Below are 144179 nucleotides of genomic sequence, written 5' to 3'. Positions count from 1 at the left end.
AACACACACACATACAATCAGGGATTAAGTGTGTGTGTTCATGTTGTGTAACAAAGGTTAAGTCCATTTTCATTGTAAAGAGCAGTTATTGAGTCAGATGCGTCTGTACTGTTGACGTCTGCATCGTCAACAATCCTCTCCTCAAACTATTTAATATGTCATTTAAACTGACTGTTTATCACAAGACACTAATCTTTTAAAACAGTAGCTTAGAGGAGGTGTGTGTGTGTGTGTGTGTATGATTGATGTCTGTAATGAGACCATGATCACGAAACATAGAAAACTGCCCTTCAGACATATCAGATCACTTCACTGTCATTTACAGTGTCATGTAATGACAGTAAATGCAATATAAAACACACACACACATACACACAAAATGTATTGTTAAATAGTAAAGTACACAAAAAAATGGAAGTCTAAAAATTTTTTTGAGCCATGATATCTTTAATCAAATTGTTTAACCAACAAACTACACTTCATTTTTAGCATACACATTTTTAAATGAATAATTAAAAAAAAACAAATTCACACAAATTAACTGTTGACATTGGATCCAATTAATCAGAGATTTCAGTTCAAATCAACACCTTATATAAAGCACATGCTAAATTTTAGCATGTACATTTAAAATGTTAATTATTTGTATTTATTTTTCTACAACAAATGCCACATATTCTGTCATTTAAATGTAAAGACATGTTTAAATACTCTTTGGAGCCATTGTATAACTAACAAATGTTATAAACATTTGAATCTAAAAATATAATTCTAAATATAGAGCTGAATATTTAGAGAACATGCAAATCAGTGACGGTTGTTAGCCCACATCTTAGTGTGTGATGGCTATTTTAACAGCTGCTTTGACCCAGATCACAGCATCCAAACCAGAACACAAATATAGTTTGTGTCCACATCACATCAGCCTAAGCTTTCAGCATCACACCATGGCTGATGCGTCTCTGTTTCTCTGTCTGCAGAGTGTGACATACATTAGATCCAGGTGTGTCAGGATGCCGATACCCATCTTCCGGGTAAACGGGAGAACACTGTCCTGTCACTGAAGAACGGACGCACACACACGCTGAAGATCAAATACAGCATGGGAACCAACAGAGGAAACAGGTAAGATCAGAATTTCTGGGAGCATTCAAGTTTATACATTTACATTTAGCAGACGTTTTTATCCAAAGCGACTTACAAATGGATACGTTTTTTTTATAAATGTGTTAGTTTATATATATATATATATATATACCCTATAAATAAAGTGAAGGTCTAAAATGGGCAAGTTAAAAAAAAATTAAGCTCATAAGTCTGTAATGCAAAAGGGTGCAGAGCCACTGGTGGTTTTGTAGGTAAACATTAATGCCTCGAATTTTATGCGAGCAGTTATTGGAAGCCAGTGCAAATTCATCAACATAGGGGTGACGCACGCTCTCTTTGGCTCGTTAAAAATTAATCTTGCCGCCACATTCTGGATTAATTGTAAAGGTTTGATAGAACTGGCTGGAAGACCTTCCAAGAAGGTATTGCAATAGTCCAGCCTGGACAGAACAAGAGCTTCAACAAGAAGTTGTGCAGCATGTTCCGAAAGAAAGGGTCTGATCTTGATGTTAAATAAAGCAAATCTGCAGGAAAAGACAGTTTTAGCAATGTGGTCTGAGAAAGTCAGCTGATCATCAATCATAACTCCAAGGCTTTTGGCTGTTTTTGAAAGGAGTTATGGTTGAAGTGCCTAACTTGATGGTGAAATTGTGATGAAACGATGGGTTTGCTGGAATCACAAGCAGTTGTGTCTTGGGAAGGTTGAGTTGAAGCTGATGGTCCTTCATCCAGCAAGAAATGTCTGTTAGACAAGCTGAGATGCGAGTAGCTACCGTCGGATCACCAGGATGGAATGAGAGGTAGAGTTGAGGGTTATCACCATAGCAGTGGTATGAAAAGCCATGTTCCTGAATGACAGAACCTAATGATGCCATGTAGACAGAGAAGAGAAGTGGTCCAAGAACTGAGCCCTGAGGCACCCCAGTAGTTAGATGTTGTGACTTGAACACCTCACCTCTCCAAGAGGCCTGGAAGGAACTATCTGAGAGATAAAGCACGGGACACACCATGCCAACGATTGGCCATTTGCCAATTTGCGAGTGAGAGCTCTGATTGGATGTTCAGTTTAGCGAACAAGTCAGTGCCGAGAATTGAAGCAAAAATGATAAACAAGAATGTGAATGAAGGCGTTACAGACAGAAGGCTGTTTAAATGTTATGTGATATTTCCCAATCACTCTAATACGCAAATATTTTCATAACATTACTGATATACAAAATTGTAAGCTAGCTCTGCTTTATTTTATAGCTGCTGATATGAAAAGCTTGTTGAACAGAATGCATGTGTTAGTTTGCCGTCTGCTATAGTCTGTGTGGTGTGTTCCAGTGCTGCTTTTTGGTCCGACGCTACCGACGCAAGGCAACAACCTGTCAACAACCTGTTGGCTTTCGTCGCCGCTAGTTCGTTAAAGTCGGCATGGTGTGTCCCGGCATTTAGATTCAAACCACTGGAGTGTGGTTCATTAAATCCCCTTTGCCAATAGGGTTGACAGGATGACCTGGTGGTTAACTGTGTCAAAAGCTGTGGACAGAACCAGCAAGATAAGTATTGAAGATTTGGAATCTGCTCTTGCCAGTCTTAGGGCTTCAACAATTAAGAGCAAGGCAGTCTCGGTTGAATGTCCACTTCTGAAACCAGATTGGTTGTTGTCGAGGAGGTTCTGTGCAAAAAAAGTGTTCATTGAATCGCAATGTTCGCAATGAAAGGACGAAGGGAAACTTGTCTGTAGTTCTCTAAAAGAGACTGGTTAAGGATGTGTTTCTTAATTAGTGGGGTTATATGAGCCTTTCTAAATGCTGAGAAAAACACCAGTGTGAAGGGATGTGTTAATGATGTGAGTGAGCGCAGGTACAACTGCAGGAGAAATGTTTTGAAGAAGATGAGATGGAATGGGATCAAGAGGACAAGTAGTAGGATGATTAGAAAAGATTCGTTTGGAGACTTCTGCCTCAGAGAGTGAAGAGAAGAATGTGAACGAGTGTTTGCTGGTAAGATTCGTTCAACTCTACCTGACACAGGTACCCAGGCACTTTCAGTAAGACGGATGTTCAAAACTGAACCCAAGGAAGGCTACTAGCTCGGATGTTGTAACTGGCAAGGTGCTCTAGGCTTGAGCTTATCACCTCGCTGCCATTTTCGCCAACATCTTTAATCTGTCCCTTGCACAGGCTATTTTCCCACCATGCCTCAAATCAGCCACTATCATACCAGTCCCAAAAAAGCCTAATACAGACAGTCTGAGCAATTATAGACCTGTAGCTCTCACTCCGATTGTTATGAAGTGCTTTGAGCGACTGGTACTGAGGCATATTAAAACTAGCATCCCTCCTGTCTTCGACCAACATCAATTTGCATACAGGGCAAATATGTCCATGGAGGATGCAATCATCAAAGCTCTACATCATTGGATCACGTGGAACACAGAGATTACAGCTCTGCTTTTAACACCATAGGACCAGATATACTAATCAGGAAACTGCTTCAACTGGGACTTTCCTGAAACATCTCTTTCTGGACTATGGACTTTCTGACAAATCATCAAGCCTGGCTCCCTACAAGGCTGCATGCAGAGCCCATTACTATATTCACTGTATATGCACGATTGCGTTCCAGCTCCTGTCTCCAATTCTATAATAACATTTGGAGATGAAAATACAGTAGTAGGATTAATTTCAGGAGATGACGAGTCTGCCTACTGAGATGAGGTACAACGACTGACAACATAGTGCTCTACAAACAATCTGATACCGAACACACAATAAAAACAAACAGGAACTTATTTTAGAATTAAGGAAATGTAGACCTCTCCCATCTTCATAAATAGAGATTGTGTGGAAAGGGTTTACAACATTAAATTCCTGGGAACCTACATATCTAAGAATCTCTCCTGGTCTGCACACATCACAGCTACTGTCAAAAAGGCTCAGAAGCTTTTGCACATTTTGGTTGTTCTAAAGAAGAACAATTTAAGTAGGAAACTGCTGGTGACCTTCTACCATTCTGTAATAGAGAGCATCCTAACATATTGCCTCAGAGTGTGGTATGCTGGTTGTACAGCAGCGGACAAAAAAGCATTACAGAGGGTCATTGATACAGCACAGAAAATCATTGGCTGCCCTCTTCCTTTACTCCAGGATATAGCGAACACCCATTACCTTTCAAGAGCAAAAAAGACTGTTACAGACCGTTTCCACCCTGGAAGTTGTGGCCTAATGGTCAGAGAGTAACCCTAGAGTAATCCTAACCCTAAGGTTGTGGGTTCGAGTTTTGGGCCGGCAATACCAAAACTGAGGTGCCTTCGAGCAAGGCACCAAACTGCTCCCTGGGTGCTCCAGCATAAGTGGCTGCCCACTGCTCCGGGTTTGTGTTCACAGTGTGTGTGTGTTCACTGCTGTGTGTGTGAACTCTGGATGGGTTACATGCAGAGCAAGAATTCTGAGTATGGGTCACCATACTTGGCTGTATGTCACTTCACTTTCAACTCTTTGTTTGACCTTTTGGCCTTAGGAAGGCGTTTTCGTACAATCAAAGCACGGACTTCCAGATTTATGAACAGTTTTTATCCAAAGGTCCAACCATATAACTACACTGGTCATAAATGAGTCCACGCTTCTTACTGATGTTCACATTCACATTTATTCTTCTCTGAAGTATCATGAAACACCGTGAGAACTAGAAGATAAACAAAACAGTTTCAAGCACAAAGCACCCAGAGCAACATTCATACACTCTTATTTCTTATGCAGAACAATACAATGTCTCACATTTTTTGGAAACAAGATTTAACAGTGTTTAATAAGTTATTGAGATAGCTCAATAATTATTACCGTGTTCGCCTGGTAGACCAGCTGTAGAATAATAGACGGGAGCTTAAAGTTCGCTGTTCTCACCCGCGACTCTCTCTCCTCTCTCACGCTACTCTCAATACTTCCGGGTTAAACATGTGACTAGCAATAACCAACTTTTCTCTTCTTCATAATTTTAGCAAGAGCAATGTAACAAACTGTTTTAAATCACACTATTACTCAGGATTACAGTAAACAAAACACATTATAATTGCATTACCAAAACGACTTTATTGTCATATGGGGTTGCGCATGAACAACTTCCGGTGTAGTCATGGAAACGAGTTCACACTGGACTTAGCGTCAGCTACACTCCCACCAAATGACCTTTGATTAATTAATAACAAATCATACAACCTTGATCATCTTGATTTCAAAACATACGTTAAGGTCACTCATAAAACATCTGAAAACTGAGTGATATGGTAGATCCACAGTTATAAACTCTCCAGATAAAGTTGATATGCAGAATACACCACATGAAATTTAAATGTTACAATATCAATTGAGAACACTTTTCTCACTACATAAAGGTTTAAGAAAACAATCTTTTGATAACAACAGAAAGGATTTGTGAATTGTTTGAATTGTTTCAAATTTGAATTGGTCAGAGACTAACTGCACCAGAGTTATGAAGCAGAATTTTAGCTGCTTTCTATGAGAATAACTAACTTCTGAATGGGTCGCTCAACGATGGATGGCTTGTTGAGGCGTTCACCCCTTTTTCCTAACTTGCGCTCTCCAATCTGTACTGTAACTCTTCGCACCAATCCATCATCATTTTCATGTACTTTAAGAACCCTGGCAAGTTTCCATTCATTACGAGGGAGCTCTTCTTCCTTTACAATGACGATATCTCCGACTTGCACATTGCGCCTTGGTGCATGCCATCGTTGTCTGAGAGTGATGTTGACCAGATATTCCTTCCTCCACCTGTTCCAAAATTGCTCGGACAGATATTGCACCCGTCTCCAACGTTTTTTGGCATACAAGTCTTCCTTAGCAAAGTTACCAGGTGGGGGCAGAGGAACAGAGGATTTCATAGTGAGCAAATGATTTGGTGTTAATGGCTCCATACTGGTGGGATCACTGATACTGTCAATCGTAAGAGGGCGGTTGTTTACAATGAACATAGCTTCGTAAAAGAAGGTTCTTAAGGAAGTGTCGTCCAATCTTCCAGTACTGTGAGCAAGGACTGAGCCAAGCACACTCCTTACCGTTCTGATCTGCCGCTCCCATGCACCTCCGGCATGACTCGAGGCTGGTGCATTCATGCAGAAGTCACACTGTTTATCTGCCAGGTATGTAGCTATTCTTTCCTTGTCTAATTCTTTGAGAGCTCTTTCCATTTCATTTCGTGCTCCAACAAAGTTTGATCCTTGATCTGATCTGATCTGCCTGATGGCCCCACGGATGGCTAGGAAGCACCGTAGAGCATTGATGAATGCATCGGTTGTCATGTCATCCAACATCTCTATGTGGACTGCTCTGGAGCTCAGACATGTGAAAAGGAGGCCATATCGCTTGTTTTCCTTACGACCTTGCTTGGTACAGAAGGGACCAAAACCCATACCGCAGTACGTAAACGGTGGGGAGGGTTCAATACGGTCTCTGGGTAAGTCTGCCATCCGTTGTTCCTCTGGAGGTGCGCGGGCTCTTTTACACAGGACACACTGCTTTATGTGCTGGGCTGCTGCCTTACTGCCACCAATAATCCAGTAACCATTTGCCCTGAGTTCATTCAACGTTTGTCCTCTGCCCTGATGTTGTGTTTTCTCATGGTGGTGCGCAAGGACAAGGCGCGTGACTACACCATCCTTTGGGAGGATTATAGGGTGTCTCAGATCCAGAGGTGCGGATGCTTTCCTCAGACGTCCTCCCACCCTCATTATACCATCTTGGAGGAATGGGCCTAGCTGATACAGTTGGTGGTTACAAGGCAGCTTTCCCGATGTCTGGAGAATGTGTAACTCCTTTTCAAAGGCATCTTTCTGTGCAAGCTTGATGAGGGTGTGAGTGGCTCTCCTCCTTTCCTCAACATCAGGGGGCTTTGTGTACTTGATCCTCTTAGCCAACCGCTGTATCCGAGCGACGACTTTTACAGCTGTGGACCATTTTGAGAACCTTGCGAGTCTCTCTTGAAAATCGACTTGCCTTGAAGCATCAGTATTCAAGACTAGGGTTGCTCTGACCTCGGGGTCTCCTACCAGTAGCTCTGAGGTTCCTTGGGCTGGAACTACCTCTCTCTCCCACAGGAACTTGGGACCAGTGAGCCAGTTAGACTTGAGCAGTTCTGCTACTTGGAGGCCCCTTGAGGCGTGATCGGCAGGGTTGTGCTCTGTGTCGACATAGAACCACTGCCCTGGGTCAGTGGTTTCCCGGATTCTCTGGACACGGTTTGCCACGAAGACATGAAATCTTCTGGCTTCGTTGTTGATATAGCCAAGAACTACTTGAGAATCTGTCCAGAAATATTCTCTGTCGATCTTAATCTCTAGCTCCTCTTTTAGCATACTGCTCATAGCAGCAGAGATTACTGCTGCAGTCAACTCTAGCCTTGGTATAGTGACTATTTTGGTAGGAGCGACTCTTGCCTTGCCCATAATCAAGGTGCAATGCACCTTCTCTTCGCCCACCAATCTGATGTAGGAGCACTGCCCATAGCCTTGACTGCTGGCATCTGAAAAGTGATGCAGTTCCACTCTCAGGACTTTCCCAAAGTTCTCTGGTGTTAAGCATCTTGGGATCTGAATCTTGTCGAGATTTCTTAGATCATTGATCCAGCTCTCCCAGTGCGGCTTCAATTCGCTGGGGAGTGGCTCATCCCAACTGATACCTTTCTGACACATCTCTTGTAGCACCCGCTTTCCTTGCAAGATGAATGGGGCCAAGAATCCTAATGGATCATACACCGAAGCCACGACTGAGAGAACTCCACGTCGAGTGGCTGGTTTCTCATCAAGTGAGACCTTGAAGGAGAAGACGTCACCTTCCACATTCCATCGGACTCCTAGCACTCTGTGGACTGGAAGATCATCACAGTTGAGATCCACATTCTTCACTTCAGCAGCGCGCTCAGAAGCACAAATGGACTCCAGTACCTCTCGACTGTTGGAGATGAATTTATGAAGGTGCAACTTTCCTTCAGCACATAGTGCTTGGGTTTCTTTCACCAGCTTGATTGCCCCATCGACTGACTCTAGGCTTACGAGGCCGTCATCCACATAAAAGTGCTTTCTGATGAAGCTAGCTGCTTCAGGGTATCTTTTCTCATTTTGGCTGGCCATATGCTTTATGCCGTAATTGGCACAGCCTGGAGAGGAAGATGCTCCGAAAAGATGGACCTTCATATGGTATTCCCTAGGCTCTGACTCTGTATCCCCATTTTCCCACCACAGGAAGCGTAGATAATCTCTGTCTTCTTTGTTGACGTGGAACCTGTGGAACATTTTTTCCACGTCACACATAACAGCAATGGGATGTTTGCGGAAACGGCAGAGCACTCCAAGCAGCCCGTTTGTAAGATCAGGTCCTGTTAGCAGATGGTCGTTTAAGGCAGTGCCTGCATACTTCGCGGAGCAGTCAAAAACCACCCTGATCTTATCTGGCTTCTTCGGGTGATAGACGCCTTGGTGTGGGATGTACCACACACTTCCTGACTCTGGTTGCTTGTCCGCTTCCTCTGCTTCCCCATCCTTGAAGACACCTTCCATGAATCTCACGTAATCATCCTTAAATTTAGGATCTCTGTCCAGTTTCCTTTTAAGGTGCTTCAGGCGGATTAAGGCAAGCTTCTTATTATCAGGGAGGTGAGGACGTGCTTTAAATGGAAGGGGCATCTCAAAATGGCCGCACTCGTTCTGATGGATTCTTTCCTTTAAGACCTGCAGAAATTGAATATCTTCTTGAGATATGCTTTTCTCTCCTGATCTGGTGTCTGCAAAATCAGATTCAAGGGCTTTAATAGCAGCAGCTGGTGTCACAGGTGGAACCTCCCTGACTGATATCCGATGGCACAGCCCAGTCACATGCCTGGAATTCACGCGCTGTGGTGAGCTCCCTACGATGCTCCACCCTAAGTCCGTCTTTATAGCGTAAGGCTCGTAGTCACCTCCAGTGAAAACCTCTCGTGGAGCCAGGGCTCTGGAGCAGTCATAACCAATCAAAAGTCCCACTCCACAATCCATTAGTGGAGGCATCTCAGAGGCTATGACTGCTAGGTGTTTCCACTTATTAGCTGTCTCACATGTGGGAATATGCGCACGTTCAAGTGGAATGAATTCCCTTGCGTAGGCGGGAGGCAGGTTAATGAGGCAATCTGAAGAAAATCCTCTGACTCTGAGTCCACTGACTCTCTGGCTTTCCACGATGGAATCCCTTCCCATCATAGTGGAAAGCTTTAATTTTACTGGCTCCATTGATGCATGCAACCTTCCACAAAGTTCCTGATCCACAAATGTGTGACTACTCTGAGTGTCCAACAGAGCATAAGCTAGGGTTTCAGAATCTGGGTTATCATGTGAAGAGATCCATACTGGAACAATCATAGATGTGCTCCCACCCTCACCTCCATTCACACAACAAGATAGTGAGGATGTGTTTTCTTCAGCTTGCTGGACACCTTGCAGGGAAGTCTGATTTGCTGAGGGGCGGTCTTCGTGCAATGGAGTGGGATGTTGTCTTTTGCATATGCTACACATGGCTTTATTCCTACAGTCCTTTGAATTGTGTCCCTTCCTCAGGCATGCATAACATAGCTTATTATCCTGGACGAACTTTCTCTTATCCTCCACAGACCTTTCTGTTAAGTTTTTACACTTATGTATGGAGTGATTCTCTCCACAACACATACACTTGGCTGTGTTTGAGTTATAAGCTGGCATGCTTCCTTTTTTTGATTTATTGGCATCCCTCAACTTGGTCTCCTCAACATTGAAGGATTTGGCTGTGGTGCTTGATGCGTTTGAGGCTTTCACATTAGTGGCGAAGGTGTTTGCCTTTGGACGTTTTATTTCTCTGAACGACTTTTCCTCAGGTCTAAGCGCATGTAATGATGACACTGGATTGCATGCTATGCGTGCTTCCTTTGAGATGAATGAAGCAAATTCTTTGAAACTTGGATAGTCTCTGTCTTGATCCAGCTGCTCTGTGACAAAGCGATTCCACCTGGACGTTATCCAATCAGGGAGTTTGGCTAGCATCTTCTGATTCTCTTCGCAGTCGTTCAGAACCTGAAGACCCTTGATGTGAGGCATAGCATCACTACATGTTTGCAGAAAATCACTAAACTCTCTCAGTTTAACATACTCCTTAGCACCAATCTTTGGCCACTTATTAAGCTTCTCTCGGAAAGCACGCTGCACCACAAAGGAGTGACCATACCTTGCATTCAGCTTCTGCCATGCTTGCTGATATGCCTCCTCATCTTTTCTGTAGAAGCTTCCTTCTAGAGCAGACCTCGCCTCTCCACTTACGTACCTTTGTAGGTAAAACAACCTATCCGCCGGATTTGAACATCGTCTCTCTATAAGGGCTTTGAAGCTTGTGCTCCATTCTGTAAAATTCAGTGGGTCGCCAGAGAATATGGAAGGTTCTGGTAATGGAAGTCGAGTAAGGGCCATTGACTCCTGTAATGTCTGGACTAAGGATGCTTCATTCTGTGTAACTTGCTCGTTCAGGCATCCTGCAGAGGGAGTGGGTTGACAAGGAACATTTCCTTCACTGCATGGAGCACTGCATTTCTCACTCTTTTCTTTTGACTCTTCCTCAGTAAATACTCTGAGCCTTGCTTCAATGACCTCAATGTCTCTTTGATTTTCTAGCTTAACAAAGTAAGTTACAAGCACATGAAATACTGAAATAGACAATGAAGCACTTTGATTAGGCTAAATTTGTTACTCCTTTAACATAAGGATAGTACTGCTGCCCATTTGGAATTAGACACTTGAATGACAGATAAACTCAAATTGTACCAGCACTTGTGATTTATAAATGTCATTGACTTTATAGTAAGACCTGAGTGCAAACCAAAACGTTACAATCAGTTAACTTTTATCCTTACTCAATGTCTTTCTCGTGGTCCTAAGCAACTATAGGCTTTTACTTCGTAGCAATCAGTCTTTTTATGTCATTGTTATGGACCTGTCCATCTTTTGCCAGAGGATTTATTTTAAATTTCAGTATTGTACAGTCTGACCTGAAATGGATGCTGTCGGCTGAGGTAGACTGCAGGAGATGAGGCAAGACTACACGCTGAAACCTGTAGTCCACCGCAGAATATGAAGCAGAGCCGCACACTGAAAGCCTGAAGTTCACAACGGTGTATGAAGCGGAGCTGCACACTGAAGACCTGAAGTTCCCCACAGGATATGAAGCAGAGCCGCACACTGAAGACCTGAAGTTCCCCACAGGATATGAAGCAGAGCCGCACACTGAAGACCTGAAGTTCCACACAGGATATGAAGCAGAGCCGCACACTGAAGACCTGAAGTTCCACACAGGATATGAAGCAGAGCCGCACACTGAAGACCTGAAGTTCGCCACAGGATATGAAGCAGAGCTGCACACTGAAGACCTGAAGTTCGCCACAGGATATGAAGCAGAGCTGCACACTGATTGACCTGAAGTTCGCCACAGGATATGAAGCAGAGCTGCACACTGAAGACCTCTGGATGATGGAGTTAGGCCTCATGTTTTCACTATAACTACACTGGTCATAAATGAGTCCACGCTTCTTACTGATGTTCACATTCACATTTATTCTTCTCTGAAGTATCATGAAACACCGTGAGAACTAGAAGATAAACAAAACAGTTTCAAGCACAAAGCACCCAGAGCAACATTCATACACTCTTATTTCTTATGCAGAACAATACAATGTCTCACATTTTTTGGAAACAAGATTTAACAGTGTTTAATAAGTTATTGAGATAGCTCAATAATTATTACCGTGTTCGCCTGGTAGACCAGCTGTAGAATAATAGACGGGAGCTTAAAGTTCGCTGTTCTCACCCGCGACTCTCTCTCCTCTCTCGCGCTACTCTCAATAATTCCGGGTTAAACATGTGACTAGCAATAACCAACTTTTTTCTTCTTCATAATTTTAGCAAGAGCAATGTAACAAACTGTTTTAAATCACACTATTACTCAGGATTACAGTAAACAAAACACATTATAATTGCATTACCAAAACGACTTTATCGTCATATGGGGTTGCGCATGAACAACTTCCGGTGTAGTCATGGAAACGAGTTCACACTGGACTTAGCGTCAGCTACAAACCATCCATAGTCTTAATAAACACATAATGTCTAATTTTGCTATAATCCATTATATGCACCATTCCATTTATGCATTTATTTATTTATTTATGTATTTGTGCAATATACACCACAAGCATTGTTTGTGTATGTACCTATGTTAGTGTGCATGGTATGTTGTGTTGGAAGATCATATGAAATCTTGTATCATAAATGCAATGACAATAAAGAAAATTCAAAGACAAGCTTGACAGTTGGTGTTGAAATTTTGCACTGATGGTTTTAATTTTATTAGTAAAGAACGTGGCAAAGTCGTCAGCTGTTAAGAGTTAATGCAGGAGGAAGAGGAGGGAAATGTTTTAAAGAGCATGCGAGAGTCAGACGAATTGTTAATTTTGTTGTGATAGTATGTCCTTTTAGCAGTGGAGACATTGGCAGCGAAAGAAGAGAGAAGTTTATGGGTCAAAATATGGCACAAAATATGCATATTTTACTCAATTTGAATTATTTATAATATTACAAAATTTATTTGGATCAATCAGTATATGTGATGTAATTTGTGTCTCGTTTTTATCCATATCAAATTAAAAAAGAACAAAAAAACAAAGAGGTTTTACCCATCAGCAAGAGCTCTGTAAACATCTGATGTGTGTTTACTGAAGTCTTTGGTTCTTCCATTACACTAAACACCACACACCTGAGGAGTAAAGAAATAATTTTATTAATCACAGAGACAATATCATTGTTATCATTTATTTGCTTTCTAATTTGGAACACAGATGATGATATTTTGAGTGTTCTTTTTGTCCATACAATGAAAATCAATGGGTTCCAATATTGTTTGTTAACAGTAATTATTGAAAATACTGTTTCATGTGAAGTTTCACTGGCTCAGACACATTTACTGTCACTCATGTGCTCCACCAAACATCAGCTGATTATTGAGAGCCAGTAACACTGGCATATTGTTTATTTATTTGCTTATTAGTGTGTGTGTGTGTGTGTGTGTGTGTGTGTGTGTGTGTGTGTGAGTAAGAGAGAGAGCGCTCAAGTTATAATCCCTAAACCTTCACTGACCGCAATCCTGATATGGCTAAATGACTGGACTTCCCTCATAATCCCAGATGAGGGGCAGGTAACACACACCTGAGGCCCTCATACCTTCACACACAAAAATCTGAAGAGAGGGACAGGGAAACTATGGAGAAACAATCCTGATCCCACCGACAGAAGCTTCAGTAAAGGTTTGGGAGGTTCATCAGGAGGATCGGTCAGTGTGTTTCTGCAGAGAGACGCATTAGTGACTCATGGTTTATCTGGAGTGAGTGTGTGTCCTTTAGAGCGGTCACCGGAAAGAACAAATGCTCCAATCAGATTACAGCGCTTCACCTGTCCTCCCACAGCTCCAAAAAACTCACATTACCACATTTAGTTATTTATATGGTGCTTTATACAATACAGACAGTTTCGAAGCAGCTTCACAGAAATAAAAAGCACGCAACAAAATTAATAATTTATGAAACATAATAATTCTGCTGAAAAGCAGCTCTACAGAAAACTGTCATTATACAGATCAATTAATTTCAAAGCTCATTCAATTCAGTTTGATTATTAGCCATCTATAACCATTCAAAACAATTAATTAAAATGTAATTGATAAGTACCTGAATACCTGAAATGGAATAAAATAAAATATAACTGAATTAAAGAACTTGAAAATATGAGAATTAAAATAAAAAATATAGAAAATATAGAAATATATTAAATATAGAAATAAAAAGATCATTCAAAATAACTATTGGTTGGAAAAACCTACAACTACAACTGAAATTAACTAAGTATTTAAAAATCAAATTAAAAGCATGAGAAACGAATAAAAATTAAACTAAAAATTAAGTATATAAAAGCTAATACACAATATTAAACAGAAAAATAAAGTTAATTCAAAAGATTAATAGCTATAATTATTCAGCTAAATGTTCATTCAATTCAGGTTAAAAAAATAAATAAAAATCTGTCTCTGAAGACCTGTTTTCTGAGCATAAACTCTTCTGTTGTCCCTCTCAGGTACAGCATCGTGTCTCCTGATGAGGAGGGTCTGAAGATCTCCACCCTCGGCCTCCACAACGGCCACGGCTCCAGACGGCTTCACTCCCCCGATGGAGAGGCGGGCCCGAGCACCGCATCGACGGTGATGAGGACCGGCTACAACGGAAAGATCTCCACGTCGGGCCGCGGCCAGCTGCGGAGCCGCTTCGTCAAGAAGAATGGCCAGTGCAACGTGGTCTTCGCCAACATGGACGACAAGCCGTGGCGATACCTGGCGGACATCTTCACGACGTGTGTGGACATCCGCTGGCGCTACCTGCTGATGATCTTCTGCTCCACCTTCTTATTCTCCTGGTTCGTGTTTGGCTTGATCTTCTACAGCGTGTCTTTAGTGCACGGGGACTTCGATAAAGATCACGGCAGCAGCAGAAAGCCGTGGAAACCGTGTTTGCTGCACGTCGAGGGTTTCATCGGCGCGTTCCTGTTCTCAATCGAGACCCAAACCACGATTGGTTACGGCTGGCGCTGCGTGACCGAAGAGTGTCCCGTAGCGATTGTTACGGTCGTAGTGCAGTCGATCGTTGGATGCATCATTGACTCTTTCATGATTGGCACCATCATGGCCAAAATGGCGCGTCCGAAGAAGCGAAACCAAACCTTGCTGTTTTCACATAACGCGGTGATTGCGTTGCGCGACGGGAAGCTGTGTTTAATGTGGCGCGTCGGGAACCTTCGGCGAAGCCACATTGTTGAAGCCCACGTTCGAGCGCAGCTCATCCGACCCTATGTGACGGCGGAGGGCGAGTTCATCCCGCTGGAGAATATGGATTTGAACGTGGGCTACGACGAAGGTACAGACCGCCTCTTCCTGGTGTCGCCGCTAGTGATCGTACACGAAATCGACGAGGACTCGCCACTTTGGGGGATGAGTCGGGCGGATCTCGAATCGGATGATTTCGAGATCGTAGTGATCCTGGAGGGAATGGTGGAGGCGACAGCAATGACAACGCAAGCGCGTAGCTCCTACCTGTCCCGGGAGATCCTATGGGGTCACCGCTTCGAGCCAGTCATCTTCGAGGACGGCGATCGCTACCAGGTCGATTACGCGCATTTCCACAAAACCTATGAGGTTCACTCGACACCTGCCTGCAGTGCTAAGGAGCTGAGTGAACTGACCGGGCGCCGTTCATCCGGGTCGTCCCGATCCGTGACGCCAGACAGCCGCAGCCGGGCGCAGACGCTCCTCCCGCCGCACTCGCCCAGCGCCTTCTGCTACGAGAACGAGGTGGCGCTCTGCTGCAGAGAGGACGAGGAGGAGCAGCCATGCAACCCGCTGACTGTCGCTCCCACAGACTTCCAGAAAATGTTCCAGGACTCGGCCACCATGACCTCCGGAAACAACATGCTCTGCGTATTGGACATGGACAATCAGATCGAGTTTGACATCATGCAGACTGCCAAACCACTCGACCCCATGACTTATAAGAGCGAATCTGAGATATGACGTTCCTATGGGTACATGCACTTATTTAAATACATTTATTTATATAAAAATGGATCGCTACATAAATATGTAAATTATACAAATGATTATACTGAAGTTATAAAATTAATTTATATAAATAAGCATAATATAATGTTTTTAATTTAAATAGATGTATTACATATTGAATAAATCACTTAAATACAAATGTAGAAATTTATATTTATTAATATTTAAACATTTATAAAGATACATGTTATTTATAATGTATTAAATATACACTGATATATTTATACAAGCAAATTATTTATAATATACAGTATTATTTATATAAATGTAATTCTTCTGAATAATTTATTTGCATTAGTAAAAACTACTTTACTAGTAACACATTGGTATAAAAATATATGTATTTAAATAATGCATTTTATGTAACTGAATACATTTATAAAACATAAATTTATTCATATGTACATATTATGAATATAAATCAATTTTAAATAAAATAATTGTTCACAATAATTATACTTAATACATTTGTATATAAATAATACATGTATTTAAATAAATGTCAATTTACATAAATGTAATATTTATTATTTATATATAAATAAATGGCCTTGCCTGCATTGTTTTTGTACTTTGCTCATCGCAGTCTTCCCAAAGGAGGAAGTGGGTGTGTTTGGCCTCAAGGAACATGTGACCCTAAAGGTTATGACCTCATGTCATGGTCATCGATGAGGCTAGAGATTACACGCATCCTCAGTGGAGCTAATGACAGAAAATAAGACTAATGCCAAGAAGACTGAAACAAGTGAAGCACAAATAACGTCACCAAAGGAGTCGAGCTCAGGACGGACTGATGTTTCTCTCTGTTCATGTGTACAGTTACTGTAAATATGACATTAACCTGTCAGATTCTGTTCATGTCTTCAGACTAAATGGATCCATGTGCTTCAACACAAAATACTTAAAGAGTTCACCAGGTCACAACAGTGCAATAAACTGACTGATGTGTGTGTGTGTGTGTGTGTGTGTGTGTGTGTGTGCGCGCAAGTCATGTGTAGATTAAACCACCAGAACTACCTTTAATAGTCTCTAGATTATAACTGTGAGTTCAACTAAAAGAACTTGAATGCAAAAGCAACATTAGTTAGTGTGTCATATTCTATCATTTACAGTTCTATTTGAGTAGATTTTCATTTGTTTGAATGTTTGTAGGGATGGAAAGACGGAAGCTGTGAATACTGTCTGAAATTAATTCCATCCTTGTGAAAGAATCTCAATCGTTCATTTAATCTTTTTATGAATTTATGTTTAAAGCAATGACAGCGTTCTAGAGTTAAACATGTAAAGTTTTTCATGATTAGGGAAACCATGATTTATTATTAAAAAAATACGCATCTGAAAACAATGGAAGTCCATTTCTGCTACAGAATAGAAAAGCAACCCTGACTTTCTTAGTATTCCAACTGTTCTTCCCAGAATTCCGAGTTAAAATCTCATAATTCAGTCTTTTGTTCTTGTGAGTCTTAGATTATATCTCTAAATTCTAAATCTGTCACAATTCAGATTTAATAAAAAATTGTGAATTTAGGTGATTCTCACTGAATTGTGAGGCCACAATGATTTAATATTTTTTTCATTCTGCGCTGGAAAGAGGCTTCCATACGATAATGCAATCTTAATCTAACCAGCTAATTGTGGGTCTTTTCTTGTTTTATCTGACATGTTAAGCGTGTTGCACATCATTATAATGTTGTCATATGGTATTGTTTTGTGTTGGACTCGTCCAGCGTTTAAAAGGGAATGAGGTTTAATGCAGTCGAGCCGTTTGGCCATCGTGTGATATGTTAATGTGTGTTTGTGGAAAAAGCACTTTCACTCTTGAATTGTACTGCTAATCCTGGACAGATGGATACGGTGATATAAGCTGATGTAGTGAGTTATAAACGCTCCAGTCTTTAATGTATAAACTAGAGATCAATAGCAATGATCATTTGTGGTTCCCCCAGACTTTCCTCCGATCGTGCTCGTCTCAGGATGGTTCTGGGCGAACCTGGTGTGTGTAAATATAAAGCTGCTGCATGATGGGAATCTGTTCTCAGCTGGTTTTACGAGTCTTCCCATTTGACAGATGATGTTCTGATGGAGAATCTTTACTTGAAAAAGTCAAAACTCCTGAAATGCACTTTATCTTGTTGTGTTGCACCTTCTAATGTGATACTAAAATAAATCTTTCTACTGCACCATGTTTGGATGTCTAAGCTCATATTAAACACACGAGCAGTGACGTAAATCACAGACTAGCGCCACATGACCTCACTAAATCACTTGACTCAAACATGATTCCTCAAACAGACTGCTGGAAAAATGACCGAATGAGCCTACAACTGCACAGCTGTTCACTACATTTAGAAGTTATTTACAAAAGGACTGAACAATACAGATTTAGCCAGAACATTTCACACACATCTGAGGAAAGCATGAGTGATCAATGCAATTCTCTCATCTCAGCGGAGGATGGAGCAATACACTAACATTTTACACAGAAAACACACACAACAGACTCACTGCGCCCTCTGCTGCTTTCTACACATCACATCCACACACAAAAAAAAACATTCAAGATTGTAAAATTCAACAAAATAAATTGATAAAAATATATTTACACATTTTTTACTTTTACAGAAAATAAAGAATTATTTTAGTACCTTTGAGGTTTACATTAATACATTTGAGCAGGGTTTATTTATTTATTTACCTTTATTTTACCAGGAAGTCTCATTGAGATCAAAAATCTCTTTTACAAGAGAGACCTGGCCAAGGTAGCAGCCATACATAAACAACATATTAAAATGCTACATACAAGATAGCAGCCATACATAAACACAACATAGCTAAAAACATACACACATCCAATCATTCAAATACAAGGACCTCTCAAGAAAAAGAGATACAAAAAAGTTGTTAAAAAGTAAAAAAGTTTACAGGAAGAAACAATACATATTACCAGATTTTAAAATAGATTAGCACATTTTTAAAGTTTACAGCAAGTGAAGCGAACATGTGAAAGAGTTTTAAATGATGTAGGAAAACGGTTAGGTAGCCTACTTCTGGAAGAAAACTCCCCGTGTATTTTCAGGTTTACGAACATTCCTTGAATACTAAAACGCAACGCAAAAAAAAAAACAAAAAAAAAAAACATATCCTTTATATCAACACGACATAAAACCGAACTGAGACCATTCTCAGAACGCTTGCAACGTTCTGACAAGGTTCTCTCAAGGTTATGAACAAACGTTCTTTCAGTAACGCTAATAGAACGTTCGTTCAAACGGACCTGAGGCCGGACGGACTAAAATCTTCTTAAGAATGCTTTGTGAATCCGGCTTCTGGTCTTTAGTAACGTTCTCAAAACATTAGTGCAAAAACGTCTCGGTTACGTATGGTAACCCTCGTTCCCTGAAGGAGGGAACGGAGACGCCACGTCGGTGACCGACGAATATGGGATGTCGCTTCGATAGACCAATCTACTTTGAGTGTAAACTAAACGAGCCAATGCACATTGGCATGCAATTATTGCATCCAGCTGCCGCTGATCACTGCGTGAGTATAAGAGAGCAGCAGGTGCAATGCATACCAGTTTTTCGCTGAGGAGCCGAACCGGGGACCCGGCAGCTCAGCGGCAGTACAGCAACCATGGCGACGGGACGTGGCATCTCCGTTCCCTCCTTCAGGGAACGAGGGTTACCATACGTAACCGAGACGTTCCCTTTCAGTCGGTCACCCCCGACGCCACGTCGGTGACCGACGAATATGGGATCCCTATCAAAGCGCCATGGGTGCTGCCCCTTCCAGTGCCCTGTGCGAGCCGCCTGCGCCCCTATTAGGTGTAGGCCGGGGCTCAGAACAAGTAGCTCCACTCACCATTGTCAAAGCACTACCTCACTGGGTGAGATTGGATAAGACTGGGAAAACGTACCCGGTCCGCTTGGAGCCGGGACGCTGCGGAAGCCCCATCCTTCCTGAAGGAGGTCTCGGAGGCAAATACACATATAGCATCTGTTAAGGAGTATACGGATAAATTTGAGGTGATTAGAACCCTCTTGGGAAGGCAGAAGTCTGCCGGGGAAACACGGGCTCTAAGGCTATACCGTGGACTATACACATATGAGTACCGCTTAGGTCTCAATATGGAACCCACCCTTCCATGGTTCTCACTGATTCATCATGTAGGTCTGGCGCCGGATGTTCCGCCGCGTCCAGCTGCTTAGGGTGATGGAGGATCTCAACAGGGTCTACAATACGGACACTCTGGAGCGGTTTAAGCAAGCCGACACTAACCGGGGCCTCTCCGTGCCACTACCCGTTTGAGGTGAGAACACAGGAGGATACCGGCTCTGCACGAAGGCTATAGAACCTAGCGAACGTGTTAGGGGTCGCCCAGCCCGCAGCTCTACAAATATCTGTCAGCGAGGCACCACGAGCCAGCGCCCAGGAGGATGCAACACTTCTAGTTGAGTGAGCTCGCAACCTGAACGGGCAGGGCACACCCTGAGCCTGATAAGCCAGGGTTATGGCATCAACAATCCAGTGGGCCATCCTCTGCTTAGAGACGGCACTCCCCTTCTGCCGGCCTCCGTAACAGACAAAGAGCTGGTCTGAGGTCCTGAAGCTTTGTGTCCGGTCTACGTAGCACCTTAATGCTCGGACGGGACAAAGCAAAGCCAGGGCTGGGTCTGCCTCCTCCAGGGGCAGCGCTTGCAGGTTCAACACTTGGTCTTTGAAGGGTGTAGTGGGAACCTTGGGCACGTAGCCAGGCCGGGGCCTCAGGATTACCTGGGAGTCAGCCATCCTGAACTGTAGGCACGAATCGTCGACCGAAAATGCATGCAGGTCCCCTACCCTCTTGATGGAGGCCAGTGCAAGCAGGAGCAGAGTTTTCAATGAAAGAAACTTTAGCTCAACTGAATGCAAAGGCTCGAATGGGCCCTGCTGTAGTGATTTAAGCACTAGAGACAGGTCCCAAGAGGGTATACAGGGGGGCCGGGAAGGATTTAACCTCCTGGCCCCTCTAAGGAACCTGACGATGAGGTCATGCTTACCCAGAGACTTCCCATTCACGGGGTCATGGTACGCAGCAATAGCGGCAACCTGCACGTTCCGTGGGTTGCTCCACTGGATCGGAGGTGCAAGAGGAGCGGTGGTCCCCAGAGGGTTGGTTCCCTGCGGGGTTTGCCACCACTGTGACCCTCAAACCGCCCGAGCCACTACCGGAAGTGGACCTCGTCTGTCCGCCAGAACGAGCCCCAGATCGCGGCAGAGGCAGCGGGACTCCGCCCCCCTGAAGGTAGCCTGGTTCGCAACTCCGAGATGGTCATCTTCCCGCAATGGGAGCAGGACTCATCCACGAAAGCCACCTCAGCATGCTTAACGCCCAGACACGTGAGGCAGCGATCGTGACCATCACCCGGTGCCAGGAAACGACCGCACCCAGAAACGTACGGGTGAAACGGCATCCTTAAAAGGACGACCCGTCGTCTTTAAAAAGACTCACCCGTGAAGCTCTTTTAGAGAAAATTTGCTCTTTTAGGAAATTGCTCTTTTCAGTGCTGAGGCACACAGGGGAGATGGCCGCTTGCCACACGACAGGGGATAGTGCAGCCTGAAGTGTGTAACCCACTCGATACTGGAACGACCGCCGCTGTGGCACCGTCCCGCCAACACAGGAAGCTTCCCAGAGCATGCTGAACTCGCAGTTCACCGTAGATACAGTTCAAGGTAAGCAGAACGACACTGTCGTTCGGCTTCGAAGCGAAAAGCTGGTATGCATTGCACCTGCTGCTCTCTTATACTCACGCAGTGATCAGCGGCAGCTGGATGCAATAAGTGCATGCCAATGTGCATTGGCTCGTTTAGTTTACACTCAAAGTAGATTGGTCTATCAAAGCGATATCCCATATTCGTCGGTCACCGACGTGGCGCCGAGAGTGACCGACTGAAAGGGAACATATCTGTAGGCCTACATTGTTCATGTCACATTTATGAAACGTTTTAGTTGAACATTAATATAACTAGTGTTTCTCTTTACAAGTAACTAGTACGCTACTTGTTTGAAAATTCTATTTAAAATAAAAAAAAAATTAAATCTCGTTTTAAAAATGATAAAATGGAACGCTAATCACATAACTATTAAAAAAAATAATAAAAAAGTTTAGAAAATAGAAAGCTCAGAAATTATGTTTTATAACTAAATAGAAAATTAGTTAAATGTTATTGGAACAGTTTTTGTTAGCTAAGATGGGACATATTTTTATGAACTTGCTTTAAATGAACAAAATGAGAAGCGATGAACATATAGCTTTCCAAACTCAAAACGTCAACACTTAACCAGCGGTCTGGGTTTGCTTGTTCTGGAGATAGCTCTTTGTAAAGCTTCACTAGTCTTTTTTTTTGGATCCTGAACCAATGACTTCTCAGAAACAAATGAAATACACCAAAAACACCCACATTTTCTCTCTCTCTCCGTACTCTCACTCCTCCACAGCTCAGCATCTTTCACTCAGTCTATCTCGCGATCAGGTGAATCACGTGCAGTGTTTCTTTAGTTTACCTGTGTCACCTGCTTCTACTTATTAAACCACCCCATATCAGTAGAGGGAGACACACTCAGAACAAAAAAACACAAGAACTGAGCCCACGGACTGAAACACAGAACTAGTCTGACCAGATAATAAAGAGATAATGTCTTTCTCTCAACCTATTTAGAAAAAGGTTAAGACTAGTCTCAAAGAAAAACTAATTATTAGATGACTAATTTGTAATACTAGTCTAATCAGGTTATGAGACCAGCCACTGAACTTCTGCCCCTAACAGTGACCTTTGACCTCAAGGGTCAGAATAAAAGTTCAAAGACAACAACTTTTATTCATTTTGCTTTCTTTCTGGAATCCAAAAGTTTCATTTTAAATGTGTTTTGTTGTGTTAAAATTCTTTTAACTTGTCGTTCATTTATAAGTTTTAAAACTTTCCGTCCTGTTTAAAACCCAACTAATAAAAGCCTGATGACATCAGATGCAGGAAGTGACATCGTCTGATGTTTTCTAGTGTTAGTTTGACATTGCATGGCACAAAATATTGAAAACACATTTTAAGAATTGTCTGTACAAGAAATGTGAACTTAAATGAATAAACTAATGCTATAAATTGAGTTGCATCTTGTATAACCTGGTCAAATTAATTTAAAGAGTTAAATTAATAAAAATACAAAAAACCTTATGAATATGACTTATTGATCACATAATTTTTTATATAGAACAGTATCTCTATGATACTAAAATAACACTGTATCAAGTAAATAATCTACTAAACAATCCTGATGAATATCTTTAATTATTATACTGTATAAAATTAAGATCAATAAGTCATGTCAACATATGGTTTTTATTACATCAATTCCTTAAATTAATCTAAATATTAATTATAATTTTAACTATTTTATTTCAACGTAATTTTTAATTAACACAAGATTCAACTTTAGTGAGTTTCTACAGCATTATTGCAGAAGCATCGAGATACTAGTTCTTGTTAATATTTTGAATTCGATTTTATTTGTATATTTTCTACTTTTTAGCGTAAGCTTAGTAAATTTCTTGCTTTGTAATTTTTATTCGATTTTGTTATTTTTTAAATGTCGATACAGTTTTTCACTCATTTTTATTTCAGTTTGTTATTTTAGAACATCAGTTTAAATATATATAACAATCCTGCAGCCAGATTAATATTTACAAGCTTACGGTGGGAACTAAATGTAAGTTTTTAATCTGAAGTAGGTGGAATTGTTTTTACAGTGTAAAGTTGACGTGGCCAAAGCAGATTTCTGATCCACACTTTGAGTGAAATCCTCCTTAAACGACAACATGCAGAAGATTTTTTGAGTGTCACGGACCCAAACCCATGGATTAACCTCTGCAGCTCGTCTGATGGAGGAGGTTCTGGGAGAGAGAGATGTCTGTGGATCCAGGCCTGAGGCAGACAGACTCATTACTGAGAGAGAGAGATGGGCGTGATGAAACTGATAGTGCTGTATTGTGTGGGTCAGTAACAGAGGCTCATTGTCAGGATTTACTGCCCCCTGCACTGCTCATTATGAGCCCCCCCCTCACCGGCACTCATCCCTTCATCCATTCTCACAAACCCTGCTTCCTGTCTCCTCATCGCCTCTGTAAACATGCAGCTTTACATCTGAACAACCCCTCTCATTTTAGTTCATTTGAAGTTTTATTTTACTCAATTAATCTATTTATTTTAATAAAGTAAAAGCATTAATTCAAGTCCTGCTGAGTTTAAAAGTGGATCAGCAGCACCTCCTGCCTGCTAACACTGCAACTACAGCAAAAATCACCTTGGTTTTATTTTTCTGCAGATGTTTTTATCCATTGTGAAAGTACTAAAAACTAATTTGAACCCAAATTTAACTCATTTTAGCTGAAATTATTAAATCCTTATTGGACAATTTTGCTACAATGACCAGTGTTAGTTTAGTATAATTGATATTATACATTATACATATACTATTATATGTGGGTGTATATAATATCAATACTAAAATAACACTGGTCATTTGTAGCGAAATTGTTCCCGCCGTAATTCTTTGCAGTGTTTTGTACAGAAAAAGACAGCAAAAATGCTACTGTAAAAATCTGGGAACTGGTTAACTGAAAGTTTCTACATACAGTTATAATCCGTTAAGACTGCATTATATGTCAAACTTACAGGTTTTAAAAAGGAAAACTTTATTTAACAACTTATTGAACACTTTTTAAGCTGGCATTTAGCTGATGTTTAAATATTTATATATTTAACAGCTACTATTTTTACTGTAAATTTAACAGGATATGTTTTACAATAATGACTGACTCTCTTCTCTCTCTCTCTCTTCAGTGTTTGTCGTTTTATTTCAGTTTTATTTCATTTTAGTACATCAATTTAAACTAAATTAAAAAGATGAATGTTTCAGAAATAAAAGACCAGCTGAAAAGAAGTGTTTTATATTTCATTTATTCTTTTTCAGGAAACATTTATTTTATATATTTTAAGTAATTTATTAATGGTTTTAGATTTAATTAGAAGAAATATCTGCCAATGAGCTCAAAAAATAAACTTGTTTCTCTTTGAATCTAGGGGATTTTTCTGACCTCACTGGCAGATATTTATCCTTATTTTAACAATAAACTCAAACTTCATTTCACGTCACTTCTCACAAAACAAGACATCTTTTTTAAAAGTCCTCTGCCAGAGGAATATCTGAAGCAGAAGTGAATCTCAGCACATCATGAGACATCATGTAACATCGCAAACTAAACTAAAGACTGAATGAAGCAATGAATCCTGGACAGAGACGAGGCGCATTTGTTTTTCTGTCTGTTCTGAGAAGATTCTTTGTGTTTCTGGATCATAAACACACACATACACACACACACAGATCATGACAAAGCATCTGACGTGTGTGTGACACAGATCTGGTTTAGTGTCAGTGGTTTTGAGGGTTAAAGATCAACGGTTATGAGATGCAAATGCCCTGCGATCATGTACTGTAATCATCTTCATCTAGAGATATGAAATAAAGCCACTACAGGACAGTCGTGTAATCATTAACACGCTGGTCTAGACCAAAACACTTCTGCTGAAACTGCTCTAGCAGAATAGTCTTTAACTCACGAACCTGACTGAACAAACTGTGCACTTATTGCATCAAGATTACGTATAAAGATACTTAAGTCCTATTTAAGTCAGTCAAAAACTTGAAAGTTCAAATAACGGATTTTTATTTAAATTTAAACAATAATGCATTCTCATTTAACTTCAAGTAACATGGCATTAAGAATTCACATCATTAAGTTCATTTCACATATTCTATCATAGTATATCATTCATAATTTTATAATTCTGTTGTCTTTGAAATATGGTTTAAGTACTGCTGAATGTACTGACCAAAGTTTTATCCAAAGTAACTTAAAAAAAAGGAACAAAAGTCAACAATATTTACATTATATATATGCTGGAATTTATAATTTAAATATATTTAGAGTTTAAACATATGTTTTGATGTCCCTGAAACACACACACACACACACATATATATATATATATATATAAATTTAATTTCAAGATTTGAAGTTCACTACAAGTGCACTAGATCCAAAACAGCTCATTCTACAGCAGCAAACAAGTTTGTTATGAATCTCTCACATCGTGTGTGTGTGTGTGTGTTTGTCACAGTGATTTCTCATTCTCTCTGTCTTTCATCTCTCTCTCCTTCTCTCTCTTTCATCTGTCTATCCGTTCAGTAACAACGGCTCCTTTCATTCGTTCATCTCCACCCCCCATCGCTGTAATTCAATGTTCCCAGAAAAACACATGATTGGAAAGTCAGTCAGTCTTTATAGCCTCACACTCTTCCTCACGGCCCTGCAGAGTCTTCCTCAAACCGCAGGACCACATGTGCGCGCACACACACACACACACACAGACACACAGACACACAGACACACACACACACACACAGACACACACACACACACACACACACACACACACACACACACACACACTTCATTCAAAGCAAAATATTCTGGGAAAGTTCTCTCAAAGAGATAAACAAACGTTTGCCCAGTAACATTAATAGAATGTTTGTTCAAAGTTCTCAAAAATGTTCTCAAAACAATGGCACAAAAACAATTTATACGTCATTCATGGAACAGTTTTTTCTAAAACATGTTAGCTGAATGTTCATTTAACCTTTTTTTTTAAATGTTGCTATACTTTTAGAGAACATTCAAAAGTAACATTCCCATAATGTTTGCAAAATGATACAATTGACTGTTCTAGTAACATTCTTATAACCAAACAATTACATTTCAAAAATTGAAGATTCAGAGAACATTTTCTCTGAATCAAGGTTTCATAACTTGTAGAATGCATTCTTGTTAGCGCTATGAAGTTTACACTAGACAGAAACATCTATCAAACTCAAATCAATTCTGACAGGAAACTGATGATGGTGAGATAAAGCTCTGATTACAGGCTCATTCTGAAGGCAACAGTTAGTTAGACTCATCGTCACAGTCGATGAACATCTGCTAAACTCCATCAACGTCACCCCAAGTCATTCGGGCAAACACATGCTATTTCAGAGTATGAAATCAGCAAGGAGAAGATCACAAAGAAAAATGAGAATTAAAGTAAAAAATAAAGAAAGTTGCTGGACTTTTTGTTGGTCATGTTTATTCATCTGTAATTGAGGAACACAAAGGACACCTGTTTGGCTGAAGGACCCGGATGCAGTTGGACTGAATCTGAGACGTTCAGGACCCTCTGAAAATCCCAGCTCAGGTTTCTAGTGTTACTGTTTGAGAGAAACAGGTCATCTGTTCCAGTAGCAGTGAGGCCTGTGAATGACATGAGTTCCCAAGATCAGAGAGGCACACCATGAGCTGACAATCACAATCAATGATCTTCACCAGCACTTTACTGCTGCTTTAAACATCTTTAAAGATTCATTAAGAGCAGTAAGCTCAGGCGCAGTAAGCTCATCACTAGCGCTTTCCAACAGTCAATGTTAAAGTTGAGTGTTTTTGTGCTCAAGCATTCCTTTGATCATTTATTGAGTAATCAGACACAGTGTTTTCATCAGAAAACAGGTGGAAAACCCCCACAGATACTGAAGGAGGAACCAGAAGCACGTCCACAGAGCAGAAGATCACAGAGGCACTAGACTGAAGGACTCTATACACTTATATTTACATTTAGTCATTTTACAGATGCTTTTATTCAAAGCAACTTACAATTGGGGGACACATAAAGTGATTTTTCTTAAAGAGGCAAACAGACACAGGAAGTGCTTGTAATACCAAGTTTTATACATTGTTCAAATAAGTACAAGCTACAAAAAGAAGAAATAAATAAAGAGAAAGTATAATTATTTATATTTTTTTACGATGAAGCCAAGTAGTTTCAAAAGAGATAAGTTTTCAGTTGTCGCTTGAAAATTGTCAAGGATTCAGCATTCCGGATAGGTGTGGAAAGATCATTCCACCAGCCAGGAATGGTGAACGAGAATGTTCTGGAAAGTGATTCTGAGCCTCTCTGTGATGCACCACGAGCCATCACTCATTAGCGGATCTCAGACTTCTGGAGGCGATGAAGATTCATAATAGTGAGTGGAAGTCAGCAGGAGCTGAGCCTTTGACTGTTCTATATGCAAGTATCAATGTCTTGAACTTGATGCGAGCTGCAAAGGGTAGCAAGTGCAAGGAGATAAAGAGAGGTGTAACATGGGCTCTTTTGGGTTAATTTAAAACCAGTTGTGCCGCTGGATTCTGAATCATGGGTAAAGGTTTGATTGTGCCTGATGGAAGTCCAGCCAGAAGAGCATTGCAGTAGTCCAGCCTAGAATTGACAAGGGCCTGGACGAAAAGATGGTGCAGCATGCTCTGTTAGAAAGGGCCTGATCTTTCTAATGTTGTCCAATGCAAACCTGCAAGATCAAGCAGTCTTTGAATGTGGTCTTTGATGGTCATCTGGTCTTCAAAGGTTACACCAAGATTTCTGACCGAAGTTGATGGGGAAGTTGTAGAACAGCCTAGCTGGATGGAGAAATCATGCTGTAGAGTTCAAGTGGCAGGGAAGACAAGAATCTCAGTCTTTGCCAGGTTGAGCTGTAAGTGATGTTCTTTCATCCATGCAAAGATGTTAGCCAGGCAGCATGAGATCTGTGCAGCTATCATTGGATCATCTGGTTGAAATGAAAGATAGAGCTCTGTGTGCATGGTGCATATGATGGGACCCAGTGATGTTGTGTATATGGAGAAGAGGAGGGGTCCAAGAACTGATCCCTGAGGAACCCCAGTGACAAATTAATGTGCTTTGGATGCCTCCCCTCCCCAAGCCAACCTAAAAAAAAGACCTATCAGTAAGATATGTTTCAAACCAGTGAAGGTGAATCCTTTTGATGCCCAGTGATGAGAGAGCAGACAGAATGATCTGATGATTGACAGTGTCAAAAAGCAGCAGATAGATCCAGCAGAATAAGAAATGATGATTTTAAATCAGCTTTTGCAATCCGCAGGGCTACCATGACTGAGAATAGTAATCTCCATTGAATGGCCACTCCTGGAACTTGACTGGTTACCATCCAGTTTGTTGTTCTGTGAAAGAAACAATGATATCTGGTTGAAAACAACTCTTTCAAGGGTTTTCGCTATGAATGCAGAGAGAGAGACAGGTCTGTAGCTATCTGTACAAACAATCTTTTTTATTTTAAAATGTCATGCTGCTGACAGTTCCAGATCAAATCACTGAGGTTTATTAATCTGTGAGAATAGACTCATTTGATGGCGTCTCAGTTGAGGGATCACTGCTCAGATCTGATCAATCAGAGATCAATCAGCAGGATCGAGGTTGTGAGAATCAGATGCCCTGATCTGCAGAGTATGAGAAACGCTGCAGCTCCTCCATCCAGCGTGACCCTCAAAAATCAAGTTGAGAGTCACAAGGCCCGCAGCGGCCCGAGGGGAGAGAGCTCCACCAGAGCATCCTGAGAACGAAAGACGCTACAGAAAGAGTCTTTTGTCGTCTGAATTCTTCTGCATCATTTTCAGCATTTTATCAGCTGTGACTCAAACTCACCCACAAATCTCATTCCTGCCCTCTGCGTCTGTTCATCTTTCCATCCATCAATACAAGACACACACACATAACACAAAAACATGTTTAGATCTAAAATGGACTTCAAGTGGAATCATATAAATCAACAGGTTTTATATAAGTAAATTACTAACCTGACTTCATTAAGTTAAAGGGACCTGAGAGAAATTTGGAACAAAAACTTTTCACATTTATAAACTAAAAAAAAAAAAAAAAAACTGTAAATAAACTTTCTACAAATATACATTTAACTATTATATTATATTATATTATATTATATTATATTATATTATATTATATTATATTATATTATATTATATTATATTATATTATATTATATTATATTATATTATATTATATTATATTATATTTGAGCTTTCTGGAACGCAACATTAGGTTAAAATTTCAATAAATTCTATAAGGTGACATTTCAGCACTTGACAAATGGATAGCAACTCCTAAGTAGCACTTAAAGCATGACTACATGCGACTGTGTTAAGTACATTTTTGGGAAACACACGTGAAACAATAACTAACATTCGTAAAATTGCTTGTAGAAAACGCTCTTAAGCGCTAAGATCATTCGATATCGGGAAACCCCGGCCAGAAAGGTTGCAATTGTGAAGAATCAAACTTTCCTTCATCTTTTGATTAAATGAATGCTGTAACTTTCAGAACTCAGTCCACCCAGAGATTTGATTTAAGAAGCACACACCTGCTGACGTTCTGCATTTTATTTCAAACCTGTGACTTCAATATAACACAGTGGCCTGTGAGAAACTTAAAATAAATTATGTACGTATTTACACTGATGTCAAATGTGCTGCAGAGCCACAGATGTTGAACAGAGGAACTTCTGAAGAACATTAAGCTGCTATGTTAGCATAGTATTAAGGTGTTATTGTGTGAAAAAGAGCAGTGTTCTGCTAAACATCTTTTCACAGAAGAAAGTATGTCATGCAAGTTTTGATCATCATGACTGAAAATACATTATAACACTTCTATAGAAGTCTTAAAAGTGCAGAGTGAGAAAGAAAAGGGTGGAAATCATGAAAAACTAAATTATGACCATCAAAAAACCTTGACTAACATTATAAGTGGAGCTTAGTTGTGCAGGGTCAAATTTCAAGCCTGGAGCTCTTTAAAAGCATCTTTAAAAGAATCTGTCTAAATGATACATAATCTAAACAATGCAAATGTAATGCCATATTACATTTGGCCACTAACAAACTACTCTTCTTATTTCTGGAGTATCTAGTATGTGCACGTCACACACAACACAGTGCACACTTGAGCTGATGTTGCATCTCCAGTGTGAATAAACTGGCAGAAACACTAGCTGTAATTTTCAAAATCTCCCTTCCGATCCAGCAAATTAGTTAATTATTCCATGTTGCAATTTGAGCATTTTATCCCAAATTCAATTAAAAAAGCTAAATAGCCTGATTTATTTTCACCAAGATAATATCACTCACATGACAAATAGAGGTCATGTGACAATAATGTTGCATACTTCAGTAATCGTGTGCAGTAATGCTCACTGGTTCACAGTGTCTTACACAGAAAAATTACATAATTTCATAGTTAATATTGAATAAATACAGCCCATCTGCATTTAAACACATCTGCCATATACACATATGTCCTTATGGGTTGTTTCTCTGGCGAGCAAACCTGTAGCAGCATCTCAGCAAACAACAAGTTCAAAGAACATTTTGCTAACATACTCAGTTTTATTCCTGAAAGTTCCCTGAGTGTTCAAAACATACAGTTTAAAGAACAGTTCCTGTTAGCTGAGATACTGCTTGAGTAGGATTTACACACCTGAAAACCTGGCAACCGATACTTTTAAAAATATTCTAAGAATCATTTACTAACATTCCCATTAAGTTATGAAAACTTTATTTCTGAATGTTCAAAATGTCCAATATTTAAAATGTTTAAAAAAAAATTGTTTCTTGGTTACTTTTTGCCAGTTGCCAAACATAGGAATGCTACTTTTGAATGTTCTTTGAAAGTTCAAATTAAATTTTTTTTTAAAAAGTCCAACTAAAACATTCCGTCAACAGAAAACAAATTACGTCTTTGTGTCTGAGAACGATATTAGAGACCAGGGCTGGGTTTCCCGATAATGATTGATCTTAACGCTTAAGAGCGTTTTCTACAAACAAATTTACGAATGTTCGTTATTGTTTCACGTGTGTTTCCCAAAAATGTACTTAACACAGTCACATGTAGCCATGCTTTAAGTGCTACTTAGGAGTCGCTATCCATTTGTCAAGTGCTGAAATATCACCTTATAGAATGGCTCATAATTGTAGTAGTCTACACGCTCGTTTATTGAATGTTAACCTAATGCTGCATTCCAGAAAGCTTGAATATAATAGTTATAAGTATATTTGTAGAGACTTTATTTCCAGGCCCAAGATGGCTGCACGTCAGTAAGTCATTGAAAGGTTTTTTTTTTGTTTATCCCTATTTTTCCCAGTCTTTGAGTCATGTTATTTACATCTTTTATATTTTTTTTTGTTCAGTCATTTCATTTAGATGTGTATTTGTATTTTTTTGTTTACTGCCCATTTTAATTATTTCATTTATGAATTCAAATGTAAATATAACTCACATGAATAAAGCACTTGAGTCAAGTTAAAGGTGTAATCTGTTGATTGTCCTGCAGGTGAATGCATAAATTTGTCTTCTACTCCAGACTACTCGTAGATCTAGATTTTCAAGTGCTACTTAAGTTACGATGACATTGGGAAACAGACCATAATATCAAGATCAGTCATACGATCGTTTTTACGAACTTAGGCTTACGAAGCTGTTAAGATAAGATAACTTTGAATAAACATTTTATTCATGTTACTGGAAGAATGTTTGTTCATAACTTTGAGCAAACCATGCCAAACATTTGGAATGTTCTAAACTTCTAGTTTTAAAATCTTTTAAGCATTTTTTTTTCTAACATTTTGAGAACATTAGTAAAGACTAGCTAACCTTAATTTTTATTAACATTTTGAACATTCAAAATGCAAATTATTTTTAAATGCATTATTTTCTTGGTTATACAAATGTTAAGAGAACATTCCATTTTATAATTCTAATAACATTAAAGGAATGTTACTTTTAAATGTTCTCTGAACATTCTGTAACAAGTACTAACATTTAAAAAATGCTAAACTAAAACTTTTCAGGAAAAAAATGTTCCATGAAGGATGCTGTTTTTGTGCCAACATAAAAGTCCAGATAACTCTGAACAAATGTTCTATTAACGCTACTGGAGGAACGTTTGTTCAAAATCAGATAACTTTGAATGACTGTTTGATTAATGTTACTCGTAGAACATTTGTTGATAACTTTGAAAGAACATTTTAAGAATGTTAGTACGGATAACACTGAACTTATGTTCTATTAACTTTACTGTATGAACGCTTGTTATTAACTTTGAGGGAATGTTTTAAGAACATTCCCTGTTAGCTGGGATATTCCTGGAGAAGGATTTACGCATACCTGAAAACCAGGTAACCAATTCTCCTCCACCCCAAACCCCCATTAAACCCTGTGAAACCCCATATCAGCTTCCTTTAGATGTTTCTTCAACACAATTGGGGTAACTGGACTCTTGGCGGAGGCAGTCGGTGCAGATATGAAGTGAGCACACAATGGAGCATTCATGCTCTCTCTCTCTCCATCCATTCTTCCCCAGCTGCAGAGGAATCCTGTCCAAGATTTTGCCCCCCACCACACCACTGCCACCCGTCCACCAGCAGAAAGAGAGACGACACAAAAGCAGGATTCATCCCAGAGACGGGGACCCATTTAAGCGTTACGCAGCTGCATCGATTTATTAAAAGATGGGTGGAGAGAGAGAGAGAGAGAGAGAGAGGGTCAGCAGGGGTCACGGACCCCCAGACTTTATTAACCCTCTGAAGATGATGACATGTTAATGAGCTTTAATCATTAATATTCAACAGAGAGTAGGAGAATGTATAGAATGGAGGGATTGACTAGGAAAAGAGAGAGAAAAAATCTTCCTGTTCCAGCACAAAACAGCTCGACTGATGAATTAAAGTTAGTGTATTTCCATTCATGCTCATTTGTACAGCACTTTTCACTATACTTACAGTTTCAAAGGAGCTACACAGAAATGCATGCTTTAAATTTTATAGTCAAGATAACATCTGAAACATATGTATTCTATTCAAGAATGGGTCAATGCATCTGAACACATGTAAATGTAAATTCCTGCACGGACTGTATTTCACAGATGAGTGTGGAGAGCGAATGAGCATCAGAGTGCTGATCTACACACCCGTCTCACTGCTCACCTGTCTGTCTCTCACAAACACTACAGCTCTTTCTAACAGTATTTCAACACCTGGAGGATCTGAGCACAGGTGCGGATCCACAAACACCTACAGAGGCACTTTGATTATAATCAATTAGAAAATGAAATAGATAAAAAAAAAACAAAAATTCTATTTGCATCTGTTTGTCAAAAGAAAAAATAATTCTAAACCTTCTGATTTTTAATTAAGCCTGCAATAAACAAACAGACAAACAAATGAATCTTGTGTGCATGCACACACACACACACACACACATATATATATATATATTCCTTTTTGCTGCTGTTTGTCAAAACAAATATAAATTAAAAGATATGATATTTAATTAAGCCTGCTAAATAAATAAATAAATAAATAAATAAATATATATATATATATATATATATATATATATATATATATATATATATATATATATATATATATATATAATTATGTTGTCACACTACATTTTAAGGTCCAATTCTCACTATGGACTAATTATTTAATACTACTATTGCCTCAGTAAATTAATAATTTGCTGCTTATTAATAGTTAGACAGATTAAGGAACCTAAAACATGGTCATACAGAACAAGGCATTAATTGTGCCTAATAAACAGACAACATGCTCTTGATATAGTTAAAAGTGAGAACTGGTTGTTAAGATAAAGTCCTACCAATGATTTTTAATAAAGCCTGTACTGATCAGGTACACATTGAAGTATAGAAATAACTTCTGAAAGTCTCTGAAATTGAGCTAATATCACAGATGAAGTTAAAGTGTTCAGTAGACGTGTGTTTTTGAGCCAGACTCGTTTCTCAGAGAGTAAAGTATCACACAGGTGAGTCTCACTGGAGCAGGTGCAGCCGAGGCTCCGCCCACAGGAACTCAACTCCGCTGGGATTTTCACCAGTTCCACCTCGTTTCCCGAGGAAAACAACACGAGAAGCACAAACCCTGGACGCTTGAGACCATTCCAGCAGCGTCTGACCTTTCCTGCTTCACACAGGAATTCCCCAGCCATCATTACTAAAGCGGACAAAAGGGCAAAACCTTTCGTTCTCAGAGGAAAAATGATAAAAAGTCCACCCACTCGCATCTTTTGTTCACTCCACTTCCTGTCAGGCCAGAAACTGGCACACATGCAGAGCAAATGTGATCAGGTGTGTGTGTGTGTGTGTGTGTCTGTGTGTGTGTGAAGGCCAGCCATCAGCCGGTCATGAGACATGCATGTCCTCATATTGACCTTTTGACCCCTGAACATCCCAGAAACCATCTCCAACGGCAACCAGCAGCAGTATCACTGTCACATGCTGCATGACTGCACTAAAACACACATATTCATGCACACACACTCATTCCAGCACACACACATACTCATTATCCAATTAAACTGGGCAGAGAGTGAAATAACAGCCAGCAATGTTGGAGATTTGCTGAGAACATCAGTTTCCGACAGAATGAACAATAATCCACGAGAAGTCTCAATAATTCACTTTAGTTTGCAGCTTGTTAGGTCAAACTGTAATTAAAAGAAACGCTGACAGAAAAGTTTTTAATTGTAGCAAAAATAAGGTTCATGGATTAGTATGAATCAGCAAGTGGTTTAGTTAATAAGCCTAAATCAGCCTCGGGCTCTCAATTTAAACGGGTTTTTTAATAATAAAACTCGTGATTAAACAGCATTACCGTATCGCACAAATACGGTCGCGTTAATAATAAACAAGAGAGCATTTTCGACAATATCTTGCCTCAAAATTACCCTTTTATAAGTTTTATAATATATATATATATATATATATATATATATATATATATATATATATATATATATAAAAATTTAAGATTGAACTTGACAACAAAAAATTTTTCCCACTTTAAACGCGTCGGTGAGAGTCCTTCAGAAAAAATAATCTACAGAGATACAACAATCATTATAAAATAACGAAGAAATATAATAGGCCATAATAGCTAGTTTACATATAAATGATAGTTGTAACTATTGTTATTATTATTCAGTCTTTAAGACAAATTTGCATTGGAAATACAAACAGGATCATTCTGATATAGATGTCATTATATGAAAATCATTTTGACAGTGTTTTGCTGTAAGTTGTAAACAAATATTTGAAAGATTTCAAAAGCAAGAAAGGCAAAGGCGCCTTATTTATTAATTAGTCCAGGTAACGATGAACATCTTGCGCATCCGCGGGTTTAACTTTCTTCAACATAAAGGAATTCTAAATGTAAAAATGTATAATTATAATTTCTGAACTATCACAATTAATTCATGTATTATTATTCGTATCATTATTATCGTATCGGCTATAATATTCGTTGTTATTTAAAGAAACGGTTTTTTCATTAAAAAATGGATATCGTTGCAAAGAACATGATTTATAATAATTTATAAAAAAACAAAAAAAACAATCGACGTAAGACTAAATTAATTTATAGTACTAATTCTCAAAGCTCAAAAAAATGTCAAGGCACAACAAACACGCGATAAAAGAAACTTCAGATCGCGATCATCAAAAGTGACAACTCACTCAAGAACACGGGAAGACAGTTTAGCAGCTACACATCAGTTCAACACACAGAAACAACTGCATGATGATGCCCTAAAAATGCTGATCTCCAGGTCTGAGCTTTATGATTCAAACGCTTGAAGACAAAGTGACGTGGGCAGTCATATTCCCACGTCTCCGCGCCTTTCCCAACTTCCCTAAAAGCAACCGGGAGAAACTCACATCAAAGCGTGCAGCAGGCCTCAGATCCGCGCGATTCCCGCGTACATCCACACCGCCGGGAGACGGAGACGCGCGGCGCTTTCCCGCTATATGTGTACGTTTGAAGCGACACGGAGAAAAGACGCTCTAAAGGGAGACGCGCGTCTTTTCTCTTTTCTTTTTTTATATACACAGAACTGCTTTTTGTTCCTCATTTTTTCATTTAAGAGGGTAATGGAAGGGGGGTGTTCGTTTGATCACATGATTACAATTCACCTGAGATAAAACAAAGGACGCAAAGAGCGCCGGAGACCGAGACAGAGAGATGCTCTCATGGTCAGGATCCCCTTATCAGAGTCAACATTCATGGATAATGAAAAAGGCAATGATTTTTGGCTTGGGTGGAGGGGGGCGTCGCGAGACGGAAATACAAGAGGTTATTGTTGACCAGAACAGCGCGCGTGTTTGTGTGCATTTGGCCCGTCTCTTCTCGTCTTTCTATGTTTTTTGTTTAAACGCGTTAAATGCGCTCTCTGTGTATTTATGTGATGCAATTATGACACTAACACGTAGCACGACACGATGCTGCAGGAGTTCATTGCAGCGCTAAGCGCGCAAACGAGGGTCAGGACTGTAGGCCTGCATGAGCGCGCACTGTCCTGCGTATAAATATAAGCTTTAAAATCATCTGAAAAGTCGCAATCTATAGTCCAGATGATTTACACTAACAGACAGGTTATTCGAGTAAGAAAGAAGACGCTGTTGCGCACAGCAGGTGCGCAGAGACGCGCTGCCGGTGCTGCTGCAGGTCCGATGGCGCTCGGTGGGGTGGAAGGGCTCCTCTGGTTCACCCCGGGGCACAAGCAGGCCAACAACGCGCCACTGTGATCGGAAACAGTTGAAAGAACACCCTAAAACCCCCGTGACCCTGATGAGGAGCCAGCGACAACCTCGACAAAATCATAAAACGGCATTAGGCTATAACAGAACAAGCTAACATCATTTGAAAAAAAATGCAGCAATGTCAGAACTTCATTGTCAGCCGAGAATCTTGGACAACAATAGGTTAATAATTATTTATAATAAATAAATAAAATAGACAACGCATTTGCAGATTTACGTTTCCCTGCCGGTTGACTGTCATATGACATAAAATGAAATAATAAACAAATACAATATTTATTTAATTTTTCAACTGTTTTATTTTGATTGTTTTATTTTCCAATTATTTGTGAATTTAATTAAAAAAAGGTTTAATCTAATTATCAGATTTAATTAATTAATTATTATTATCGATTATTAAATTATATCTCAAATCGTATTCCAATTGTGTATTGGAATAGAACACAAATGTCTACTTTTTATATGTCAGAAATTAAAAATCTAGTAATAAAATGCGTTTAAGTCTGGTCATGAATATGAATGAGGACTTATTTTAAAATCACAGCTCCAAATAGAATTTAGTTTATTAAACGCTTCGGTAACACTTTATTTTACGGCGTCCTTATTATACGTTATGTAGGCCTACTTACTATTATAATAATAATAATAAATGATGCATTATTAAATACAAATAACCCTTAGACAAACTTTATTACTAACCCTACCCATATAGTAAGAGCATGTAGTTAATTAATATCACTCAGTACTTTAATGTATAATTACACTGTAATAAGGACAACTTCAGAATAAAGCTGTTTTCACAGTGATGCCATTGGGAAAATGGGTTCCTCAAAGAACAGTTCTTAAAAGAACCAATATAGTGTGAAGAACCTTTTATAATTATTATTATTTTCCACTATTAAGAACATTTAAAGTTCCCATGATTTTAAAGTTTCTTCATGGAACTAAAATGTCAATAGAAATCCTTTATTTTCTAAGAGCGTTATGACAATGACAGCATACAGCCTAGGCCTATTTGCAATAAAACAACTCCAGGCCAAATCTCTACAACCGAGGGTTATCAACAATATAAAGATCTAAGTATGTGAAAAAATGAATAAAATGCTTAAACGCACAAATAAAAGTGCGATTACACTCTAAGAGTCCACATATTAGAGTCGTTGATTCGCAGAAGAAATCACCGCCCTCCGTTGAGAGAGTTCAGGGCGAAGTCCTGCAGCCAATCAGCGCGCGACCCGACGGGCCTCTGCTGCTCCTTTAAGAGATTTTTTTCCACGAATAATTTTTTTTTCTCGCTCCTCACACAACGAGGCTCTTTAAGTCCCGGCGCGCGACACAGAGCAGGCATTCAGAGCGCGAGCGAGGGGGCTGAACCGACGGACTCTCGCGCTGGGCGGGCGACCTGCTTCAGTGCAGTAAGAGTTTGACATTATTACCTCTCTCTCTATCATTTACTCTGTGTGGGAATATACGGCAATGCAATGTATACAGAAACCGATAAACGGAGAAATTTGTTGTATCGGTGTTGTTTATAATAGCCTACATATGCCCTGATTTGAGTCTGCTTGTTTAATTGTAAATTCAGATTTTCTCTGTTGTGGTTTGAGTGTTGGTAAGGGCGTAACTCTAAAGAATAAAGTTTGTTTCATTCTTTCTGGATTAACAGTGTAAAATACTGCTGCCCTCAAATTTTCTGAGCACGAAACTCTTTAAAACTAAGTTGGTATCACGAGGTCTACATTTCGAGATTTGCGCAAATGTGTAAACCAGAGACGTGTTTGGTTAATCTGTTTTAATGGGAAAAGTTGCTTAATCTGTATTTGAAGAAACAATTTGACATGCACTTCGATGATTAGGCAAAACGCTCGTTAACTGACGAATTTAAATACTTGGATTTTAAGTAAGCAATTTATTTATCCATGTAGGATGTTGCAGCCATAATAAATAATTTAGTAAATATCTTTTAAAAAAGGTTTTTTAGAATTCAGCCAATATATTGGCCATTTATCCAATAGCCTATATTTGGTTGCTTAGCCTTTGAAAAACTTTTCACTCGCTCATTATTGATCAAATGCTGTTTCTGTCCAAATTGCTGTACATAGCCATCAGCTGTAATTTTCTAATATGAACACAGAGAAATGAGAAGTACAAAATCTATATAACATTTTAAGTCGGTCACATTCCTTTCACAAAAAAGATTAAAACAAAAAAAGAAAGTAAAAAGTTTCATGTGCCGATATTCTGAGTAAAACACTGAAACTGGTCTCATTGGTGGAAGTTTGAATCTATTTATTTATTCAAATAAAGTTGGTTTAAATGTCTGGTTATTGTTCCATTCAGGAGAGAGGTGTTATGGCACGAGTGAATTAGGGGCAAATTATTGCCAAGCCAGGCGTAATGATCCGCCCTACTATACTGTGTGAACCTTGTCAAGAATATGCCGAAATAATCTAGTGAAAGATGAAGTGAATCAATTTTGAACAAATAAAGTTAGCAGTGGAGAACAAATTATAGTAAAGTGAGTGGTTAAAACGAATAAACAGAAAGTTTCTAAGTTCTCTCAAACAGTCGCTTTGTACTGAAATGAGTTGAACGGGAAAAAGAGCAAACCCAAAAGAGCAATTAGTTAAAGAAATTGACCGATACCTGTGTTAGCCCACTAAAAACTAATTATTATGTCTCATGAGGTGCATTATAGGCTATTTCTGTACCAAAGAAACCTCCACACAAGTCAATCAGACGCAGATCATTAAACGTCTGTATTCCCGTGAGCCTGACAAATGTGATTATTGAATCATATGAAATGAATCTGTTATCACAGAAGTGAAGTCTCCAGTGTCGGATCTTAATTAACACTGGTGTCGGACGGTTTGTTGTTCTTGTGTTCGGATGAGATTCGATCCACTCGGACAACAAAAGCTAATTCAAGTTCAACTCTGCGTGACAAGTCGCATCTCTAGAGTTTATCTATAAAACAGTAGTCTATTTGTTGTGTTCAGTTAAGAGAAAAGCTGATTATGTTATTGAACTTCATTCGGACTTGTAGAAGCAAAATTGATAATTTAATATAATGATCACAAGTATATATTCACCTGGCTGCTTGCTTGAGTTTTCATAATCACACTGCCATGACTCTGTGTTTGTCTGCTGGTTATAAGTCGTCGCTTGTGCTTTCACCGACTAACACTGTGTGATTCAGCTGCCGGAGCAGCGCCGCTCCGTGTTTATCTAACAGCGGGAGGACTGAAGCCCGTATTATTCCAACACTTTCTCTCCCGGGAGCTTAAACAAACCGACAAACCTTCAACAGTAGCTTGTTAGCAGAAGTGAAGCTAAAATAACACACACACACACACACACACTGACTGCCGCCGCATGATTGCTGGAAAAAAGATGAATTCTAAATAAAGTCAAAGCCTCAGTGTTTGTAGCAGTTTTTCCTGAACAGGTTTATCTTGTTCGTGGGGCGTTTGGCTTATGAACAGCAAAGAGGTTGTGCGGTTATATCCCATTACAACTCCATATTCATATTATTAGCCATATAGTAGCCTGCAAGATGTCTGTTAAAGATCGCTTGATCTAGAAAGCATCTGCTGTGTACACATTTCCAACAGACGTCTGTCAGTTTTACATACATTCTAAATAATAAAGATCTTAAAGAATTCTAATAGAACTGTATTTTTGACATCTGATAGGAAACGTCCAATGGACAGAAGTATTGCAGATAAGTAAACACTCTAAAAAAAAAAAAGGTCTTGCAGATGTCAAATGGATGTCTCCGTGATGTGGGCTGCGTGTGCTGTCAGCGGACATTGAGGAGATATACTTTACAAAAACATGTAAGGGTAGCGTGACAAACAATGATAATAATGAATAAAAATCCTTCTGTATGTGTTTTTTGCAGGTTTTTCAGTAGATCTATATCCTCGGGAAGACGGCGGATGGATTCATTCTGAAAGAACGGAGATAGTGAAAAAATAAGCGTGTTGAATTTCCTCTGTAGGACCTCAAATACATATTCAATAATAATAATAATAATAAACATTGGAAACTGTTTTAGAGAGGAAAAAGGCAGTTTTTAGAGAACAAACATAAAAAACAGAGACCCTGTGAGGAAAATCTAGACCTACCTTAGACACCTGTGGCCGCAGAACAAGAGGACCGATGTCGGCGGAGGAGCACAGTATGTCAGAGGTGGAAATGAGTCCCGGGGTCTCGGATGACGGTCACTCCATGTCCCCCAGTCACTCGTCTGGCGCTCCCGGCGGGGCAGACTCCCCTCTTCCCGGTCAAGCGTCTCAGATGCCGGGCGTCGGTGATGATGAGCCTGGCGTCTCCGGGGTGTCGGTGAAGTCCGACGAAGACGACGACCGCTTCCCCATCGGCATCCGCGAGGCGGTCAGTCAGGTGCTCAACGGCTACGACTGGACGCTCGTGCCGATGCCCGTGCGCGTGAACTCGGGCAGCAAGAGCAAGCCGCACGTGAAGCGGCCGATGAATGCGTTCATGGTGTGGGCGCAGGCGGCGCGCAGGAAACTGGCGGATCAGTATCCGCACCTACACAACGCCGAGCTCAGTAAAACACTCGGAAAACTCTGGAGGTGAGAGGAAAGAGTAACGTTTGACCCGTGTATCCCTTACTAAAGATGCTGTGGTGCCAATATGATGCCGTGAAATTAGTATCATGGTATTTTGATATATAGTCAATATTTGAAGTGGATCATCAATGTTGTCCTAAAACCTAAATGCGTTCTTGTTTTAGGACAACTTTGATTAACCTTTTTGATCCGCTTCAAATGGTGTTGAATGCACAAATTCGTGTTTTTATTATTATTATTATTATTATCATGTAGCACTAAGGGCAAGTTTATTTATATAGCACATTTGCTTTGCATATGTGTTTTACATTAACTTTTTTTATAATAAAAGCATATGGAAAAAAAAAATACTAGCAGAAGTAAAAGTAAAAATGCATTAACAAATAAGAATAGTAATTAATAATAATTGACAAGCAAGTGTATATATATAATATTTGTAAAATTTAGATATATACATAAAGTATATATACATTAAAAAAATCTAAATTCTGAGAAAATCACCTATTATTACTAATCAAAAAATAAGTTTATATATATATTTACGGTATATATATATTTAGGAAAATTATTAAATATCTCCATGGAACACAATCTTTACTTAATACCCTAATGATTTTTGGCATAAAAGAAAAATCTATAATTTTGACCCATACAATGTACTGTTAGCTATTATACCCCAGCGACTTGAGACTGGTTTTGTGGTCCAAGGTCAAAAACAAGAAGAAACAAGGGTGCATCTCTATAAATTCAAAGTGACCAAATTGAAAGTCCATATGCACATTCTCAATCCCTTCACGGTCATAAACCACTCAAGAAAAAGCCACCATCAATTTATTACTGTAATTCTATCAGTTAATAATAGATGCTGCAGTTTAATGGCTCTCTTAGGCTCTGCTGTCGATCTGATGGCCACACCTCACTGTCATAGTTATATTAACCGGTGATGTTGTTAACTCAGCCTCTGGCTTTGAGTTTCTCAGGGGCTTTAGCTCAGAATAATCATTCCTTCAACATGCCAGATTAGAGGGACAAATCCCTTCAGGAGCTGCTGTGCAAAAGAGCAAAAACACACACATACAAAGGCCACAGTCTGTAAACAGCACTATTAAGCTGAGCTGGAAGGCCAACTTCAGCTATTACGGTGTGTATTTTTCTAAAAAAGTTTATTTTTGTTAGAGAGCGAGTGTTTGGTTCTGCTGGATTTATAGATGCAGTGGCTGAATGAAAGTGTCTCGCTCTACAGATGACAGCATAACAGGTGGAGATTTAAACTTTCATTTAAAGATTTTAAGTCAATTCAGACACCAGCTGGAATATCAGACACAAAAAAAGTTTTTTGACATTTAATTTATGTTTCTCATACTGTAAATAGGGCTAAAGAACAATATGTAGTACACACATAAAAAAAAAAAAATATTTATAAGAAAACTTAAGCACTGATGAACTGTTGAAATTCTGTTGACTGAAATAACATTTCATTGTCATTTTATGAGTGTCTACCCTCTGAGTTTATTCTGATGATTAAATGCTCTTAATTTGTCCAGTGATTGGGTTACTACTTGACTATTAAATATTCTGGTATGCCTTTTATACTGTGCAAAATATAATCGTATTAATCGTGTGTGTTTCAGGCTCCTGAATGAGTCGGATAAGAGGCCGTTTATCGAGGAAGCCGAGCGTTTGAGGAAGCAGCATAAGAAAGATTACCCAGAGTACAAGTACCAGCCACGTCGACGTAAGAACGGCAAACCGGGATCCAACTCTGAGGCCGACGGCCACTCTGAGGGTGAAGTCAGTCACAGCCAATCGCATTACAAAAGCCTGCACCTGGAGGTGGCACATGGCGGGGCCGCAGGATCACCATTGGGCGATGGACACCATCCTCATGCTACAGGTGAGCTACACCTGCCTACACTGTGTCAAGACATCTAGGGTCCCTTTTATTCATCAAGGACGTATTCAATTGAAAAGTGACAGGAAGATGTTTATAGTGTTAAGGCCATTTTACAACAAGAACAATAATGATAACTATAACTAGTTAACATTCTGAAAATAAGAGAATTTAGAAGAATTTTAATTTAAGAGTTCAGTCACGACTATAATGATAACGATAAAGAGGAAAGATATTGTTGAGCTCATTTTCAGATTTTTTTTACAGCTGATGAACGATAACATATGGACATCTATTGCTATTGACAGCTACTGACTTTGACAAATTGGACAAAATATCAGCTGACATTGTGGAAAAGCAAACAAACATTGCAGAGCAAATAGAATAAAATAAAACATAAAATGACCTCAGTTATTCACTTAGTTTCGCCAACATTGTCTTGCCTCTTCTGAAGTTGCAGTAGAAAAGACTACATATTATTTTTATTCCAAAACACTGACTACGTTAGAGATCAAGATAGATTACGATAGATTCACTGTTTAGATGCGCTTGAAACATGCATGCTGAGGACATCTACTAGTTGAAGTTTTGTAAATGCATCAAGAACTACAAAAACAGACAGTTATTGTTCACTGGTGAGGATGCAAATATACTTATCTTTGTATATATACACTGAACAAAATTATAAACGCAACACTTTTGTTTTTGCCCCATTTTTCATGAGCTGAATTAAAAAAACTAAGACTTTTTATATGTACACCAAAGGCCTATTAGTCTCAAATTTTGGTCACAAATCTGTCTAAATCTGTGTTAGTGAGCACTTCTCCTTTGCCGAGATAATCCATCCACCTCACAGGTGTGGCATATCAGCATGATTATTGTACAGGTGTGTCTTAGGCTGGCCACAATAAAAGGCCATTCTAAAATGTCTTATAGGATTGCTAAAATCGTGCAGTGTGTCTTGGGCTTAAAAATCATAATTTTGTTCTTTCAGGTCAGAGTCATAGCCCTCCGACGCCCCCTACCACTCCTAAAACAGAATTGCAGGGGGGTAAATCCAGTGAGGGGAAGCGTGAGGGTGGAGCCTCCAGGAGCGGTTTAGGGGTCGGAGCAGACGGAAGCTCCGCCTCCTCATCCGCCAGCGGAAAACCGCATATTGATTTCGGAAATGTGGACATTGGCGAGATTAGCCATGATGTGATGGCCAACATGGAGCCGTTCGATGTAAATGAGTTCGACCAGTACCTGCCGCCCAATGGGCACCCGCAGTCATCGAGTGGCACAAGCGCCGGTTCTTCAGCTTCGCCATACACTTACGGCATCTCCAGTGCACTGGCAGCCGCTAGCGGTCACTCCACCGCCTGGCTTTCCAAGCAGCAGCTGCAGTCCCAGCAGCACTTGGGATCGGATGGTGTGAAAACACAGATTAAGAGTGAGACGCACTTCTCCAGTGATGCAGCGGCTGCAGCTAGTGGCTCACACGTCACTTACCTGCCACACTACAGCGCCGCCTTCCCTTCGTTGGCATCCCGCGCGCAGTTCGCCGAATATGCCGAGCACCAGGCATCCGGCTCGTACTATGCCCACTCTAGCCAGACTTCTGGCCTCTACTCCGCCTTCTCCTACATGGGCCCTTCGCAGAGGCCCCTGTACACCGCCATTCCAGATCCCGGCTCCGTGCCACAGTCACACAGCCCGACGCACTGGGAGCAGCCCGTATACACCACCTTATCTCGACCGTGACACAACATTCTGGTTTGGTATCCAGTCGCTGAAGGGTCCAACAGAAGTGTGACTGAAAATCATGACAAACGCTCACCTGCACCACAATCTGCACAGACTGAAATCTGAGAAAAACTTCTGCAGGGAACATATTCTCACATGCCTCAGGCTTATAAAACCTTCACGACCCAACACAGATTCACTCAATGCTAGATGAAATGAAGGAGGCAGAAATTTGACACCAGTGGTCCTCCATGAGACAAATTACCAAAGTTCTGAGACCAAAACATTACAAAAATCCAACAAAAATTGGTGCAGTTTCTGAACTCTGTTTAGTTTGGTAGTAATACTCAAACCATACATCGACCCGCTCAACTTCACTCAAATATAAATACACACAAACAGACTTACACCTGATGCTATTATCTGTACATCCATGTTTGTGTTTTTTTATTTTTATTTGTATGAATGAATAATCTCTTTTTATTAACCAAAATAAGGCCATATTGTTTTTATCAACAAATAATGACGTTTTCATTGTTGTAATCTTTTCTATTGTTATTACTCTTGTTATTTGTATTGCCATAACTACACTGAAAAGTCTTTACCACTGTCTAGTGTTTCTTAATGACATTTGTGTTTTATGACTTTCAGCGTGTGTAAATATCAGTGCCAGGATGCGATAATTACGTGTTTTTACCTATTTTACTTTATTAACACACAGGTGGAGTACTGTAATGCAATGTTTCCGTCACATCGGAATTAGCCTAATTTCGAGTTTCCGGTATATGAATGACCTTTTTTAGATAACACCGCAAGTGCTGCAGTCCATCGGCTACTGTTTGAAAAATCTGAATTAAATCACACAGATCTATTTTCAAACCGCAAATTTTATAACTCGTTAGCTTATAGGAATATTTTTATGCCCACGTGACAATGTAATGTGGGATTTTGCAAGAGCGCCGTTTTGTATTTTGTGGAAATAATGTCATTGCGGTATTATTTTGTAAAGACAGTATGTTACTGTAAACTTTTAGTTATTCGACATTTTCTTCCCTTTGGTACTTTTATAGTTTTGGCCCTCTTTATTAGTCCTATTCAGAAACAGCAAACCAACAGCTTTCTTGTTATATATTACATAATTTTATTTATATTTGTTGTGTTTGTTTGCGTTTTTTTATCAGTAGCATTTTATTCTGATGTTGGAAACTTTGTGTAATTTTGTGGTGGGTAAAAGTGTTGTTGTTTTTCTTTATCAGTGTAAATAGAAGAGATGCAGTGACTAACTTCCCTCACTTTAAATAAAGCTGCAGTCTGTACAAATGTGTCCTCGTCTTCAAACATACTTAGCCTACCCGAATATTCATTTTCTTCTTCCTCTGCTTTTCTTCTTTGCTTGCTTTACTTATCTTCTCCACCTGTAAGATCAAGACAAATCATGTCAGTTCTGAGTGCCACATATTTAATACTCAATAAATTACTGACTATGTTCAGATTAGCACACTACAAAAGTAGGCTATTATTTATTACTATTAAAATGATTATACGCATAAGTAGAAACAGTTTTCATTTAGAAATTGGTAGTAAATTCACAAATCACTCAAATAATTTGTTAAAAAAAAAAAGTTAAAAGTTTGAAGTAATAATTTCTTCAAAACAGTTCAATAAATGTTTTTCTAGTCTATTTAATAGATATTACCCAGCAAAATACAGTAGCCTATGTATACAATATATAACTTTTTTCTGCATTTTAGACACATGCCAAACTGCGTGCTGTATATAATAATGCAGTATGCTTGATTTGATACATTTACAACACACTGAAGTCATGTGACAGTGTATACTAAGCATGTGTACATGCATTATGCTAGTATTCCAATGTATACAAAGCCAGCATGAGCTTGTAGGTTTATTCTGATTGGCTGAAACCAATATCATGACAGCGTACATCTCAAATATCTCTGCATTTCTGCACTGTGTGTGTGTGAATGCTGTCCTGCATGTGTGCGTGTGCGTGTGCTGAGAGTTGAGGCTGATTTCTAATTCCCCTGATTTAATCATCTGTGTGATACTTTGGTTAAACAAAGAGACTCATTCAGCTCCGGCTGAGCGAAGGGAGGGAGGGGGTCTGGCCTGCAGTTTCACTGGATACAAAAACCCACACACGCACACTGCAACAGGATTTGGGCATTCCTCAGAGAGAGAGAGAGAGAGAGAGAGAGAGAGAGAGAGAGAGAGAGAGAGAGAGAGAGAGAGAGAGAGAGAGAGAGAGAGAGAGAGAGAGAGAGAGAGAGAGAGAGAGAGAGAGAGAGAGAGAGAGAGAGAGAGAGAGAGAGAGAGAGAGAGAGAGAGAGAGAGAGAGAGAGAGAGAGAGAGAGAGAGAGAGAGAGAGAGAGAGAGAGAGAGAGAGAGAGAGAGAGAGAGCAAACCAGAATCTGAAAATTTTTAATTTTCTGCTTCTGTATCATCATATGGTCCATGAGTCACAAGGACAAAATTAATTTCCCATAAGCCATTGCAAATGTGTGCTCAGAAATCAATCTGAGCGTACTAATTACTGAATACTGTGCAGTACTGTATATTGGCTCACATATTTAGACTCGATGTGGATTGAAAATTAAACATGCAGCACATTGAGGCCATGCATAATACAGCATAAACAGTGTGCATGAGAGAGAGATGTTTGAAACAAAGTATATTGTTGGTTACTGCATACTATTTCACAAACTGTTTTAATAGTATGCAGTATGCTAGTATTTCATTCTGAAGTCCCTGTTTACATTCATTAAACTCCACCTACAGGAGTCTGACACCTCAAAAGGCTGATTCAGACACTACAGCACAAACACTGGCTGGCCAATACCTCATATTACCTGATAGTAAGTGAAAAACAATTGTGTCTGAATTCCTGCTCTGCCTTCCAATGTTCATACTGTCCATCCTAAAAATATCCAAGATTACAATAAATGTGTCCCAATACATTGCATGTTGAAAAAGTATGCCCAAAGTCCTCGGATGGTCTACTATTTCAGGTATATTTTTGAAGTGGGGACTGCATACTCTGCTAATAATGCCAATGATTCATTGCGCTTTGGCAAATGATTCAGTTCAGAATTACAAACCTGGCAAATGAGCGCAACTGATGGTTATAGGGAGATCTGACTCGTTGAGTATTACTATTGATCAACATTTAACCTGGTAAATTATTTAATATGTTGTGTGTAACATTTCATCTGCAACAACAATTTGAAAGTTTATAAACATCTGATTTGGCCATTAACTTTTTAAATGCACCATTACGCAAAATAATCGGACTTTGACTAGGCTAGACGTGTTTGCATTAATTGTATTATGAACCTGAACGCATATTTTAATTTTAGTGTATTTTGTGTTTTACTCCATAATAATATTCTAGTTGATGGCAGTAGTGTAGTCTAGTGGTGTATAGGTATATGGGTCCAAACCTCAAGACCAGGGGCCCCGTCCCCTAAGATGTCTTTTACTGTAAATGTTGTTAAACATTGAAAAACATTTTACATTTAACTTCTAACTTAGGCCTTTTCTTAACCTTGGACTCCATTCTTGAAACACAAAATGACCAGTAAAGTATCAGCACCAAAAACAGTCCATACAGAGGTCTAACATGTATATTTCTGTCAGTTGTTAAGTGGCACTGTTTCCAGGTCCAAGGCTCAACTCGCTTCACTTGAGAATACTATCTCACAGGGGCGATTCCAGGATTTTCATTTCTAGTACAACCCTCTTTCCTTAGTTCAAGTGTGCAAACCGTTTTGCTACATGCACTGGAAATTGTATTACACTGAAAGTTACATTTTCAAATGAAAATGGCAACATGATCGTTTTATAAAGTAGGCCTATGCGTTGACACGCGCTTTATTTACACTGAAGGAAACACCTGTGTGACAGAGGAAACTTAAGCTACAGTAGATGGGAACCGATTGATATATGACATAACAAAACTGCACAGCATAGCCCCCCTAAAAATGGCCTCGCCGCCCATGCTACCTCAGCAGTCCGTTTATGAGCACTGTTAATTCAGATTAAACATTTAAGATAGTCTCCATGCTCACAACGTCCTGTTATATTTTCATTTTCTGGCTATCTTGGCTGTCGGTATGAAGTTAAAGGTTAGGATCATGTTTTTGGTAGTATTATAATCACATTGTGAGTGTATATTAGCACATTTTGTTGTTTTCTCCTGGTATCTGAAAGAGCGTTAGGACACGGAAGCGGTGACACGTGACGTCAGACGTAACAAACGGATTTTTCTTAATCCCGACTGTCCCGTATTTTCTGAAGTTGGCAACCCTAGCCTTTGGAAAGGATTAATTAATGAAGTGAAGCGGCACGACACACACGGTAGGTCACATGATAATGACAACATGACGAATATATCCCGAACACATCCATCTACACACATTAATATTACCGGACGAGCCTTTTAACGGTCGCTTACAGCTCATTCAAAAGTACCGTTACTCACTCTGTGAGTCCTCTTCAGACGCGCAGACACTCTTCACGGACATTACTCCACCTACAGGAACCACACCAGCAGAACTTCCTCCACCTAGAAAAGTAGTTTCATCTCAAAAGGTGAATTCAGACACTTTAACCCGCGCAAACAATCAATAGCCTGTTTACATTTAGATCCCGCCGTTCGCGCGTCAGTTAAGTGGAAACGCTTCGTCATCGCTGACAAATTCGAATGAAATCCCGCGAAACACTTTTCATGGTGCGAACTTTAGCAGACATAACTTTCAAGAATTTGTATTTTTTTAGGCTACATCATTGCAGTTTCCCCCACTTTATGAGCATTATTCAAAAACAATACAATTCATTCAAAATTTAAACTCTCCCATTTTTACAAACTATTGTAATGAACAGCTGTAAATTAAATTATTTAGTGGTAATCAACAGTTTTAACCTGCACGCATTTAGTATAAACTGTTAAACAGACTCAGTGTGAATCTAAAGATAATGTCACATTGTTTCACAACAATAATGAGAAAATAAAAGAGCACATTGTATAATTTTCTACAAAAAAAGTTTAATTTTGCCTGAATAAAACAAAGGAATGAAGATGAAATCAAATGAAATTGAGAGTGGGCTCTTCCTCAGTGCACTGGGTGTTTGTTGTGTGTTTCTGCTGCCCTCCTGCGGACACACACATGAACTGCTGGATGAAGTATAACACTCCAGAGCAGAAGACAATGAGATCTGTGCTGTAAACACTGCTGTGACACACACATCTGAGTGTGTGTGTGTGTGTGAGAGAGAGATTCTCAGTCAGTAATGATGAGCTCGTCACAGCCCCAGTCCTCATAACTCCCATCTGGCAGATACCGACGGATGATGATGGGGATCTTCCTGCTCCTGATCAACACACAACATTAAAACACAAACCACATTAATACACATACCACACACAAAAACACTGACTCTGAGAATGTGTCAGTTCTTTTGTCCATACACTGTTAATATCATTTTACTCTACAATCTAAATCAAGAAGTAAAACAAAATATATATTTTCCCCATAGAAAAGTATTGTTTCTATTAAAGAACATACAGGTCTTTACATGTCTGTAATCACGTAAATAAGTAAATCATGAATAATTAATGAAACTATTATATCAGTAATGTAATAGCGTGTTTTGTCATACTTGAGCTCTTTCATGGCGATCTGCAGTGGATCTGTCTCTCCTTCCAGCTCCACCATCACCGGCGCACACATCCTGTCACACAGGAAGTGATATCACTGATGATTATTGCAGCTTTACGAGCATTTATTAGTTTGTAAATCTAAACTGCCTGATACTTCATATATCTTCAAATAAACTGTGTTATCGTCCAGCTCTAAACTGCTTTACGTGACTAAGGCATTAATATATTAAAATATTTTGAATACTGGCACATTTACAGAAATGTTAATAATTGTCTATTGTCCTCATAAATGATAAAAAGATATGAAGTTAATGTTTTTATGGTAAAAAAAAAACTTAATATAAAACTATTTAAAAAAAAATGTTAATTGAAATAAGATGTAGACTAAATGTAAATCAGAAATGCTGCTTTTGCTAAAACTTTGCAACTGAAATTAAAATAAGTTGAAGTACTACCGTGATACAAAACAAAAAATGCACACAATGAGATTACAAAAACAAACCCAGAAAACTAAACCTGAAATCATTAATACTGTATTAGTATATTAATAATGAAAAATAAGACAGCTGAGTGTGGTGGGGTTTGTGTAGTGTGATATGCATTTCATCATCAGCATCATAAGATGGTGACACTCAACCAAACCATTGATTTACTCAGAAAACAAGCAGAAGAGACAGAAAATCAAACACACAAGCTCCTGGAGATGCCACATGATCAGACGGCTGCATCGACGAGCAGTTCAGAGACTTCTTCATCAGTCGTGATATCAAGAGAGAGACAGCACAGACGTGTTTGTGTGTGTGTGTGTCAGTGCTATCAAACAAAGCTTACTCTGAAAGGCTATGCACTCTGCTGTGTATACGCTAGTGTTCGCTTCAGAACTGATGTCTATGTGGTGTTTGAAGGGTCAGAGGTCACTCACGCGATCTGCAGCGCTCGAGTTCCCAGCACTCGCGCTCGCTCGTATTTGGTCATGTACGGAGTGGTGATCCTCTTCTGATTGGCCTGCTGTCCTTCACCCGCCGGCAGGATCTGGACGTTCTCCTGATCCTCCTGCGCACACACACACACACAGAGAGAGAGAGAGAGACAAACACACACACACACACACACTGTCAGAAAAAAATAGAAACAAAATCTCGTGGATCTAGCATGCACCTGATGTACTCAAGTGGGTTTGGGATTCTGAGCTTGAAACACTATAACTGCCTTATTTTCATTAGAAGTACTTAAACTCACATGTGATACAACAATCACTCATAGTGTGGCAGTGCAAGGGAACATGTCTGGTCCCAACAAGCTTCATCTGCTCTATATTAGTCAATGATTGTTTGTCAGAACAGTCACTGTGATTTTACAAAGACAGACATGTTCCTGGATCAACATCACTGACTTAATCCAGACTGAACCCAATCCCTAAACCTACCCATAATGTGTTCCTAAAATCAGAGGGAAATGATAGCTGATTAACAAGAGTGTAGAAGCACCTAACCCTGAGTGTAAGCCTAAAACTGATGTTCCCTGAAGAGTTTGATTGGTTGATGGGATGTTGATCCGGGAACACAGCTGTATTTGGTGAAATCACATGCACCTGTCAGAAAACACTGCTCTCACATCTTCCACGTTCTCCAGATCATCCAGAGCCTCTTCATCTTCAACATCATCGAAATCTCCGTCGTCAAAACTGAGAACAACAAAACACACAACCATGAGATAAACTAGACACACGCTCCAGCTCACGACATTCAGTCCAGACACGAAAGCGCATAAACATGTTAAAATATATCGTTTATTCCTTACAGACTGACTTTACAGGTTTCTAATGATCTCATCGTGTTGTTTACACACTCACTGACTTTAAACGACAGTAAACATCTTATAAAAACCGTGAAAGACGCATTCAGAACTCACTTGTCTTCGTTGTCAGACATTATTATGGTCTCGCGTGTCGTAAAAACGATTTAATAGTTAAATCCGTAGATAACTCCAGTTTATTGTTATCGTCTCGCGGAGAACTGACTGCAGGACGAGTTGAAGGAGCGTGGAGTGAACTTCCGGCGGTGCTGCAGTTTCACAGTCCGTTCAGAAACACGAGCAACAACACGTGTTCCCCAAACAAACGCAAGTTAGTAGGACAAGTAAGTAACGTTGAGTAAGTTAATACATAAATAAATACATAAATAAACGCTTGCATTCGTTTTGTAAAACATAAATATATATATATTTTTGCTGCGCTTTCTGCATTTACAGTTTTAACCACCAGATGGCCTCAGTTAGCTACAAAAGCGATTCGCATCAGCGTGAAATTATTTATCCATGTTCACTTAGTCTTAATGTTAAAAGTTAAATGTTTAATAGCAATCTAATCTAAATGGATGATATTTAAAATTCATGCACATTTAACTTTAGGTTAGGTTATTGATTGGCTGTAGAAGACAAGCAAAGTCAGTGTCAGTGTATCCAGTCAGTGTTGTGTCTGACAGGATGATGAAGAGACAAATGTCAGGAGTCAGACAAGATGAAGAACAGAATATCAACATGTCCAGCAGAGAAAACAGAGCTGAGACTGGGAGATTACTCTATTAATGAATATGAACATCAGTTAAACAGCTTTAAAATAACTAAGTTGTATTCAAAGATGTGGACATATGCAGGTGAGCTTGTTGTATCGAGTCTCTTCAGGTACACTGTGACCATCTACTAAATGAATAAATGTAGATCATAAAAACATATGAAGGACAATTACTACAAGAGAAATGTGTCTGTCCTTTTGTGAGATTAACAATAGATGAGATTTATTCAAATGTCTAATCTAATATATCTACTTAAAATGTTCTTAAAGTAAGAAGTTTCCACATTTCATTGTACTTGAGTATTTTAATATAAAAGGGTATACAGGTGCTTAAACATTCGCTGTCAGTCATGCTTCTGTTGATGTTTCACTTCATGAGTCTATATGTTTCTGTAAGTTGTATGTTATATGATGTCTAGTGTTCTATGATTTTGAACTAATTAGTTTGTGCACAATAAGAACAATTCCACATCAGTTTGGTAACAGCTAAACCTATTAGTCAAATTTGATAAACCAATAAATCATAGTGGTTGTATTTATACCCTTTATTTTTCTTCCATTTTGTCTAAAATCATTTTAAAATGGCATGGCTTACTCATTATTGCTCTTGGACTGATGATCGGTTGTACTTGGCACCACAATTGCTCCTTGCAGCTATATTTCACTTGTTTCGTTATTTGTTAGTTCTTTGTAATAGTTAAGGAAGTTTAGCAATTTCTGAGTGAAAATGTTTCTATAAAATAAACAAAAAGGTTAAAAAAGTATCGGTGTTTATTATTAAGTAGATGTTATAAATTTGTCAGCATCTGTCAGACTTGAAAACATACAGGTATCTCTACATGTATGGAAATTACACTCTGAATAAAATGTCCACTAAGCATAAAAACTTAAAACTTAAAATATTATATTATCTGTGTTTATATACCATGTGCGACTGTGTCGTGTGTGTCTCTGTGGTAAATATAAGACTTTACTGCATTGTTCGTTCTGTGACACAGAGCCTGTATGGGATTATGACACACATTCATGATAAAGTATTATAATCATTTATCTAGCACAAAATGAATGAATGATTTCAATTTTAAATGAAAACTGTTCTTTTTTAACCCTATTCATTTATACATTAATTTAATTAATTTAAAAATGTATTATTTCTAAAAATTAACCCGTTTAATCCCACCGGTCACAATAGTGACTGTAAAAAAGGTTTTCATTTGTAAAGCTCTAAAACCCTTACTGACTGATGTTTTAGTGCACTTCCTGCAAATATGAAAAAGTAAAAAGTCTCAGTTAAATATGTTCAGTTTCACGTGATTAGTGGATATTGTCACATGACCAGAGCAGCTTACTTCCTGTTTGGACCTTGAGAAGATGAAGCTGCATTAAAGATCCAAAACGAAATATATGACACAGATTTCTGGTACACATGATCTTTAGGGTGTCTAGTATTAATATATTCAGTTTTGTTGAGTGAGGTCATAGGATGAGTAAACATGTGGATGGTCACAATAGTGACCGGTGGGATAACATAGGATAACTTAGGTGTATACAATGTGAATTAAATTGCAGTTGCTAGTGAAAATCAAAATAAAATGCTGCAATGACAAAATATTGCACTAAATTAAAAAATTAAAATGTTACAAACAATTTCAAATAATGATGTTGTAATACTCAAAGCATTAATATAAAAATGTAATGTTATATTTTACAGAAAAAGTAACAATTTTGAAATGTGGCAATGGTTGAGTAAATGTCTGAATGATTAATTAGTGTATGAATCAGTATATAAATGGATTAAATGATTATTATAAATTATTATATGATTGAATGGAATAATAAACTGATTACATGATGAATTATTATAACTGAATGAATGAATTAATAAAAAAAGAATATAAGTGAAAGAGTGTAGAGCAACACAGATGTGTGGTTGATCTGTTGAAGCATCACACGCAGGTTGGTCTGGGCATGCTGTGTAACACGGTCATGACAAACTCCCACGGCTGCATGAAGAGTTTCATCAACACATGCTGAAATAACATCTCCAAGAAGCTCATATCTACCCACTGCAAAAGCTGACATACGCAAATGATGTCCATACTTGGTAAAGAATTGTGTAAATTCAGTGTTTTCCCTGTGTTCCTCTTCTTCTCTCAGCTTCCTCTTGTCTTCTTCTCGTCTGTATCTCTGAGCATCTTCAAACATCTGATTACTTTAGTGTTCTCCTCCGTTCTGCTCTATCATTGTGTCAATCTTCTGCAGAAGATCATTCACCTGCTCTCTGTTATTCAGATCTCTGTTGTTGAAGACATGATATCTGCCTCCACACTGCTGAACTAGATGTCTTAATATACAGTTCTCCTCAATGAGTGTCTCGATGGGCTCTTCTTCCAGCAGATCTCCATGAGTGAAGAGAATGATGGAGTATTTTAACACTTCTTCACCAAACATCATCTCAATCTGCTGAGGAATCTGCTGCTCCTGCTCAGTGATTCTCATATTCACAGGAAACACAATGAGAAAAGCATGAGGTCCAGGACTGGATAAATAAACACTTCTCCCTATTTTTGTCACCAACTTTCCAGGCCTCATCTCTGTGTCAAAGAATCCAGAAGTATCAACTACAGACACAGATCTGCCTGAAATAAGGGCATGTTTCTCTGAACATTCAGTGGTTACTTCAGTGTACTTCAGTGTAATTCAGTGTTTCCACATGCACTTTTCCCAACTCCAGTTTGACCCAGAAGAAGAATTCTTCTGGACCTGAGACAGACAGCAGGAGTCTGTTGAGCATCTGGTCTGTTTGCTCTGCTGTCAGGAATCCTTCTGGTCAGCTTCCCTCCATCTAATGCTGTATCAAACACAAAACAGATGTAAGTGAGAGTTTAGATGCTTATCATTTTACACACTCCTTTAGGAAGATCCTGAGGAAAAGTGTCTTTGTGAGATGCATAGATCAACCAGCATTAAACCACCACCACCACACACAGATCACATCTGAAAGGACTGATGTTTCACTGGTTGAAATTAGAAGATTGTGTCTTCTTTGTGATGGCCATGTCATGGGTTAGTGTTTGAGGTGAATTTTAATGTTTACTTTATTATTTATTCATTTATTTATTTATGTGTGTGTGTGTGCTAGTGATTGATAAATAAAGCCTTGTAAAGGGGTCATATGATGTGATTTCAATTTTTCCTTTCTCTTTGGAGTGTTACAAGCTCTTGGTGCATGAAGAAGATCTGTAAAGTTACAAAGACTAAAGTCTCAAATTGAACAGTCAGACACACTCTCCTAAACCTGCTTGTTCTAACACACCCCACACGTCTACGTCATGATGTGGGAAGTTTTACATGACACCGCCCAAATGTTCACGCAAAGAAAGAAGGCCTAACTTTTATTCTCTCTGTTGCCGCCGCTGCCATGTTGTGAAGATGCTGTTTAGTTGTGAAACTACTTTGTTTGTTCTTCCAAAAGAGGACACAACTAGAAATCAGTGGTTAATATGTATTTCAACACTGTTCCAGAACAGTTCAACCCAAATATTCAGATGTGTGCAGCGCATTTTACAGAGGACTGTTTCCTGAACCTGGTACAATGTGTCTGTGCACAAAGGCTGTTTCTGTAAAGTGGGCCATTTCCAACTTTACAAGGACAGTCTGGCGCTCCTCACAGTCTGTAAGTACGTTTACATATTTAAAGAATTTGCCACCGATGATTAAAACGTGAGTTTTGAGCAGTGTAGAGTAGAGCTTGTTGTTTGTTATTTCTCAGATCACAAATGCAGACATGGTTTTGTTTACACACAACTCAACGCATAAAAAGACAGAACAAGTCATTATAATCAGTAATTATGTCCCCATTGGAAGCAACAGATGCCTAGTTTGCAGTGAGTTTATTGGTTTTGTCTCGTCTTGTCAGGGACACACAGCATCACAGTATGTTAAGGGTGCGTAACATTTTTGTCACATGCTTGAGGCATTCAGCCAATCACAACACACTGAATAGCTGGCCAATCAGAGCACACCTCGCTTTTCAGAATGATGAGCATTGTAAAAATCATAAAGTTTTAAAAAATTTGTTTCAGAAAGGCGGGGCATAGAGGAGAAGCAATAATGTACATTATGTGGAAAATAATGTGCTTTTTAAACCTTAAACTGCATGAATACATTGCATTATACCAAATACACCAAATAATGTTATTTTTAGCAGCATCATATGACCGCTTTAAAACTTTGATGGTTTTCTCTGATTGTTTCGTGAAAAGAGTTGAATTTGAGTTGAGTTTGACCAAGTATGGCAGATCCATTCATTTAGTCATTAGGCACGAATAAAAGCCTGACAATGTTATATGTATTCAACAGTGATGAAATGAGATGTCAATCAGCAAAAAAGTTGCAAGTAGTGAATTAATGCTTAATAAATAATTTGCAATAATTTGTCATACACTTTGACATAACTTTACTACCACAGTTTGTTACCAAAACCTTTAATTAGGACCATATGATCTTTTAAAACACTCACCGTTTAACCCCAAAGATCTCTGGAGAATGTTTATCAGCAGTAATCGAGCCTGGTCACTTGCTCCTCTTCTCTTATTGTTGTTGAACACATGGTATCTCTGATCATATTTCTTAACAAGTGTCTTCAACCCTCTATTTCTATCAAGGAATTCTTGTATTGTCATGTTTTGATCCTCCAGTTCGTCTCCTCTGGTGAAGAGGATCCAGGTTTTATTCAGGCGTTCTTCTCCCAGCAGCGTCTCAATCTTCTTCACAGTTTTTCTCTCTTCTTCAGTGAAACGATCAGCTTTGATGACCAACAGAAACACACAGTGACCTGATTCACATTTCTGAAAAACATTCTCAATCTGCCGGATCTCATCTTCGCTCAGCTCTGGGTCACAGAATCCTTTTTTGTCATAAACATTGACTGGAAACCCATCAAAAGTCCCAGACTCAACAGTGCTATCAGGCATGACAGAACCGGGTCTGCTCTTTAATATGAAAGCTTTTCGTCCCAGTATTGTGTTTCCCGACATACTCTTCCCAGCACATTTCTTCCCCAGTAAAATCAAGTTTAGATATGCTTTAGTTTCCATTTGTGTTGTGTGGCCTCCAACTAAATAGGAAAAAAAAATAGAATGAGACACCAAAGGCTAATTTATTTAGTAATTTATGTTTATATTCCATCTAATAATTTCTCTCTCTCTCTTTTTCTTGAAAGACTTTAATGTTTTGCCCTAACTAGCAATGACTAGTTCTGTGAGCACCAAATCTTTATGAATCCATAAATGTTAATATGATGTTAAATATTTTGTCAAAGTGTGTTTTCATAATATACTTCATAACACCTGTAAGTATTTGAAAGGAGACCAACAAAATGGAAACAAGCTCTTAGTGCTCCACTCTTGTACACATTAAAGGCAGGGTAGGCAAAAAAATGTATAAAAAACTTTTTTTCCAAATTTGTTTAATTTTTATTTATATATCAATACATAATTAAAATGTAAGTACTCTGAAAAAGAAAGTATAAAAATCGAGTGTCTGTAGACCTCTCACGACTGTTTTAAAGACAGCTCATTATTTCCATTCACTCCACCCCCTCCCTTCTGGGCTCCTTCCAAAGCCTCTACTATGGCTCGCTAAGTAATGTTATGTTAGCTATATTACGCAGCTACGTGTGCTAATGACACATGCTTCATGAAAAAATAAACAAAGAAATATGTATGATCAAAATACAAAAAGAAAGATTTACCTGTCCAGCAGAAATAAAGCCATCAAGGAGTCACTTTTCAGCCCCTTGAGTTCCCTCAGTTCTCGCCATCGCTGGAAAGCCACGCCGATATTAACTCGCGTTTTATTTCTTTGTTTATCCAAAGACTTTTTGTTCATTGCCTTTTCTTGTACTGTTACTGTCTTCCTTTTTTTTGCCTGGTTTGCCTTCACTAACTGCATAGGCTGGTACTGTGAATTTTGCTTGCTGTTTCTCTGCCATTGTTTTGGTATTCCTAGGATCCGTGCCTGTTGAATTCCTCAAATCAAACGTGCGCGCGCAAGTGGGCGTATGTTTCGTCCCGAGATGGAAATAATAAGCTGTGTTTAATACAGATTAAACGGTCTAGAGTCACTCGATTTTTATACTCTTTTTATCAGAGTACTTACATTTTAATTATGCATTGATATATATAGAAAGTTTAAACAAATTTGGAAGAAAGTTGTTTATACATGTATTACCTACCCTGCCTTTAAGTGACTATAAGTGTAGCGTGATTATGATTTGATTGAATAACAGTAAAACAGAACCAAGTAGGCTTACAGAAACACATGCTGTATTTAATTAGATGCCATGTAGGAGAATGCAGTGGTGTATTTCATTGGGAATGGTGCTGCAAAACCAGGTCTTGAGGTTGTTGTTTTTTTAGCTATTTTATGCAACTCTCCTTTTGTCTGATTGTTTTACATATTTACATATGTCTTACTGTCATTAGCTTTATCAGTGAGATTAAATGTCACCTTAAGACCATCAATAATACATTTACAGCATATGTTTCCTGAATACAGTTGTATTGTATCATTATACTTCACAGTAATATTCAGTCAAGTTTTACTCTATCACTACTGTCATGACAAATTTAGTATTTCTTGTTTATTTCTGACTTCTTATAACATATCCAGTCAACGAACAATAGAAAACAACTTTTAAAATGCATCATATGAAGCAGTGAGGTCAAACCTGAGTGTTTCTCTCTGTGTGTCAATCTGTCAAGCTCTTGAAGTCCAAATGAAAGTTTTCTGCTGGTCTTTAAACAGCCGGAGGTTAGTGAAATGACATATCAGAAAGTCAAAGTGATCTTTTTCGGTAACATTTTATTTGAAGTTGTCCTTGTTATACATGTTACATGTACTTACTATTATAATAACAATTAATTATTTATAATTAAATGCAAGTAATCCTAAACCAAACCCTAATCCTAACCATAATCAAATAGTAAGTACATGTAGTTCATTAATATTACTCACACCTTATACTCACACCTTATATATATAAAAAAAAATTCTAATCATGAATAAATTTGCTACACATTTTAAAGAAATGTATTGTGACTTCTACTTTATTTAGATTCACACATGCACATGAATTTGTTCTTAACCTCTGAACACGAAGCAAGGTGTCTGGTGTCTGGTTTAAACACACCTTAATTATTTTTAACGTGTAAGTGGATAAACACAGTAAGTACAATAATAGACAATGAGTACTCAATCTCTCTCTGAGCGTTCAACAAGATTAGTTTTCCATAGCTGTGGAACTGTACCCTGATCAATAAACAATCTGAGATTGTGAAATAAAACGTGACAATTACCTTTTTTTTATTTTACAGCTGATCCTGATGAACCTTTCCCAACTCTTTTCCAGACTAAAAGAGTCCTTGTTTTTCAACAGGAAGATATTTTGAGGCTCCATCTCATGGTATTTACATTTTTCCATGTGGTGATGACTTGCATGCTTTGAAGGCTGATGGAGGAGCTGAGGAATGAATTGAGATCTTCTGCAATGTGATGTCTCTGCCTGTCAGATTATTTGATTATACAGTAGATTATTATCAGATTTCCTAACCTCTCGGTTACTTCAATCAGGACCACTTTTGTCAAGTATATTTATTACAATTATATTGCATACAGTTAGTGTTGGTGGTATGGTAATGTTCTGGGCAACACTCCACATGCCTGTCATGTATGTATCCATGATTGGACAGAGCGGGGAGATCAGCAGAACAGAACAGAACAGAACAGAACCATTATATGCATACATAATTACAATTCATAATTACATGTGTTGTAACACAAAACGTGATAGAGACTGCTTCCAATGAAGTGACTGTAAAGGAAGAACAAAAGTCAGATTGGATTACAGGTTCAGTTGGTGGAGTTGGGGTTGGAGGAGGGAGTTAGTTGCAAGCAGCGATGCAACGGAAGAGACACCGAAGAATGGGAATATAAATATACTGCTTGTGATAGGTGTTGAGACTGGATTGGTACATGTCGGTTACAGCTGACTGTCAGCTGATGCAAGCTTGACTGACGTGGCCTTCCTGAACTAACGTGATGCTGAATATATGCAACCCTCGTTCCCTGAAGGAGGAAATGGAGACGTCAAGTTGGTGATGATATAGGGTGGCCATATGCGCCGTTCATATGGGACATGTCCCGGCCAGGATTTTAATATTGCCTAAAACATCCAGAGCAGTTTGACCAATAACATGCAGGTATTGTACATAATCGACTAATCGTGGGGCTGCGTGTGAGAAGGTGAGATCTAGAGGGAACGATCAAAGCGATGCAAATATGCGCACGTGTTTGTTCATTCGATTGACTTGAAGCATCGCTGCACACAAATCCCCAAGGCCTGGTGCTGGACGCTCCGCCACGTCTGGCCGCCGGAGTGCTGGAGGACCTCTCAGTGTCACTACCCATTTCAGATGAGAACACAGGAGGGAAGCAGTTCGATACGCAGGCTATAGAACCTAGCAAACTTGTTAGGAGTTGCCCAGTCTACAGCTCTACAAATGTCTGCTAGTGATGCACCATGTGCCAGTGCCCAGGATGATGTGACACCCCTGGTGGAGTGAGCACTCAGCCTGAGTGGACAGGGCACATCTTGTGCTTAGTAGGCCAAGGTAATGGCATCCACTATCCAGTGGGCCATCCAATGCCTAGAGACAGCCTTCCCATTCTGCTGTCCACCGTAACAGACAAAGAGCTGGTCTGAGGTCCTAAAACTCTCAGTTCTATCCACGAACTGTTACAGTGAGCATACAGGACAGAGCAAAGCTAGGGCTGGGTCTGCCTCCTCCAGGGGTAGTGCTTGCAGGTTCCCCACCTGGTCCCTGAAGGGAGTGGTAGGAACCTTGGGCACGTAGCTGTGCGGGGGTCTCAGTGTTGCCCTGGAATCAGCCGACCCAATCTCAAGGCTCAATTCGGTGATCGAAAATGCCTGCAGGTCCTCCATCCTCTTGATCAAGGCCAATGCAGTCAGGTGTAGGGTCTTCAAAGAAAGAACCTTCGACTCGACTGACTGCAAAGACTCGAAGGTGGCAGCTTGTATTGCTCTTAGCACCAATGCCAAATCCTAAGAGGGCAGAGAGGGAGGCCTAGGAGGATTTAACCTCATGGTCCCCTTAAGTAACCGGACAGTCAGATCATTCTTCCCTACTGACCTCCACTTTGTGGGGTCGTAATGGGCCGCAATAGCAGCAACTTAAACCTTAAGGGTGGAGGGGTACAGCCTACGCTTCAACCCTTGCTGCAAGAAGGGAATATCTCCAGGGCTCCCCCCAGTGGAAAGAACACCATTTGACAAACAGGATCCACTTCAGAGCATAGGCCTGTCTCGTGGACAGAGCACACAATTAAAAAATAGTGAGAGCTATCTGATGAACAGCATGATTTTTATATTTGTTTGTGATTTAAGGCGATCTTTTCATATAGTAGATCATGATCATATTTATTCTTAATTATCCAGTTACTACAAACATGTTTCTTTTAGAAAACTGCTTGTGGTGCCATTCTAACTGGGGTGCCCAACCCTGTTCCTGGAGATCTACCTTCCTGTAGAGTTCAGCTCCAATCCAGGACTAGGTTTAGTCATCCCTGACTTATAAACAAAGAAACACAGGGTTTACTAACTTTTACTTTAGACTTAACAACCATCATGAATTGTTATTGAAATTCTTTGGAGGACTATATTTACTTAAAATACCATCTAAGATTTTAATAGTTAAATTGTTTAATTATGATAAATTAATATAATTCATTTGAATAATAGCCCCCAAATAAATGTGCACATTTGAACAATGTGTAAGATCAGTGTAACAAATCTGCATGTTATATTCAAATTATAGTAAAACCTGAACACTGAAGTCTTCTGAATTTCAAATAACATAAAATCATTCAAGCCAAAGACTGAAAAATGTGCATTGCACAGAGAGAATGGCATATACTGATTTGCAAAAGAGGCTTTTTAAAGAAAACTTCCAAACTTGTTAAGGTTTAGTGAAGTAAAAATTGGATCATGTTCTGAAAAAAATCAATAAATAAATAGAAACCTTGCTTCATGTTCTGTGCTAGATTTGTCATGGCACTTATATACTCTTGTTGTTCTCTTGTTGGTCTGATTGCTTCTATTGTTCTCATTTATAAGTCGCTTTGGATAAAAGAGTCTGCTAAATGATTAAATCTAAAAAAAAAAAAAAAAACCCAATGTAACCATGTATGATCCAGACAGTAAGATATCTGTTAAAGATCACTTGATCTGGAAAGTATCTGCAAACATCCGACAGACGTCTGCAAGATTTCAGTTTTACATAGCCTACTTTCTAAATCATCTTAAAGACAACATCTTGCAGATATTAATGCAGGTACTAAAATAGACTTCAATGTGATGTACGTGTGCTATATTGTTATGCAGAAACTCAGATGTGAATTACAGATTTTGTCATTAGGAGACATGCACGCTAACTGGTGAAATGAAAATGTAATCTCGCTGAGGAAAATAAAGACTACAATGAAAACAAACACTGACATGTCTGCACAGGCTTTAAGGCTTTGTATACCTGACTGTCTGGTGCAGTTTGAAAGCAGTCAGAAATGTATTTGTGTGTGTGTGTGTGATATAGATGCCAAACACTAACCCAAATAGAGAAGACCAGGTATGGTTGTAACAGTTTTTGTTTCAGCATCTGAAACTCACTGAATGTTTGAACTACAGTGCTCAAAAGCACCCACATTTGTTCACTACAAAAGGAACCAATCTGCAGGAATATCACAGCCCTAATAAGTTGATTTTAAGTACATGGAGTGCTTTACAATCTGCAGGGGTGTTGTAACACATACTGGGGTAAGTTGTAACAGTTGGACAAAAGAAGCAAACACAGCAGCCACACAATGAAGTCTGCTTCAGAAACAGGTTTACTGAAACAATCTTTAAGAACAATACAAAACAATGGCACACTTTCTTGAGCTGCCAAAAAAGCTCCATCTAAACAAAATGAAAGTTCTCAGTTCTATGGAAGGGGGTGCAAAAATGTGTTACGATTTACCCCACCCGTTGTCCAACGTTTAGTTAGCTGTATTAGCATAATGGTTTAAAATCAGCAATGCGTCATGCCAGAGAATCTACAGTCTATTCTAATGTAAGTTGTTTGATTAAAAAAATTAAAAATCTTACACCAAAATCAGTTTTTTTCTTTATATAATCTGCATATATCTATTTACAGCCTTGACAGTCATTCACATAAAACCCATGGTGAAGTGAGTGAATACTGAAATGATCGTAGGACATCAGCTTATCCCTGATGTGGAAATGGTGTTGTTACAATACCTGGTCTCCACACACAGCCCCAAAGAACCACAACTTCCCTCAAAGCATGAAATGATGTAAATGTCTGTTTTATATTGTTATTCACTAAACATTTACAAATCTTTTGTTTCAGATCAGTGGTTCAACAGCTTGCAATCAAACTCAGCAAGTGACATGACTTTAGGAAATGAGGCTTCACTGCATCATGTGATCTGAAAACACTTTAATATATGACACTGAGCTGGAGAACCCACGAGTGTCTAATGTTTTAACATGTCTTGGTTCAGTTTTATAAAGGTAGGTTCATTTTTAATTGATTAATTTTTATATGAACGCGTGTATAAAACAAAAATGAGAGTGATATGTACTTTCAAGCCCGACTAATAACACACAAAACAAGGAACATTTACAGAAACTTCATATTTATGCCATTTAATGATTTGTAGATTAATACACTGAGCTTGGGCTGAGTTTTAGTGGCATTTACTCAATTCTGACCAGCAGGCGTCACCAGCGCTTCAACACAGTGAATCACATACTAAGCAATTTAAAGCTGAGAAAACCTTGTTTTTTTTCCCCACGAGGAGAGACAACAGGAAGAGATGTTGCTGAGCTGGAGGACTGGCAATGATAAGATCACGGTTTGACTGGGACACGTGCAATAACTAAAGACATCTTAGCATAAAAAAAACTTTGATGTCACAAATAAATATGAAAATGGTAGATATAAATGATAAATACTGTTAAGATGTGGCCATTCTACACGCTTATAAACTATATATATATATATATATATATACAGCTCAAAATACACAGTTCAGTTTGTCCTGATGGCTGTGTTTATTTTCTATTTTGGACATTATTTAATGAACAGGCTCTTTCTGTTGTTCAGCTGTTTTTCTTCTTTCTTCTGCTGGTGTTTTCAGTCTTACAGCTGGATTTCTTGAACATCTGAAAGCGTTTAAAGCTCCTGCTGCATTTGTCCAGCTGTTTGTCCGTCTGCGTCAGGAACTCTAGAGAGAGATGGAGAGTGTTGAAGCAGTAAAACTACAGGACAGTGAGAGAGAAAGAGAAAGAGGGCTGTTTCTCACCCATCCTCTGGATCACAGCGGTCAGCATCGTGTCCTCCTCCTTCTCCCTGATGAAGAACAACAACACATCCATCAGTAATAACGCACAATCATCATGGGACCTCACACTGCTGATCACATGACCTCTGACCTCTGCCTGTCCTGATCCAGGCTGCTGATGATGTCATTCCTCTGCTGGATGATTGACAGCAGGCGTGACATCAGCAGATGTTCCTGATGTTTGTCGTCAGAGCTCCAGTCCTGCTCTGAGAATCACACACACATTCACAATCAGCTACACACTACGACACACAGGACTCAGATCGGTTCATTCACTGTAAACTCTGATGTTCTTCTGAGATTAAAGCAGAATTCACACTGATCAGTATTAAATCACATCAACACAAACATATTCACATGTATGAATACAATTTATTGCGTGTATACCTGGTTTGTTAAAGAGGCATCTGATCTCAAACTCCACATCGGCCTGTTGATCCTCCAGACGCTGCTGCTTCACCCTGAAAACACACACACACGTTACACACACATTATTCTGCTGGTCATGTGGTGTATCTGTGTGATGTGTGTTAAATGTGTGTACTCACATATACACCATCTCTGTGTCTCTGCGCACTAACATGCTCTTCTCATGAACCAGAAGGAACCAGTCAACTAGAAGATTCTCTGAAACACACACACACACACACACACACACACACACACAAACAGTTAGCTTGTCTGTTTACTGCATCTGTCAGCAGCTACTATAGTTATTTACAGTAGACTAAATACTACCGTGTTTTTAATTAGTCTACTTGAATCATGTTGTAGCTACATTTTCAAGTAACCTTTTCTTAATTAAGCCAAGTTAAAGAAAATTATATTCTAAGTGCACCACGCATGAATTTGTAATCATGACGTAAATGTTAAACAAATCACTTGTGTTACTTATAATGCGTTTCCCCCAACACTGAGCATTACCGTATCTGCTGTAGTTGAAGGACTGCTTACCATTGGTGCATCTCCTCATCTCAGTCTCCAGCTGCACTCCTCTCCTCTCCAGCTCCAGGAGACGCTCCTCCAGCTTCTTCTGCTCCGCACACACCTGCTTCTCTGACACGCGTGTGTCTGTGATCACCTGAACACAATCCATCAGTCATCCAGACACTCAAACATCTGGTGCTTACAGAGAGAAGCAGATTCAACCCCAAAGCTCAGAGGAAGAAGGAAGTGTTGTGTTTGTGATCCTGTGCTTTAATATCAAAATTATTTGTGTCCCTGGACCACAAAACCAGTCAAAAGGGTTGATTTTTTAAACTTATCATCTGAAAGCTTAATAAATACATTTGCCATTGATGTATGGTTTGTTGTGATAGGACAATATTGGGTTTTCAACTATTTGAAAATCTGTATTTTCTGAGAGTGCAAAGAAAAATATCTAAATACTGAGAAAATCGCCTTTAAAGTTGTTCAAATTAAGTTCTTAGCAATGCATATTACTAATTAAAATTTTTGTTTTAATATATTTATGCTAAGAAATGTATACGATATCTTCATTGAACATGATCTTTACTTAATATCCTAATGATTTATGGAATAAAGGAAAAATGTATCATTTTGACCCATTGTTGGTTATACATGCTACTTAAGACAGGTTTCTTGCTCCAGGTTCACATTAAATGTTGGACAAATTTCCAACTGAATTAAACTGCAACAGTTGCTGCAAACGTTTCATCGCAAAGCTCTTTTCACATCTAACGTTGAAGGGACAACTATTTATGAATGTTTTTAAATCTGAATATACACAGAGAAACAAATGCATTGTTGAAACTGAAACCTAATCGAATGTATGAATTCATATAATAATTCAATTTAAAGGGTTAGTTCACCCAAAAATGAAAATTAGGCTGCATTTTATTCACCCTCAAGGCATCCTATATGTATATGACCTTCTTCTTTCAGATGAATCCAGTCGGAGTTATAATAAAAACTTTGATCTTTCAAGCTCTATCATTGCAGTCAGTGTGTGTTACATTGCTTCAGTAAAAAAGATGTGAAATAAAATTGGCTAATCTTTTGGACTGAAGCAATCCAACACCCGCAGACTGCAGCAACTGAGCTTGAAAGATCAAAGGCAATTTTTAATATAACTCTGACTGGATTCGTCTGAAAGAAGAAGGTCATATACACCTAGGATGCCTCTGGGGTGCGTAAAACAGTCTAATTTAAATTTTTGGGTGAACAAACCCTTGAAGGGTTTTTTTTTCTCTAAGATTATCTTGTACTGTAAGTAAACCTCTCTTATCATTCACATGAAGTATTGTTCACTCCAGCAGCACAACAAAGACAGTTTGTGTCTCACCTTCCTCTTGATCAGCGGGAAACCATGAACAGAAGCTGCAGCCTGGTGCATGCTGGGAACTGAAGATGAGGTTTTGTGTGCAACTGAGGCTTTGCAGCTGATAGGGTTTTTCTTGACAAAGAGGAAAACAGATAGTCTCATGTTAAAACACACACCACATGCGCACACACACACACACACACACACACACACACACACACACACACACACACAAGCACGTTTGTTTTTGTGTAAAGTGTGTTCATCCCATAGGCGTAATGGTTTTTATACTGTACAAACTGTATATTCTATGGCCCTACACCTAACCCTAACCCTCACAGGAAACTTTGTGCATTTTTACCCTCTCCTTGTAATACCTGTGTCATACCCATGTTATTATACAGAGTTGTGTGCTGATATGTCACAAAAACAAGAGCACACACACACACAGACACAAAAGAGAGTTTGCAAAGAGAAAAATAACCCACAACCACAAACTGTGACTCTTGAGCGTCAGATGTTTGTTTGTCTGATTCTCTGACTGTATGATGCTCACACACACACACACACACACACACACACACACACACACACACACACACACACACATCGACTAGATACAAGTGATAACAGCTTCAACCACAGGTTGAACATTAGAGAGAGTTCACATGACTCTGAAAGGGAAATAAAGCTGCACTCTGTTCTCTATTTCAGTTCATTAAAGTGAAGATCCTGGTTCTTGGTCTGAATTATAGACTCAGGTCGAATCTGCTCTAAACTCAGATCTGATCTCATGAATAAATGATGAATTAGGTTTAAGGTTCTTCATCTTCCGTGATTATACAATCACACATGTGGTACAAATTTTGTCCATTTTGAGTTAGCTTACAGTTTTTTTTTTCAAAATATTTACTTGTCACACAGTTTCTGAAAGCTGACACTCAAATAGCAGAAGCACACACCAAATCACAAGGCCATATACTAATTCTGGCCTTTGACTAAGTTTTCAATTACATAAAACACTTTTTACAGAACACAACACACAGTTCTCTATGTAACACACATAAATCTAACAGGAATTAATAATATGGCAAAGGTGTTTGCAAATGTTTGTGATATTTTGAATGCAGTGCTTCATTTTGCAAGAGATGTAAGGAAGTTTGCTGCGTAAATTTTGTGACTAAAATTAAATTAGTAATTTTGTGCGTAAAATTTTAGGATGTGTATAAAGTTTTTTTTTTTTTAAAGAGGCACATTTTTTTAAAATGTAAGCAGTTAAAAATACAAATCTGTAACTAAGTCAAAGACTGTGAATCAGTCTTTCTCAGGTAAACCTGATACTGAAGCCTCTGCTAACACCAGCAACTCTATTCCCAGTCTAGAGATCATATGACTGAAAACCAGAGGGGGCTAAACATAGAGGAGGCCAAACTTAAACTAGATGAGTCCAAACCAGTGTTGGTTGAATAAACCTGCTGGTTTGTGTCAGTTCTTCAGAAACTAACTTATTCAGTACCTCTTCATCCTTGGACTTGTCCTGCAAGAAGGGGTTAAAGGTCATGGGCCAGTGGCGGGAATGAGAGGATGGAGCCGGAGGAAGATGAGACCAAGGACCCGGATCAACCAGCTTCATCCAGGGATGTTCCTTACGGACAGTGCTCTGAGACGACACTGAGACCAGAATGAGAAAATCACACGAGAAACTTTAAAACATGCATTTCAACTGATACCAATTTCAGATTTCATGACTGAATTTAAAACATCAAGGTAAACCATCACTGTAATAATCACCTATTTAAAATTAAATATACTTTATGAAACCATTATATATAGCAGGATCAAAAATAACAAATGAATAAAATTAGGAAAAATGTATGTGTTTTGTGAGTACTGATTTGAGCAAGACATTAAAAACAAGGTGAAGCACTTGATATAGAGCCACATGCATAAAAGAAAATCTAATTAAGCTATCATTACTGTACCAATATATATAAAGATTCATTTAAAGAATGTTGATATCAACCTAAAACCTATCAACCTGGGTGTTGATGGCACAGTGGATAAAACACATGCCTTTGGTGTGAGAGACCCTGGTTCGAATCCACTGTGAGACACCAATGTGTCCCTGAGCAAGACACTTAATCCCCTGGTTGCTCCAGAGGCGTGCAACCTCTGACATATATAGCAATTGTAAGTCGCTTTGGATAAAATCGTCAGCTAAATGTAAAAATGGTTTTGTACTGATATTACTTTATATAGTTATAAATTGTTTAGTATTATGTATTTCATGTTTTCAGACCTATGCACATGAACAATCACAAAAAAACTCTGCTAATCTTTAATAATAGTGATGATAATACTATTGTCAACAGTGTATGTAAAACTGGTAAGAAGTCAATCAATGTAACATTATTATTTATACATTGTCCAGTGCATGCTGGGAAGAGAATGAATGGGACAGGTCAGAAAAGCTTTTGTCTGTTTGAATTCAAATAAATGCATTAATCATTAATTATCACTGGACAGCTACTGGAAACACATAAGTTGAATGTACCGAAACAGTGTATTTTATGACGTTTACACTGTAGCAATAGTAAAGGTAACATAGTAACACTGAGATAAAGATTCTAACCGTTTTCAGGGCGATGATCTGCTGATCTGGGGGTGGGGCAAAGAGGGTCCTGAGGCTCCGCCCTCCTTCTGGGAGCAGGTTTGGGAGGTTCTTGTATGTCAGTCTCTAATGAGGTAGATAGACGTCCATTATCCATTTTGTCTTCATCCGTCTCACTCCGGTCTCTGTCCGTCTCACTCTTGTCTCCGTTCGTCTCACTCCTGTCTCCGTCAGTCTCACTTCTGTCTCTGTCCACCCCATTACTGTCTCCATCTGTCTCACTTTTGTGTCCGTCCATTTGACTAATGTCTCTGTCCGTCTCTCTCCTGTGTCCATCCATTTCACTCATGTCTCTGTCCGTCTCACTCCTGTAGAAGTCCATTTCACTCCTGTCTCCGTCCATCTCATTGTCTCCATCTGTCTCACTCTTGTCTCTGTCTGTCTCACTCCTGTATCCGTCCGTCTCAATCCAGTCTCTGTCTGTTTCATTGTCTCCATCCGTCTCACTCCTGTCCCTGTCCATCTCACTCCTGTCTCCATCTGTCTCACTCCTGTCTCCGTCCGTCTCATTGTCTCCATCCGTCTCACTCCTGTCTCTGTCAATCTCACTCCTGTCTCCATCCATCTCACTGGTGTTGTTCTGTGAGTATAGATCTGCAGGCCCGTCAAGACCAGAAGCAGGTTTGCAGGGATAACTGCACTGCAGTGAACCCATCTCACTGTTCACTGTGAAAGAGATCGGCAGCAGAGAGCGACGACAGCGACTGCATCTGAAACACACCGGCAGACGATCAGTACAGTGAGTGTGGGAGAGAGTTAGATGATTATGTACAGGTTTAGCTATACCTGTGAGGGTCAAATGTCCTCACTTAAATACTGTAATATCACGACAAATGACAACGGACATTTGACATTGGTCCTCACTAGTTAAAGGGTTAGTTCACCCACAAATCAAAATCATGTCATTAATAACTCACTCTCATGTTCTTTCCAAACCCGTGAGACCTTCGTTCATCTTCTGAACACAGTTTAAGATATTTTAGATTTAGTCCGAGAGCTCTCAGTCCCTCCATTGAAACTGTGTGCACGGTATACTGTCCATGTCCAGAAAGGTAAGAAAAACATAATCAAAGTAGTCCATGGGACATCAGAGGGTCAGTTAGAATTTTTTGAAGCATCGAAAATACATTTTGGTCCAAAAAATAGCAAAAACTATGACTTTATTTAGCATTGTCTTCTCTTCCGGGTCTGTTGTGAGAGAGTTCAAAACAAAGCAGTTTGTGATATCCGGTTTGCGAACGAAACATCTCGATGTAACCGGATCTTCTTGAACCAGTTCACCAAATCGAACTGAATCGTTTGAAACGGTTCTCGTCTCCAACACGCATTAATCCACAAATGACTTAAGCTGTTAACTTTTTTAATGTGGCTGACACTCCCTCGGAGTTAAAATAAACCAATATCCCGGAGTAATTCATTTACTCAAACAGTGCACTGACTGAACTGCTGTGAAGAGAGAACTGAAGATGAACACCGAGCCAAGCCAAATAACGAGTCAAGAACCGGTTGCATCGGTTTTTGGATCACAAGTAGTTATTTTGGACAGTTCAATTCAATAAACCTGTTGAAGAAAAGGTTCTTTTGTGCTCAACCTAATGACTTCATTTGCGATGATTGCCCTCGATTCAAGCCTTCGGTTTACCCGCGCTCATAACACTAGCACAGAATCAGTTCAGAATCAATCACCAAAAGAATCAGTTCGGTTCAGACGCTCTGTGTGTCAGTCTGCTTCACGCTGAGTCACACATGCGCAGTATCATCAGCTCCTCGGTTCTCGAATCAGGCGCATCTGACAGAAACGGTTCTTGACTCGTGAACGATCTGGCTCGGCTCGGTGTTCATCTTCAGTTCTCTCTTCACAGAAGTTCAGTCAGTGTACTGTTTGAGTACATGAATTACACAGGGATATTGGTTTGTTTGAACTCCGAGGGAGTGTCAGCCACATTAAAATAGTTAACAGCTTAAGTCATTTGTGGATTAATGCGTATTGCAGACGTGAACCGTTTCAAATGATTCAGTTCGATTCGGTGAAGATCCGGTTACATCGAGTGATTCTTTCACGAACCGGATATCACTACACTGCAGTGAACGCGCTCACAACAGACACGGAAGAGAAGACAATGCTGAATAAAGTCATAGTTTTTTTTTGCTATTTTTGGACCAAAATGTATTTTCGATGCATCAAAAAATTCTAACTGACCCTCTGATGTCACATGGACTACTTTGATGATGTTTTTCTTACCTTTCTGGACATGGACAGTAGAGCTGAAACAACGAATCGATTTAATCGATTAAAATCGATTATTAAATTAGTTGTCAACTAATTTAGTCATTGATTAGTTGCTAAATAACTTTTATTTGCCGTAAGCGGCTCATTTCAAATCTGCGGTGACCAAAGTGTGGCAGTAATGAGCCACGGGAGGTTTTACTCAGCCAGTACAGCAGGAGAAGTAGCGAATAGCCAATAGCTGGCCTTGTTTTATGTCACGTGCTTCCCGAACAGCGTCTCTGCAGTATTCAGTGGGATGTGGGAGTACTTTACTTTGAGCCTTCAAAAAAGAAGAGTAACCTGTAAACTCTGCACTACTGAACTGTTTAAGGGGTTGTTCACATATCGCGTCTTTTGCGGACTCAAATTCGTTATTTCCAATGTAGACGCGCAGTATGCGCGCTCATAATGGAAGCGGCGCGGTCATGACACGCACGCTGTGCAACGCGCCCATTTTTCCAGGCGCGTCCGCACCGCATAGAGTTAAAAACATCTCAACTTTTCAGAGAGCTGCAAGCGCACCGCGGGTCATGTGACAAGAACTAACCAATCAGCTTCATCCTTTCCCGTAACAACATTGAAAGCTCAGCCAAGATGAAGGAACAGCTGATCATAGTTGTATATGGATTGCCATTTTGAAATAAATTTAGTAGCAGAGCTACTGCAAGCGATTTTTAGAGCTGCAAATCCATTTATCCTTTGCTGAAATTTTCGCATCTTCATGGAGAGAGCACGTCATGGTTGCTTAGCAAAGGCAGACGCCTCAGGGGCGCAACTGCCCGAGCGCTTTGGAAAGAAGGAGAAAGCGGCGCGCCTAGCGTTTTCCACGTGTTTTTAGGCGCGATATGTAAGACTTTTATTTGTGCAGATTCTCCAGTACAATGTTGTTTGCAAATGTTTAGTCGTAAAAGCTGATAACATTGCTTTTTAACAGTTAACATTTAAAGCTTTACAAACATGTTCTGTGATAAGTTTTTCGTTTACCAGTCGTGCAGCCTAATTATGACTGAATGAAAGAAGTAAATGTTTAAAGATATTTGAAATGCACTTTTTTTTCTATGTATTCACTGCCCTTTTTCACACAGCAGGTTTTTTGTGTGTGTCCAATTTTTTTTTTTCTGGACAACCTTCTGATGGATTTTACTTTAAATTGTGAGTTCCATTCAGGTTTCATGCCACTGGCACTTTATTCGAAGGATTGTTTACAATTTCACAGCATAAGCTATAAAGCTGTTTCCTAGTAGGGCTGCAACTAACGATTATTTTGATAATCGATTAATCTGTCGATTATTTTTACGATTAATCGATTAATCGGTTTATGTGCTTATATTTTAGTTTTTCCCATTTTTTCCCCAAGTAAATTATTAATAAATGGTCTTTATCCTTCAGCATAGATTTTTAAGAGATTTTAACCATTTTGCACTGTCATATCCTAATCAAAAATATACCTGGAGTTGTTTTATTGTGTTAGTAATCCTTTGTCGAACTCTTCTGCAATCAGAACACTGACCCATACTCTAGCAAATTTCACAAGGAGATTTAAAATAATGTTTTCACCATGGCAGTCCTTAGAGCTCCTAAAGTAGTTTAACATCCCGAACGAAGCTTATTAAGGAATCTTTCAGAACATATTTTCACGAAGAATAAGGATAAAACAGAATAAAATTGCAGTGCATTGTATTTTATTATTTACTGGGAAACAGCTTTATAGCTTTTGCTGTGAAATTGTAAACAATCCTTCGAATAAAGTGCCAATGGCATGAAACCTGAATGGAACTCACAATTTAAAGTAAAATCCATCAGAAGGTTGTCCAGAAAAAAAAAAATGTCACACACAAAAAACCTGCTGTGTGAAAAAGAGCAGTGAATACTTAGAAAAAAAGTGCATTTCAAATATCTTTAAACATTTACCTCTCTCATTCAGTCATAATTAGGCTGCACGACTGAATTTTGAACTGTTAAACGACAAACTGCACAAATAAAAAACAAATAAAAGTCTTAGGGGCCGTTCACATATCGTGCCTAAAAACGCGTGGAAAACGCTAGGCGCGCCGCTTTCTCCTCCTTTCCAAAGCGCTCGTTCAGAAGCGCCCCTGAGGCGTCTGCCTTTGCTAAGCAACCATGACGTGCTCTCTCCTTGAAGACGCGGAAATTTCAGCAAAGAATAAATGGATTTGCAGCTCAAAAATCGCTTGCAGTAGCTCTGCTACTAAATTTATTTCAAAATGGAAATCCATATACAACTATGATCAGCTGTTCCTTTCATGTTGACTGAGCTTTTAACGTTGTTACGGGAAAGGATGAAGCTGATTGGTTAGTTCTTGTCACATGACCCGCGATGCGCTTGCAGCATTCTGAAAAGTTGAGATGTTTTTAACTCGATGCGGTGCGGTGTTGGAAATAACGAACTTGAGCGCGCAAAAGACGCGATATGTGAACGTCCCCTTAAACAGTTCAGTAGTGCAGAGTTTACAGGTTACTCTTCTTTTTTGAAGGCTCAAAGTAAAGTACTCCCAGTCTCCCACATCCCGCTAAATGCTGCAGAGACACTGTTCGGGAAGCACGTGACATAAAACGAGGCCAGCTATTGGCTATTCGCTACTTCTCCTGTTGTACTGGCTGAGTAAAACCTCCGGTGGCTCATTACTGCCACACTTTGGTCACCGCAGATTTGAAATATGCACGAAATGAGCCGCTTACGGCAAATAAAAGTTATTTAGCAACGAATCGATGACTAAATTAGTTGACAACTAATTTAATAATCGATTTTAATCGATTAAATCGATTCGTTGTTTCAGCTCTATTTCCTAGTAAATAATAAAATGCAATTTACTGCAATTTTATTCTGTTTTATCCTTATTCTTCGTGAAAATATGTTCTGAAAGATTCCTTAAGCTTTGTTTGGGATGTTAAACTACTTTAGGAGCCCTAAGGACTGCCATGGTGAAAACATTATTTGAAATCTCCTTGTGAAATTTGCTAGAGTATGGGTCAGTGTTTTGATTGCAGAAGAGTTCGACAAAGGATTACTAACACATAATAAAACAACTCCAGGTATATTTTTGATGAGGATATGACAATGCAAAATGGTTAAAATCTCTTAAAAATCTATGCTGAATGATAAAGACCCTTTATTAATAATTTACTTGGGGAAAAAATGGAAAAAACTAAAATATACTGTAAGTACATAAACCGATTAATAGATTAATCGTAAAAATAATCGACAGATTAATCGATTATCAAAATAATCGTTAGTTGCAGCCCTAATGGACAGTAGACCGTACACACAGTTTCAATGGAGGGACTGAGAGCTCTCGGACTAAATCTAAAATATCTTAAACTGTGTCTCGAAGATAACTGGTTGAGTCATTAATGACATAATTAAAATTTTTGGGTGAACTAACCCTTTAAAGGTTTCTGTGATGGTTATCTTTAGGGGTTGGGTAGGCCATAAAAATATAACTAATCTAACATAAAATCAAGGGAAGTCTAAATGTCTAATGTTTTCACTAATACAGTGAAACAAATGTGTGTGTATTTAGAGAGTGTGTGTGTGTTCAGTGTTTGTGACAATGTGTGTGTGCTTTACCTGAAGCAGGAGCGGTGATACAGTTGTCCCTTCACCAAAACCCTCTGAATGAGATGAACACGTGTGTGACAGACACTACAGACACTTTTATCTGAAGATCTGACCACATCTGATGAGAACTGAGATAATGAGAGCAGAATTATGAGTTACCAGACAGACCGATGGACAGACAGATGGGTGAAGAGTTGGATAGACAAAAGGACAGGCAGGACAATAAAACAGACAATAAAAAAGAATACACACAAAAAAACATGTATATATAGATACCTGAGTGCAGGTCTGTTCTTGTGTTTTGATGCTGCTGGATTCTTTGTTCACTGAAATCTTCTGACTGACTGATGATGAAATAGAGATTATCAATAAATAAAATGACACATTTCAGTTCAAATGAATTGTGATTAACATGCGTGATCTTTAACAATCAATGTGGTGTCTCATGATCAGTACCGTAAGAGTTTCCTCTGAAGAAACAGTAGAGCTGAGAGACATATGTGATGATGGACAGTAGATCCGGCTTCTCCACAGACACCAGCTCATCTGGATCTAAAAGAGCAGGAATTCCCAGCTCACGCTCCGCAACATCAAACGCCTGACGAAGAGGAAGAAAGTACATGAGATCACAGCTACAGTAATCACAGGGAGCTTCTCTGGAGCAATAACTTGAGATCTGAGATGGTTTCTTACAATTTCTAAGGATAAACAAAACTCTTCAATTTTTTCTTTTTTTTTTTCTTTGAAGAGACTCCTCCATCTCACATTCAATGTTTCAATCTCTTCGACAGCAGGAACTAAAAACTCACCAGACGCATGTTCTCGTAGATGTTGTGTTTGGACAGGGAGTGAAAATCTCTGCAAGGGAGAAACAAACAGAGAGCTGAAGATTCATCAGATACATGCAGAACACATCTGGATAGGAGAAGAAATGGAAGACGCACAGTATTATGTAGAAGAGGTGGAAGACATACAGTATTTCTAAACAGGCCAGAAAACACTACGGATATGTGCATTTGAAAAAGAGCAAGTGTTTTCAAACTGGGCAATCGAGGAATCAATCAATCAATGTATGTTTAGGACTGTGGAATGTTTAAATGTGCACCTATGATAATATTCAATATATTTTTATGATTAAATTACATTCATTCATAAGATTTTATACAATTTCATATCATTTCGCATTGCTTCATTTTGCATATCATAAATTCCTGCGGTTTATGACGGCATTAGTTTTTATCATTTAACAATAGAGGAAAAACTGACCTGTGTATAGCTTTGCAACTGTTTTAACAAGTGGCTTAAGTCGGCTAAAACAACAGTGTCACCCGTGTGACCAGCTGGCATTCATAAAAAAGGTGATACATAGTACAAGAAACATCCCAGACTGAAAGATTACCATTGAATACCATGGTAAAGGTATTGTTTTCATGTGCATCACTCATAATTATATTATGATAATACAGTGATGTGTTGATACTTTATGCAAGTTTCTCTCTTTAACTAGTTCTGTCTCATAGGCTATCCTTTTAAAGAAGAAGATGTATTTTTTCAAAATTAAATGACTCTTACAGTAGATCAGGTCTGTGTTTGTGGATGATGGCACAGAAAGCCAGTCCATCTGTGAATGAAGAGCTCATGTCTGTGATGAGAACATCAGAGTAACCTTCACAAACATCTCCACACCAGTCCTGAAGAGCTTTCAGTGAACACATGACCAGACAAACAAACAAACAAACAAACAAACAAACAAACAAACAGTTAAAGGCTCCTTCAGTGACTCTTCAGCGCTCTTCAGACCGGAACAGAACACGAGACACAGATCAAACCAAACATGACTCTGTTCAGCGCTCTCGGGGTTGGTTTCCAGCTCCGTTGCTTTCGCACAGCTTCAAAATGTTCTCGTTTATAAATGCACAAACAGCTCCATCAGAAGTCAACCCGTTCGGGATCCGCATCTGTTTTCAGTGTCGGTCCGTCAGTCTTGCTCCGGTTAAACGATTAAAATTAGATTAGATCAAACCGACTGATGATGGCGATCACAGTAAACATCAGCAGCGAACAAACACGGATCCTAAAACTGTAAATCCAACAGATGAGTTCAGATTCTCGTAAAACACGTTTCCCGCACACGTCTGAAAACAAACTCATTTAAACACAAACACGCTGCTTCTGAAAGTTTGAAGTCTGAAAGTGAATTTCCTCTGCGGCTGTGGATGAGAGAACAACTACAGAGAGCAGCTTTGAGCGTGTGCAAAACACACGCGCGCTCGCACACACACACACACACACACACACACACGCACAGCGCCGGTAGTGTTTAGCGATTCAGCAAATGAAATTAGACATATTTAAACTGTCAGATAACTAAACAAATATACTCAAAAGGTTTAGGTTTAGTTGGATGTTTTAAAACAGATTTGAACGGTTTACAACACTGTTCATAACCGCGTAAATGTTAACATGTTATATGACAATATCGCTCGAGCAATCTTTGTTGTGAGTCAACTCGGAGTCACAGCGTCACCTACCGGAGACAAACAGCGTCACGTGACTCAAAAGTGAAAGTGAAACATGTTACATTTTGCTGATACTGAATTCTAACGGAAGACATTTCACCTCGAGTGTCTTGTGTGCTTCTCAGTACCGCCACAAAGTCGACAAGCTCGAAAATATAGTTGTAGTTATATTTAATACACTGCAAATCATCTTTAAAGTTCACTGCATTTAAATGAATGTTTTCTAAATGTTGCATAAACTAGTCATCTGTCTCTTTTTTGTATTTGTTTATTAATCACTGGCCACATTCTTAAAGTCAGCATAAAGAGAGACCAAATACTGAAAGAAAAATGACTTGGCTAACAGCAACTTAAGAAAGTCTTAACAAAAACCACATGGTTTTCCATTGGTCTCAAACTGCTAGTTGAAATTCTGTTTATCATATATATATATAATAATTATTAAGACTATTTTATGTTGAGATCAGGCAACCTTAACACTAAACAGAAGCTTGTACAGACTGTCATAAACATTTACAAAACAATTAAACTGTATTCATTAAACCCTTGAATTCTGGGTGGTGCTATGTGATCGTTTTCTGGATTAAGTTTTCACACACACCAGGAAGCAAGCAATTAACTGTAAGAAAAGAAAAGACTTGCAGTGCAATGTATGAACACACTTACTGTAGGTGGCGGCAGAACCGTTGAACCTGTCAGTAGTGCAAATCAACATTTGATCGTTTTGTTTTTTATTGTTGCTTCACACACCCATTTGCTGAGAAAGATTATTTAAAAAGATTCATTCACACACTTTAGGCATTATGAAGGTATTTAATAGCTGTCAGATACAGAATAACACACACACACACACACACACACAAACATGTCAGAAAAAAAAAGAAATGATAAAGAAAATATGGTGTTTCAGTTGGTGTCAGATGTGGAGGACGAAGAGATTTCACAAGCATTTCTGACATTGGCAAAAACAAACAAACAAAAGAACAACAACATTGTGGGGGAAAATAAAATTAAATAAAAAATGACAGAAAACATGAAAGATCAAAATCCTCATTAGATGAAGGCTTACATCAAGAACAGACTTATGAATTTCTTGCCAAACAACAAAATATGCACATTTTGCATGGATTTCTAAACATGTCTAGATGGCTTAAATACTCTTTAACACCTCCTTCACATCTGAGGAATCTTCTCTTCCTGTTCAGTGATCCTCACAGTCACATTAAACACAATGAGAAAGACATGAGGTCCAGGACTGGATAAATAAACACTCTTCATGATCTCTGTCAGTAACTCTTCAGGGCTCATCTCCGTATCGAAGAATCCAGAAGGATCAACTACAGACGTTTTTCTTCCTGAAACAGTGACGTGTTTCTCTTCACTGGTTTCTGATTTTGTGTCAGGTGTAGATTTAAACACCTACTGTCCCAGTATTGTGTTTCCGGCTGAACTTTTACCAGAACAACTTTTACCCAGAAGAACCATCATCCTGCATGAGACACTAGTGTCCTGGACACTGATGCCAATACTCTGCCAAGGATTCTGGGAGACTGTTTAAAAAAAGAAAACCAATTACAAAACATCCTCTTTTTTCACCCAGGGATATACTCCTGTGCTACATTTAACTGAACAAAATTATAAATGCAACACTTTGGTTTTTGTGTTGACACTTTTTAACAAGTTTTTAATGACAGAATTTCTTTCTACACACCTATTAATTCACCGTGTCAGATGAATGCACAATTACTGCTTCCCATCCTGGACAGATCAGGAACTACAAACACTTTTCTTAGTTTCAAACACTTCTGAAATGTATTCGCTGCATGTGAATCAACTTTAAATTAACTGTTTTAATGCTAGTGCTCTATATTTGGTATCCTTTAGTGTTTCCATTATCTTGAAAAACAGAAAAAAAAATCCCTTGGAAACAAAGAAGAAGAAAACTCTTTATTCTGCATTGGCTATATTCACTCACTCTGTGCTCATCTATACCTGTTCATGCATCTGCTTATTTTCTCTTCACAATAAAATTATTGCGTCTCAGTAAACCAGTCCATACAGCTGCTTTCAAACATCTCTGAGATTTATTTGAATAACTGGATGATAACTACCATAAATTTCAATGATAAGGTCTAAAAAAAACCTTACATAATGGATGCTAAAAAGGTTGACAGGACTGGAAAGAAACAAAATATCTGTTTTATATATAAAAGGGGAAACAATGGAAGGAAACATAATGTTGCAATATTTTATGTTTTTTATTAAATACTGAAGTATGCAAGCAAAATGACAATATTAAATGGCCCAAAACAGCATCAGGATAACAATATTACACTATAGGTAATCAATTCAGTGTGAAAATCAGTCTGTATAAAAGCCATTTGATTATCTTTCATTGTTTTTAACCTTTTTTCAAACATCAAGATAATTGTAATCAGGGGCGGATCTGGAAAAATATTGATGGGGTGGCGAGAAGGGGACAGGAATTTTTGAGGGGTGGCAACATATGGCAGACATATATATACAGAAATTTAGTCACAGTTATCAGTTTGATTATAAATAGTATATGTACACACTACAAAAGGGCACAGGCTATCATTTACAAACTTAATCTCATGCAATCAATGTCTTGCATTTGAAACAGTTCATATAAGGAATAAGTGACCATACAATGTGATCTCACTTAATAGGAGATAGAAGAGTGATAGAAGTAAGGGGCATTATCACAGGAAAGACATTAAGGTTAAGACACAGGTGATGAGTGGCAGATGTGTGAGAGGGGAAGCAAACTGTTTTTGACTGTGACTGTATACAAAATAAGAAACATAAACAAAAACAACAACAACAACAACACTGCTTCACTGTACAGTTTAAATAGTACTATATTTCTCTTTAAATTTCTTCAAATTTTATTTTGACAGGTTGTCGTAAAGACATTGCAGTTTCTGTCTGTGTACGATACGAATGAATGACGATAGTTTTATCAAATGAAATGGTGAAATCCTCTCATAGCGCGCTGGCGTGCACATTTGAAGCCTACATCACGTGTCAATATAATGAAGAGCTGAAAACACCACGCGTGCTTCAGTGTGTGTGTAGTAGTAGAGCACACGTATCCCAGAGACGTGTAGAACAACAATTGCAGCCTCTTTGACCTTTAATATTCACAGACACTAGTCCATATCGAGATCTGATTAAATGTACAGCCCTACTTTTGATTTATTTGTTCAAAAATGGCCGAATTCCACGACGTTCTGCTTTATACAGAAAGTTATATTTGTGACTGAATTCTGCGATTCAATCCCTGTCGCTTTGCAAACACAGACGGGTGAATTTAAGAATGAAGGCGTGAACGTACTGACACAAAACAAATTTAGGGGGGCACTTTCTTTTAGGGTGGCATTTGCCACCCCATGCCACCCCGGTAGATCCGCCCGATTGTAATCAAAAAATTCTTGTTGTAGCTCTTTTATTTCTTCTTTTGTTCTTTCAGGTGTTTATAGAGTTTGTCTAGTAACTCCTGCTGTTTTTGATGCTCTTTAATCATCTCGGTGAGCTCCAGAACGTGCTGCAGTTTTCTTTCTGTTGACTCTTTAAATTCTTCTGCTTGTTTTCTGGCTTCATATTGACATTTCTTTTCCATCTCTTTTCTTTCCTCTTCATGTTTTTGTTTGATTTCATCTAGCTGTTCCTCTTCTCTTTCTTTTCTCTCCTTCTCCTCTCTTTCTCTTCTCTTCACCTCATTTTTATGTTCTCGTTTCAGATCTTCAATCATATTCTTCCATCTCTTTCTCTCTTCTTCTTGTCGCTCTTCATCTTGTTTTCTTCTTTCCCACTCCTCTTTTCTCTCTCGTTCCAGTTGTTCATAATGTCTTTTCATTTCAATTTTTTTGTTTTCATATTCTCTCTCTTTTTCTTCTCTTTCACTTTTCTCTTTCTGTTTATCCTTTTCTACCTTTTGTCTTTCATCTTCTCTCTCTCTTTCAAATCTCTTTTTCATTTTCTCCAGTTCTTCTTGTTTTTCTCTCAGTTGTTCCTCATGTCTCTCTTTTTCTTGTCTTTCTCTTCTCTGTTTTTGTCTCTGCTCCTCTATCATCTCTCTTTCATCTTCTCTCTCTCTTTCAAATCTCTTTTTCATTTTCTCCAGTTCTTCTTGTTTTTCTCTCAGTTGTTCCTCATGTCTCTCTTTTTCTTGTCTTTCTCTTCTCTGTTTTTGTCTTTGCTCCTCTATCATCTCTCTTTCATCTTCTCTCTCTCTTTCAAATCTCTTTTTCATTTTCTCCAGTTCTTCTTGTTTTTCTCTCAGTTGTTCCTCATGTCTCTCTTTTCTCTTTCTTTCTTCTTCCTCTCGTTCTCTCATCTGTTGTTTCTTTTCATCCTCCCATTCTCTCTGCTGTCGTTTTATTTCCTCTTGAATCGCTCTTCTGTCATTTTCAGCCTCTTTTATTTTTATTTTCCATCTACGTCTCTCTTCCTCTTCCTCTTCATTCCTCCTTTTCTCATCCAAACCTCTCCTTTTTATTTCTTCTTCTTGTCTCATCTGTAATTCTGCAACAATACGCTCATGTTCATGTTTCATCTTTTCTTGATCTTGTCTGTATTTCTCTTCTCTCTTTCTATCTTCTTCTTCTCTTTCTTTTCGCTGTTTTTCATGCTGTGATCTCTGATTTTTCATCTCTCTCTTCATCTCTTCTATTTTTCTAAGGTATTCAGCTTTTTGTTGTCTTTCCTCTTTTAATAGTTTATTGTTGTCCACCTCTCGTGTCTTCTGATCTTTTTTATGTTTTTCTTCTAAATCTTTCAGCAGTTTTTCCTCTTTTTGTTTGAACTCATTCTCTCTTTGTATTCTCTCCTCAAATGCGTTTCTTTTCTCTTCCTCCAGTCTCTTCTTCAGTTCTTCCATTTCTGTCTCATATTTGACTCTCAATTTCTGATGTTTAATCTGAATTTGTCTTTCTCTCTCTTTCAGTATTTCGTTCATTCTCTTTTTAATGGACGTCTCTGCCTCTTCAAACATTCTGTTAGTGAAGTATCGACCCTCATTAATATTTTTCACCTCTTCTATCATGTTTAACAGTTGAATCACTTGACTTCTGTTTTGTTTTTCTCTGTTATCGAAAACTAAGAATCTGTTTCCACAATCTCTGATCAGTTTCTTCAGATCTTCACTTTTACCTCTCTCTACATGTTGTTGTATTGATGTATTTTCCAGTTCATCTCCTCTAGAGAACAGAACGATGCTGAACTGAACAGCTTTATCACCAAAGATCTTCTTCATCAGATCCACAGTGTCCATATCAACCTGATCGAATCTTTTCACACTCAACACAATGACAAACACATGAGGTCCAGGTGATGACAGTGAAACACATTTCACTATTTCTTCCACTGTTTGCTTATTAGTCAGTGTCATGTCATTGAGACCTGGAGTATCAACAACAGCTACTGATCGACCATCAACTTCTCCAACTGCCCTCTGACAAACGCTTGAGACTGAATCTGTGATCATTCGGCTCTCAAACTCATCTCTTCCCAGAATAGTGTTTCCTGTTGCACTTTTCCCACTTCCTGTCCTCCCGATCAGCACAATCCTCAGACACTTCAGATCTTCACTCTCAGCACCTGGAAATCGTGTCAGCACAGAAAAAACACAAATGATTAGATTGAATTGCTTCAGTTTCTAAAGATCCTGAAGACTTTGATTAGCAAACTCAAGTGTGTTTGACTGGGGTTAGAGCTAAGCTCTGCAGGAAAGTGGATCTCATGGGCCAGATTTGAAAATCCCTGCTGTACAACAAAACCTAGTGTGCTCCCTAATGAGAGATAATTTTAAGGCATCATATGTGCTTCTGATGCTAAAATGATACTAAACTGTATACATTTTATATAAGTTACAGTTCCTCAAAAGACACCTCATGAAATATATGTAGATAAATGGTCATAACAAACTGAATGGGAACACTGCAAATAACATATAAATAGATTAGAGCAGGGATCTCCAACCCTGCTCCTGGAGGACTACCATCCTGCAGACTTGCTCTTGTTGGACCCTGCTCCAACACACCTGTCTGTAACTATCAAGTAGCCATGAACACCTCAATTATCTGATTCAGGTGTGTTTTATTAGGGTTGGAGCTGAAATCTGTAGGATGGTAGCTCTCCAGGAGCAGGGTTGGAGACCACTGCTTTAGTCACACAATTCAGTTTTCTCTCCTTTCATTCAAATAGAAACTGGATTCAGCACAAACAAAAACTGGTTTGCCGTGGGGCCCCACATATTTGTGTTACAAATTAGTATTTCCCAACCATTTTCCACAGAAACAACATTTCTCTAACTTTTCCTAATCAAACACACCTGAATAAACTAATCAGCCAATTATTAAATATTCCAAGACCAGAAACAGATGGATCAGATGAGGAAGGCATTCAAACTGTGCCCTGTTAGTGTGCATCTATAGGAACAGGGTTGGGAAACACTCACTTCATTGTGGAAATCCTATAAAAGCATTTATTTTTTATAAACTGACCTTCTGAATAAATCTTCTGTTGTAACTCTTTTATTTCCTTCTCCTTTCTCTTCAGTTCTTTCTGATATACCTCCTCCAGTTTATCTCTGACTCTGTTCTCTTGAGCTTTCACATACATCTGAAGTGTATATGGTTCAGTGTTCATGTTCTCTATGTAATCTAGTAGATCTGGGATCTGTTTTGTGTCTTCTGGTTCCTTTAACCTCATCAATCTGTACTGACCTCCATAGAGACTGATTAACCTCTGAGATTCTGGGCTGGAATTTATGGACTCGTGTTCTTCAACAGAGGGGGTCTGTTATCAGGAGAAAAATAAAATGTTTTCTGGAGTCAAATATCCTGTGGATCTTCTCTATTTCTGCTTTGACTTCATCAGTCAGTGGAGCATCAGGAACAATGATGAGGAAAGCATGAACTCCAGGATGACAGAGAGACACACAGTTGAGAGTCTGACGCATCACTTCCTCCTCTGAAAGCCGACTGAGAGCTGGAAGCTCCACAAGACTGATCAGACGACCATGAATCTTCTCCTCCTCCATCACACACTCTGAGCTAGACTCAATCTGATGTGATGAGGAAAGTGTTTTTTCTCCCCTGAAACTTTTCGATACAGAGGTCTTCAGATCCGCACCACTTCCACACAACACCAGGTTCAGGTCTGGTTTTGTAGATGCCCATAAAGACACTGAAAAATATGTTGAATAGACACAGGAATCAGCCAAATTCTTTTTAATAGAAACCACAGATTAGTTGATTTCCTTATGGTTTCTAAGCCCAATGACAGAATAGAACCCTAATGATTAACAGAGTTACTAACATGTTCAACACTGAAATGATGACGTTTACTATACTAGTCCTAATTGCTATCATGTAAGGCAGGGTCGAAAATCAAAGGGCTTGGGGGAAAAATGCATTGTGTGTGCTTTATAAAGGGCTTAGACCAGGAGAGGGACTGTTTTGCAGACAATTTTAAAATTTTGTGTTCAAAATGAGCCTAAAACCTATAATGCAAAACAATAAGCCTAAATAGGGATAGTAAGAATAATTTCTAAACACAAACATGACAAAAAGGTTAAAAATAATAATAATTGTAATTACTGTATACAGTATAATCAGTTTATTACAATGGAAATTTCAATTACAAGATAATATATAAATAACATATATGTGTGTGTGTGTGTGTGTGTGTGTGTGTGTGTATGTTATATAATCTCATGAATATTCATAAGAACAGTTTTAATCTATTATAATATTCACTTATTTGTAGTTACAGCTTTGAAGATTATGATGATTTATAACACAGTGAACTCATGTTGTTAATATTGACACTCTGTCTACAATATATATATATATATATTACTGTCCATTCATTATAATGAATTTAGAATAACCTTATAATTTATTATAAATATGGGTTTTATAGAAAGTGTTACCAAAATATTTTTTTAGGATACTGCCCTAGACTGTAATGAGTTATGTTTTATTATTATTATTATTATTATTATTATTATTATTATTATTATAGGCTATGCAGGTTATACAATTGTTGGGTAAATCATGCATAGTATACAATCTTTGAGCAGCATGAAATGGTCTGTGTAAAAATAAATGTAAACATGCCCAGAGTGATGAAGCTTCAGTTTCACTGCCAAGTGTAAAAATGGCTTTTGTTGATGTTTACTGGATTGGTAGTATTCTGATTTACATACATTTAATTTAAGTACATGGCATAAAAAAAAACAAGACAAAACACAAAATATATTCAATAAGATGTTTTTACAAAGTAAGGCCCCATAGTGAAAAAAATGATTGATGCAATACAATAAATTAGATTGTTTTGGGCAAGGCACACAGGGTAGAGCTGCTGAATAGGAAAGATCCTTGTTAGCATTACCTGCTGGTAGATATTGTAACTACACAAGTAAAGATAACCTTTCAACACTGATTGGCTTTTAAAATAACCATGTGTTCTGATTAAAAAAAGAAAGAAAAAAAAGGTTTAAAAGAAAATAATAATGATAATAAAAAACATTAATAAAGTCGTTTGTAATATAATACAAATGCATATTTAATTTCTTATCTAAGGATTATTTTAAAAGAATAATGGCTTTAATTTGGCTCTGTTCTCCACAATATAGGATGTTTGGAACAACATTTTATTTAGCAATTTTCGTTTTTCATGTTTTAAAAAAAAAAGTTTCATGTTGTTTCATTACGCTTGTGTAAATTAAGTTGTGCCATTAAGTAAAATAACTGCACATATACAATTTACTGTGTTAATTTACGTACTGCTAGGGCGATCACCACTTGCACTCTGATGCCTCCTGCCTGCAACAAAAATAGAAACAAAAATGAGCAGATGTTAATAAGTGCATCATGTGCACTAATATAATGTAACTTAGAATTGTCTAAATAAAGACAAGATTCCTCTGTGTCGAATGTACTGAGTCACACACCAAGTGACATTAAACCTGAAAATATTAGAATACTCTATTATTATTTCAAAACAATTAATGAAAGCCTTTTAGAAAGTTGCACTTCTTCTTGGTCTAGAATTTAATTATCTTCTCTCCTTTCAATGTTGTATCAAGCTATCAACCAATAACAACAGACTTGCACAATTGACATTAATCTATTGTATCTTAAAAATGGATAAGAATTGGACATTTGGAGGATCTGCACATAAATGACCTACAGTAGTACTGTACAGTTTGTTTTACTGCATCAGGTGAACAACTGAACAATTTGTCTGAAAACAGCATACAGTACTGGCCTATGGCTCATGAAACACACTCAATCTGGACAATAATGGCAATAACAATTATAATGTTCTAATTAATCAAATAAACATCAAATGCAAAATTTTGGAGTGATAATTTTAACATTTCAACATTTAACATTTTATTCTAAATTATATATATACAGTACAGACCAAAAGTTTGGACACACCTTCTCATTCAAAGAGTTTTCTTTATTTTCATGACTATGAAAATTGTAGAGTCACACTGAAGGCATCAAGGGCTATTTGAGCAAGAAGGAGAGTGATGGGGTGCTGCGCCAGATGACCTGGCCTCCACAGTCACCGGACCTGAACCCAATCGAGATGGTTTAGGGGTGAGCTGGACCGCAGACAGAAGGCAAAAGGGCCAACAAGTGCAAAGCATCTCTCGGGGAACTCCTTTAAGACTGTTGGAAGACCATTTCAGGTGACTACCTCTTGAAGCTCATCAAGAGAAAGCCAAGAGTGTGCAAAGCAGTAATCAAAGCAAAAGGTGGCTACTTTGAAGAACCTACAATATGACATATTTTCAGTTGTTTCACACTTTTTTGTTATGTATATAATTCCATATATAATTCCACATGTGTTAATTCATAGTTTTGATGCCTTCAGTGTGACTCTACAATTTTCAAAGTCATGAAAATAAAGAAAACTCTTTGAATGAGAAGGTGTCTCCAAACTTTTGGTCTGTACTGTATTTATTTATATATATATATATATATATATGTGTGGATTCTTCTCAGAATTCTAAAATAAATCACTGAAATGAACAAGTCTGTTAACCCTGCTGTAAATATGAGGTGATCATAAAAAAACTGCCTAGTGATTTAAGAGATTATGGATTATATTCTATAAAGAGCTCATCCCTGAGCCCTTATCCCTTCAAATGGTTTACCCTCCAGAGTGAGAGCTTCGAAGGTTCGAGGGGAATATGGGACCAAACAACTGTTTTCTTAAATTGCACAGTGCCGTCATCATGCAAAGAATCTGCACAAAGGACCATGAGAGCCCGACGTGTCCATCAGTTGTACCCTTTGAAATCCTTCATTCCTAAGGTCCCTTCAATATGGCGGCCATGATTGTTTTCAACCTTCGGAGGGCGATATATCCTGTTTGTAATGCACCGTAAGTGTAACCCTTGCTGCTGAATCTCACTGAGTAGGTTGAGATAACGCTTGTGAATTGGTCGGTTTTTGTTCAATGTGAGCCAAAATCATCACAATTAAAAGAACCAAAGACTTAAACTACTTCAGTCTGTGTACTGAATTTATTCAATACACAAGTTTCACAATTTGAGTTGAATTACTGAAATAAAATTAACTTTTCCTCGACATTCTAATTTATTGAGATGCACCTGTATTCACTGTACAAAACTATGTAAAATTTAAAGCTTCTACAGCGAATTATTATATAGTAACTAGTTCAAAGTTTTTTTTGTTTGTTTGTTTTTTTGTTTACACTTAATTTCTGTCTTCAAACTGTTGCCTGAAATGCTATTTTTTAGCTGGCTCAACATTTACTGAACTAGTAACTAGATTCACTTCATCTACAGCGATATCGTTGACTTGATTGCAAATAAATGCACAGACACTATTTAACTGAACAGAGATGACATAACTGAATCCAATGATGAACTGCCTTTAACTATCATTTTTGCATTATTGACACTGTTTTCCTAATGAATGTTGTTCAGTTGCTTTGACGCAATGTATTTTGTTTAAAGCGCTATATAAATAAAGGTGACATTGACATTGACATTGACTAGCCCATTCAGCTGAAATGTTTTAATTGATCATAACAAGCAAATTATGTCAATTCAATTTTAACCATTTATTCCAGGTGTTGTATATTTTACCTAAACTAAGGTTTATTATTTATTATAATAATATTTATTATTAATTTCATAAGTTAATTTAATTAATTTCACAAAATGAAAGACTGATACTCTTTGTTTAATAGATGTCAAATAGCACAACAGATGTATCAGTAAACTAATACAAACACAGCAGTTGACTTACTGTTGGGCTGATCCAAGTCTGGAATACTTCTGCAAACTGCTCAGCACAAGAAAACACACACACACACACACACACACACACACACACACACACACACACACACACACACACACACAGAGATTATATATATATATATATAAAACCTTCCAGTTAAACAATGGAATCCACAAGGAAGCATGATTTTGCTACACTAACCATAATTTAACCATGGTATTTGTAGTAAAATTGTAGCTTTTTTTAATTAACAGCACTATATATTAAAACTTGACTGGGTTTCCCAAAACCATGAAGAAATAAGTTAATCGTAGAGGTGGAAAGGCTGTTTTTAGGCATACCAGCTCTGTTTTTTTTTTTTTTTACTTTCGTTTCAGTCACGCTGTGCGATTGAGTGATCACGGGTTACATGTTGTTCTGTTTTATCTGTTGATCTTATTCAAGTTCATCTTTGCTGTAGAATTTCTACTTAAATTTGTATGGGAAGGAGGATTAAAAATGGCACTTACAAACAAAGAAAATATTGACAACTGGGGCACACAAAATCTGTCTCGAAAACAGGCGCCGAGGCTTATCTGAAAGCCCATTTTATGACAGTGACACGTTAAAACAGTCTAAATAATAGTAATAAAAAATTAACAGAAAATATTATCTGGTAGCCTATGAAATATGTGTATAAAAATAAGCTTCGGGCTTCCTGTTTCGATGTACCAGTTTGAAACAAATAGGCCACATTCGACTACTGAAACACAATTTAATAAGATAAACATTCGGTTGGATTAAATTATGATGGATAATTAAAGAAACGTGTACAGACATAGAAGTAGCTAAAGAATTCGCATAGAATTCGCTAAACATCTTACCTGATCTGTGCGCCATTTTCTTACCAACACGTCGAATGTTTTTAAAACCGAAAGTAACTTTGCCATACAAACGAGTACCACCCCGTGGAAGCTTTGAGTATTCTGTTATTGCCATTCCAAAATGCATTCTATTGTATTACAGAAAAGATTCATTACGAATTTATTTGAGTACTGTTATGAGTGACTGTAGCATTTTCTTTTTCTATCTGATAATATAGCCAGTAATCTAAGAAGCCTATATAAAAATGACAAGATATTTACCATTTACAAATAAAAACAGATTACTCAAATCAAGTAAATCCTGCTAAATTTTACATTACAAAAACGTCAATTAACTAAAAACTTTTGTTTAATGGCCATGTAGCCTTGTAAGCCAAATGCAACTTGGGTGTTTTTTGTGTGTGTGAGTGTGCAACAGTTACACCAGACTTTTTGTTGTTGTTGTTGTGAAATTGTAAAAAGGTGACATTCAAACTTAACATAATCATAATTCCACATTTGAAAGAGTAGTGGTTAAACTGTGTAAGTGCAATGTGTCTCAGTGGACTGAATGAGATCTGCACTGTCTCAGATGTGACCCTGGACCACAAACAATTTTATTGAATAATTGAATAATGCTGAATAAATAAGCTTTCAATTGATGTATGGTTTGTTAGGATAGGACAGTATTTGGCTGAGAAACAACTATGAGAATAACTGGAACCTAAGGGTCCAAAAAAAATAAAAAAAATAAATAATAAATATATAAAATTTTTGAGAAAATTGCCTTTAAAGCTGTCCAAATAAAGTTCAAAATAAGATTTGATATATTTACGGTATAGGAAATTCACAAAATAACTTAATGGAACATGATCTTTACTTAATGTCCTAATGATTTGGACCCATGCAATGTATTTTTAGCTATTACTACAAATATACCCCAGCGACTTATGAGTGCTTTTGTGGTGCATGGTCACAAATAATCTCTGTGGGTGGCTTAAAAATGACAGTGACTGAGATTTTCAGAAATTTCAAGGAAACACTTAGATAAAGGAAATATGTATAAAAAAGCAATTTCATGTTAAAACAAATCTAATGAGTAGTAAAACCGAAATGAAGAGTTAAATGAGGGATGATAAGGTTGAGAAAAGAATAACAGAGGACGAGTCAGAGACAGTTAAAGGTAAGACTTTAGAATACTGTTCCATCATTAATGAATAACTACACAAGAACATATGAGTAATGTACTATTAACATTCTACTATTAATAGTAATTCACTATTAGCTAATCAATAACTACATTTTTTTCATATATATCCTGGAGAACTACTGTATACATGATTATAATCAATGTGAATAATGCATAATGTATAATTAATTCTAAAGGGAAGATCACAATATCCCACTAGTAATGATTTAAGTGTTACCAAATGTAGCACTAACTAGAATCTACAAAACCTCTAATGTTTACAATGATTTCAGTAGTTTATGATTTCAGTGATTCATCACGATCTTCACTTTAGAATACTGATGCCAAGAAAATAGTAATTGCTTTAGAAGGATGTATAAGTACTACCTGAAAAATTATCTAATATATATATATATATATATATATATATATATATATATATATATATTAGGGCTGCAACTAACGATTATTTTGATAATCGATTAATCGGTTTATGTGCTTATATTTTAGTTTTTTTTTTTCATTTTTCCCCCCAAAGTAAATTATTAATAAAGGGTCTTTATCCTTCAGAATAGATTTTTAAGAGATTTTAATAATTTTGCATTGTCATATCCTCATCACAAATATACCTGGAGTTGTTTTATTGTGTTAGTAATCCCTTGTCAAACTCTTCTGCAATCAAAACACTGACCCATACTCTATCAAATTTCACAAGGAGATTTAAAATAATGTTTTCACCATGGCAGTCCTTAGAGCTCCTAAAGTAGTTTAACATCCCGAACAAAGCTTATTAAGGAATCTTTCAGAACATATTTTCACGAAGAATAAGGATAAAACAGAATAAGATTGCAGTGCGTTGTATTTTATTATTTACTGGGAAACAGCTTTATAGCTTTTGCTGTGAAATTGTAAACAATCCTTCAAAAAAAGTGCCAATGGCATGAAACCTGAATGGAACTCACAATTTAAAGTAAAATCCATCAGAAGGTTGTCCAGAAAAAACGGACACACAAAAAACTTGCTGTGTGAAAAAGAGCAGTGAATACTTAGAAAAAAAAAGTGCATTTCAAATATCTTTAAACATTTACCTCTCTCATTCAGTCATAATTAGGCTGCACGACTGAATTATGAACTGGTAAACGACAAACTGATCACAGAACATGTTTGTAAAGCTTTAAATGTTAACTGTTAAAAAGCAATGTTATCAGCTTTTACAACTAAACATTTGCAAACAACATTGTACTGGAGAATCTGCACAAATAAAAGTCTTAGGGGCCGTTCACATATCGCGCCTAAAACGCTAGGCGCACCCATAGACTGTGCGCACCGCTTTCTCCTCCTTTCCAAAGCGCTCGTGCAGTTGCGCCCCTGAGGCGTCTGCCTTTGCTAAGCAACCATGACGTGCTCTCTCCTTGAAGACGCGGAAATTTCAGCAAAGGATAAATGGATTTGCAGCTCTAAAAATCGCTTGCAATAGCTCTGCTACTAGATTTATTTCGAAATGGGAATCCATATACAGCTATGATCAGCTGTTCCTTCATCTTGGCTGAGCTTTTAACGTTGTTACGGGAAAGGATGAAGCTGATTATTTAGTTGTTGTCACATGACCCGCGGTGCGCTTGCCGCATTCTGAAAAGTTGAAATGTTTTTAACTCGATGCGGTGTGCACGCGCCTGGAAAAACGGGTGCGTCGCGACCGCGTCCCTTCCATTATTTCCTACATTGGAAATAACGAACATGAGCGCGCAAAAGACGCGATATGTGAACGGTCCCTTAAACAGTTCAGTAGTGCAGAGTTTACAGGTTAATCTTCTTTTTTGAAGGCTCAAAATAAAGTACTCCCACATCCTGCTGAATGCTGCAGAGACGCCGTTCGGGAAGCACGTGACATAAAACGAGGCCAGCTATTGGCTATTCGCTACTTCTCCTGTTGTACTGGCTGAGTAAATCCTCCGGTGGCTCATTACTGCCACACTTTGGTCACCGCAGATCTGAAATATGCACGAAATAAGCCGCTTACGGCAAATAAATTATTTAGCAACGAATCGATGACTAAATTAGTTGACAACTATTTTAATAATTGATTTTAATCGATTAAATCGATTCGTTGTTTCAGCTCTAATATATATATATATATATATATATATATATATGCTAATATAAGCAATATATATATACATACACACACACACACACACACACACACAGTAGGCTATACTATACATACGTATTTTAATAATATAGCTATAATTCGGTTGTTAAGTGATGACGTAAGAAGCGCTGTTTCCGGTTCTGAGATCAACTCGCTTCACTTGAGAATACTATCTCAGCAGCCGTTTATGAGCACAGTTTATTCATACTAATCATTTAAGCTAAACGTTTTCAAACTTACGGTGTACACTACAGTCTCCGTGCTCACAGCGTCCCAAACACACAAAAAAATTATATTTATATTTTCATTGTCTGGCTATCTGGGACTTCGGTATAAAGTTAAAGGTTAGGATTATAACTGTTTTTGGTAGTATTATATTTAATTGTGAGTGTATATTAGCACCTTTTGTTGTTTTCTTGTGGTATCTGAAAGAGCGTTTGGACACGGAAGCGGTGACACGTGACGTCAGACAAGCGGATATCGTGGGCTATCTGTCAGTCATTAGATCAAAGCAGAGCCAGAGAGAGTTGCGACAACGGAAGTTCGAAATGTCTGGTTGTCACGTGATTCGTGTCGACTTCAGATAGTTCCAGGAAGTACGTTGGCAGCCAGTCAAACTGATAGAGTAGAAGAACTGCGATTTCTGGTAATTAGGAGAGTCAATAAATGCATTTATTTTATATATTTATACAACACACCGACATATGTATGTAGCATGATAATGTACTTACAATGATGTTTTTAAAATATCGAATCAGGTCATTTCTGAGGATTAGTGTTCAATTACAGTTATTTTAAAAACTTTCAGGCTAACGTTAAGTTGTATAAACACGGGTTGCTGTTGCCTTTTTATGTTACATATTGTTCTTTTTTCACTGATCTCATGTTAACTAATGCCATATTGATGACTTTATGACTTTCAGATAGTAGTACAGAGACAGGCTGGTGACAGGTGATTTTCAGCTCGCAACGCACAATGGGTCAATTAACTATAAGAAGCAGTAATTAGCATGTTAAGTAAATGTTAAATGAAATTACAATTACATATAGTAATAATTATGTATTATAGATATTATTTATCTCATGTAGAATTCTTACAATACTTATTCATATACACAATAAATTCAGGTTTAAAACAACTTAAGCATACTTGTATATAAACATGTGCACTGCCATTCAAAAGTAATGATGCTGAAAATTTAGCTTGGCATCACAGGAGTAAATTACATTTTAAAATAGAAAACAGTTATTTAATGCAATTAACTATTTAAAGCAATTCATGAATACATTTCTAATAAATGTAATAGCATGCCAAGCATTTTGTATGTGTCCTTTCTTTCATGTTGTCCTTGCATAGTCTCCACCATGGTTTGCTGTGCTCCACTCTGTCAGAGGAAGGTGTGCGAATGTATGGCTTCCCAGCTGGAGAGGAGAAAATAATGGTTGGCTCAAGTCAGCAGGAGCAATCTAAATATAAATACAAATTACAACAACAACAAAAAAAAATTGTGAGGTAATCAAACAATTAAAATTAGGGACAACATTTTAAAGAAATAAAGAAATTTTTGTCAAAAGACCCAAATTATGGTATTAGGAAGACGAAACACAAAAGGTATGAAATGGAGCAATGAAACAATTAAGAAGGCATTAAAAATTTGCTTTGCAGCCAGTCCAACTGGTTACAAGACCCTACAGGAGTTGCAGGTTCCCTTGTAACCCTGCAAAGAAGGATGGAATGTATCAAATTTTAGCCTGATGTATTGACAGAGGTATTTGATTTTTTTAAACTGACTTTGAAAGGGAGTGTGTGCTGTCCTTGGATGAAATGGCAATCACTTCAAGTGTTGAGCTGCACATGCTGACAGGCAAACTCTATGGTGATGTTACTTTGCCAGGTTACACAGGAGTAGCAACACATGCTTGTGTGTTTATGTTGGCTGGAAACACAACTCGCTGGAAACAAGTAGTGGCATTTCATTACAGTGGCAATTCTGTATCTGGCTTGGCTCGGTGTTCATATTCAGTTCTCTCTTCACAGCAGTTCAGTCAGTGTACTGTTTGAGTAAATGAATTACTCCGGGATATTGGTTTGTTTGAACTCGGAGTGTCAGCCACATTAAAAAAGTTAACAGCTTAAAGTGATAGTTCACTTTGAAATTAAATTTTGGTATGTTTAAGCTTACCTCAAGGGCATCCAAGATGTAGGTGTCTTTGTTTCCGCAGTATTTCCCATTTTGATATTTTTAGGTCAAACCGTTCTTGTCTGTGACACATATAATGGAGGTCTATGGTCACCACCTCAAAGAGCATGCACAGAGAAGTCCAAATTAAACAATTCCCCATAAAAAACAAACTGAAAAAATAAAACAAATGCATATAAAACATAGTTTATTGATAAACAACAACAATATCCATAATCGCCTTAAAGAGTCAATACTGTGCATCACAATCCCATTCATGGAAACATTGTGTTAATATTGTTATAAACAAAAAAAAAAAAACACTTACACCTTGATAAAACTGTAAACAAATAAATGTGACTCAATTATCTTAGAACTTAAAAAAACATGTCATGTACCTAAAACAATAATACAATTTAAACTGGGAGAATTCACACAGTTAAGCATTTTTCTCCACATGTAAAGTGCCATAAAACCATTATGTTCCTTTACATTCCTATAAAGTAAATATTAATAATATTATTAATAATAATCAGTAATATTTCATTTTTGTCACATGAATCCCTGGGTTCTTCCAGATGCTGGCTGGAACCAGGAACCACTTTATTGTTAACAGATCTTACAATAAACCTTTGTTAAAATTTGAGTTCCTCCTGGAACCTCCAGAGCACTTTGAGGTCTCTGTGTAATGAAAGGGTGACTCCAGAACCTCAGAACTGGAAACAAGAGGATGCTAGTCCAAAATCAGCGTACTTTTTATTTTGTATTGAGAAACGTGCGCAGACCTACGTCACCATACTATTTGCCTAACTTTCACGGTACTTTAGACCGCGATGGAAAAGCAGAAAGCAACAGGTCTGGGGGGAAAATAGTTCCTGGGGAAAAACGTTCCTGGTACAATTGTTCCAGATAATTTCGGTGGAAACATGGCATAAATGTGACATAAGACACTCAGGCTGTCACGATCATCAGCTATAGTGCTCATGAACTCCAGTAGAGGGCACTCCACTCAGGACTATTGCATTTGGGGTCCGAACTCCATTTCCCATAATCCCGTGCCTAGGGCTAATCACTGCCTGGTGTTCCCCAATACCACTCCCCTATATATACTGTTTGGACTCTACTATTACAAAGCCTTGTTTAGCCCCATCTGACATTTCCGAGTGTTTTCCTAGTGTTTGTTCCTGCCATGTCTGATCTTGGATTGTTTATACCACCTGTGATTCTCTACCACCTGGCTCGACCTCTGCATGGTTCACCGTATCAGACCCGAACCAGACAAATTAAAGAGTTGATCAGGACTGTGGTTGAAACACGAGCCAAATTCCTCAGAAAGGCAACAGGAGGTCGTAAATCATTCCTAATGCCAGAATCAGAAGCAAGATAACCAACCAACCAACTCTTTCACATAACAGCTTTCAACATTAACACCACTAGAACAATTATTGGCAATTTCAATTCGGAGAAAAGATTGTCAAATTTGGGGCAAGTAATGCAAGATGGATTGACTGGAACCACTTCAAAGAGCATGCACAGAGAAGTCCAAACTAAACAATTCCCCACCGTAAGTACACATTGATGACCTACACTAAGTAGACATCGAAAACGCCTCTTTTAAGTGGAAACAAGTGGTTTGTGTGAGAAAAACGAACAGTATTTATATTGTTTTTACCTCTTATACACAACCACGTCCAAGTGATCGGAGCGCGTGTGCTTCCTGGTGTGTGAAGTGTGCGTGCATTTTATGCATCTCATCCCAAACCGTCCGTTTATTTAAGTATTACGGGGGTTCTTTTGTCAATGCCAATCGTAAACAAGTAGTCTACGTAACAAACAAGTCCATGGTTTAATGAATAAGAGCTACAATCATTGCTTTAGTAGAATTATACTAGATTCTGACATATTAGTTAAACTTTTAGCATTTAGCTAATATAACCTACATATTTGGTGTAAATAAAATCTTACCTGTACTTTCCTGGCCAACATTTCCATGTGGGCCCCATGTGGGTTTTTGGTGGGCTGTCAGTTGAGCCCTGCATGGGCAACCCGAATGGGACCCGTACATTTTTGTCCATCGGCTACACTTGGGCCCCATGTGTGTTAACCCATAGGGGCCCATGATGGGTCTGTAGTGGGCTCCAAGTGGGGCCAAGGTGGGCAACATACAAAACCCTTATGAGGCCCAAATGGGTGACTACACTAGACCCACAAATGGCCCCTATATGGGGTTTTACTGGGACCACAATGGATCAGAACTGGGCCCCATTTATATTTATTTATTAATTCCTCTGGATAAAGTTAATGTGCTAATATGCAATAAAGCTCTAAATTACAATGTTTTCTTTTACCTAAAAATATTGGAGCTCAATACATTTTAAATTACTCGTTAAAATATTTCAAATGTGAAGAAAATGACTCAGAATCTCTAAATCACATTTTTATTGGGTAAAACAAAATAAAACTGGATAAAAATATTGTAACACTTTCTATGAAGCGCGTATGTATAATACATTATAAGGGTATTCTTAAGGCATTATAATGAATGCATAATGCATAAAAAAACGTATCTCAACTCATGAATAATCATAATTATAACACATAATACTTGCATATATGTGGTTATAAGTTTAAGAGTATGATTATTTATAAAAACACAATGAACAGCATATTAAATCTACTTCATTTACAGAATAATGGACTGTATCATATCCTGACATTGTTTAAGATCTGCACAGTATCTTACTACAGCTTGTGAGTGGTTAGATGTTGAGTGTTATTAAAGTGTTTCTGTGGAGCTAATGTCAATTAGCTAATGTGAGGTTAATACTCCAACTGAAACAAAAAATGCAATATTTAAATAGTTACATTTTATTTTGATGGTCCCCTTAATCAATCAACAATAAGCTACTTTGCAACTACATGCCAAATAACTCTTATTAGAGTATTAGTATATGATTAGTAAATAAAGTTATTATTATTATTATTATTTGTTACAAACACGCCAGGTTTCACCTCCACTCATTCACAACGCACGCCCTCACCTGAATACTGAGCACATCCACCTGACCCTCATCATTACCCAATCACATCTGCACCATAAATACCACACACGCACTCAATCAGCGCCCGGTCTCATTCGCGACAAGGTCTTACCTGTATGCTAACTCCAAGGACTAACTCTTCCTCTACTTACCTCTCTCCAGCGATTCTCCGAAGATCAAGATCCCCAGTGTGTGTGTGTGTGTGGTTTGCCTCCCTACTCTGTTGCTTCACCCAGCTATCACGGATCCATTCATCACTCTACCCTACACTACCTGCTCCTCTGCTTGTGTCTAAAAATAAACCTATCTTTCTGTTACTCCTCAGCCTCCCGAGTAATCCGTAACATTATTATTATGATTATTATTATTATTATTATTATTATTAACTAGGCTTTGACCGCTTTAAGTAGCATTAAAGAAATGGCAAAATATGAGACTTATAATGAATTATAACTATGAGAAATATAATCCATTGTAAAAGTGGATGCAATGTGTTTATTGTGTTATAAATAATCATACTCTTAAAAGCTATAACCACAAATTACTAATAATTTTAGGTCTTCACGAGTCTCCCTATTGGTCTGCTAGTGCCACTATGGGAGGAAAATACAAGTTTACTGGGAAAGTGTGCAAGTAAAAGGACTATGCGACGAATCTCCCCTCTGGTCTGGTCTGGTCAGAAAAAGCCCAGTTAGCATAGCTTGACTGAGAGTTCGCCCAAACAATATTCTTCTCACACTATAATGTAGCTTTATATCTTGCAAACATCATCTGAATAAAACATATAAAGAGATAAAAAGTTGAAAATTAAAGTTAACTTCACAAAGTTCATCTTCACAATAAATCTGTCATGGTGCCATGCCATCGCATGGAGAGATGTTTGTTAACACCTAAAAATTAATAACACCTAAAATGCAACTCATTACACTCTCTGTTTTGGGGGGATGGACCTTAATAAATCAGACATTATTTTTTTATCTCAATTTGTTGATACTTTGCTACATGTTTGGTTTGAATAAATTTCTTATTCATTCAACAATGCTTCTTACTGTAATAACTTTCATTAAAAAGTAACGTTATTGCTGTATGGATGATAATAAGAACTTTGTCTGATGCTCTTATGAATGTTTTTATCAGGATTTTTGTAAAAGGTTATCTACCAAACTGAATGAAATAGCATAGCATTCTTTGCATATTTCGTTCTGTGACCTATAAGTTTTATGCTCTCCTAAAAGACACTTATAATCTGGATCTGGCAAAACGATGGAGATGCAACTCTATCAAGGCCCGTTCGGTGACTGTCTTTCAAACACCTGGAGTTGTCTCATTTGTTTTATCAATTAATCCGTGCTAACCAGCATTTCCCTCCCGCAGTGGTGCTATAGTTGACCAGCTGGACTATCGTGAGGCGGGTGGGAAATGTTTTGAGATGATCTGGGTTTCATTTCAGAGTCGGCGACCTCCGGAGGACACAGCCTTCTAAATGAGCTGAATCAGGGTATCTTCCGTCCACTCCAAATCCGTTTTCAATTAAAAAAAAAAACGGAAAACGGAAAGACTCAAGAGGATTAAAGTGAGAGAACATGGACAAGACAGTTGGTCCGTGTACATTTTGATCATTTCATTTCCTATTTAGAATTCAATAATGAGAAATGGAAAAATGACTCGTTTATTCGTTTTTCCATTTAGTTTAACAAACAGAAAATTAGTTTTTGGCTCGATATCTCATTTTGTCGTTTGAGGTTTACAAAATGGTTTATGGCTTCAATATTTAATTCGCACTTGTGGGCAGCGCTAAAACACTCCTCTCATCTGATTGGTCGAATCGCTCCGCCTTCAGCTCGGTCTTCTCATTCTTTCAGACAAAATGAGAGTCAGTAAGAGTGCGACACTAAAGTCTGAAACCACCACTCACTGTTAATAGGGCTTGGTGCCGCGTTGCATTCTGGGATATGGCGGCCATGTTGATGGCCTCACGAATGTAAACATACAGCAAGTCGAACGAGAAGAAGCACAAAATCGGCACTATTAACGGTTTGGATCCATATGAAATTCCCAACAAAGAGTGGAGCACCGACGACGACTTGCAGCCGCACTTTTGCATTATAGATATCTTCGGCTACCTTGTTTGTTTTGTGAGCGCTTGCAATTCAGAACAGTTTGCAAAGCTACAAGTCATTGGAGTCTCATGTGCAGTTCACAAATGGATGGGTTCAGGAGCTGCAGATCATAAAGCCGACAAACCAGTATGCAGTAATATAGTAATCCTGACAATGGTAAGCTGCGCTCCACCTACCTGCACCCCGACGCCCTCGTCCTCAAAGCCACTCAACTTGCACATGTCAGTGTTTATGAATAGATGAAATGAAACGGGACAAATTTAATCTTGACAATCTATGTATCATTATAAAGATCTAAGCCTCAAGCATCGACGACAGATCGCTGTTTTTCAATGGAAAGCTTATAAAGACTGCATTTGCTACATTTGTGTAAGCAGTACACAAATAAGCAATGAAAACGCTGTAAATACCAGATCCGTCGTAATAACGAGTCAGAAACACATCCACAGCTGTAAATCCCAGTTTAGGTAAGGGTCCACTGAACGACATCTCATGAAGCAAGTTTAGTCCAACGAAGCAATAATGTTGTAATATGGATCATAATTCCTTTGTTTACGTTTAATTTCTTCAGCGACAGAATTTCTTCAGCGACAGAAAAGTGAACGTGTCTATATGAATAGAGAGAGTGAATTATTTACTTTGGCACATTTGTGTTATTACCATCTGTATAAGTGGCCATCAGCACATCAGCAATTATTTGCATTGTAATTCATTGTAAAATATGCATTTCTAGCAATCTCAGGATGTTCTGTAATTGGCAAACAAAGTTAAATCTTTTTTTTTTATTTTTATTATTATTCTTATTTTTCTTACTCAAATTATTCTTATTGTATTTTTCTAGTGCTCAAATAAATCACTTATATGATGTCTAAGTTTCTGTCTAGTGTTTTATAATTGAAAATAAAAACTATGCAATGGTATGTTTACTGACTAAATAGTTTGTAGAAGCCTTTTATACTATTGGGAAATATATTTTCTTATATTTGGGGGGTGGGGGGTGTAGACATAGTCTCATAAAAATATTTGCAGGAGTCTCATTTTTCATGATATTTTATTCAGATTTGAAATAGAAACTCATGAGACATGTGGCTTTCAACCCATTACTTTTCTAGATTGCTCCAGGACTCATTTCATGTATTTTTATATCAAATAAAAAAATATGTAAGAGTGGTAAAAAAAAATTCAAGGCACTTCAGTGTCTATAACTTTTACTATTTTTGAGCATTATCAAATCTGGTTGATAAAAAGTGAAGCCCAAAGGGTCTTCTTTCTAAAGACACCATTATGTTTGTAACACACTTCAGTATCAGGCGCCGTTTGTAAAGCGGCTCACGCTGAAAATAACAGCAACATTTTGTCACATTTAGCTTCAAACAATGTTTAAAAAACTGGTATGAATTTTTGACGGTCACTTTTTAGCACATTTACAACAATATTTATCAACTTAGAGATATTTTAAATAGTTAAATATAAATATTAAATGTTACACCTAAATGTTAAATGTTAAATCTAAATGTTAAATCTAAATGTTAAATCTAAATGTTAAATCTAAATATAAAATCTAAATGTTAAATTTAAATCTAAATTCTAAATTTAAATCTAAATGTTAAATCTAAATGTTAAATATAAATATAAATCTAAATGTTAAATCTAAATGTTAAATCTAAATATAAAATCTAAATGTTAAATTTAAATCTAAATTTTAAATTTAAATCTAAATGTTAAATCTAAATCTAAATCTAAATGTAAAATCTAAATGTTAAATATAAATGTAAATCTAAATGTTAAATCTAAATGTTAAATATAAATATAAATCTAAATGTTAAATCTAAATGTTAAATCTAAATATAAAATCTAAAAGTTAAATCTAAATCTAAATCTAAATGTTCAATCTAAAAGTAAAATCTAAATCTAAATCTAAATGTTCAATCTAAATGTTTTGGTTGAAACTAAATATTTAGCTAATATGCAAATTCAAAATGCCGGAAGTGCCAAAATAAAAGCTCGATGAGGTCAGTGTGTGTTTATAGCATCGTGTTAAATAAGGAACAAATAAAAATCATCTCATCCGAGGAAATTGACTCTTGGACATGGATTATCTTGATAAATACTACCTAAAGTAATAAACACGTTTGGAGAAACTGTATTTGAAGAGTACGCTAGTGTATGTAGATATTAATGTGAGAGATGTGTACGTTTAGTTTTATTATCTGATCCACACTCCGGAACAGAAGAGGGCGGTATTGCGCAAATAAGCTGGATGCCAACCGCCGTTAAACTGGGAAGAAGACGAATATGACGGCTTGCTGTGAGTTACAATGGTGAGAATATATTTTTTTCACGAAATAATTATTTAAATTTAAGAGTACAAGTTATTTTCATACAGTGGTATTGATTTTGGAGTTAATAATCTATTAAATCTAAGGTGTAAAGTCAGCAACATATAAGCAAAAGGTGTAAAGACGCTATCCTCCGGTTTCACAGGCAAGACTAATTGAGCCATGGCCTGATCCTGGCTTAATCTAAACCCTGTTTGTTACTTACATAATACAGCATATTTGTGATTGTGCTGTAAAAACACGTTTTATAATGAATAACTAACAGGGGAGCTCCATTAAGTACATGACTCAAAAGTGGATTTATATAAACCATATATACATCTTGAAGACTATTACTAAATGTCTATCATCTGACAGGATAGTCTTTGATAAGTATTGCAGGTGAGCACATTTAACAGACATGAAACCGGCATCTGAGTTCACTCATTGTTGTCAACACTGCTTTAGATGAGTGTAAGTCATGTTATCAAACAAATCTACATACAGTAACTAAACAGGTTATCTATTTTATTTGTCCATTTGCAATATTGATAATTTTAGAAACATTTGTGTTGGATAAAAAGCGAGTTACATCATTTACTAACTCAACATGCAGATGCAGTATATTACAGATAAATCACAGAGGAGACTGACTCTTGTCTGGATGTTACAGGGACAGATTATGTTTATCTGCTGTAGAGTGACTGATGAAGAAATGCTGCCATCAAAGGATTTGTGTAAGTACACTACAAAAATAAATGAAACATTTTAATTAGTGTAATTTCAAAGAGTTATAACAGCACTTTTCTTATTGTTGATTTCTGTGCATTTGCTGCAGATCTTTTGTGGTGGAGCAGGACCTGCAAGGAAAGGGGAAAAAAGGAAATACCTGAAACAAAAGAATAAAGGAATGACTTTTTGTATTGTGTGTGTGTGTATTTGTGTAGGTTATGAAAATGTCTGCAGACTGGTGTGTGCACTGAGGATGGAGAAGTCCACTGCAGCATCTGGAAATGGTCCAGAGATATGGATGAGATGCTCCATCACTCCAGCTCTCACTGTCTCATCAGGACCAGATGCTGCTGTGGTCTCTTCCTCATCGGTGGCCCCAGATCAGCGAGAGCATCTAGAGAAAGACCAAAAGACACTGAGGATTTGATTTTGGTAAAGCTTTGTTCTGCTGGTTTCTGTTTATACAATGAAGGCTGACTTTCAGAAGCTTTAAAAGCTTTTATCTGAAGTGATTGACAGTGTTCTTATTACAGGGGCCTACAATCCTCTGATCCACCTGGAGAAAAGAGCCGTGCTCACAGACATACTGGTGGTTTTGAACCAGTTCAGTGGTTTAGCCCACTACAAAAGTAATAAATTAATGCATGTACTTGTAAACTATGTGTAAATGTTTTACAGGTAGTGGTGCTCGTGGAGAGCAGGCACACAATTGTTTGGAGCAGACACAGCAGCAGTCAGATTGTCCTGCACGTGTTCTTCTGCTCTCGCTTCAAGGTTGTGTGGTTCAGAGAGCCGACATCATGGTCTTCCTCATCCTGTTGCTCAAAGACATCCCCGTTGAGAAGAGTGAGACTGTGAAGCACAGCGCAGCAGCAGAATCAGAACAGCTGTGTTGAGATGATAGTAAGATGTGGGGTTCACCATCTGTAAATACATGATTGTTAGAACAGTAAGTTTGAATGAAGCTTTGTATCATGTGTTGTTGACTTGTACATGTATGCATTTATTGTGATGCTAACATTTATACATTCTTTTAATCATTTAAACATGTTTCTTGTTGTCAGTAAATAAAATATAAATATTTTATCTTTTCGTGTATTAATTGCTTGACTGAAAACTGATGCATTCACATCAACTGCATTAGTGTATATTCATGTATAGCTATGTCACGACAGAAAATACATTTGGCTTCTTTTACTAAAATGTAATTTTAAGAAAATAAATTATATAATTATTGGTTGCCATTTATCATTATTATTGCATGTAAGTGTTGGGGTGGGCAAAGGATGCAGTTCATTATGGGGTAATCTTCATTTTTGAGTAGTAATACTTACATTTTTAGAGTATAAAACCATCAGTCTTCTCCAAAGGTGAGATCTTCGAGCAGCTGTTCGACGTGTGCAGACATTGCAGAGTCGCTGAGAGAAACTGTACTGGACTGTGGAGTTAGTGATGCTGTGAAGTGGCAGTGCACCTGTACCTCTTTTTATTATTATTGCCAAAGTTATAACATAAAAGATCAGGGTAAGACGGTTGTATTTAACAATAACAATCACAATAACACCATAAAACAGTAAATACAAATTTAACGTGTTCATCATATGAGATCATATACAAGAAAAATAAAATCACATAAAATAATTGAAAAAATATTATAGAGATAACGATTTGGGGTTTTCTAATTCTATTAAAAAAAAATCACATTAGTGGAGTTAAAAATATAAAAACTACAGGAGCATTGAGCAGCAAAGAGCGCCCTCTCGTGGCTGTAGACGGTCATGTTTTCTCTTGGTTCATGTCAAATTAATTTTGATAAATAAGTTGCAGGACCAGCCAAACTATGAAAAAAGTGCGATTTATTGTCCGGAAAAAACGGTAGTCATTATCACGATAATCCATGTCCAAGAGTCAATTTCCTCAGATGAGGTGATTTTTATTCATTCCTTATTTAACACGATGCTATAAACACACACTGACCTCATCGAGCTTTTATTTTGGCACTTCCGGCATTTTGAATTTGCATATTAGCTAAATATTTAGTTTCACCCGAAACATTTAGATTCAACATTTAGATTTAGATTTAGATTTAACATTTAGATTCAACATTTATATTTAGATTTAACATTTAGATTTAGATTTAATATTTAGATTTAACATTTATATTTATATTTAGATTTAAGATTTAGATTTAACATTTATATTTATATTTAAGATTTAGATTTAACATTTATATTTATATTTAGATTTACGATTTAGATTTAACATTTATATTTAGATTTAGATTTAAGATTTAGACTTAACATTTATATTTAACATTTATATTTATATTTAACATTTAGATTTTATATTTAGATTTAGATTTAACATTTAGATTTAGATTTAATATTTATATTTAGATTTAACATTTAGATTTAACATTTAACATTTAGGTTTAACATTTAATATTTATATTTAACTATTTAAAATATCTCTAAGTTGACAAATATTGTTGTAAATGTGCTAAAAAGTGACCGTCAAAAAATTCATACCGTATTCATATAATTAATTTTTTTTACATTGTTTGAAGCTAAATGTGACAAAATGTTGCTGTTATTTTCAGCATGAGCAGCTTTACAAACGGCGCCCGATACTGAAGTAGAAAACTATTACAATTATAAGTTAGGTAGAGCACTTTCAGCTGTGAGTCCCATAATGGGGGGTCAGGTTAACAGGTTAAGTAACTGTTACCCAGCCAGCAATGACATGTGGGGCCCTGATGGGTTAAGTACAAGTTCCATGGTTACTGAGTGGGCATGGGCTTTGACTGGGTGAAATCAGCGGGTCCCATGTAGTATGAGTCCCACATAGGAAGCTCACATGGGCCCCATAAGGGGCAGGCATGGGCCAACTGGGCATGGGTTTGAACTGAGAACACATATATGGGTCCTGCATAGCATATTTATGGGCCAAGTGGCCATGGGTTTGAACTGGAAACAACATATATGGGTCCTGCATGGTGCATTTGTGGGCTGAGTGGGGATAGCCGGATGGGTTTGATCTGGGAACGCATACAGTATATGGGTCCTGCATGGCATATTTATGTGCTATGTTGGGTTTGAACTGGGAACACATGGGTCCTGCATGGCAGAGGCGCAGAGTAGGCCTATGTAACTATGTAGGCTTATTGAGTTATGTAATTACTCACTGTACAATTTTTAGTAACTTGTAGTAACTCTACATGTAGGCTAATCAAGCATGTTGAGATTGAGTAATTGAAACTCAATACATTTCAAGTCACGCTAGTCACCAAAGAACAAACATTGCATACATGTAGATCTTTTGCCAAAACAATCCATCAGTCATTTTTGTAAGTCGTGCAGAAAATGAAAAATTTAACTTCCCAAAAATGTAAAAAAAAACATCAAAATAGGTCAAAGTTTACGCTATGTTGAATTATGCTGATTAGTGGACTCTCAGAAAGGTTACATGCCTACCGTAACACTTAAAATAATAGTTCAGTCCCAGACGCCTGTCCCTTGGGGCAGAAACACATATTTAGACAACTAGGGATGTTCGATATTATCGGCCGATATTGGCTTTAAAGGGACAATAAGTAACTTTTTAGGTATTTTATTATCTAAAATCAATATTTTTATTCATAAATATGCCCTCAATGGTGTACAAATACCTATGCCAATGTTTAAACTAATCGTCGTAAATGAAGAATTTATTATTTTTATATACATGGGACGGGTAGGTCGACAGAGGCTTCCATGTAGTTCCGCCATCTTGCAAAACTATAATAGCAGAGAGGGACAAAAAGTACTAAGCCAACGCGTTTCCACAATGCGTTTTCGGTCAGAGCCAGAAACGCAGGTGCAGAGCAGTGAGAGGCGCTTGAAACTGCACCGGCAAGTTTAAAAGACTGGATTGCATTCTTATTATGGACCATACATATGCCGCGCCACAGAAGAAGAAAACATCGTCGCCAAAACGAAGTGCTATTAGAAGACATCCTGTCAAAGCTTTTTGGTACATATCGCCTACCGTAGATGCAACGCGCATTTGAAAAAGCGAGGCGCTGGAGAGCAAAATTAGTTTGAATGCAAAATACAATTTCACCACTAGATGGGAGTAATTCCTACTTACAGTCCCTTTAAAATTCAACATTGGTAAATATCGTAATCAGTTTAAAGATCCTTACAGAGCCCACTTTAAGCCCATAGGGGCATTCATGGTTGAATCCTGGTGCTAGCCCACTTTAAACCCCTTTAGGCAGGTGGGGCCCAAAGGGGTCTGACATGAATTGCCCAATTAAGACCCATGCAGTACCCTTACAGGTCCCACAATTTAGAACCTTATGCTAGCAAACACTCAGTTTCCTCCAAAACCAAATAATACAAAAATAAAATAAAACAAAATATGTCTTTCAAATTCAATTAAACACTTGAAAAGGAAAAAGGAAAAAAGCAGCATGGCGCGCTTTTTCTCAGTGTCCGTTTTCATAGTGACTCGTCGATTTGTCGCTCTGTTGAGAATGTCTTGAGTCTAAACTAGGAACATACTCTTAATTGTATTTAACTTACTCCCGGACGTGTTTTTGGAATCACATACCTCGAGTAAGCAAGTTTTGGGGTTAATCAACCGAAAGTTCAGGGTATTGCTGACAGTAAGTTAAAGGTACAGGTTGTAGGACCTGCCACTAGAGGGCGCAATACCAAAACAATAACAATCGCTTGGTTTGATGACGCTAAGAAAGAGAGAGTTCAATCCCTGGCTCCACCTGACCATTACACGGAACTCAATCCCTGTTCACAAAAGCTGAGTGGACGAGCAGAAGTCATCAGATGGAGATGGAAATGTGCCTAGTACTTTGAAAGAATGATAATAGCTTCAACTAAAGTAACATTTTATTAATTTATTAGATCTTTTGTCAGCATCTGATTAACATAGAGGTACAGATAAATTTCATAGTAATGTCAGGACATGTAGGACAGAGAAAATACCGTATGCACTCTTTGATTAAGATGATGCTATAGAAAAACATGCATAAGTACAAAACCACAGTATAAGAGCAGGAGATTTTCCATACAATTTTTGACAGTTAATAAGATATTTTAGAAAATTAGGCAAAACATATTTGTCACAGAAAATCTATATTCAATTATCTCTATAAAATTGCAAGTAAATACGTACTGATCATCTGCTTCAAATAAACCACTGCTAAAATGCTTAAAAGCTTGTAAATAGGCATTATTTAGTAATAACTGAGTCATATTTATCACGTAGCATATAAATGGCTTGATTTTGCCCATTTAGATCACACTTTAAGTAAACAAATGTATTTATTTTTATTTTATCATCAGGAAAAGCAATCTATGATCTTATAAAATAAACAATGTTTAACAGAAAGTGTTAAATGTGACATATTTCCACAGAAAACCTCACATGCTCTAATCTCCATTCAATTTCTTCTTTGGGTTCATCTTTGGTCCACCAGCTCAGAAAATCTTCCCCTGCAGCCTCCAGTCACCAGACTCTTCCAGTTTCATAACAGCATGAAGTGCCACTCATTCAGCTCTATTTCATTGTGTTCAAATGCTTCATTAAAATGATGTAAACCTATTTTAATGTTACATGATGTAGACAGACTGAAAGAAGATGCAAATAGGGTTTATTTATATCTCTGAGAAAAGGAAGGTAATGGCAGGTTCAATATTGCAGTTCAATATTGCAGAGAATGAAGATAAGAGTGATAAACAGACTTTCCCTGTTTGCAGGTGCAGGAGATCGTGGATGGTGGAGCAGATCTGGAGTGAGCACACCTCATTGTAGGGGTAATTATTCAGGTAATCTTGTCTACACAACACAGGGAACATGAGAAAGGGAAGACAGGAGGAAATCGCTGGAGATAATCACTGGAGATATTTGTTGGAGCACAGGAAAATGAAATAGAGTCTACTTAGAATAAACAAGACTGAACAATGAGGTGAGACGAGGTGTGAGGTGGAATCTATCTTTCATACATTCATTTGAATCTCACCTTAACATAGCAAACAGTGATGGAAATTCTAAATTAATTGTTTTATCTTTTGACACTGAATATATTTAAGTCCGATTCTTTTTAATTTCTTTAAGAATTACAAGATAATGCTCCATCTCTCTAATAGTACCGCTACCATTTAATTAAGCTTTTTTTACCCTAACTTCCCATAACCCAATATATATTCTGAATTTTAAAATGTATAATAACTGTAAATGTATTAATACAACCATTTATTGAACAAAGTTATTTAACTGATCAAGGACTGGTGTGGTATAGCAACAGCTCCACACAGGGCTTTCACAAGGAACCCTGGACCATGTGAATGTTTATATTTACAGTTACAGTATTTGGCAGAAGCATGCACCATCTCTACCCTAAACCTGTGGGCCATGAGGATTTGTCACAAATTACGCCTAACTTTACTAATAACTGCACCAGCAGCTCCACCAACAGCTGCTCCAACAGCTCCACCAACAAATACACCAACAGCTATACCAGCCGGGCCACCGATAAGTCCACAAGCTACACCAACAGCTCCACCAATACACACACCGATAAATTCACCAGCAACCATATTTTTACTAAGTGCAAAAGCTGATAGACTCAAAGTAGCCTGATACTTGGTTAAAAATTGTTTAAACTCAGGATTTTCACTTTTTCTTTCTACTTCCTCTTTTACCATTCCCCCAGTCTCATCTTGTCTTTGCTCCCCCTCTTGTTGTTTTCTCTCCTCTTCCTCTCTCAGCTTCCTCTCTTCTTCCTCTTGTCTGTATCTCTGAGCATCTTCAAACATCTGATTACTGTAATGTTCTCCTCCATTCTGCTCTATCAATGAGTCAATCTTCTGTAGTAGTTCATCCACCTGCTTACTGTTATTCTGATATTCATTGTTGAAGACATGATACCTGCCTCCACACTGTTCAAGTAGATGTCTAAAAGCACAGTTCTCATCCGTGAGGTTCTCTATATGTTGTCCTTTCAGCAGATCTCCATGAGTGAAGAGAATGATGGAGTATTTTAACACGTCCTGACCAAACATTATCTCAATCTGCTGAGGAATTTGCTGCTCCTGTTCAGTGAATCTGTCAATAACTCTGAACACAATGATAAAAGCATGAGGTCCAGGACTGGATAAATAAAAACTTTGTGCTATCTCTGTCATTAACTCTTCAGGGTTCATCTCTGTGTCAAAGAATCCAGGAGTATCAACTACAGACACAGATCTGCCTGAAACAGTGGCATGTTTCTCTGAACATCCACGGGTTACTGAATTCATTTTCAGCACAGATCGGAACTCTTTCTTTCCCAGTATTGTGTTTCCAGCTGCACTTTTCCCAACTCCAGTTTTACCCAGAAGAACAATCCTTCTGGATGAGTGACTTGAGACAGGAGTGTCTAGTTCATTACGAGTGTTTGGACTGACATGAATCTGTTCGAGTTCTCCTCCATCTGATGATTTAAAAAAAAGAAAAAAAGAAAAGAAAACAGATGTAAGTAGTCATTTACAGGAAAATCCTTCAAGAAAAAACACCATGATTGATGAAGTGCAGTTAGAAAACTAACAACTTTCCAGTTAACAGTCATGAGTTTTAGGTGCACAAAAACACATGTACAGTTGCAGTAGTATAATTGAGAAATAAAAGTTTTTTTGTGCACTTTTTAAGCACTTTTCCTGGATGGGGTTAGAAAAAGAAACAGGAGTTTAAAAAATTTTATTTGATAATTTTTCTAAAGACTTACCCTTTACTCCAAAAGATCTCTGGAGAATTTTTACCAGCAGTAATCGAGGTTGGTCACTATGTCCTCTTATTTTGTTGTTGAACACATGGTATCTCTGATCATATTTCTGAACGAGTTTCTTCAGTTCTTCAGTCTCGTTGATGAATTCATTTATGGTCTTGTTTTCATCTTTTAGTTCGTCTCCTCTGGTAAACAGAATCCAGGTTTTTTTCAAGCGTTTTTCTCCGAGCAGCTTCTCAATCTTCTCCACAGTTTTTATCTCTTCTTCAGTGAAACTATCAGCTTTGATAACCAGCAAAAAAGCACAGGGACCAGATTCACATTTCAGGAGAACCTTATCCAGTATCTTCTGAATGTCCTCTGTACTCATCGTTTGGTCATAGAATCCAGGTGTGTCGTAAACAGTGACTGGAAACCCATTAACAGTCCCAGATTTCACAACTGCATCTCGAGCGACTGATTTGGAGCTTTTCTTTGACATGAAAACTTCTTGTCCCAGTATTGTGTTTCCTGATGCACTCTTCCCAGCTCGTTTTTTCCCCAGTAAAATTAAGTTCAGGTGTGTATTTGATTCCATTTCTGATGTGTAACCTAAAAAAACAACTCTGTAAAAATCTGTAATATATAAGAAACGTAAAAACATTTGAAAAAGACATCATAGAAAAAAAACTTAATTCTTACCACACTGATGTTCACGACTTTCCAGCTCTTTTTTCCTTATTGATGCAGTGTTGAGCATCTCTCCAGTGTAGCACTGCTGTTGATTCTCATTAAACAGATGCGCAATCTTCTTCATCAGGTCTCTCATCTCTGATTGGTTGTTCATCATCATGTTGCAGGTCTGAAATCTTCCTCCACATTTCTCCAGCAGCTGCTTCAGATCAGGGTTTCTCTTCAGATCATATTTTATAGTGTTACACTCCTTTTCTCTCTCGTAGGTGAAGAGAATCATCACAAACTGAAGAACTTTGTCACCAAACACACTCTGAAGCCATTCCAGACTCATCTTATCATCATTGGTTAACTGGCCCAGTCGCACAACAAAGATGAAAACGTGGAATTCATTTTCATTCACAAGCTGACCAATGTGATGATCCACACAGTCCAGATAAAGTTCAGACTTATGTAAGTCAATCATGTTGAACACAGAGATGTGGCATTCTGATATCTTCTTCTGTAAAGGCTCAATCCTGGATACTTCAGTGTTTTCCACATGTGTCTGTTTTTCACCAAGTAGAAGGTTTTCGTGTCCAAACTGGACAGATGAAGAACTTCCAAATAACACAATGGACAGACTGGGAAACTTATTGTCTAGAATAGATAAATAGCTATATTGATTTGTTGTTATACACATCAATACACTGCAATGTACAGTTGCTTCTCAAAAAATGTCGTGAAAAAGTTCATTTATTTCAGTAATTCAACTCAAATTGTGAAACTTGTGTATTAAATAAATTCAATGCACACAGACTGAAGTAGTTTAAGTCTTTGGTTCTTTTAATTGTGATGATTTGGCTCACATTTCACAAGGAGGGTAAGCCACAAAGATGTATTGCCAAAGAAGCTGGCTGTTCACAGAGTGCTGTATCCAAGCATGTTAACAGAAAGTTGAGTGGAAGGGAAAAGTGTGGAGAAAAAAATATGCTGTAGCATCTGCTTTGCATCATGTAAGTTCGTTGGGGCTATATATATATAAGAAATCCCTTTTAGCCTTGTGACATTTGCATATAAATTGTAGACATGGCGTCACATTCTACATTTATGGGTGCTAAATTGCCAGGGGTTCCCCCCGCCCACTATCAAGATGATGTTAAACAGCAACTTTCTGCTACTCTCCATCAGACGTCAAATGCATTCCAGGAGGAGCAAATGGCCCCTGTGCTAGGCACCAATGGCCTGACTAAACCAGTGGTCTGTCTCCACAATTTCAAAACACACACACACACACAAAGATGTTTTCTTAATTTTAGACCATAATCAATTATTTACAAATGCATCTACTACATGCATGCATTGTCAGTATGTTTCCCTATTATATTAGTTTAGTTACCACTGTTTATTGGCATTAGTTGAGCTCTAAATGCTAATATTCAGGTGTTTGAATGTATCTGGTTTAATATCTTCTAAATGTTTCTTACTTGGTATCAAAATGATCTCTTTATTCCTCAAACCATTATGTACTCTATGTGATCATGAAATGCATCATACTATTGTACTATATTTTGAGTTAAACTAGACCAGTTAATCACGCCTGTCATAAAGAATGCAAGTGAGGTGTCACAGGGACAAAGAAACACTTTCCTGCCAAAACTATATGCCTTCTTACTGGTCAGTCTATCCAATATGGGTGTTACAGGGAAACCAGAGAAAAACTCTTCCACACCCAACTTGTGGTTCCCTGGAGACACCCATCACCCTGGAAACCTAGCAACTCCCCTTCCAGGGAGTTTGATCTTCTGGCAGTTTTCAGCAACTTTGTCGCTTCACTTCGGAGCAGTCAATCCATGGATGAAATGACGAAGGTTTCACTCCTAACAGGATTCAACAGTAATCTATGCATTATACAGGCACCGGGACACTTTACTCCACAACTACAGAACCAATGCAAGTAAACCTCTTGTTAACTATTTAGATGTGCTTCTAGGCTTTGACCCCTTTTAAATAAGCTGATGAGATTCTTTAATGGTTCTTAACAGGTTGTGATTTAGTTTATGAGTAAATACTGCCATGACTTTCCACTGTCTTGTGCAGGAGCGCTCGCTCTTGCTCTTTCTCTCTCTGCAGTGTGCTCTCTCTCTGTGCAGTGTGTTCTCTCTCTGTGCAGTGTGCTCTCTCTCTCTCTCTCTCTCTCTCTCTCTCCATCCATGCCTTCCTTGCATTGGCATCTGTGTTTAATATGTGTATGTTTGTGTCTAGTCAGATGTTGCATGTTACCCTGTAGTCTAGTTTAATAAACATTCATATGTATTCACACTTGGTTGTCCGTGTTTGCTGCTCACAGGACGATTACTTGTTACTTGCTCTGGGAGCAATGTATTAGTAGTAAAATTATTTTTTGTGGCCAGAGAAATAATTTTACTTAGAGAAAAAAATAAACGGTTTACACTGTCCGCCCTGTGGATGAACAAATCATTTTATTATACTATTAATGCTATAATGCTACAAATAATTCCTGAAGATGAATGCAATTAATAATAACCCTTTATGACTCTTTTAAACCCTTTTGTTACAATGCACAACCAACCGAGAGAACTGCAGCCAAGAATTTGTGTGAACTTCACAAGGAATGTACTGAGGCTGGTGTCAAGGCATCAAAAGCCACCACACAGAGACGTGTCAAGGAATTTGGATACAGTTGTTGTATTCCTCTTGTTAAGCCACTCCTTAGTCATCTTACCTAGGCTAAGGAGAAGAACTGGACTGTTGCCCAGTGGTCCAAAGTCCTCTTTTCAGATGAGAGCAAGCTTTGTTTTTCATTTGGAAACCAAGCTCCTAGAGTCTGGAGGAAGGGTGGAGAAGCTCATAGCCGAAGTTGCTTGAAGTCCACTGTTAAGTTTCCACAGTCTGTGATGATTTGGTGTGCAATGTCATCTGCTGGTGTAGGTCCATTGTGTTTTATGAAAACCAAAGTCCCTGCACCCGTTTACCAAGAAATCTTGGAGCACTTCATGCTTCCTTCTGCTGACCAGCTTTTTGAAGATGCTGATTTCATTTTCCAGCAGGATTTGGCACCTGCCCGCACTGCCAAAAGCACCAAAAGTTGGTTAAATGACAATGGTGTTGGTGTGCTTGACTGGCCAGCAAACTCATCAGAACTGAGCTCCAGAGAGAATCTATGGGGTATTGTCAAGAGGAAGATGAGAAACAAGAGACCAAACAATGCAGATGAGCTGAAGGCCACTGTCAAAAGAAACCTGGGCTTCCATACCACCTCAGCAGTGCCACAAACTGGTCACCTCCATGCCACGCCGAATTGAGACAGTAATTAAAGCAAAAGGAGCCCCTACCAAGTATTGAGTACATGTACAGTAAACTAACAGTTTCCAGAAGGCCAACAATTCAATAAATGTTTTTATTTATTTATTTATTTTTTATTGGTCTTATGAAGAATTGTTGAGATGAAGGTGAATTGGTGGGTTTTTGTTTAACGTGAGCCAAAATCATCACAATTAAAAGACTTAAACTACTTCAGTCTGTGTGCAATGAATTTATTTAATACACAAGTTTCACAATCTGGAGTTGAATTACTGAAATAAAATAACTTTTTCACAACATTCTAATTCATTGAGAAGCAACTGTAAGTCTTTTTACAAAAAGTTTTTTTTTGTTTTGCTACTGATGCTCTTGTCTGATAAATCAGAGGTACACTCTTGTTCAATCTCTATAAATGAGTCCATTGTATAATTTTTTAACTTATTATATCACTGGAAAACAATATGATAAATGATATAAGAACCCATATACATCTCTAAAATCTCATCCCTATTACTCATAAACTATAACAGGACTGACTAACAGTAGAAAAACTGAGTGTCCTCTGATGAAGTGATTTATTTGTGTAGATATTAGGCTACATCTTTATTAATCTATTTACATTTCAAAATGCAGCTTTCTCCCAACATTTTGACTTTCCACCCACACTAAAACAATGCTTATGTCCAGTGAAAACTGAGCTTTTTACAGACTCTCTCCCACCCATATTTGTTTTTGCATTATAATGTGGACTTTGAAAATGAAGGTATTTAAAAAAATAATGGTGCATATTAAGTCATGTGCTGCTTATTGTATGGATAGATATCCCTCGTATTCATTTAGATGTTTTGCCATTTCTGTGTCATTTTTTTGACATTTCAGTGTAGACAAGCAACCTCTGAAATACATGAACATAGACAGAGTTTCGAGACAAAATGCAATTCTTTGGATTAATATGGATGTAGCTAGTTTTGAAGTTCCCTCTTGGTAGAAATCGCAGGAGCCCCCATACTCAGTAATACCGTTCCTTTCACTAGCAAAGCACCTGCTTCCAGGTATGGCTAAGGAAAATCTGCATAAAAACATTACATGTATTTGGCAGAATTCTACTTATCAGGTCACAGAGGTTAATGTAACAGTGTAAAAGTACATTGCCAAAACTATTGTGATGTGTTATTCCACGAGTTCACGCGTACATATAATTAGTTGTGGTATGCTATTCGTATTTGGCGTGCTGTCCGGGGAAGGGCTCTAATTATAAAGTGAACTTGAAGTGAGGAGATGGGGTGGAGAAGGGATGCTGATTAACCGTCAATGGATAGAGGTAAGTCAGCGATATTTATACTGTGGGATTGATTACTAGATTGTGGTCCACCTGTGTTGATTAGGCTAGTATCTGACGCGCTCCTCCCGAACCTTGTTAACGAGAACATCATTTCACGAGTTCACGCTTACATATAATTAGCTGAGGTATGGTATGCGTATTTGGTTGTGCTGTCCAGGGAAGGGCTCCGAGCTCGGGAATGGCCCGAACCTAGAGTACCCCCCAAAAACCAAATGGACAAGAGGACAGCCGCCAGATTAAGGACGCCCCCCAAAATAACATTGAGTACTGGCGGGGGCTGATTTTATTTTCTGATAAGTCATCTTGTTGGCGGGCCGGAAGAGCCTACGTACTCCAATGTGAGCGACTTAAGCGTTGGGAAGGTAGGCCCTACCCGCTGCAGGTACTGGACTATGTGGTTAGAGGCGCCCGGTCGGTATGGCTCGAGCCGATGCTCAATGGGGGCTCACAGTGTTGGAACAGTGAGTCCTACCGGCCGATGAGGAGGAGAGGCGTGTTTGTATCGCCCGACCGGGAGGCCTCGAGTTGCCTCGACTTGAATAGGTCAAGGTGTCGTTGTACGGGCCCTACTGGCTGATAAGCCCCTGCTATTCAGGGGCCGAAGGGCAAATGGCTGCAAGTATGGAACCCGACCGGGAGAACTCTCGCTGACGTCTGACAGGAGCACACGCATCAGACGGATAAGCCTCATGTCATGTGGCTGGGAGACTCTCGCCAATGTCCGACGGGGGCTCACATGATCGAACGGGTAAGTCTCTCCGACCAAAGATTGGAAAATAAGGTTGTCTGGCCAGGAGGCTCTCGCCGACGTTTGACGGGAGCACACACGATCGAACGGGTAAGCCTCTCTGTCCATAGAAAAGGAAAAGGTAAGTTTGTCTAGTCGGGAAACTCTCGCCGACATCCGACGGGAGCTTGTACTCACGGCATTGAACGGGTAAGCCTCTCCGGATGAAAGATGGAAAGGTAAATTAGTGTGGTCAGGAGGCTCTCACCAGCATCCAACAGGAACTTCATGCTCACTGTATCAGCATCGCAGGCCGTAGGATGGAAGAGGTAAGTTTGGGTGGCCGCGGGGCTCTCGCCGATGTCCGATGGGAGCTTGTACTCGCAGCATCAGACGGGAAAGCCTCGATGACCGTAGAAATGGAAAAGGAGGTTTTTGCCGGCCTCCCGCGGGATCTGGATAGTGCATGGTGGAAATGACAGCTTGCGGCTGTAAGGAGAAAGGAAAGGTAGTCTGGCCAGGAGGCTCTCGCCGGCATCCGATGGGAGGACACGCATCGAACGGGTAGCCTTGCTGGCTGTAGAGTAGAAAGTCTCGCCCGCATCTGGTGGGAGCTCTATACTCGTGGCACCAGATAGTTAAGTCTCGACAACTGTAAAGAGGAAGTTAAGGATGTAGCTGGTGGGCTCTCACCGACGTACGATGGGACCACATTGCATCGGAGTAAGCCTTGTAGGCCATAAAATAGAAGATGTAAGGTTGTCTAGCCGGGAGGCTCTCGCCGGCATCTGGTGGGAGCTCAATACTCGCCGCACAAGATGGGTAAGTCTCGACGACCGTAAGGGGGAAGTTAGTTTGTATAGCTGGGAGGTTCTCACCGACGTACGATGGGAGCGTGGCATCGAACGGGTAAGCCTATGCTGGCCGTAAATCGAAAAGGTAAGGTTGTCTAGCCAGAAGGCTCTCGCTGGCATTCGGTGGGAGATCAATGTTTGCGGCACTGAATGGGTACACCTGTAGTCGGATGTGAAGGCGAAGGATGCTTGACCAAACCTCTTGCAGCCTTTGACGAGAGTTCAATATTCGCGCACAGACGTGTAAGCAATGCCGTTAGTTGGAGGGAAACATCCACTCGACCGGGACGGCTCTTGCGGCATCAGTCGGGGTTTAAATACTCGCGGCATCAGACGGGTAACTGCTCCGGTAGTTTGTCAGAAAAGGCAAGGTTTGCTCGACCGGGAGGCAATCTGGCGGGAATTCAATAGTCACTGTTTTGAATGGCTGAGCCTTGCTGGTAGTTGGAGAATGTATTTATTTTGTTTTAACATTATTACTATTATTAATTTTTATATATATATATATATATATATATATATATATATATATATATATATATATATATATTTTTTTTTTTTTTTTTTTACTGGGAACGGTTTGCAGCACCTGGCGAAGAGTTCAATTCTCAGAGCAATTTGAGATGTCTAAAGGGGATGCTATGAGGGATACTTGCGTAGTGGTTTAGCAAATCCAATACCCTACTTCTGATAATGTCAGAAAATCTTTGATCGGCTTGCATTCGAAGTTAAGTGTACGACGAAATGGAATTCCCTGTCCTGTCAGTGTACCTCGCATAAGTGCCATGAATCTGGATGCACGGGCATAGCTTAAAGCAGAGGTGATGTCATCCTTTCCCAGCCGAGAGCTTGAGAGTTATTTTTTTTTTTTCTCTCACTCCATATTGATTGCGTGATCATTATTCTACGGTGTGAGAGAGAATTCATCAAGACCCATCAAGGTGATTATGCTTTTAAACGGCAAATTATATGGAGCTGACGGATTGATTAAGATGGTTAAGAATTTTCAGATTAACCACTCCAGTGGGCTAATGAGTAAACGAGAAGGCGGGGCTTCAAAAGGGTTCATGAGCAGCTTTTTTTTTTTTTTGTGCCACCTATAGGGGAAATCTGAACAGATTATTTCGGAGAATAGCTGAAACGTATAGCAACATTTGAGGTCACGACTTATGATTGCTGTAGCATGCCTGTTGTAAAGAATTGTCCAATATTAAAGATGGTGTACATTTGAATTAAATGTTTAGCAAAACGAGGACTAGGTTGTACAGTGACGTGTAGAAACTATTCTCGGCAACGTTTGGGCCTTTGAAGGATTTTGATATGATTAGCATGTACGTTAGATTGTTAGCGATGCGTTACGTTAAGTTGTTCTATGGAACAGTATGAATCTTTTTTTTTTTTTTCCAAGGCTCCTGCGGGAGCGAGAACTGCTACGGCAGTATGGAAAATACAGAAAAGAGATACAGATGCTACTGCGGCAGTGGATAAATATAGCTAGAGGCTCCTGCGGGCTGCGGCAGTGGAGAAATATAGATAGAGGCTCCTGCGGGAGCAGACGCTGCTGCGGAGGTGGAGAAATATAGATAGAGGCTCCTGTGGGAGCAGACACTGCTGCGGCATTGGAGAAATGTGGATAGAGGCTCCTGCGGGAGCAGACACTGCTGTGGCAGTGGGGAGATATAGATAGGGGGTTCGGTGAGCTTCTTTGATAAGGAATTGGTCTGACCAATAGGTCTAATAGGTCTTAGGATGGTTAGGGTGTGGCGGAACATAGAAGTAAATGGTAAAAGGCTTGCTTCGACTGCTGTAGTTGTTGGCTGCAGGAAAAGTAGAAGGGTTAGTAACAATTGATGGGGCAAGCTAAAAAAATAATAATAATAAAAAGTGCCTGGGTAGCAGAGGTGGGTAGTAATGAGTTACATTTACTTCGTTACATTTACTTGAGTAATTTTTTGGGGTAACGAATACTTTTCGGAGTATATTTAAAGATGGGTACTTTATACTCTTACTTGTGTAAATTTTTGGGGAAAAATCTGTACTTTTACTTCGTTACTGTGGGCGACGCTCCTGTCGTTACTTTATCTTAATGCAATAAATGTTATAATGCTTCAGTTTATTCCAAACGCGCCATCTACTTTTCTCTGGGCAATGAGCGATGCCCATTCGCGAATGATTCATTCTTTTGAGTCAATTCTGTTCAAAGGCTTGATCAAACCAATTGGCAAACGAGTGAATTGGTTCATGAATCAGTTTGAATGAGTCGTTCAGTTCCCTGCCGCACGCGCTGAGCGTCTGAAGTGGTTCACTCGGAGTTGTAACGTTTAAGAACAGAAAGAGCGTTGAAAACGTGGCTGGAACTGAACTGAATTGAAATCTGCAAAGGCTATTATTTGCTAGCGATGGAGATCCTTATTAGATGAACACCGCGTGTGCTGTCTACTGTTTAACAGGTAATAACTTGGGCTACATTCGATTACAGTACACGATACCACTGTGACATTAGTTTGTTGTACGTGTGGCTTATAACAGAGGGGAGTCAAGTTGAATGCAGCTTCCAAAAGACAAAAAATAGCCGATTAAGATTTTATTAATTTTAATACAATCACACTGGTGCAAGTACGTTCAGCGAGTCATATTATCAGCTGCTAAATTCAGATCTGTGATTGTTTGCTGGCGCTTAGCCAGAGATAGATGCGTTTTTACAGCGCTGCGCATTATAACAAATCACACATGATTCTTTTGAGCTTATTAAAGCATTGGCCAATCAGAGGTGTTTCGATGAGTCATCGCTAAAATGCCGGTGCTTCCTTCACTCGCTCGCTGACTGAATACCTCTTTCTGGCGAATTCTCTCGCAGGAACAACAAAGTGCAGATGTGTGTACGAATCTTTAATTAAGATATTGATTTCACAGTGTTAACAGTTTCAGTGATTTTAATGGGAGTTTCTGAGAGTGATTGAAATGTAGACTGTCAGTGAAAATGATCTTTAATAATGTAAATGTTATTTGCTCTCTTTCTGAACAATGAAAGATTAGTAGCAATATTTATATCACATTAACTTTCAATGTTAAATTCACATTTAATATAAAGTCAGTCGTATTAAAAATATGTTATGGCATGACACCTATATCTGTTACTTAAGTAAACAGACAGGGTTTTATAATAAATTACATAAATTGGAGTAAAGGCTGATGAAATATATACATTTATACACGCACACATACATTACATACATTTTATCTATATATCTAAATAAAAATAGGCTCAGTACAGTATATATGACCCAAAGTAACTAGTAACTAACTACTTGAGTAGATTTTTTATCCGATACTCTTTTACTCTTACTCAAGTAACTATTCAAGACTAGTACTTTTACTTTTACTTGAGTAAATATTTCTAGAAATACTTTTACTTTTACTTGAGTACAGTTTTTGGGTACTCTACCCACCTCTGCTGGGTAGCCTACTGTGTTGCCAGCTTAGCAATTGGTTGCCTGGTTTGACAATACCTCAAGCCTTGTCCACATTAGTACGTTCCTGCTGGAAGCATGTTTTCCGCTCGTTTTGGCCCTCTGGCCTTTTTAAACTGTCTCCAGAGCGGATAAATTTGGAATGCTGTTTTCGCGTTGTAGTATGGACTGTGGAAACAGGGGCTTTGAAAACGATTAAGCATGTTTAGTCTTGTAAAACATTGTACCAACCGACGTGGTTATAATGGTAAAGATGATTGCAGTTATGTGCGGTTCACTTTCAAGCAGATTGTAAAGATATTTACTTTGCGTGCTTTTCGTATTACAGTCCTGAAAAGACAACAGAAATTTTACTCACCCTTGCTGTCCTGCGGCAAAACACGAGGGTAGTTGTGTTTTAGATAAATTCTGAGTAAGTAAATGGTGAAATATGTCCCTTAATAAATTGCAGATATGTTCACTGAATATAAACCTAACAGAGCACTCAGATCACTAGGATCGAGTCAGTATGAAATACCAAAGGTTCACGCAAACAAGGGGAGTCGGCTTTTAACATTTAAGTTACTATGCCGCCCGCAGTTGGAATCAGCTTCCAGAAGAGATCAGATGTGCTAATATACTAGTCACATTTAAATCTAGACTTAAAACTCATATGTTAAGCTGTGCATTTATTGAATGAGCACTTGTGCAATGTCCGAACTGGTTGCACTTTTCTTTCTTTTTTTTGTTAAAATCGGTTTTTAAATTCATTTTAAATAAGTACATTTTTTTAAATAATTGTTAAAAAAAAAGTTTGCTTGTTTTATTTATTATATTATTATTTTCCTTCATAATTATTTCACTTTCGTTTTATGTAAAGCACTTTGAATTACCATTGTGTAGAAATGTGCTATATAAATAAACTTGCCTTACCTTAATAAATAGGTCCTGCCAGAATAATTGCATGCAACTTATGTCTGTATCATCTCAGTGAGGTTTAAACATGTACGGTAGGGCAAATGTAATGTCTTCAGACATGTTGGTGTGGATGGTTTGCCTTGAAAAAATGCCTTGGCTTCGTGGTTAAATGGCATCGTCATCCGACAGAATTACGTCATGATGTCGTTTAACAACTTTAGCCGCGAAACCTGCGTTAGCGTCTTCACCTGAAGAATGTATTGATTTACGACAGGCGGTCTGCGCTGCTAGGGGAGGCAGCCTCAAACTGCGCTGTGGCCGGAAAAGCCGCGGTGAAAAGGCTGAGCCGGGAAGCGAGAGAGACTTGCTGCAGAGAGATGGGGTGCGGCCCAGGCTGGTTGAATGCCTGCTGCTGCTGCAATCCAGCGCTCGAGGAGAGCCCGGTCTTAAGCGGGAGCGAGGCGAGCTCGGGCTCGGGGCTTTGCACGGTCTATTGGCCACAACGTGTGGCTTTGCGAGAAGAGTAGCTGCTGCGATAACGCTTAATGGTGTTCGGCGGCCGTGTTTGGCGAGGATCGTGGGTCCGGAAAAAGTGGCAGATCTGAAAAATCCCTGGTGCAGATCTCTTCGTTGGAAGGAAGATTGGGTCTGTGATAAGATGACAGACAGAGCGAATCGAATGCTGATTAACCGTCAATGGATAGAGGTAAGTCAGCGATATTTATACTATGGGATTGATTACTAGATTGTGGTCCACCTGTGTTGATTAGTATCTGACGCGCTCCTCCCGAACCTTGTTAACAAGAACATAATTTATTGCAGTGGACATGTGTTAGGTACATAGTCAAGGGTGTCCATCTGAATGGCAGTAATTGGGGCCCATCTATTTGAAGATGCATGAGATTCTCGGTTTTCTTATGCAGAAGAACATGTAGAGAAGCCATACTAAGAAGCCAGAAACACTCACCCATGGAAGACTGCACAGGAAGGAGCGAGATATATCCACTCTCCTCTCCGTGTCTCTCCCTCAATCTTGCTTTAATTCTCTTTCCACCTCCTTCACTGTACATAACTGTAAACACAAAGACATTTTACAGTGTACTTAGCCCTCATTCACACAACCCTCACAGAACATTTGCAAATCACTACTTTTAAATGGAAACATGATTTTTCAGATTCATAAGTTTTTTAAATCAGTGAGGTTTGGTTCACTTGACAGTAGTGTTTAACAGGTTTCACAATTAGTGAGGACATTAAACACCTCACAAATGTAGTCAAACCTGTATACACTCCTGTTACCTTATGTTTATTTCCGTTATGGTTACTAAACATCTTTTCTTAAAAAATATTTAAAAAAATCTGTAAAATACAAATATTTTTGAGAGATAAACAAATAAATAAAGACACACGACTTTTGACTGATTAAAATACATGTTCTGAATAATTAAATTTGTATGTTATGAGATTCAGTTTTGAAAAAAAAAAAGTTTTATTTGGTTATTTGATTTTTATATAGTTTAAGTTTTATTTGGAAGAGTAAAAAAAAAAGAAGAAAAAAAAGGTACCCATTCGATGCAATGACCCAAAAATTCGTATATATTTTTAATTCAAAACAGTAGTTTGCATGACTGGATTTTACAGTCGGTTATTTCAAATTTCTAAACATGCTACTCGCAAACAACTCCAATTTTCTCAAATTGATTATGAATCTCTGTAGAATAAAATCAGTCCTTAACAAACAAGCAAACAATAAATAAATAAAATAATGAAGGTAAAAATCACAGTCCATTGCACGAAGAAGTCATTAGACCTAAAACAAACCCGAAAATTTGCAAGCAGCAAACTTGAATGGGGGGGGGGTGATAAGTGATAAGTGCAGGTTTGGAGGAAACATAACACACACACACACACACACACACACACACACACACACACACACACACACACACACACACACAAAAACAAGCTAAACCTGTAGAACCAGCATTTAATCTGACATCTATAGTACATGCCTAGTCAGTAAAGTCGTGATGATTGGGATAGTTTCTTTATTATAAAATTATGTAAAATAAGATTGTGATATTTTACATAAAATTATGTAAAATAACTGCTGCAATGGGGCTGAACAATTAACTTATCACAATAAAAAAATAGCAATGTACATCACTGAAAAAAGTGTTTCATTCATCCAATTAAAAAAACAATTTGAGTATTGATTCACATCTATATTTTTTAACTTGAGCCAATGAAAAATAAATAACTTTGCTAAAGGGGCAAGTTATTTATTTTTCATTGGCTCAAGTTAAAAAATATAGATGTGAATAATCACCCTGAATATTTTTAATTGGATGAATTAAACAGTTTTTTCAGTGAGTGTGAGAACTGCAAGATTATATATATTATATATATATATATGTGTGTGTGTGTGTGTGTGTGCTAATATATATGTATATGCTATATATATATATATATATATTCTTATAGGGAAACTCACTCAGATTCTGATGACTGCTTTGCGATAGCACTTCAGGCACAAGAAGATTGGATGGAACTGACAGGAAATGAAAACAAGTGGAATCAAAAAAACGACAGTGTAGTTATTATTAACTTACTAAATTAAGACACTGAATATAATTAAGTTATCTGTCAGTCTGCTAAGCTTCTGAGTTCCAAAAAGCAAAAGTCCTGTGCTGGTCTTTACGTAGACGTAAAACAAAAAAAAAAAAACAAAAAAAAAAAAAAAAACCTTTAAATCACATGATATCATTCTTTCAGGCCACAACAGACTACATAACTCAAGAAACTATAACGAATGTAAGGCAGCACAGAATGAGGAAGTGAGCTCAACTGCCAAAACATACAACATTTTCTTCTTCTATGCACAGCATTAAGTTCAAATAGCACCAATAGCTGTATTAGATGCAACTGTACTCAATGTAAACGGCTGATCAAAATGAGGCAATGCCATGACAAGCAAAGACATCAGAGCGTCTTTTAGTTGCTGAAAGACTACTGAACACAAATCGGTCCACTCAAAACGCACGTCTTTGTGGGTTAGTCTGTGTAGAGATTGAGCCTTAAAGGCATAATCTTGCATGAAAACCTATAATAGCTACACAAGCCCAAAAATGCTCGCACCTCAGTACCTGATTTTGGAGTTGGCCAGTCTCTTACTTTCTCACTATGAGCTGGATCAAGAGACAGTCCATCCTTTTAGACAACATAACCCATGTACATTACAGATACCTTGCAGAAATGACACTTTGCAGGGTTAAGCTTGAGACCTGCTTCCCTGAAACTGGTCGAAATGTCTGTGAGGTTTTTCATGTGATCCTCAAAATATTTACCCATACAAATGATTTCATCAAAATAAATGACACACTTTGTCCAATGCAGCCCTCTGAGAACTAACTCCATTAGCCTTTGAAACACTGGGGGATGTTACGGCCTCAGACTTATGGGTGTTGCCTGTGTGTATTTTTGTGTGTTTGTTTCATCTTCTAATTGGGGTTTCTTTCTGAGTGTAGGCTCCGCCCTTGCGCACCTGTGGCCCGTTGCTCTGATAGCTCGTGCTGAGCATATAAGTGGAGTGTGAAGTGAGTTACGTGACGGTGAACTCCGTGCGCGTCATGATGCCTAGCCGCTGGTCAACTCAAGCTGTGTTCTTTGTAGTTGGTGCTACTATTTTGTTTCATTTTGTTAGTGTTTGTTATGTCTGTGTTGACTTTCGTATAGAGTAAATGTGTGTTTACATGGGGAGAGAGAAGAAAATCGAGAGACGTGAGTGTGTGCAGTCATTTATTAGTCTTAATAAATGTTTTAAACTGCTCTTTGCCTTGCGTCTCCTTTTATGTTGCTGAACCCTTTTGAAATGAGCATTTGAACAACAGAATTTGTGTTCGAGTAGTAGCAATTTGATTGATCTAATTTGATTCAGGTGGTCCATATTCTCTGGTTAGAAAGAGTAAACCAGCGGGGCTGCGCTTAGCGCCAGTCCTGACGACGGTTTACTGTTTATTGTTTTTCTTTATTATTTTATTTTGTTGTTTTTGGAGGTATTCCGGGGGAGGGAGCGATCTCTTAATCGGTACCCTCTGAAGATTAGGTAGGGTATAGTTAGATTAATGGTTAGGTAGGTAGGTCCAGAGAGTGTTGGATCATTCTGATTGTTTTGCGTTTTTTTTCTTTAAAGATGGCAACGTTTGAGTTAAAGCAATTTATAGATCAACCTAGTGTTGAAATATTAGAGACATGTCGAAAAAATGATTTTTCTACGTAAAGAAGAGTTAAAAGCTTGTTTAGTGACTAGTTTGATTACTAAGGGGGTATTTCCTTCTGAGATTGTTCCAGCAGCGGAGTTGGCGGCACCAGCTGCAGGAAGTTCGCCCTTACGTGTGTCGAGTGGTATTCCAGTGACTCCATTGACTGTGGCTGGCACGGAGGTAGGTATGTCTTTTTCAATGCTTAAATTTCGAACCTCTTTCACTTTCCACCGAGGCATTACCAAGTTTGCATTTAGATTCACGTTTAAAGATACGTTTAGCACGGTTCCAATTAGAGACTCAAGATAGAGCTCAGGCGAGACAAGATGATTTGAAGCGTCAGATCGAATTGTATCGAACTGATGCAGATACTAAAGTGCGACTGCGGGAGTTGGAGTTGCAGGCTGTTCCAGAAGTCCCTAAAAAATCTACTTCTAAAACATCTAGTTTGAAGGGTAATTCTGAGACACTGGCTGGTTCATCAAATTCGAGTATTAATTCTGTCTCGGCTGGTATCTGAGTCTGTAGTAGCGCCGTTTTTGACACATTTTGATGGGGCTAAAAATATCGCTATCATGCCACCCTTCTGTGAGAAGGAAGTTGAAGCGTATATTCAGGCATTTGAAAGAGTTGCGGGTGCATTAAAATGGCCAACCGAGGTTTGGGCACTAATGTTACAATGTAAACTATCAGGTAAGGCACAAGAGGTGTGTGGATCTCTCTCGTTAGAAGAAAGCGTGCAGTATGATGCCGTGAAAACTTCAATTTTACGAGCATATGAATGAGTTCCTGAGCACTATCGACAGCAATTTCGTACCACGAAAAAAGGTACGTCTCAAACTTATGTCGAATTCTTTCGCGAAAAAGGCATTTTATTTGATCGGTGGATCAAAGCGTGCAAGGTAACTGATTATACTTCATTGCGAGAATTGTTGCTGATCGAAGAGTTTAAAAACTGTGTTCCAGAACGTACTGTGTTGTATTTAAACGAACAAAAAGTCAGCACGGTACAACAGGCTGCTGTGTTAGCTGACGAGTACGCATTAATGCCCAAAACTGTGTTTTTTAAGCGTTCGTCTGATTCTGGGGGTCCCTCACTAAAAGCAAATGAAAATGAAAAAATAAATGGGTTCCTACCAGTCCGAAGTCCAAAAGAGAGTGCGGGTATTGTCACTTGTGTCGTACTTTAAAACGGAAACAAGAGCGACAAGAGTCCTCATCGTTTCAGCCTCGAGGTTCAGTTTTGGTGAAAACTTTGTCTCCATCATTCTCTGGTTCTCCTGCGACCCCTGATAGCTGTTTTCAGCCTTTCGTGTTCGATGGATTTGTGTCGTTAAATGAGCAGATCGAAAGCCGAAAACCTGTAAGAATTCTCCGTGATACCGGAGGGTCTCAGTCTTTTATATTATCAGATATTCTGGATTTTTGTGCTGACTCGGCGTGTAATACAAGCATGATTGTGCAGGGTATTGAAATGGGTTTTGTGCATGTTCCACTTCATCGCGTATACGTTTCTTCTGATTTAGCATCTGGGTGTTTTGAGGTTGCAGTTTGTCCCTCTTTACCTGTGAAAGGTGTTGACTTCATCATGGGAAATGACATAGCTGGAAGTTAGGTAATGCCAGTAGTGCAAGTGGTTGATGTCCCGTGTAATGATTCCCAGGCTGATGCACTTGGTAAAAATTAGCCAAATGTGTTAAGTGCTGTGGTGACGCGAGCACAAGCGAATCGTGACATTCAGGAAAGTGATACTCTTGGTGATTCTGTCTTTTCAAATATTTTGAAAACTGATGTTCTTCCTGACTCTCCAGACTCGTCTAAAACGACTTCAAGGTCATCTGTTTGCTTTGATCTTACCGCTGAGTTGTCTGTCTCGCGTGAGACTTTGATTGAAGCTCAGCGAAATGATCTATCATTAGACAAATGTCGTGCGAGTGCTGAAGATGAAAAAATGTTGCTGCGTAACCACCAGTTTTACTGGAACGATAATGTGCTCATGCGTAAATGGAGTAGATCATTAAATCCTGAGCAGCGGGAAGATTGGAATGCAGTGCATCAAATTGTGGTACTTTTAAAATATCGACCATATGTTTTAAGTCTGGCCCATGACCATCCTTGGTCTGGACACCTAGGGATAACTAAGACCTATAACCAGGTGCTCCAGCATTTTTTCTGGCCAGGGTTAAAATCTGATTTTGTGAGGTACTGTAAAACATGTCATATTTGTCAGGTCAGTGGAAAACCTAATCAGGTGGTACCGCCTGCTCCTCTCTGTCCTATTCCTGCAGTCGGCGAACCATTTGAGCGCGTTCTAGTTGACTGTGTGGGTCCACTCCCTCAGGCTAAGTCTGGTTGTCAATATTTGTTTACAATCATGTGCATAGCTACACGTTTCCCAGAGGCCATTCCGTTACGGAATATAACGGCTAAAACTGTAACTAAAGCTTTAACGAAATTCTTTACAACTTTTGGGCTACCAAAAACTGTCCAAACGGATCAGGGTTCAAATTTCGTGTCACACGTTTTTCGTACATCATTAAAGGCTCTTGGGGTGTCTCAAGTGCCTATCACCCTGAGTCGCAAGGAGCTTTGGAGAGGTGGCACCAAACATTAAAATCTGCGCTGCGGAAGTATTGTCTAGAGACTGGGAATGAGTGGGATGATGGAGTCCCATGGGTTTTATTTGCGGTGCGTGAGGCGCGACAGGACTCTCTTGGGTTTAGTCCGTCAGAGCTTGTGTTTGGACATAATGTCCGTGGTCCTTTGAAAATGTGAAAGGAGGAATTTCTCTGTCATGATTCATCTGCGAAGCCCAACGTCCTTGATTTCGTATCATACATACTCATGAACGTTTGCACAATGCTTGTACTGTGGCGAAGGAAGCACTTTCTCTGTCACAAAAGAAAATGAAGAGAAATTACGATAGGAAAGCAGTTGTGCGTAATTTTCTGCCAGGAGAGAAAGTTCTAGTGCTGTTTCCCATTCCTGGATCCTCTCTCTCTGCGCGTTTCTCCGGGCCTTACGTGATAAAAGGTAAGTTGAGTGAAACTGATAATATCTTACACACTCCAGAATGGAGGCGAAAAACCTGTTTATGTCACGTGAATATGATGAAACCATATTTATGTCGTGTTGAACCAAGAGAGAACGCTGAGAATTTGGTCTGTGAACCGGGTACTGAGTTAACCACTGAGCATGTTTCACTGTTAACTTATGCTTTGCCTACCGACACTGAGGATGATGGGTTGAATGTATCTATGGAAGCTTTAAAAGGAGGATGTTTTGAGAACACTGAAGTTTTATCTTCGCTTTTCTATCAACTATCTTATCTCTCGCCTGAACAGCGAGAAGACGTAATGAAGCTGATAGACAGTTTCCCGAGTTTGTTCAACGACGTTACTCCCGGTACTAATATCATCCAGCATGACATCCAGGTCGGTAGTTCATTACCAATCAAGCAACATGTTTATTGTTCGTTGCCCAATAAGTAAGAGAAAAGCAATGAAAAGTGAGGTTACTTTTTACTTTTTACTCGCTGTCCCGAGTAATAGTCCATGGAGCTCGCAGTGCGTTTTAGTACCAAAGGCTGATGGGTCTTTACGTTTTTGTACTGACTTTAGAAAGGTCAATTCCATCACTGTGGCTGATGCTTTTCCGTTACCGCGAATGGACTATTGCATTGACAGTCTTGGGGGTGTGAAATACATCACTAAGTTAGACCTTTTGGAAGGTTATTGGCAGGTGCCTTTAACCGAGCGCGCTTCTAAGATCTCCGCGTCTCGTAAACCCTGATGCTTTTCTGCAGTACACTCGTATGGCATTCGGTTTGCGAAACGCACCAGCAACGTTCCAACGTTTAATGTCTATCGTGTTAGGCGAGGTTCCTAACTGCAATATCTACTTAGACGATGTGGTAATTTATTCGTCTACATGGGCTGAACACATGTTGACTTTACATGACGTGTTTCGCCGATTAGAAGCTGCTTCCTTAACGTTAAACCTAAAAAAATGTGAATTTGTGAAGGCTTCTGTCACCTACTTAGGGAAGCAGGTGGGAAACGGTCAGGTACGGCCAGTGGACTGAAAAGTGGCTGCTGTCCTCAGCTACCCAGTACCTACTACGAGGAGAGAACTACGTAGATTCCTGGGGATGGTTGGGTACTACCGGTGCTTTTGTAAACATTTCTTCAGTGTTGTTGCCTCGTTAACGAAAATGTGAAGTCCTAAAGTCTGTTTTAACTGGACTAATGAGTGCCAGCAGGCATTTCTCTCTGCAAAATCTCTCCTTTGCAGTGCACCTGTACTGTCTGCTCCAGATGTGACTCGTCCATTCCAGCTTGAAGTAGACGCTAGTGCGGTTGGAGTGGGAGCTGTCCTGCTGCAGGAGGGTGCTGACGAAATAGGCCACCCAGTATCGTACTTTTCAGCTAAGTTTAACCGTCATCAGTTGAATTATTCAACGATCGAAAAATAAACTTTAGCCATGTTGTTAGCATTACAACATTTTAACGTTTATGTGGGGTCTAGTTCTTCTCCTGTCGTTGTTTACACGGATCATAATCCGCTGGTTTTTCTGAGCAAAATGTACAACCATAATCAGCGATTGATGCGTTGGGCTTTAATGGTTCAACCATATAATTTAGAGATCCATCATAAAAGAGGATCTGACAACGTGGTAGCAGACGCGTTGTCTCGCGGATTAGTTTAAGCTCCCTGTGTGATTTCATGCAGAATCAGTTTTCTTTTCTCTTCTAAGGAAGGAAAGAAAATAAAAAAAATCGGATTCTTCCTTTAGGGGGAGAAGTGTTACGGCCTCAGCCTTATGGTTGTTGCCTGTGTGTATTTTTGTGTGTTTGTTTCATCTTCTAATTGGGGTTTCTTTCTGAGTGTAGGCTCTGCCCTTGCGCACCTGTGGCCCGTTGCTCTGATAGCTCGTGCTGAGCATATAAGTGGAGTGTGAAGGAGGGTGAGGTACGCGACGGTGAACCCTGTGCGCGTCATGATGCCTAGCAGCTGGTCAACACAAGCTGTGTTCTTTGTATTTGGTGCTACTATTTTGTTTTATTTTATTAGTGTTTGCTATGTCTGTGTTGACTTTCGTGTAGAGTAAATGTGTGTTTACATGGGGAGAGAGAAGAAAAACGAGAGACGTGAGTGTGTGCAGTCATTTATTAGTCTTAATAAATGTTTTAAACTGCTCTTTGCCTTGCTTCTCCTTTTATGTTGCTGAACCCTTTTGAAACGAGCATTTGAAAAACAGGGGTTCGTAACAGTGGACTATTTTAAGGCCCATTGGCATCACTTTGAAATGATACAGGCCATCCCCTGTGGTAAAGGACGTTTTTTTCCTGTCTGACAGAGCAGGACCAATTGTAGTGGTACACACTGTCACATTGACAAGTTTAAGGGAATGCTTATCTACTACACCCATAAAGGATATGAAGTCCTTACCTCACAAAGAGACATGTTCTGCATGTTAATCACAATTTTGTGTATAGACAAAAAAGTCCCAACCAAGTAAAAGTGAATTTCTGATCACTTGAAATGAATGTGACACTGTACGCTTTGCCAATGTGACATTTGCTGACAATGTACCCACTGAATCTAAAGTTTCTCCAGAAATGGATGTTAGAGGTATAAACTGTTTCACCAAGGGTCTTTGACACAAGGTAGGAGTAGATATTCTGAAATCTTCACTGATAAGAGAAACATCAGCACCAGTATCAATAAATACATGGACTACTGTGTCTTCGATGACAAGTGCCACATTTTGTGTCATGGCCTGACCAGAGTCTGAAGTCATATGATGTTAAACAACATTACCAATGGGCCTGGTGTCATTAGCAGTTGGCAATTGGCTCTCATTGTCAACTAATGAAAGCTCAGGAGATGTTACAGAACCATTACATGTAAATTTCTTCGATTTACTTTACGAGCGTACTTTTTTTATGCAGGCTTTTGTGGGACAGAGTGGGACAAAACATGAAGGTTGCAGACAGGAGCAGGACCAGATACGATATATTTCTGCGGGAGCAGGCGGGCACGGGACAGAATCTTGTGGGAGCAGGACTAAAAAATCAGTCCCATGCAGCTCTCTAGATGGAACGGCAACGGCAAAAAAAGTATGATTGCGCATGTGTGACTTTCAGTGCTACTTTGTGACGTGTACACTGTAATGCTCTAAAACTGGAGCACAGCAAATTTGCCTCAGTCACTACTCCATGACAGATTAAAAGGCGAGTATATTTTGCATGGTAAATCTAGGTATTTAGACCTATTGGCAGGGGCACATTAAGGGGCTGAAGCCCAGGGGCCTACACTTGGGAATGGCACACTGGCTGCTGGGAAATTATATTTCTCTAATAATTATTTGTATAAATGGGAGTTTGCAGCAGTGAAAACAGCATTCTTTAAACAATTTTACACACTTATTTGCAGCGACACCCTGCTTGTACTATTTGTAGTTAATGGTTCAGTTTAGGTTTCATATATTTAATATATAGACATAGCCTATTTTTTCTGAAATATATAAATGCGTTTGTGTATTTACTATATAAAGGACAGGACACAAACATATATTATGTAAACTTTTATGTGTGTGCGTTTTGGGAAGAAATAGAAATTACTATCTATATATATATATATATATATTTAGCAAGTATGCTTGCCTTTAAATAAATTCAAAGTGATGATAAAGCGAGTAAAATATAAAGTGATAAAGATAAAGTGGTCGCATTTCTATTAAAAAAAAAATAAAAAAGCCAAACTTCTAAACTTCCTATTCAGCAAAAAAAACCTGAAAAATATCTACTCTGCTATTTTCAACATAATAATAATAATAATAATAATAATAATAATAATAAATCATATTAGAACATTCTAATCAGAATATTAGAATGATTTCTGAAGGATCGTGTGACTGGAGTAATGATGCTGAAAATTCAGCTTTGAAATCACAGAAATACATTACATTTTACAATATATTCAAGAAAGCCGTTGTTTTAAATAGAAAAACTATCTCACAACATTACTGTTTTTGCTGTAGACTACATTGGATCAAATGAATGCAGGCTTGGTGAGCAGACGTCTTTATAAAACATCTTACTGTTGAAAAACTACTGGACTGGTAGAGTAATAATATATATGTCATGTAATAAACTCTGAAAACAGAAGCTTCAGCAAGCAGAGTGGATTATGTTAAAGCAATATCATTTAGTTTTCTTGGCAGGTACATTCAAAATGCTTCTAGAACTTCTGTCTACAAACTTTATGATAATTAGAGGTGAAGCTAAATGTGCCGGTAAAATAAAGATTGTTTGGGGGAGAAAAAAAATAACAAAAGACAGAGGACTCATAGGAGACTATCCAATGACTTAGGGTCTGCTTGGAGGCAGGAGACCCCTTTTTAGGAGGACCGTGGCAAACAAGCAATTGGTCAGATTTTCTCCACAGGGCAGCTCTGTGGACATATGCGTCCAGTGCTCGCACTGGACACACACTATTTAGCTTTTCCTGGTCTGGCTCCCGAAAGGGAGGAGGGCAGAAGGCCTGCAGTACGATAGGTTGTGGTGTAACAGAGGGAACCTTCGGAACATAACCCGCTCGAGGGTATAAGAATGCTTTGGCCATACCAGGGGCAAAGTCTAGGTAAGTAGGGGCCACCGAAAGGGCCTGAAGATCTCCAACTCTCTTTAGCGAGGTGATTGCCAGTAACAGGGCAGTTTTAAGCATCAGATGTCTATCTGAGATGTCTTGTATTGGCTCGAATGGAGCTTTACAAAGAGCCTCTAAAACCACAACCAAATCCCAGGGGGGAACACGGGATCATACTGGAGGTCTCAGCCTCAGCGCACCATGGAGGAAACGTGTAACTAGGGGGTGTCTACCCACTGACTGATCATAGAAAGGGACATGGTAAGCAGCTATGGCCGCCACGTACACCTTTAAGGAGGAGTGGGTTAACCCTGCAGAGAGCCTAGCTTGTAGAAACTCCAGAACTGTACCAACTGGGCAGTTAACAGGGTCAAGCTGGCGGTCTCTGCACCATGAGGTGAAGAGTTTCCACCTCAGGGCGTACAGTTTCCTCGTAGAGGGAGCTCTGGACTGGAGGAGGGTCTCAACAACCTCAGTTGAGAGACCGGATTCTATGAGCTGTGCCCCCTCAGGGGCCACACCCACAGTTTCCACAGCTCCGGGCGAGGGTGAATTATCGTGCCCTGCGCCTGTGAGAGTAGGTCTGTCCTGATCGGTATCTCCCACGGAGAGCCGTCGAGGAGCGAGACTAAATCTGCGAACCATACTCGGCCCGGTCAAAACGGGGCTACTAATAACAGACGGACCCCGACCCGGCGTACTCTCGCCAGAACTCCTGGGAGCAGAGCGATAGGGGGAAATGCTTACAGACGAAGCCTCGGCCAGGTCTTTACCATAGCGTCCAGTCCCAGAGGAGCTGGATGAACTAGAGAGAACCAGAGGGGACATTGCGATGTCTCCTGAGTCGCAAAGAGGTCCACCTGGGCTGTGCCAAACACTCTCCATATCTGCTTCACCACCTCGGGGTGAAGTTTCCATTCCCTGGGCCTCGGCCCCTGCCTCGACAGTATGTCTGCTCCCACATGCAATCTCCCAGGAATATACACTGCTCTTAGCGAGAGGAGTTTGCCCTAGGACCACAGAAGGTTCTGGTGTGCCAGCTTGTACAACGGGCATGAACGCAGACCCCCCTGTTGATTGATATAAGAGACCGCTGATGTGTTGTCGGTGCGCACCAACACATGGTGACCTCTCAGGTCTGGGAGGAAATGTTTCAATGCTTGATAGACTGCTAGAATCTCTAGGCAATTGATGTGCCATGTCAGATGGCGGCCACTCCACAGACCGTGGGCAGGGTGGCCACTCATGACCGCACCCCAACCGGTGAGGGACGCATCTGTCGCTAGCGTTACACGGCGACAAAGAGCTCCCAGCTCCGGGCCCTGATTCAAGAACCAAGGTTTTTTCTTCCTTCTTTGACTCTCTCGACTGATGTGAGGATCGACTCGATCCGAGCAGGAGACAGACGTGCCTGCATCATGGTCAAATTCCACACTATGCCTAGATAGTGAAACTGGAGAAAGTCTCTGAACTGGAGAAAGTACACTCTTCTTGGCGTTTAGTCTCAAACCCAGCTCCCCCATATGTGCGAGAACGACATCTCGATGTCGAACTGCCATCTGTCTGATTGAGCTAGAATCAACCAATCGTCGATATAATTTAGAATGCGGATGCCCTGCATATGGAGGGATACCAGAGCCGCATCTACACATTTCGTGAACGTGCAGGGTGAGAGTGCAAGGCCGAAGGGAAGTACTCGATATTGATAAGCTTTGCCCCCGAAAGCGAACCTCAGAAACTTCCTGTCTTGTGGAAGGATGGATATGTGGAAGTATGCGTCTTTGAGATCTATTGTGACAAACCAGTCCTCGGATCTGATTTGAGCTACAACCTGCTTAACAGTGAGCATTTTGAACTTCAGTGGCATAACTGAGCGGTTCAGGTGACGTAAGTCTAAGATCGGATGCAACCCCCCATCCTTCTTTGGAACTATGAAATACCAGCTGTAATCCCCGGATTCCCTGTCTAGAGGAGGGACCACCTCGATGGCCTCCTTCCTTAATAGGGTATTCACTTCTTGTTCCATAACCAGAGCCTGCCGGGGGCCGACTACTGTCGGTGTAACCCCGTTGAACTTCGGCGGTAGATGACCGAACTGAATGCAGTAGCCTTTTTCTATTGTACGCAGGACCCAATGAGATACATTTCGCAGTAGTTTCCATGCTGCTAAATAATCTACTAAGGGAATCAGTCTCTCGAGACTGACCTCTGGTGTAAGAGGCCCCCGAAGGTGTAAGAAGGCATCCCAGCTCCGCTACGCTCGCAGGCGGAATTGCCCACCAGCGAAGATGTCAATCTAAGAGGCTTGGTGGGCAACATCGGAGCCTTTAGAGACGATGCCGACCCGGGCGACAGATAGCCCGCGAGCATCTGTTCGACCCGTGGCACCGCTCTATAACCCCGCTCTCCCAGCCCCATCACGTTGCCATAGTATAGTGAATCGGGCCAAAGAGGCGGGTCGAATATGGATGATTCCACGATCTCGATATTTCGTCGTGGACATCGGGAAAAAATGGTAGGCTCCGACGTGGAGATGGTTGCCTCGGCCGCAGAAAGCATTCATCTAACTTGCTTCTCTGCGACTCAGAATTTTTCTCAGCAGGCCATTCGATTTTTAATTTATCGACTGCGCGCGTAACCACCTCCAAAAGCTCCTCATATTGGGGCGACAGGGGTGGCGAATCCCCAGCAACAGTCTCCACATCGACCTCCTTGGGGGAAGAGAGGTGAAGAGCTGATCCCTCACCCTGGGGGGAAGAAACCGATGAGCGTGCTTCCTAACCCAGGGTTTGGGCACCGGATCTGGCAGATGAAGAAGGAGATAAAGACTGGCCCGTCTCCATTCCCTTTGACAGATCCACCTGCGAACCCCACAAGTGCAGCAGCCGTTCTGCCTCGGCAGAAGCGGGGCCAGCACCGCGGGGAACGCTGGTGAAGGCTCCCTCCTCGAAGAGAGCCTTCCGGGATCGAAGCATCCGCATTGAGAGCCCCTCGAGAGCCGACTCAGCGTGCTTCGATCCCAGGCAAGCCACGCACAAATCGTGTGTATCCCCACCCGTGATGTAGCGAGGGCAGGGAGGAACACACAATCTGTAACGTGGCTTGGAATCGCCCTTAACATGCTTGGTCTTAGCCTAAACTTTAGGCATATTGAGCTGTTTTATTTTTCTAAAGACAGACAACAATAAATAAGACCAACGGGACAGACTTTTGACATGCACACACAGAGCGCTTGCTGACAGACGCGAAGCTGAAGCCAGCTGCACGACACGTCCTTTTATAGCTTCCTGGTCGCTACGTCACCCCACCCGTGACGTCACGCCCTTCCGTTGGACAGATTGCAGACGATATTCAGAGTCGGTCTCGTCAGGGACGTTCCCCAAAGTGCTCGACGCAGCTCGAGTTCCTGAAAAGGAACTATGCCTCTAACCACAGGTGAAGAACAGTCATTCCATCGACACAAGTTTGCGATGCAGTTTGCGAATGTTTGTTTGAACTATGGTTTCAGGAAACAACCGGATCGTTGAACTACGTTGGTAACACAGCACCAGCTACACTTACCTTGGCATCGAGATTTCAGCATCAGGGGGCTTCTGTCCGGTTGAGAAGGCATGGAGGGCAATATATGTCCTCAAATCACGGTTTGGCCAATAAAAATTAAAACATGCATTAAAATATATCACTCAATCATTAAACCAAATCTACTTAACAGGAGAGAAATTTGGGGACCAGTAATACATTTGAAAAATTGTGATAAAACTTCAGTAGAAAAACTTTAACTAGAAATTATCAGAAACATTTTAGGGTCCATAGATTGAGGTCCAGAAGAGATGTGTTCAGTTCTGGCATCACCTCCATCAATCTTATCCTGATTCAATCCGGTATAAAGCCCTCCTCGCCAATGAAACTTCACCAGAATCTGATCCTCTAAACAGGCTTACTCTTCAGCTAATCCACAAAATGCAGCTCCTCACTGACTACAGCTTCAACCCCAAGCCATTATTAAAGAAAATGACAAAAATCTAAAAGACACTCATGATGAATCTCTAAAAATACACTTTGACCTTCAAAATAAACTCCAATGCTACTCTACCCTAAACAGAACCACTAAATTTGCTAATTATTTATTGATTAAACCATTTAAAGAAAGACAAATCCTCTCCAAATACAGATTAAGTAACCATGATTTAGTAATAGAGAGAGGAAGACTTAGACAAACATGGAACTTTTTACTTTTAGATGGCAACACAACTGCAAAAAATGTATTAACCAGTCACAACATTAGATGTTAAACATGATTAACTCAACACTGATTTACTTTATCTTTTCATTTATTTAGATGGATTTTATTTATGTTGTTATATATATGTTAATGCTCTGGCAACATTGTGTTACAGTCATGCTAATAAAGCTTAACTGAATTGAAATAGAGAGGGAGAGAGAGAGAACATACAAAGTATTTTCTTAAGTAGCATTAATGACATGATCTCTAGCTATAATGTATTTTGGCAATATTTTTTATTGTAACAAAATGGTAAACTCCTGGAAAACAGACATATTTGCACTATTTGTTAAATCATCAAAAATAAATACATGATACCAAGATAACAATGCCTTCTGGAAACTTGCCTTAGAGATTATGAAGAAAATGCAACTAATCTTTTACTCCTAAGCACTGCTTTTGGTCTGGCTTTTTCTTCACATGATAATTGAAGTCAACTAGCAAAAAAGCTTTTTGAAAATTAGCTAAACACACATAAGTATACACACATCTTATAATTAAAGAGGGTATAAACAAGATATGTTGAGATAAAACAGAGGCCATAAAATAGGTTAACAAAGTTAGATCAGAAAGTGTTGGATGTTTCAAATAAAATGCAGATTATGATTTTGAGTCATTTTTACTTGGTGCTGATAGACTCCATGTGCTCTGCTGCGTCTCTGTGCTGGTGCGTCTGCTGTTTGAACATGTAAACTCATTCTAGAAAGAGAGAATGAGAGGTACACATTTCTATGGTATCTAACTTAAATGTTTTAAACTCACTGATACACACTTCACTCGATCAGCAAGTGTCTTTACTGTCTTAGCAAGACAGTCTTTACTCTGCTTCTTCTGGTTTTATTTTGAGTCTTAAGGAACTTCTCGTCATTTCCTTTTAAGCAGTTGTCTATTTACTTCCTCAATGTCTGATGCCAGATTTATTAACTCTAGTGAGCGTGCATATGCTCATCATCACTACACAAACATTCTCCTAGAACTCTTTGCATTCAGTCAGAATCAGAATCAGAATGAGCTTTATTGCCAGGTATGTTCACACATACGAGGAATTTGTTTTCGTGACAGAGCTCTGCAGTGCAACATAACAGCGACAGAACAAAAAACACAATAAGGAATAAAAAATACAAAAAAATACAAATAGGTGGGTAAGGATTGACAATATACAAATTGACAATGTATGGCAGGTATATTAAAAAGAGCATTTATGTATGTACATGTATATTATGTGGAAAAATTGTAACTGTACGCTAAGTATGTGTGTTTGGATAAATAAGTGTATGTGTATATAAATATAAATATAAGTAGTATAGTGTGTTCCATGTATGTACATGTATATTATGTGCAAAAGATTTACGTGTACGCTAAGTATGAGTGTTGGATAAAAAGTGTAGTGTATATAAATATAAATAGTGTAGTGTGTCCCACAGTTATTATCAGCTGTTCATAAGATGGATTGCCTGAGGGAAGAAACTGTTCCTGTGTCTGGTCGTTCTGGTGCTCAGTGCTCTGTAGCGTCGACCAGATGGCAACAGTTCAAAGAGGGAGTGTGCTGGATGTGAGGGGTCCAGAGTGATTTTAACAGCCCTTTTGCTCACTCTGGATAAGTACAGTTCTTGAATAGATGGGAGGGTTGTACCGATAATTCGCTCAGCAGTCCGGACTACCCTCTGTAGTCTTCTGAGGTCCGATTTAGAAGCTTTACAGAAGCTTTATAGAAGTTAACAGATCCATACGAATAATGCATGAAATAGAAGTTTATAAACTCAAACTCAAAACCAAAATGTATCGTTAATAAACAATAGGCTTGTTTAAGATGCGCCTTGCCTCGCCTGAAATGTAGGTGAGAGTAGGCGGCTGCAGTGAGGGGAGGGGTCAAAAAAGACCTTTGAAGTCAGTTGCTTCCTGAATCTCGCTGTTTTGTCGCCCGGAAACGTCAGTGTGACGAGTCGGGCGGGGCTGAGGGATGTGGGAACACGAGCGAGGCCGGTGGAGTGATTGGGAAATCTCCATAATCGTCGAGAAGAAGGAGGCAGGAGCCGGCGGACAATCAAAATGACATTTTAATAATTCCAAAATAAACACAAAACAGTGCACCAGCCCCTCACGCACGACTGATGCGCTCAAATAAAAAAAGCAAAACATAAACTAAAGCCCAGGCCTGGTCCTCTCTCGTCCTTCACTGTCGTCGCTCCAGTTTTATATCCTTCCATCTCCTCTGTGGGACTCGAGACCGGCGGTGGGTCGCAGGTGTCGCTGATTTCCCAATCACTCCACCGGCCTCGCTCGTGTTCCCACATCCCTCGGCCCACCCAACTCGTCACACAGACAAATTAAAGAGTCGATCAGGGCTGTGGCTGAAACACGAGCCGAATTCCCCAGTAAGGCAACAGGAAGTCATAAAACATTCTGTGCCACAAGTCCCAAGCAAGATAACCAACCAACTCTTCCACAGAACAGCTTTCAACATTAACACCACTAGAACAATTATTGACAAGAGATTGTCAAATTTAGTGAAATTAATTGAAATGCAACGCTGGACATCACATGTAAACCCATGAGAGTTATACACCATATCCTTAAGCACTTCCCCCACCCAGCAGAACCAGACTGAAATTCCTAAGGGGGGGGGGGGGCCTTTGAACCTCTGGTCTCCACAGAAATCTTTGTCAAGAGAATGACAAAGATTTTCTCTTTTGTACATATATATGGACCCAAATTAACTCCAAAATGACTTCTAAATGAATATCAGTCCATTGCTTCACTCCATATTCATTTATGTGTAACCCACACATTTGACTATCATGTTATAATCACTTATTGTGTATGTCTTTTAATAACTATGGGGTAGCTTAAGGATACATATTCATGTCTAGTATCTATGTAATCGAATCTGCTTGCTGGAAATAGTCCTGACAATCAGTTATTTGTCAAATGTATCATATTCTTGTTATAAGAATCATGTCCAAAATTAGACCCTGGAAGACCGGGAAAATTCGGACCACATGCTTGGTAAGATAAACATATGATTTATGATCCCCCCGAGCCAAGACAATATCCGATTGGTCAAGACAACATTTGAGGTGTGGCCAACAGGCCAGTTTAAATACTCAAGACACCATAAAATCTTGCTTTTAGTCTCTAGCTATGCTTCTGCTACTAGTCATGCCAGCTTTTAGCTTCTAGATTTGCTCTGCTATTAGTCATGTATGCTTTTAGTTGTTAGCTTTGCTTCTGCTACTAGTCATGCCTGCTTTTAGTTTTAGCTCTGCTTTTGCTATCAGTCATGCCTGCTTTTAGCTTGGCTTCTTAGCTTTAGCTTTTAGCCATGCTGTTTGTCATCACTGTTCTTTGAGCGCGGTTCCAGCGTGCTTC

The 144179-nt window shown here is 38.8% G+C and overlaps 7 protein-coding genes and 1 long non-coding RNA gene across 9 annotated transcripts in view; 3 read left to right on the top strand and 5 right to left on the bottom strand.

Moving 5' to 3' along the window:
- LOC132160562 (ATP-sensitive inward rectifier potassium channel 12-like) overlaps positions 1-15879 on the top strand; it is an 18164-nt gene extending 2285 nt beyond the window's left edge. Inside the window, exons 2-3 of the mRNA XM_059570240.1 lie at positions 981-1125; positions 14279-15879. Of these exons, the coding sequence (XP_059426223.1) occupies positions 1103-1125; positions 14279-15764 (1509 nt within the window). The 5' untranslated portion in view covers positions 981-1102 and the 3' untranslated portion in view covers positions 15765-15879. The remainder of the gene's footprint in view (positions 1-980; positions 1126-14278) is intronic.
- The window catches only part of LOC132096907 (ER lumen protein-retaining receptor 3-like), a 54903-nt gene extending 18236 nt beyond the window's left edge, over positions 1-36667 (bottom strand). Inside the window, exon 1 of one of the 2 annotated variants that reach the window (XM_059502714.1) lies at positions 36535-36667. The gene's annotated coding sequence lies outside the window, so the exon portion shown is untranslated. Of the gene's footprint in view, positions 1-12828; positions 12893-36534 lie in introns of those variants that run through there. The other variant, XM_059502772.1, reaches the window with a different exon arrangement.
- Positions 16330-17992, top strand: LOC132100507 (uncharacterized). The gene is made up of 2 exons (XR_009423105.1): positions 16330-16769; positions 16801-17992. It is a non-coding gene; the product is annotated as an uncharacterized LOC132100507 (long non-coding RNA).
- Positions 36668-38680: 2013 nt separating the features above from the next.
- On the top strand, positions 38681-46950 carry LOC132160744 (transcription factor Sox-10-like). Its single transcript, XM_059570455.1, has 4 exons — positions 38681-38831; positions 41321-42017; positions 43646-43908; positions 44900-46950. The coding sequence occupies exons 2-4, from the start codon at positions 41581-41583 to the stop codon at positions 45646-45648; spliced, it is 1449 nt and encodes a 482-aa protein (XP_059426438.1). The 5' UTR covers positions 38681-38831; positions 41321-41580; the 3' UTR covers positions 45649-46950.
- A 3720-nt stretch (positions 46951-50670) lies between these two features.
- LOC132098921 (DNA-directed RNA polymerases I, II, and III subunit RPABC2) lies at positions 50671-53404 on the bottom strand. The gene is made up of 5 exons (XM_059505249.1): positions 53222-53404; positions 52925-52994; positions 52233-52363; positions 51310-51381; positions 50671-51021 (listed from the first exon to the last, which is right to left on the bottom strand). The coding sequence occupies exons 1-5, from the start codon at positions 53239-53241 to the stop codon at positions 50931-50933; spliced, it is 384 nt and encodes a 127-aa protein (XP_059361232.1). The 5' UTR covers positions 53242-53404; the 3' UTR covers positions 50671-50930.
- A 12553-nt stretch (positions 53405-65957) lies between these two features.
- On the bottom strand, positions 65958-79436 carry LOC132153590 (MICAL-like protein 1). The gene is made up of 14 exons (XM_059562694.1): positions 78745-79436; positions 77982-78030; positions 77629-77770; positions 77449-77516; positions 77182-77300; positions 71285-72033; positions 70169-70323; positions 68674-68784; positions 67323-67449; positions 66917-66995; positions 66756-66829; positions 66460-66574; positions 66330-66376; positions 65958-66251 (listed from the first exon to the last, which is right to left on the bottom strand). Exons 1-14 carry the CDS (start codon positions 78885-78887, stop codon positions 66127-66129), a joined length of 2103 nt encoding a protein of 700 aa, XP_059418677.1. The 5' UTR covers positions 78888-79436; the 3' UTR covers positions 65958-66126.
- Positions 79437-83158: 3722 nt separating this feature from the next.
- On the bottom strand, positions 83159-84453 carry LOC132153574 (golgin subfamily A member 6-like protein 24). Its single transcript, XM_059562693.1, has one exon. It carries the CDS (start codon positions 84376-84378, stop codon positions 83161-83163), a length of 1218 nt encoding a protein of 405 aa, XP_059418676.1. The 5' UTR covers positions 84379-84453; the 3' UTR covers positions 83159-83160.
- A 27531-nt stretch (positions 84454-111984) lies between these two features.
- On the bottom strand, positions 111985-114486 carry LOC132142819 (GTPase IMAP family member 8-like). The gene is made up of 3 exons (XM_059553019.1): positions 114030-114486; positions 113349-113756; positions 111985-113057 (listed from the first exon to the last, which is right to left on the bottom strand). The coding sequence occupies exons 1-3, from the start codon at positions 114484-114486 to the stop codon at positions 112009-112011; spliced, it is 1914 nt and encodes a 637-aa protein (XP_059409002.1). The 3' UTR covers positions 111985-112008.
- Between the last annotated feature and the right edge of the window lie 29693 nt (positions 114487-144179).

This window comes from Carassius carassius, chromosome 1, assembly GCF_963082965.1.
Source record: "Carassius carassius chromosome 1, fCarCar2.1, whole genome shotgun sequence".
Taxonomy (NCBI): domain Eukaryota; kingdom Metazoa; phylum Chordata; class Actinopteri; order Cypriniformes; family Cyprinidae; genus Carassius; species Carassius carassius.
Note: the sequence above shows the minus strand (reverse complement) of the source record. Positions and strands in the feature narration are given on the sequence as shown.

Coding starts and splice junctions, on each gene's coding strand:
- LOC132160744 (XM_059570455.1), top strand. CDS start 41,581: ATGTCGGCGGAGGAGCACAGTATGTCAGAGGTGGAAATGAGTCCCGGG. Junction 42,018..43,645: donor ACACTCGGAAAACTCTGGAG/GTGAGAGGAAAG, acceptor TGTGTGTTTCAG/GCTCCTGAATGAGTCGGATA. Junction 43,909..44,899: donor ACACCATCCTCATGCTACAG/GTGAGCTACACC, acceptor TTGTTCTTTCAG/GTCAGAGTCATAGCCCTCCG.
- LOC132098921 (XM_059505249.1), bottom strand. CDS start 53,241: ATGTCTGACAACGAAGACAA. Junction 52,995..53,221: donor ATGTCTGACAACGAAGACAA/GTGAGTTCTGAA, acceptor TGTTGTTCTCAG/TTTTGACGACGGAGATTTCG. Junction 52,364..52,924: donor ATCTGGAGAACGTGGAAGAT/GTGAGAGCAGTG, acceptor GTGTGTGCGCAG/GAGGATCAGGAGAACGTCCA.
- LOC132153590 (XM_059562694.1), bottom strand. CDS start 78,887: ATGTGTTCACTGAAAGCTCTTCAGGACTGGTGTGGAGATGTTTGTGAA. Junction 78,031..78,744: donor AAACACAGACCTGATCTACT/GTAAGAGTCATT, acceptor TCTCCCTTGCAG/AGATTTTCACTCCCTGTCCA. Junction 77,771..77,981: donor TCTACGAGAACATGCGTCTG/GTGAGTTTTTAG, acceptor CCTCTTCGTCAG/GCGTTTGATGTTGCGGAGCG.
- LOC132153574 (XM_059562693.1), bottom strand. CDS start 84,378: ATGAAGAGAGAGATGAAAAATCAGAGATCACAGCATGAAAAACAGCGA.
- LOC132142819 (XM_059553019.1), bottom strand. CDS start 114,486: ATGATTGACTTACATAAGTCTGAACTTTATCTGGACTGTGTGGATCAT. Junction 113,757..114,029: donor AAGTCGTGAACATCAGTGTG/GTAAGAATTAAG, acceptor ATGGGTTTCCAG/TCACTGTTTACGACACACCT. Junction 113,058..113,348: donor GAGATCTTTTGGAGTAAAGG/GTAAGTCTTTAG, acceptor TTAAATCATCAG/ATGGAGGAGAACTCGAACAG.